The sequence below is a fragment of the Prionailurus bengalensis genome, chromosome B3 (assembly GCF_016509475.1).
Source record: "Prionailurus bengalensis isolate Pbe53 chromosome B3, Fcat_Pben_1.1_paternal_pri, whole genome shotgun sequence".
NCBI lineage: Eukaryota > Metazoa > Chordata > Mammalia > Carnivora > Felidae > Prionailurus > Prionailurus bengalensis.
Window position 1 is genome coordinate 148,354,606 of NC_057355.1, and position 110,805 is coordinate 148,465,410.

At 42.9% G+C, this 110,805-nt stretch overlaps 3 gene segments (V, D, J or C); all 3 read right to left on the bottom strand.

Annotated features, from left to right (window-relative positions):
* Positions 1 to 15,411: 15,411 nt before the first annotated feature.
* Positions 15,412 to 16,206, bottom strand: LOC122469635. The segment is given in 2 exon segments: positions 15,412 to 15,971; positions 16,071 to 16,206. Coding segments are annotated over 2 exon segments (591 nt in total).
* An 8,798-nt stretch (positions 16,207 to 25,004) lies between these two features.
* Positions 25,005 to 79,362, bottom strand: LOC122468141. The segment is given in 5 exon segments: positions 25,005 to 25,147; positions 25,832 to 25,834; positions 26,927 to 27,211; positions 61,580 to 61,694; positions 79,359 to 79,362. Coding segments are annotated over 4 exon segments (477 nt in total).
* A 2,698-nt stretch (positions 79,363 to 82,060) lies between these two features.
* Positions 82,061 to 92,212, bottom strand: LOC122468142. The segment is given in 3 exon segments: positions 82,061 to 82,225; positions 91,558 to 92,000; positions 92,100 to 92,212. Coding segments are annotated over 3 exon segments (654 nt in total).
* Positions 92,213 to 110,805: the final 18,593 nt, after the last annotated feature.

The following is a 110,805-nucleotide window of genomic DNA, read 5'->3' on the forward strand; positions in this document are numbered from 1 at the left end:
TGGCCAAGTCCTCCACCCTGGGTGCCATGATGTTAATTGTAGATTTGCCTCCATCACTAGCTAGGGCTGGCTAATCAAGCACAACACCACGGTGCTGGCTGCAACACAGTGGACCAAGCAGCTGGCATCTTCTTTGACACTAATCTAGGAACACTGTCCTTGGTGTCCACCTCCTTTCGAGGTGAATAGGAAATACACACCCCTGCACCCCCTGACTGGTGCCTGCTTGTTGGTCTCTGCAGGGAGTCTGACCTTTTATGGCACTGATAATTTAGGGTGAGCGTTTCTGGCAACACCTGGAATAAGCCCAAATCAAAGCTACAGACCACCAGCAAGCACCAGCTCCTTCCCACAGCAGCTGAGACGTGAGGATGAGGAATGAGTGAGCCATTCTGAGGTCTAAGGCATTGTAGGGGGGCATCAGCTAGGCTCCCATTCCCATCATTGGGGATAAATGTATTGTGCGACCTCAACTTCTGGACTGAATTAAGAACATGTAGACTGTGACCTGCTGAAGGAAGTGGCAACAGCAAGTCACAGTGGGTGACAGGCAGCTCCCTAGGCATCTGAGTTCTCGCTTGGGATACATGAGATGTGCGGGCCCCTTGTGACTCAAGGTGGGGTTTCAGTACACCCCCAACAAAGGAAATGGAAGCACAGGATTTAATACTTACAGAGCCCAGAACAAGAGGGCACAAGGACCCAGGGAAGGGCAGCCCTCCATCCCACATTCGCAATGATCAGGACATAGAAAACAGGGTAGCAAGTACAGGATTCCTTGGGAGTGGATGGGGCTGAATTCGCTAACTTTCACAGGCTCACCTCTGTGTTATTCTAGAAGGTGCTTGGAAAACAAAAGTGGGAACCCTAGGCAGATTCTTATCTAAGGTAAACACACTGAAAAGAAGGCAAGAGAAAGAGAGCAGGGATTCACATTTACTGGTCTCCCTCTGGATGCCAGAGTCATCCATAGGCACTTGTGTCTACCTTTCTGATTGATTTATGGGGTGCTCCTTTCAGCCTCATGGTCTCAGTCTCCCACATTTGGAAATTTGCTCTCCAGAGAGGCACGGCTTGCACTAGGTGGAACCTAATACCAGTCCCCTTCCCTCACAGCCTGCAGACACCCCCGTGTGGGACAGGCAGTATGGGTGGGTGGTAGCCCTTTATTATCCTGAACCCACGTTGGGACTGGGGGAAGACAGATTACCTGGAGAATGAGAAACTTTTCAGTCCACGACAACGTAGTTTTGGAGAAAACTCATGAAGTTGCCAATAAAGGAGCTTGTGTCAAGTTCTCTTAATTCTGGAACCAGACACTTCCGCTCAAGACACAGCTGTGACTCAGGTCCTCTTCCCAGAAACTAAGGCTCAGTTTGGGCTCTTACAGGCTTAAAAACTACATAAAGGCCACAAGAATTCAGTTTTCAAGTTTTATTTCAGAGTGCTGGTAGGTGACCATGAGAGACCTGGTGTCAGAGCCATGATGTGCCTAAGGACCCCTGTGTCTCCCACGGACCCTTGGAAACGTGCATGTCAGCTGTGCGGCCTCATTACTGTATTTTTACAGATGTACCAGGTGCATTGTCTATAGTTGTTCAGGGGTCTGGAGGGTGAATTATGGATTGTCTTCTCCAAAAATCCCTTCCTTAACTTTCTCTGTGTTTATAGTTCTGACATTTCTGTAAACAAGAAATAGGAATGCAGTTATTATGGCATAAATGCGACCAAAAACCACTCTGAGATATGCCATGCATTCATGACTTTGCCTGACTGACTGAATTATTCTTAGAGGGGCCCACTGTCTGTGCTCCCACCAGTGCCTTGTCCGTGCACCATGGAGGATCCCAGCTTATGTGGCAGTGACAGTTCCTGTTATGGTTGCACATCCCTCAGTGACTGCATTTCTCTGGGATACAGTCATAATTCAGCTGAGCCACACTGCCATTGGAGTAGGTATCCTGACAGAACTTTCCAGGAGCACAGGAAGTACCAGTTTTCAACCAATCTCGGTTGTTCCTGTGCTACGATGTGAATCCAGCCACAAACATCAGAACCCTGGATCTCAGACAGATGGAATCCAACATGCTCTTGCAGCTGAGGGAGATGTGTGACATTCCTACACTGCAGCCTTCCACACGGCACGTCTGTCTGGGAATGGGGTACAGCGTTAAATTCCCAAGGGTCTTCTGCAGTGTCTGTATTGGCTGCCTTTGTGATTTATGGTATAGCAGACATCTTCACCTTTCCCAGAAATTCTGCCAAAGCTTTCTTGGCAGTGAATAGTGCGGTCAGTGCAGTTTCCATGATAGCAGTAGCCCTCTTCAGTGCACGCGGTTCCATCTTGCATATGGAAGTCATCAGGGCATGACAAGGACACCCCACGGCAGGACTCTGGAAGATCACGTCTATTTTGGATTTGTCTGCAGGGTGTCCAAGCAGCGGAGTTGGCTGAGTCTGTATAGCATCTGCCTGTATTACATTTGCCCCCAGGGGTTCAGATACAATCACGCATACAGCCTAGATTGCTGTAGCACTGGTTGAATGAGCCGCAGTCACACTGCTTGCCTGGATCCACTATGTAGTTTCCATAATGATAGTGGGTCAGGCTTTTATTTACATGCACCATTTCAGTGTTGAACCTGAACTTGCCTGTTCCACAATTCATTATAATGAAGGAACAGTTCCTGAAAGCTTCCATTATACCAGTTAATTGGGTCCTATGGCAGCTGGACCGTTTTTGGCAAGCACATTCATCAGTGTCATTGCACAAGCCACAATTTCTTGCAATCTGATGTGTTGCTATGACAGACAAGAGTAAATAATGTAAGCGTAAATAACTCAGAATGATGGCATATAACCCATTGGTGGATGGCATATAGAATACACAACTGGAGTGCAATGAACCTCATGGGGCCCATCTCAAATCACAATTAAGGGTGAATGTGTTTTAAGAAATCGAAAATACTTTGACTCATACTATTGAAGAGAAAAAAGGACTCTGATGCAACACATAATTGCCCGTGTGAGCTTGATGTCTCTCACTATAAATGACCATGAACCCAATAACTTACATCAATACCATGAAATATTGACTCAATTAAGCTAACTAGCCTTATTAGGAATTGGGCACTTTTTTCCACGTGGTTAACACACTATACATTGTTTTGAAACTGAGAGCAAGTCCTTTGAAAATTCTGTGATGGGATGAACAGAACTTACTAGAGATCCTTGGGGTTGCACTGGCATTTCCTTGAGGAACAGGGGGTCCCCTGTCCTCCTTATATCCCAGGTTATAAGTAGGTCCCATTGCACAGATGTCTGCGACTCTCTGAGAAACAAAGTGTTCAAACCATTGGAAATCACCGAGGGGTCTCATTTGATAGGCAGGTTAATCCAACTTCATGATATCTTCAAGGCTGCCATAGCCTGTGTCAATTGTGACCATGGAAAAAGGAATCTCCTCCAGGTAGCCGAGGTAGTAACAGTCTGGAGGCATGAAGGGGTAGTCCATCTGCAAGGCTCCCTGAGCATCCTGAGTCAACATCAGCAGAGTCTGGTCCAAAAGAGTTTCTTGTGCCGCATGTGCGTAACATGTCTCTTGCCCCCAAAACGCAGGCTATAGGACAGACAGCCAGGCATCTGAATGCCCTTGCTGTGGTTCGGCTCCTTCTTGGGAATTACCACCTCAGAGGAGGTGTAGCACCATGAGGGATGCCCTTGAGAACCCTGCACAGGAGCCAGCACTGCCCAGAATGCAAACAGCAAGAGGGGTGCCCTCAGGGTGACCTGGCCCTCTGCCAGCCTCATGCCCCTGCTCAGGGACATCTGCCAGTGAGAATGGATAAATGGAGGATCCTCAGCAACACCAGGTCTAGACCATCAGACAGAGCAGAGAGCTGTGCCAGGAGGCCAGCACGCTGCACCTGGGGGCCAACTGTGGGGTTCGGCTACAGTCCCAGGGTGTGGCATTGGGTGACATGCACATCAGTTAAGCTGGGGTGGATGTGGGAGGGGCAGGTGGGCCATGGTCAGGAATGGTCACTTGGACATGGGTAGGGATTTGGACCCAGGCACCTGGCTCTAGTCAACACCTTCAGTCTTTCCTCCAGCTACTTGCATATGGGCTATGCAGTTATAACACCCTGAACTTCTCTACCAATTCCATGTCCTGTGGTACTGCTGGGTCACTTTCTTTGGATGACTACTTTTCCTCATTACAGACCACTGCTTTTGCTTCCTTGTGATGTGGAGGTAAACATTGTCAATTTTACCTTTATGGGTGATGCAGAAAATCACTTTGTAGTTATTATGTGTCTTATTCTCCTTGGCTATTAGTTTGCAAGCCATTTGATCCTTTTGGTTTTTGCTTTGAAGGTTCCTCTGAGTTCACTGAGGAAAACATTTCTCAGTATTCTGAGTGATGATTGGTGAACTACAAGGTTGTATTTTAGTATTTTCTTATATCAGCTGGGGAGAACAGAAAGTACTGGTGACCATGTGTGAGCCCCAGGGGTTTTCTCCTCTAATCCCTTATGGTGGTTCTTTCCTGGCCTCTGGCAGTCTCCTCCCATGTAGTTTCGTTCCCTCTTCAGCTGGATATGGAGGGGAGTAGAGGTTACTTTGGAAGCTTGTACCATGGAGTCTGCCCATGATCAAAAGATGGTATTGGCCATGGCACTCCCTTGCTTGATTAAGTACCCTCTACTGCTTTAAAACGCCCTGGGTCAGGGAGAAACCTCACAGTTGGCATTTGGACAAGAGATTGCCTTTTCCCCAGTGGCTGGCCTTCTGAATATAGCTCAAATTCCTTTCCCACCAAAACTAAAACTTTGAACATTGACCTTTCCAGCAACAGGCAGCTGAATTTGGGTTTTGATAACAATGAAATGGAGAGTGAAATGGCAGTTTACAGGGCCTGGCAGGGAGGGTCAATGAGGAGTATATCTCGAGGGCTATGATTTTTTGTTATGCAAGATGATTAAGTTCCAGAGGGGACTCCACATCATTACGCCTGTAGTTAATAATACTGTAAGGTATGGTTAAAATTTTGTGAAGAGTGTGGGCCTCATGTTCAGTGAGATCTTACCATGATATAAAAGTGGAAGACATGAGTTTTGCTTCTCACACAACACTGTGTTGAACTGCATGGACACACTCTCTACTGATAATTTGAAAACAATTTAAAAAAACATATGTTTTGAAAACTAACCCTGAGGATATGCCATTTACAGATATCTTCTTCCATTCCATAGGTTGCTTTTTTGTTTTGTTGATTGTTTCCTTCACTGTGCAGAAGCTTGCTATTTTGAGGTAGTCTCTCTCTATATATAATTTTCTTGTATTGTATTAATGTAAATTCAAGTCTGTTAACATACAGTGTAGTACTGCTTTTAGGGGTAGAATTTAGGGAACCATCGCATACATATAATACCCAGTTCTCATTTCAACCAGTGCCCTCCTTAATGGCCACATGCCATTTAGCCCACTTCCCCCACTTCCCCTCAGTTTGTTCTCTGTATTTAAGAGTTTCTTCTGGTTTCCTCCCTCTCTGTTTTGATTTATTTTTCCTTTCCGTATGTTGTGTTTCTTCTATTCCACTAATGTGTGAAATCATAGGATTTTGACTTTTTCTGACTGACTTGTTCCACTTAGCATAATACACTGTAGTTCCATCCATATTATTGTAATTGGCAAGATGTCATTCATTTTGATGGCTAAGTAATATTCCATTGTATATATTTACCACCTCTTCTTTATGCATTCATGTGTTGATGAATATTTGGGCTGTTCCACAATTTGTTTTTTGTTGATAAGGCTGCCATAAAGATTGGGATGCATGTGCCCCTTCGAATCAGCATTTTGGTATCCTTTGGATACCTTTGGTATCCTTAGATAAATGCAATTGCTTGATCACAGGATAGTTCCGTTTTTCATTTTCTGAGGAATCTCCACACTGTTTTCCAGAGTGGCTGCACCAGTTTGCATTACCATAAACAGTGTGAAAGGGTTTCGCTTTCTCCGCATTCTTGGTGACATTTCGTGTTTTCTGAATTGTTAATTTTCGTCATTGTGACAGGTGTGAGTTGGTATCTCATTGTGGTTTTGACTTATATTTCACTGATGAAGAGTGTTGTTGAGCATCTTCGTGTCTTTTTGCCATCTGGATGTCTTCTTTGGAAAAATATGTATTAATGTCTTCTGCCCATTTCTTCACTGGATTATTTGTTTTTTCTTGATGAGATCCCAATAGTTTATTTTTGCTATTGTTTCCCTTGCCTCTGGGGACACGTCTAGTAAGAACTTGTTCTGGCCAAGGTCAAAGAGGTTGGTGCCTGTGTTCTCCTCTAGGATTTTGATGGTTTCCTGTCTCACATTTAGGTCTTTCATTCATTTTGTATTTATTTTTGTGTGTACTGTAAGAAAGTGGTCCAGGTTCATTACAAGTTCATGATGCTGTCTAGTTTTCCCAACGCCAGTGGTTGAAGGGACTTTTTCCATTTGATAGTCTTTCCTGCTCTGTCAAAGATGAGTTTATCATATAGTGATGTGTCCATTTCAGGGTTTTCTAATATTTTCCATTAATCTATGTGTCTTTTTTGCCAGTATCATCCTGTCTTGACGACTACAGCCTTGTAATATAGCTTGATATCCATAATTGTGATGCCTCCAGGTTTTTTTTCTTTTTCAAGATCTTTGGTTATTTGGGGTCTTTGGTGGTTCCATGATAATTTTAGAGTTATTTGTTCTAGCTCTGTGAAAAAGGCTGGTAGTATTGACAGGAAATTGAATTATTTGCATTGAATGTCTAGATTGCTTTGGATAGTATTGTCATTTACCAATGATTTTTCTTTTATCCATGTGCATGGAATATTTTTCCATTTCTTTGTGTTTTCTTCAATTTCTTCCATAAATGTCCCAGACCTTTCAGAGTACAGATCTTTTACCTCTTTACTTAGGTTTATTTCTAGTATATTATGGTTTTGGTGTAATTTTAAATGGGATTGATTCCTTGATTTCTCTTTCTCCTGCTTCATTATTGGTGTATAGAAATGTAACAAATTTCTATATGTTCATTTTGTATGCTGCAAATTTACAGGTTAATTGTACCAGTTCTAGCGGGGTTTTTTTTTGGTGGAGTCTTTCAGGTTTTCTGTATATGGTATAAAATTCAACTCCAGAACTGAATAATCCTATTAAAAATGGCCAGGAGACATGAATAAGCATTTTTCCAAATGTGACCTACAGATTGTCAGTAAACACATGAAAAGATGGTCAACATCACTCCTCATCAAGGAAATATAAATCCAAACTACAATGAAATATCAACTCACACTGGTCAGAAAGGCTGAAGTCAACAGCACAAGAAACAACAGGTGTTGGTGAGGATGCAGAGAAAGAGGATCCTTTTCGAGGTGCTGGTGGGAATGCACACTGGCACAGCCACTATGGAAAACAACATGGAGGTTCCTTAGAAAGCTAAAAATATAACTACGTTACGATAGAACAAATGCACTACTAGGTATTCACCCAAAGGATACAAAAATACTAATTGAAGGGAATTTTACCTCTATGTTTCTAGCAGCTATGTCACAAACAGCCCAGGTATGGAAACAACCCAGCCCAAGTATGCATTGATTGATGAATGGGTGTAGAATACGTGGTATATCTACATAAACCCATATGGATGGAATAAACCCACACGGGAATATTTCTCAGCCACAAAAGAAATGACATTAGCCATTTGTAAGGACAGGGATGGGCCTAGAGAGTATTATATTTACTGAAATAAGTCAGAGAAAGACAAATATATGATTTCATCCATATGTAGAATTTAAGAAACAACAAATGGGCAAAGGGACAAATAAGAGAGAAGAGGCAAACCAAGAAATAGGCGATTTTTTCAATGTTCACTTATTTATTTAGAGAGAGAATGGGAGTGGGGCAGAGGCAGATGGGAAGAGAATCCCAAGGAAACGTCGTGCTGTCAGTGCAGAAACCAAAGTGGGGCTCGATCTCAGGAACGATGAGATCAAGACAAGAGCCCAGATCAAGAGTCATGGGCCTAACCCATGGAACCACGTAAGCACCACGAAACAGATACTTAACTATAGGGAAAAAACTGATGGTTACCGGGGGGGGGGGGAGGGTGGGTGGAGGGATGGGGAGGTAGTTGATGGAGATTAAGGGGAGTGCTCATAATGAACAGTGGGTGCTGGATTACAATGTTGAATCACTATATTTTACACCTGAAACTAGTATTACATTGCATGTTAACTGACTGGAATTTGAAGAAAAACTCAAATAATGTATTTATAGTGCCTGCAAATGGCCATGTTGGCATACAGCCCATGAAGAAGCTTTTATTGCAGAAAATATAATACCAGAAAAAATACCTAGAATATTTGAACTAAGGTATGTTCTTTTCCTTTTGCACCCCAGATCAGCAAGTAGAAACTCCAGTGCAAGTAACTGGGACTATAGGCATGTGCCACAGAGCCTGGCTGCAACCTCCCCTCCAGACTGTTGTAGCCAATACACAGGATTCCCGGTGACCAGCTCCTGTTCAGAGGAGTCTTTCCCAGAGGGACAGGATGTCAGTGACCCTAAGCTGTTTGCTGTTGAGGCCAAGCCCCAGCAGGTGCCACTGAGATGTGCGACTCACTCATTGTTGGCAGCCCCACTCCCTGGAAGGAAGCTCTGCCCTGGGCACAGTCCACTAGGGATGCTGGGAATCTGATCACCCCAGACCTGACTTGTATGGCAGGAGTCTCATGCCACCAGGACAAGCAAGCCACAAGGCAGTGAAGCTGCCAGCCACCCCTAAACAGAGCCCTCAGTTTCCAAATTGTTTGGAATCCTGTTTGTCCCCGACACCCCCTGCAGCTGCAGACCTTTGCCCAGAGTATTGCCCAGGGTAAGGGGGAGATGGAGCAATCCTCTAAATCAAGGAGCAAATCTGTTCCTATAGAACTGACTTCATTTCCAGCTAAGTGTGAGGAAGAAGGTCTGGGCCTCTTGTTGTGGGAGAGTCAGGTGCAGGAGACCAATAGTTTCAGTGGAGGATTCCTAACCTACTCCTGCTCACCTGCAGGAGTGAGCCAGAGCCAGGGACAGTGGAGGGAACAGCTCCTGTCAGAACACATATGAGATTATGGCCTCAACAACTCTCCATTCAGAGGAGTCCAAGGTTGTGGGGTTCAGTCTGTGGAGACTCCATACATCAGAGGGTGGTTGAACATAGGAGTGCTCTCAAATGAAGCAGAGTATCTCATCATGTGGTTTGGGAAAGAAAGAGATAAGGAATGCCCAACCAAACCACTGTCACCATGGTCTGGCTGTGTGAATGTCCTCTGTAATTTTGGGACTACCGCCCTTCCCTCCACGTCATGTCTTTGAGTTTCACCTGGTTTGAGGTGTGCATCAGTAGTGTCACATTTCTGTGGCAAAGCATCCCATTGATGGAAGTTTCGTAGTTGGTTTATTCCTTTATATTTAGAAAGACTTTTGCCTTATTCTGAGCTTCTAACACTAAGAAAGATGCTATAAATATTTACACACCATTTATTTTCTGAGCATGGGATTTCATTTTTTCAGGGGCAAATACTCAGGAGTGGTATTTCCAGGTTACTGTTTATGTCATCCATGTATAATTTCATAAGCAACAGCCAACGGTTTTCCAGAGCTGGTGTTTATTTGTCAATCCTTCCTGCATTGTTTGAGGCCCCACATATGCTGGATGCTCACCTGGATGTTGCTGTCAGTGTTGTTTTCATTCCTGAGCCATTGGGATGTGTGTACAGGGCATCTTTTGCGTTCTTGTTTTGAATTTCCCTGACAGTCGATGGTGTGAAGAGTCTTCTCCAGTCCGTACCTAATGTGTCTCTAACCTCAAGGATAGGATGTCTACTACACAAGGCTGTGCTTGTTTTATGGAGGTTTGTTTCCTTTCTTCCTTTTGACTGTTGAGGGCTCTTAGCATATTCAAGATGCAGGTCCCTTGGTGGTTATGCAATTTGTGAATATGTCTCTTACTCTGTAACTTCTCTTACTATGGGTATTCATGTGGGCAGATAAGCATATTTGATTTTCACAAAGTCTCTTTATACTATTTCTTTTTATGGGTGTTGTGTTCTTAGCTATAGTTTTCATTTTCTTGATGATTGATTGCTTGTGACTAATATTTTTTTAAGATGTTTATTCTTTTTTTAACGTTTATTTATTTTTGAGACAGAGACAGAGCATGAACGGGGGAGGGTCAGAGAGAGGGAGACACAGAATCTGAAACAGGCTCAAGGCTCTGAGCTGTCAGCACAGAGCTCGACGCGGGGCTTGAACTCACAGACCACGAGATCATGACCTGAGCCGAAGTTGGCTGCTTAACCGACTGAGCCACCCAGGCGCCCCTAAAATGTTTATTCTTGATAGTGAGAGAGAAACAGAACATGAGCAGGGAAAAGCAGAGAGAGAGGGAGACACAGAATCTGAAGCAGGCTCCAGGTTCTGAGCTGTCAGCATAGGGCCTTACAACGGGGCTCAAACCCTCAAATCGTGACATCGAGACTGAGCTGAAGTGAGACACTTAACCGACTGAACCACCCAGGCACCCCACTGATACCTTGACTTACAATGTAACTAAAAGTCTTGTTTTTTTCTGGTTTCTCTCAATGTTGACTTCTCTATTTGGTCTCTGGTGACTTAGAGTTTTGTCGTTTGTTTTTAAATTTATAGACTCTAGCAAATCATTTTCATGGCATGGTTTTTCATAATATATGGAAATTAGGCTCTCATGCTGAAATTGAAGTTCACATTTCACAAGAGTTGCCATTCTGTGTCTCTTTGGCCAGACTGCTCATCAGATTTGATAGATATGCTCCTGGGGTCAAAAACCACGTTTACCTTTTCAGGTGGTGGGCTTTCTATATGTCTCAGGAGCCGTTGAGCTCTGTGCACACAACCGAGTTCTTGACACAATTTTTCCTTCGCAATTCTATGTGAAACCCTCAAAATCCATTTTTTTGCATTGCCAAATTTAGACAGTTCATGAATAGAACACATTGAAGCTCTTGTATCATTTCCTAAAATTATTTTACTCTTGCGTGTTGGGACTGTGATTTTTCTTCTTCCTCCCAAGGGGAGCTCATATCTGCATTTGTGGAATTCTTCCAGGCTTCTCATCTCTTAATACTTTTCCAACGTGCTGTGCAGTTTTTTTTACCAAATGAATACTTAGGTTTATTTGTACTCTACCACATTGGGTGATAGGAGCCGTGAGACAGGCTGCATCATATGGGTTTGTTTTTTGTCCCCTTGTATGTTATCTGTCATATTGAATGTTTATAGAACATATAGCCCCTCACTTTCATGAACCACTAACAGGAAACATGGTTCTCTTCAAGACACAGGAAAGGAAGACAAGGAAGCTGAGACAGCAAGTCGGGGAAGGAAACCCAGAGCTTCTCAGGAAGCGTCAGCTGTTCACACTTTCCAGTTCTGCAGATGTGGGTCCCTGCTGAGGTCCAACCTGGGTTCTTGTGCAGGTGTCTGGACAAGCTGCCCATGATGTGTGGGCACAGTGGAGTTGGGAAGGGCAGCTGTGGTTTGAATTCCAGCCCACCTGGCACTGCTGTGAAAATTCATGAGTATGTTAATTTATGTCCACCATCAGTTAGGGATATAATGAGTAAATGCAAGACGTTAGACTCACTACCTTAGATTCCATGTTCATGACAATTTGTGACAATTCTCCCTTCCTTTTTTCCACTTTTAAACTTTTTAAGTTTGTGTTTAAATTTTTGTTAGTTAACATATTGTGTAGTACTAATTTCAGTAGTAGAATTTATTGATTCATCACTTACATTAACGCCCAGTACTCATTACAACACGTGGCCTCCTTAATCCCCAACACCCATTATCCCACCCCCCACACACCAGCCCTCCAGCAACCCTCAGTTTGGTCTCTAACCTTAGACTTTTTTTTATGATTTCTTGCTCTTTTACCCCTTCCCCTAGATCATCTGTTGCATTTCTTAAATTCCCCATATGAGGAAATCATATGGTGTTTGTTATCCTTGACTGACTTACTTTGCTTAGCATGATACCCTCTAGCTGCATCAACATCTTTGTGAATGGCAAGATTTCATTCTTTTTTATGACTGAGTAATATACCATTCTAGACATATAGCAGATTAATCACATGGTGGACTTTTGGTCTCTTTCCTCAGTTTGTCATGGTTAATGCTGCTGTAAACATTGGGGTACATGTACTTCCTCAAATCAGAAGTTCTGTATGCTTTGGATGAATTCCTAGTAGAGCAATTGCTGGTGTGTAAGGTTGTTTGATTTTTAGTTTTTAAACTGTTTTCTGGAATGGTCCGGGCCCTTTGCATTCCCACCAAGAGTATAAAAGGGTTCCCTTCTCTCCTCATCCTCATCAATATCTGTTGTTTCAACAAACAATGTTGTTAATTTTAGCCATTCTGACAGGTGTGTGGTCATCTCTCACTGTAGCTCTGATTTGTAATTCCCTGGTGATGAGTGATGTTGAGCATATGTTCGTGTGTCAGTTAGCCATCTGAATGCTTTGTTTGGAAAAGTATCTCCTCATGTCTTCTGCCCATTTCTTCACTGGATTCTTTGTATTTTGGGTGTTGAGTTTGAGAAGTTTTTGTAGATTTTGTATAGTAAGCCTTTATCAGATATGTGGTTTGCAAATACCTTTTTAATTTCTGTAGAATACCTTTTAGATTACTTGATTGTTTCTTTAGCTGTGCAGAAGGTTTTTATTTTGATGAGGTCCCAGTAGTTCAAGTTTGCTGTTGTTTCCCTTGCCTCTCAAGACACGTCTTGTAAGAAGTTGCTATGTCTGATGTCCAGGAGGTTGCTGCCTGTGTTCTCTTCTAGGATTTGATGGTCTCCTGTCTCACATTTAGGTCTTTCACCCATTTAGATTTATTTTTGTGTATGGAGTAAGAAAGTGGTTCAGTTTCATTCTGCTGCATGTTCTGGTCCAGTTTTCCCAACACCCTTTGTTGACAAGGCTGTCTTTTTTCCCATTACATAGTCTTTCCTACTTCATCCAAGATGAGGTGGCCATACATTTGTGAGTCCATATCTGGGTTTACTCTTCTGTTCTCTTGATCTATGTGTCTCTTTTGTGCTTGTAGCTTACTGTCTTGATAAGTACAGCTTTGTAATATAGCATGAAATCCATAATCATGAAGTCTCCCGTTCCTTTGTGTAGCATAGACATTTCAACACTCCTTGCTCCTTAAATCCATGAACATTGAAAGTGTTTCCATTTCTTTGTGTCATCCTCAGTTTCTTTCACCGTTTTTAGAGTCTTCGGAGTATAGATATTTTAACTCTTTAGGTATCCTATTATATTTGGTGGAATTGTAAATTCTGTTTGAGGCACATTAGTTTATGTGTTTTAATTACATCCCTCACAATGCCCTTTTATCATTTTTTCTTTTAGGATGAATTCCTCCATCATGTTGTTGTCTATGTCTCAGCTTTCTTAAGTGTTTTAGAAAATCCTGTTATCTTTTCTGCTTCTAGGGTAGTATCTTCATTGAGGAGTGTTCACATACTGTCCAGGGCCTGACACTTCATGAAACATTTGTTTTATGTTCCGTGGCACTGTGCTGTCGTGTTTTGGCTGCTCTGTCCCTCTGGACAGTCCTCTGCAGATTTTCTCCTTGCCTCCAGTGGGGAGTGTTGGACCTTGTGCCCAGTGTTGTGAGTTTTCACTAGGTGAGTTTGGTCTGCTTGTTAAAAGAGGCTAATTCCTATCTCCCCTAGAGTTGAGCATATGCCTCACTGTATGATCAGCTGACTTGGTGCGTGTGGGGGTTTACGATGGTCTTTGGACGAAGGGGTGCAGTGGTGGTCTGGTTGCCAGGCACTCTTCCCTAGTAAGCAAGCACTTGATGGGGGCTGGAGTAGGTGGAGCTTTGTGTTAGTGGTTCAGCTTCCACTGGGGATGCTGTGCTGCTGAGTGAAACCTGCCCACCCTGATTGGTGGGAGGAAATACTGGCATCAGCTCCCTCTCTAATCCCTGGAGTTGGATTTCCCAGCCTCCCCTGTTCAAGAAGCCCTCACACAGAGAGAACACTTGTGAGTCCCAGGCTTCTGTCAGAATTGCTTTCACCCTGTCTGCGTCTAAGCCATTGGCCCATCTGGTGGCACAGGGCTCTTATGTTTTATCTCAGGAGCTCTAGCTGGGTTTGAAAACTCCAAATTGTATGAACTCAATATACAGGGACCCCACTGATCCTCTGGGAGAGGGTCTTGATGTGCTGTGCCTGGAGCTGGTTTACCCCAGATGGGCAGTTGCATGAACACTAGGGGCTTGGAGTTCATGGTGAAGAAGAACCAGAAGGCAGCGTCCAGCTAGCTGCTCTCAGAAGAGGCTCCTGTGCTAATGATCAGGGAATTTTAATGGGGCCTGTCAGCTCTCCTGTCCTATGAGAGGCAATGCCCCGTCTCCCAAATGTACTCCACAAAGGGAATTGTCTCTCCTCATGTGACCCAGGGGATACTCAGACCACAGTTCCCCTTATGGTCCTCTGCCCTCCTCCACAGGAGCACTGCTGTGCCCACCAGACTCCACCCCAATGATGGGATCGACTTTTAAATCTTCAGTCTTTGAGCTCCACGTTTATAGGAGATTGACTTGTCATGATTAACTTCATGGGTTATCTTGACTGCATCCTGGGTGCCCAGATTCACCACGGTTTCTGTGGATGTCTGTGATGTGTTCCAGAAGAGATTGGCATTTCTATCCATGGTTTCTTTCTGCCTGGGCACCACCCATTCCATTAAGGTTGTGACTAGAATCTGATGCAGATGGGGGACGAATTCCCTCATTTTTACTTCCCATGTGCTTGTTTAAACTGGAATATTGGTCTCCTCTGGCCCTTTTTCTGAGAGTTACATCATCAGCTCTCCACGTTCTGAGACTAGACACTAGTTCAAAATCAGACAAGAATTACATCACTGGTTTTCCTGGGTCTTCAGCTTGTGACAGTATATCATGGACTTCTCAACATATTTAGTTATGGAAACCAATGACCTTTGGGTTGTGTTCCTCAGGGGAATCTTGACTAATACATGGAGATTGTTTGTCTCTCATTTAGAGTAATTGAATAAAGCTGTAGCTCATCTAAAGTCCTGAGTAGCAAAGGGCTATGAAGAAAGTGTCACATTGTTTGACTGGGACAAGGGCTGGGTTAGGATAAGGAAGAGCTGTGGGATCCTGTGGTCCTGGCTGCACAGGGAGCGCATCTGGGAATCCTGTAAAGGTGCAGCTGTTGTGCCTCAGGAAATCTGTAATTCACTCATGTTGAGGGACTGGAGTAAGCAAGTGCAAACAACTGTGTCTTTGTGCACATTAGTCTAGTTTCCCTATGACAACCCAGTTGCTAATCCAGAGAGTTAATAGGTAAACACAGAAGCATATAACCAGGGAGGCTCCCTGGGGAACCTAGTGTGTGGAGAGGAAGCCCCAGACCCTGACAGGAAACCTGCCTGTAACCTCCATCTGCACCTGCGCCTGCGAACACAAAGGAGAATTGTGCATGGTGTGCGCCCCCTGGTGGTGCTGATCCCCTCCTGCAGGGATGTTTGTGTCTGACTTCACAGTGAAGTCCCCTCACTGTGTCTCTCGCACAGTAATATGTGGCTGTGTCCTCAGTCTTCAGGTTGTTCATCTGCAGATACAGCGTGTTCTTGGCGTTGTCTCTGGAGATGGTGAATCGGCCCTTCACGGCGTCTGCATAGTTTGTGCCACTTCCAATAGTATAAATGTATGCGACCCACTGCAGCCCCTTCCCTGGAGCCTGGCGGACCCAGCTCATTGCATAGCTATCGACGTTGAATCCAGAGGCTACACAGGTGAGTCTCAGGGACCCCCCAGGCTTCACCAGGTCTCCCCCAGACTCCACCAGCTGCTCGTCACACTGGACACCTGCAGACACAAGACATCTTGGTCAGGAAACTGTCACGCATCCACTGTTTCACTCATATCCATTCACAGACTCAGTGTCCCTCGTTCACCATGAATTACCTTTTAAAAGAGCAACCAGGAAAACCCAGCCCAGCACAAACTCCATGGTGAGGTGTGTGTGTTCTGTGCTGATCACAGAATGGGAACACCTGGGACTTCTGGGGCTGGGGCTCGTCTCCCAGCTGCAGGGCCGGGGCTGGGCTGGTTTTATCAGCACAGAGAGGGCTTCATTTGCATGTCCTCTGACATATATATCAAGCTCCAGACTTAGATTTGGTTGTGTAAAAGTGAATGACAGGGTAGGGACGCACTTCAATATTAGTTTGTGTGGAATGGTGTGTGACAATATGAAGAATTCTTTGTTTTTAGTTTTGGATTTTTACCTTTATTAATGGAGGCTTCGGCATAATCTTTAAGAAATATTTACCTCAACAGCATGATCGCGCATTATTTTCTCTTACAATATTTTAATTTTTTAATTTTTAATTAGTATTTATTTTTAGTTTTAAAAATTAACATCCAAATTCGTTAGCATATAGTGCAACAATGATTTCAGGAGTAGATTCCTTAGTGCCCCTTACCAGTTTAGCCCATCCCCCCTCCCACAACCCCTCCAGTAGCCCTCTGTTTGTTCTCCATATTTATGAGTCTCTTATGCTCTGTCCACTCCATGTTTTCATATTATTTTTGTTTCCCTTCCCTTATGTTCATCTGTTTTGTCTCTTAAAGTCCTCATATGAGTGAACTCATATGATTTTTGTCTTTCTCTGACTGACTCATTTCACTTAGCATAATACCCTCCAGCTCCATCCACATAGTTGCAAATGGCAAGATTTCACTCTTTTTGATTGCCGAGTAATACTCCATTGTATATATTTACCACTTCTTCTTTATCCATTCATCCATCGATGGACATTTGGCTCTTTCCATACTTTGGCTATTGTTGATAGTGCTGCTATAAACATGGGGGTGCATGTGTCCCTTTGAAACAGAACACCTGTGTCCCGTGGATAAATGCCTAATAGTGCAATTGCTGGGTTGTAGGGGAGTTCTATGTTCAGTTTTTTGAGGAATCTCCATACAGTTTTCCAGAGTGGCTGCACCAGCTTGCATTGCCCCCCAAAATGCAAAAGAGATCCTCTCTCTGCATCCTCGCCAACATCTGTTGTTGCCTGAGTTGTTAATGTTAGCCATTCTGACAGGTGTCAGGTGGTATCTCATTAGGGTTTTGATTGGCATTTCCGTGATGATGAGTGATGTGGAGCATTTTTTCATGTGTCGGTTGGGCATCTGGATGTCTTCTTTGGAGAAGTGTCTATTCATGTCTTTTACCCATTTCATCAGTGGATTGGGTTTTGGGTGTTGAGTTCGATAAATTCTTTATAGATTTTGGATACTAACTCTTTATGTGAGATGTCATTTGCAAATATCTTCTCCCATTCTGTCAGTTGAATTTTAGCTTTGCTGATTGTTGCCTTCACTATGCAGAAGATTTTTATTTTGATGAGGACCCAGTTGTTCATTTTGCTTTTGTTTTCCTTGCCTCTGGGGACGTAGGAAGTTGAGTAGGAAGTTGGTGCGGCCAAGACCAAAGATGTTTTTGCCTGCTTTCTGCTCGAGGATTTTGATGGCTTCCTGACTTACATTGAGGTCTTTCATCCATTTTGAGTTTAGTTTTGTGTATGGTGTGAGAAAGTGGTCCTGGTTCATTCTTCTGCATGTCGCTGTCCAGTTTTCCCAGCACCACTTGCTGAAGACACTGTCTTTATTCCATTGGATAGTCTTTCCTGCTTTGTCAAAGATTAGTTGGCCATACATTTGTGGGTCCATTTCTGGATTTTGTATTCTGTTCCATTGATCTGAGTGTCTGTTCTTGTTTTTTTTAAATTTTTTTGGCATTTATTTATTACTTTTCAGAGACAGAGACAGAGCATGAGCGGGGGAGTGTCAGAGAGAGAGGAAGACACAGAGTTCCAAGCAGGCTTCAGGCTCTGAGCTGTCAGCACACAGCGTGATGTGGGACTCTAACTCACGAACTGCCAGATCGTGACCTGAGTCAAAGTCGGATGTTTAACAGACTGATCCACTCAGATGCCCGTGAGTGTCTGTTCTTGTGCCACTACCATAGTGTCTCGATGATTACCGCTTTGAAGTATAGCTTGAAGTCTGGGATTGTGATGCCTCCTGCATTGGTTTTCTTTTTCAAGATTTCTTTGGCTATTCGGCGGCTTTTCTGGTTCCATACAAATTTTAGGATTATTTTTTCTAGCTCTGTGAAGAATGCTGGTGTCACTTTGATCGGGATTGCATTGAATATGTAGATTGCTTTCGGTACTATCAGCATTTTAACAATATTTGTTCTTCCTATTCAGGAGCATGGAATGTTGTTCCATATTTTGTCTTCTTCAATTTCTTTCATAAGCTTTCTATAGTTTTCAGTGTAAAGATTTTTCACCTCTTTGGTTAGATTTATTCCTGGGTATTTAATGGTTTTTGGTGCTACTGTAAATGGGATAGATTCCTTGATTTCTCTTTCTGTTGCTTCATTGTTAGTGTATAGGAATGCAACCAATTTCTCTGCGTTGATTTCATATCCTGCCACTTGGCTGAATTCATGAATCAATTCTAGCAGTTTTTTGGTGGGGTCTTTTGGGTTTTCCATAGAGAGTATCATGTCATCTGTGAAGAGTGAAAGTTTGACTGCCTCCTGGCCGATTTGGATGCCTTTTATTTCTTTGTGTTGTCTGAGTGCAGAGGCTAAGACTTCCAATACTATTGTTGAATAAAAGTGGCGAGAGTGGACATCCCTGTCCTGTTCCTGACCTTAGGGAGAAAGCTCTAAGTTTTTCCCCATTGAGGATGATATTAGCATTGGGTCGTTCATAGATGGCTTTTATGATCTCGAGGTATGGTCCTTCTATCCCTACTTTCTTGAGGGTTTTTATCAAGAAAGGATGTTGTATTTTGTCAAATGCTTTCTCTGCATCTATGGAGAGGATCATATGGTTCCTGTCCTTTCTTTTATCGATGTGATGAATCACGTTAATTGTTTTACAGATATTGAGCCAGCCCTGCATCCCAGGTATAAATCCCACTTGGTCGTGGTGAAGAATTTTTTAATGTATTATTGTTTCTGGTTGGATAATATGTTGTTGAGGATTTTTGCATCCATGTTCATCAGGGAAATTCATGTATAGTTCTCTTTTTAAGTGTTGTCTGTGTCTGTTTTTGGAATCGAGGTAATGCTGGCTTCATAGAAAGGGTTTGGAAGTTTTCCTTCCATTTCTACTTTTTTGGAACAGTTTCAAGAGAATAGGTGTTAACCCTTCCTTAAATGTTTGGTAGAATTCCCCTGGAAAGCCATCTGGTCCTGGATTGTTGTCTTTTGGCAGATTTTTGATTACTAATTCAAAATTTCCTTACTGGATATGTGTCTGTTCAAATTTTCTATTTCTTCCTGTTTCAGTTTTGGTAGTGTATATGTTTCTAGGAATTTGTCCATTTCTTCCAGATTGCCCATTTTATTGGCATATAATTGCTCATAACATTCTCTTATTACTGTTTTTATTTCTGTTGTGTTGGTTGTGATCTCTCCTCTGTCATTCTTGATTTTATTTAGTTGGGTCCTTTCCTTTTTCTTTTTGATCAAACTGGATAGTGGTTTATCAATTTTGTTAATTCTTTCAAAGCATCAGCTTTTAGTTTCATTGACCTGACCTACTGTGTTTTGGTTTCGATAGCACAAATTTCTGCTCTAATCTTTAGTATTTCCTGCCTTCTGCTGTTTTTGGGTTTTATTTGCTGTTCCTTTTCCAGCTCTTTAGTCATAAGGTTAGGTTGTGTATCTGAGATCTTTCTTCCTTCTTTACGAAGGCCTGGATTGCTATATACTTTCCTCTTATGACCGCCTTTGCTGCATCCTAGAGGTTTGCGTTGTGGTGTTATCATTTTCATTGACTTCCATATACTTTTTAATTTCTTCTTTAACTGCTTGGTTAGCCTGATTCATTCTTTAGTAGGTTCTTCAGTCTCTAATTATTTGTTACCTTTCCAGATTTTTTCTTGTGGTTGATTTTGAGTTCATGGCATTGTGGTCTGAAAATATGCATGGTATGATCTCGATCTTTTTGTACTTACTTAGGGCTGATTTGTGTCCCATATATGGTCTATTCTGGAGAAAGTTCCATGCGCACTGGAAAAGAGTGCATATTCTGTTGCTTTAGGATGAAATGTTCTGAATATATTTGTTAAGTCCTTCTGGTCCAGTGTGTCATTCAAAGCCATTGTTTTCTTGTTGATTTTTTGATCACGTGATCTGTTCATTGTTGTGAATGGAATGTTGAAGTCTCCTACTATTATGGTATTCTTATCGATGAGTTTCTTTATGTTTGTGATTAATTGATTTCTATATTTGGGTGCTCTCACAATTGTCGCATAAATGTTTACAATCGTTAGGTCTTCTTGGTGGATAGACCCTTTGATTATGAAGGATATAATGTCATTCTGCATCTCTTGATGCAGTCTTTATTTTAAAGTCTAGATTGTCTGATATCAATATGGCTACTCCGGCTTTCTTTTGTTGAACATTAGCATGATAGATAGTTCTCCATCCCCTTATTTTCAATCTTAGGTGTCTTTAGGTCTAAAATGGGTCTCTTGTAAAAAGCATATAGATGGATCTTGTTTTCTTCTCCATTCTGTTACCCTATGTCTTTTGATTGGGGCATTGAGTCCATTGACGTTTAGAGTGAGTACTGAAAGATAGGAGTTTATTGCTATTATGATGCTTGTAGAGTTGGAGTTTATGGTGGTGTTCTTTGGTCTTTCTAATCTTTGTTGATTTTGGTATTTATTTATTTATTTATACAGATATATTTTCATCTTTTCTCCCCTCAGAGATTCCCGCTTAAAATTTCTTGCAGGGCTGGTTTAGTGGTCACAAACTCATTTAATTTTTGTTTGTATGGGAATCTTTTTATCTCGCCTTCTATTTTGAATGACATCCTTGCTGGATACAGAATTCTTGGATGCATATTTTTCTGATTTAGCACACTGAATACATCCCGCCACTCCTTTGTGGCCTGCCACCTTTCTGTGGATAGGTCTGCTAAACCTGATCTGTCTTCCCTTGTAAGTCATGGACTTTGTTTCCCTGTTGGTTTTATGATTCTCTCCTTGCCTGAGTACTTTGTCAATTTGACTATGATGTGCCTTGTTGATGGTGGGTTTTGGTGGAGTCTAATGGGAGTCCTCTGTGCTTCCTGGATTTTGATGTCTGTGTCTTTGGCCAGGTTAGGAAAGATTTCCGCTATGATTTGCTCACATAACCCTTCCACCCCTATTTCTCTCTTCCACATCTGGTTCCCCTATGATTCTCATGTTTTTCCTTTTTAATGAGTCACTGATTTCTGTAATTCTTAAATCTTGCTCTTTTGCCTTAATCTTCCTCTTTTTTTCTGCTTCATTATTCTCTATAAGGTTGTCCTCTATAACGCTGATTCTCTGTTCTGCCTCATCCATCCATGCCACCGCTGCATCCATCTGTGATTGCAGCTCAGTTATAGCATTTTAAATTTCATTCTGGAGATTTTTTACTTCTTTTATCTCTGCAGAAAGGGATTCTAATCTATTTTTGACTGCAGCTAGTATTCTTATTATTGTGATTCTAAATTCGGGTTCAGAAATCTTGCTTGTATCTGTGTTGGTTAAATCCCTGGCTGTCATTTCTTCGTGGTCTTTCTTTTGGGGTGAATTCCTTCATTTTATCATTTTGAAGGGAGAAAAGGAATTAATGAGGTCGCAAAATTGAAATGAAAAGATAAAATTACAGAAATATTAAAATTACAAATTAAACACACACAAATTGAATGGAATATGCTAGATCCTAGGTGTGTTTTGTTCTGGGTGTTGAAAGTGGTTTGACAGATTAGAGAAAAAAATGGGAGCGGGAGGAAAAAAAGGAAATAATTTGAGAATTTGAAAAAATGAATACACTGAAGTAGACTAAAATGAGATGATGGGAGTAAAATAGAGTTTGAAAAAATATACAGGAAAGTAAAGAATATAGTGGAAAAAATAAAGAAAAATATTTTTAATAGCAATTAAAAATAAATGTGATTTTTTTTCTTTTTCTGTATTCTAGAAAAAAGAGAGGAAACAAAAAAGAGAAAAAAGATACAAAAAGGAAAAAAAGGAAATCATTTGAAAATTCAAAAAGTGAATACACCGTAGTAGACTAAAATAAAATGATGGAAGTAAAATAGAATTTGAAAAAATTTACATAAAAGCAATCAATATAGTAAAAAAATTAAGGAAAAATATTTTTAATAGAAATTGAAAGTAAAATGAAGTTTTTCTCATTCTGCATTCCAGAAAAACTATAGAAACAAAGAAGGGAAAAACAGAAAAAGAAAGAAAAAGTAAAAAGGAAACTGGAAATTTGAAAACGGGAGTACACTGAGGTAGAGTAAAATAAAATGATGGAAGTAAAATAGAATTTGAAAAAAAAATTACAGAAATGTAAAAAATATAGTAATAAAAATTAAGAAAAATATTTTTAATAATAATTGATAATAAAAATAATTTTTTCTGCATTCAAGAAAAAGAAAAGAAGTGTAAAAGAGAAAAAGAAAAAAAAGAAAGAAAATTGACTAGATGAACTGGCTAACAGATTGAAATAGGACTGAAATTACTTCTTTATCCCCTAGATGTCAGTCTATGTAGCTCTTTATAGTCCATAAAGTAAGCGGCAGTGAGACTTGTGTTCCTGAAGAGCCCTGTTGACCCAGTTGGGAGGGGCTCAGTGTAATGGCTCTGCTGTCCACTAGATGGCGCTTTTAGGCTCCTGGGGTGGATTGTTGCCGTGCTTGCAGGTGCCAATGCAAATGCACGGGAGTGGTGAAAATGGCGCCACCCGGGTACCCAGTCTGTTCTCCTGGATCAGCAATTGCACACCCATCCTCTGTCTTCAGCCCTTGTCCACTCCCTGCTCCTTCACTCTCTGTGACCAGGCCCCAGGCCGCACCTCTCTCCCAAGTTTTGTCACAGACACGGCTGTTTTCCCTGGTCCCTTATGTCCAAAGGACTGCGGCTCTGACCTGTTCTGCCCCTCTTTGGGAGGGTGTCACCAAGCAATGTCCGAATGAGCAATGGCCGAATATTGGCTGCACCTAGGAACGCTTGCTGGACCCTGTTGTTGTTGGTGCCCCGAGACTATGGTCAGGTGCCAGCCCGCCCCAGAAAAAGTTCGTGAGAGAGTGTAGCAGCAGCGTTTCGTGGATTATGGAAAATCGCAACACACGGCTGGCACCAGGCTTCACCCTAAACGACCTTGTTGCAGCACCAGCGAATGTGGCCGTTTTCCGGGGTGTGCTGGGACCAGACGTCTTTGGCAGTCTCCTCCAAATGTCCTTCCAGCAGTGCAACTGCCTCTCCCCGTGTGGCCTGAGAACATCCCGGACGCCACTCTGTTCCTGGGATTCTCCCTTCCCACCAGAGCACCTCCAGGTATCGAGCTGTGGAGTTGCAGCCTTTGCTCTCCCCTTGTTTACAGTCTTAGTGGAATTTACCTACTCTCCTTTCTCCTTTCTCCCTTTTTAGTTTAGTCCCTGTGGCTGTTTCCAATTTTCCACGTTCTGTCCAGCTGCTTTTGGGGAGGGGTGCTTTTCCTGTTTTCTCCCCCACTCCCCAGTCTCCGTCCTCTCTCTGCCTGCAAAAGCACCTCCCTTCCTGCAGTTTCTTGCTCCCCAAGGCCCCCTCTCCTCGCCACATACTTGTTGAATTCTGTGGTTCAGGTTGTGCAGATTGTTGTGTTAATCCTCAATCAGTTTTCTAGGTGTGTAGGATGGTTTAGTGTTGGTCTGGCTGTATTTCATGGATGTGAGACACACAAAAATCTTCCACATTGTTCTGCCATCTTGTCTCCTCCCCCATTGACTGCCTGATTTTCATTTGAACATTTGAGGGTATTATGCCACTCCCTTCTTTCCTGCAGGTTTCTGTGGACACTTCTGCCATAATCTTTTTTTTTATCTTCCCGTATTCGTTAGCAAACTCTTCTGTCTTCATGCTTATTGGGTTTTTTAATGTGTGTATTTTGTGAATTTTACTATGTTATGTCTCAGAGTCGGCCTGCTGTTTTTTTTTTTTTTTTTTTTTAATGGGAGTTCTCTGTGACTCATAGATGTGGATGTCTGTGTCCTTCAGCATTTAGTGGAGATTTTCCACTCTAATGCACTCAGACAAAACTTTTTTCTCCCTCTCTTCTTCTTCTGGGACTCCTTTGAAAATAATTTTATTACACTTTATGAAGTTGCTGATTCCCTAAGTATACGTTTATGATGCAATATTTTAATTTTCCTCTTCTTTCCTGCTTCATTTCTCACAAAATTTTATCTCTCATGTCACTTACTCATTCATCTGCTTCTTTCTGCCTTGAGTTCATTATATCCAATCAGGTTCACATCTCGGTTACAGCATTTTAAAAGTTTCAGCCTGACCTGGTTTTAGGTCTTTTCCATCTGTAGTCAGGGTATCCTCATGCCTTCTAGACTTTCTCAAGCGCAACTAGTATTCTTATGATAGTTTTTAAAAGTTCTGTTTCTTTATGCTAGGTATTAAATTCTGTTTGAGGCTTATTATTTATATGTGTTTTAATTACATCCCTGGCAATGTCCTTTTATGGTTTTTTCTTTTGGAATGAATTCCTCCATCACTCTGTATGTCCATGTCTCCGCTTTCTTAAGTGTTTTAGGAAAATCCTGTTATGTTTTCTGCTTCTAGAGGAGTGTCTTTTTTGAGAAATGATTACATACTGTTGACAACCGGACATTCTGGAAGCATTTCTTGCATGTGCTGTGTGCACTGTGCTGTCATGTATTGGCTGCTCTGTCCCTCAGGTCAGTCGTCTGCAGAGTTCTCCTTGCCTCCAGGGGAGAGTTTTTCAACTTTGTCCATAGTGTTGTGAGTTTCAACTAGGTGAGTTTGGTCTCCTTATTAAAAGAGGCTAATTCCTATTTCCCTAGAGGTGAAGCTATGCCTCACTATATGGTCAGTAGACTTGGTGCCTGTGGGGGTATAAGGTGCTCTTTGGAAGGAAGGGTGCAATGGTGGTCTGGGTTCTAGACACTCGTTCCCTAGTAAGGAAGCACCTGAGGAAGGAAAGGTGGGTATGGCTTGGTGTCAGTGGCTCAGTATCTACTGGGGGGTGTTGTGCTGCTCACTGAATTCTGTCCATGATAATTGGTGGGAGGAATATTGGCAAAAGCTCCTTCTCTAGTCCCTGCAGTTGGAGTTTCCAGCCACCCCTGTTCAGGAAGCCCTCACAAAGAGAGAACAATCTGTACTCATGGGTCCCAGGCTTCCTTCAGAACCCAGCCTTCACCCTGCCTTTGTCCAATCCATTGGCACACCTGGAAGCTTAGGACTCTTATGTTTTATCTCAGCAGATCTAGCTGGGTTTGAATACACCTAATAGTTGAACTCAAAGTGACAGGGACCCCACTGATCCTCTGGGACAGTGTCTTGCTGTGATGTGGTTGGAGCTGGTTATCCCAGAAGGGCAGTTGCATGAACACTAGGAGCTTGGAGTTCATGGTGAGGAAGAACAAGAAGGGAGCGTTCAGTTAGCTGCTCTCAGCAGAGGCTCCTATGCTAATGACCAGGGCAGTGCAATGGTGCCTGTCAGCTCTCCTGCCCCATGAGAGGCAATGCCCTGTCTCCCAAATGCACTCCAAGAAGGTAACTGTCTCACCCGATATGACCCAGGGGATCCTGAAATCCCAGCAGTCCCTATGGGCCTCGGGGCTCCTTCTCCACAGGAGCACTGCTATGCCCACCAGGCTCCACCCCAGTGATGGCATGGACTTCTAAATCTTCAGGTTTTGAACTCGACAATTACAGCAGGTTGACTTGTCATGATTACCTTTATGTGTCATCGTGACTGCATCATGGGTGTCCAGATTCACAACTGTTTCCGTGTATGTCTGTGATGAGTTTCCAGAAGAGATTGGCATTTCCATCCATGGTTTCTTTCTGCCTGGGCATCACCCATTCCATCATAGTTCTGAGTAGAATCCGTTGCAGAGGGAGGAAGAATTCCCTCATTTTTACTTCCCATGTGCTTGTTTGAACTGGAACATTGGTCTCCTCCTGCCCTTGTTCTTAGAGTTACATCATCGGCTCTGCAGGTTCTGAGACTAGACACTATTTCAGAATCTGGTGAGAATTATACCACTGGTTTTCCTGGCTCCCCAACTTGTGACAGTAGATCATGGGACTTCTCAACATATTTTGTCATGGAAACCAATGTGCTTTGGGTTCTGTTGCTCGAGGGAATCCTGATTAATACATGGAGATGATTTATCTCTTGTTTAGAGGAATTGAATAAAGCTGTAGCTCATTTAAAGTCCTGAGTAGCAAAGTGCCATGACGGAAGTGTCACTTTGTTTGATTGGGACAAGGGGTGGGTGAAGATAATGGGGAGCTGTGGGAGCTTGTGGTCCTGGCTGCACAGGGAGTGCATCTGGGCCTCATGTAAATGCTCAGCTATTGTGCCTCAGGAAATCTGTAATTCACTCATGTTGAGGGACAGGAGAAAGCAATGCAAACAACTGTGTCATTGTGCATGGTAGGGTAGTTTTCCTATGAAAACAATGATCTAATTCACACAGGTAATAGGTAAACACAGAATCCTGTGTCCAGAGAGGCTCCCTGGAGAAACTGCTGTGTGGAGAGGAAGCCCCAGACCCTGAGAGGAAACCTGCCTGTAACCTCCATCTACACCTGCTCCTGGCAACACAAAGCAGAATTGTGCATAGTGTGTGCCCCCTGGTGGTGCTGATCCCCTCCTGCAGGGAGGTTTGCCAGTGAGCTCCCAGCGAGGTCCCCTCACCCTGTTTCATGCACAGTAATATGTGGCCGTTCCTCAGACTTCAGGTTGTTCATCTGCAGATACAGCGTGTTCTTGGCGTTGTCTCTGGAGATGGTGAATCGGCCCTTCACGGAGTCTGCGTAGCTTGTGCTACCTCCACTACTACTAATATACGTGACCCACTGCAGCCCCTTTCCTGGAGCCTGGCGGACCCAGTTCATGCTGGAACTACTGAAGGTGAATCCAGAGGCTACACCGGTGAGTCTCAGGGACCCCCCAGGCTTCACCAGTTTTCCTCCAGACTCCACCAGCTGCACGTCACACTGGACACCTGCAGACGCAAGACATCTTGGTCAGGAAACTGTCACACATCCACTGGTTCTCACTCATATCCACTCACATACTCAGTGTCTCTCGTTCATCATGAATTACCTTTTAAAAATGCAACAAGGTAAACCAAGCCAAGCACATACTCCATGGTGAGGTGTCTGTGTTCTGTCCTGATCACTGAATGGAAACACCTGGGACCCCTGGAGCTGGGGCTCCTCTCCCAGCTGCACGGTCGGGCTGGGCTGGTTTTGTCAGCACAGAGAGGGCCCTATTTGCATGTCCTCTTACATATATATCACACTGCAGACTTAGATTTGATTCTTTAAAAGTGAATGGCAGGTTTGGGATGCATTTCTCCATTAGTTTGTGTGGATGGTGCTGCGACAATATGAATAATTCTTATCAGTGAGCACAGGTATATTTGCGGAACTTGTGCATTTTTACATGTCTTTCATCAACAAAATTCATTTTCGCTCTACAATTATTTTACATACTTTATGAAGTTTAATCCCAAGTACTTTATTCTGTGCCATTTTCAGTTGTATAATTTTGTTATTTGTTTTGCATATATTTCCATGCTGGTGTGTAGAATCACAGGTGGTTTATTTTTATTTATTTCCTTTGTTCATTGTGCTCATTGTGCATCCTGCACTTTTCCTCATTTTCAAAAACTGGTTCTAATATTTTTTGTGGTATCTCTAGGGTTTTGTTATGTTTAAGATCATGTCATCTGCAAACAAGTAATTTTCCTTCCTCCTTACTGATTTAAATGTCTTTTATTTTCTTTTTATTGCCAAAGTTTGTGGGTACTTCTTCCAGTTGTAGGAGAAGAATGACTTTCCCTTGTTTTCTTCTGGGTTTTCACCCGGTGTAAGCATTCAGTTGACATAAGACTGATCTAAAGGGGAGAATAAATTTCCTTTTGCAAGTGCCTGGGCTTCCTAATAATATGACACCCAGAGAATGAACAAAGCAGGTGGCACTTGTGACTTTCAGACAACAAAACATTGGATTTGGCAAGAGTCAAGGCAAAGGTGTGGTTTTGGGGTATTTAATTAGTCAACAAATACCTAGGTTTGTTTTCACAACTTTCTTGTCCCTGAGTTCCTTATTCTGGTGCTAAGGATGGTTCTCCCCTCCTGGTACAGGGAAGGGGAGTTTCCCAAAGGTGATTTATATCCTGCTGTCAAGGGACACAGGAGGGTCTGAGTGTCCTTGGACTGGCTGTTTCTCCCGTGACTTTCATCCAAATAAGGACTGTGACACGATGATATGGTTTGAGGCAGCACAGTTATTCTTCACATTATCATGTGGAATACTTCTATTGGGATGACCATCATTGCCTGGCTCCTGATGTGGCAGGAATGGTTTTAGTATTTTATGTTCAATATGCTGTCAGGTGTGGGCTTTCATAGTGGCCATGATCATGTGGAGATAATTTCCTTCTCCTTTTTAATTGAGTTATTTTAAAGTGATGAAGATGTGTTTTTTTGTTCATGAAAAAACTGTGTCTAATGATTTTATGAATTAATTAAGGATGGCTTTGATTCAATCATTCCCTCTGTTAATGGAGGACATCAGATTTTTGCATTTGTGTATGTTGAAGGATACTTGCATTTCAGGGATGAATCACACTGGAGTATCATGTATGATCCTTTCAGTGTGCTGTTGAATTCAGTAGGCTCGGACTTAATCAAGGAATTTTGCATGTATGTGTATGTGAGACACTGGCCTGTAGTTTCCCTTCTTGTGGTGTGTTTCTCTGGCTTTGTTGTGAGAGTAAGGTGTCCTCATAAAGTGCATCTGGGAGTGGTCTTTTTCATCAGCAATTTATAATAGTTTCAGAAGTATTGGCATTAATTATTCTTTAAATATTGTAGAATTTTAATAAAGCCTTGGTTTTTTTTTTTTTTTTTGGAGGGTGAAGGTTTTACATTAAGGACATCTTCTTACTAATTTGTGTTTTGTTCCTCTTGTATTTTGCATGAAAGAGTATTGGTGGATTATATAATGCTAGAAAATGTGTAATTTGTTCTTGGTGATCTAATTGTTGACCTATAAATATCTAAGTTTTTCCTTTATGATCCTTTTCATGTGTTTAGTTCAGTTAGGTCTCCTTTTTCAGTTACGATCGCATTTGTTTGAATCTTACCTATTTCCCTAGGCTACCTAAGTTTTCTAAATTTCACTTATCTTTCCAAATTCAAATTTTAATGAAGTTGATTTGTTTTCTGTATTTGTGATAGTGTTTTTTCTCTGCTGTATCTTTTTATGTTAATTTTATATTTATCTTTTTATCTCAATGAAAATACCAATGCCTTTTTTAAAAGGAATCTGAAAAATATACTAATTCATATGTAACCACAAAACACATGGAAGTAAAAAACAAAATCATGAAGACGAGAGAACACAGAGAGGAGAACACTTCTTCCTTCTAAATATATTGCAGAGATACATTAACTCCAACAGTGTACTGCTGGCATGAAATGAGTCATATAGACCAGTGGAGCTCATTATGGAGCCAAATGTAGAATTGTGCAGATGCAGTCAGCAAATCCTCCATGAGATTTCCAACAATGCACAGTGGGGAAAGGATTGTGTCTCTTAAACATGGTGTTGACTAGGGGCGCCTGGGTGGCTTAGTCAGCTAAGCATCCAACTTCCAGTCATGTATTGTTGTCATGATTTGTGGGTTTGAGCCCCACATCAGGCTCTGTGCTGACAGCTCAGAGCCTGGATTCTGTGTCTGCCTCTATCCTTGGGCCTCCCCTGATCATGATCTGTCTTGCTCCCTCAAAAATAAAAGAAACATTACAAAATGGTGTTGATATACACATGCAAAATAATGACATTTGGCCGTAATCTTGCATCATACATATATGTCAACACAAACAAATCTCAAAATCGATTAAAGATTAAGCAGAACCCTGACCCAAAATGCCTTCGAAGAAAACACACAGGATAAACATCATGACATTCTCTTGACAATGATTTATTTGATCCAAAAGCAAAATCACAGAGAACCATGGCAGACAAGGGGGACTGCATCAAACTAGAGAGGGGGCAAATCAAACAGTAGCATGGTGAGAAGGCAGTCTATGAAATGGGAGACATTACATTAAAAATATTGAAAAGGAGTTAATATCCAAAATACAGGAGGGACTCCTTAACATCAATAGCAAAAATCACAATTATAATCATAACAGTAAGCACATCACCTGATTAAAATTTGGGTCAAGGATGTAAATATCCATTTTGTAATTAAGGTTGAAAAAATGTCCATCCAGCATATGAATGGTGTTCATCATCACTAATCATCAGAGAATTCCCCCCCCCCAGATCCACTGAGATATCACCTCACAACTGATAGCAAGGCTAGTATAAAATAAGGCAAACACAACGAGAACATCTCAAGTGTTGCTGAGGATGTGGAGAACAGGCAATCCTAGAATTCACTTGATGGGAGTGCAACATCGTGTAGCTACTATGGAAAACTGCGGTGAAATAACCCACTAAACTGAGTTCCTAATCTGCTCCCATACAGTTGACTTCATGTCCAGCTGAGTGTGAGGAAGGTCTGGGCCTCATGTTCTGTGGAGACAAGGTGCAGAGACAGGTGGATCCAGTGGATGATTCATTAACTCCTTCAGTAGGATGGACCCCTGGCTGACCGTTTTGTAAGACTTGACTCAGTGTGCCTCCCCACTGGTTGTCTCTGGCTTCCTGAACTGGATGGGGAACAAAAGGAGTGAAGGGTAGAAACTACCCTTTTCTCTCACAGGAACGTGTATATACTGAGAATCCTTGAGAGAAAGTCGCGGAGTTGATGAAGATGCTGTGGGGTTCGACAACCACAAGGGTCTTTCCTCATGGTCTCTCTTCATGGGCATCAAAGGAAAACCTTAAGGAAAGTAAAAGTAGAGAGGACCTGCTCAAATATATTAAATTTAGATCACTTGAATGAGTCAGTCTCCTCTGTTTGAAAATCACTTACATGTATCTTAAATGGTGGCCCGTGTACTAGTGAGGCACAGGTCTGTATATGAGTTGATTTATCCCCGAGCTTGGTCTCTGTCAAGGTCGGCACTATTATATGACTGTTCACTCTAAATGTTAGAAGACATCTGTGTTTGTAAATGGTTTAGGAAACAGTGTGTACTGTTTACTGGTCAGGATGAAGCTTGCAGGGCATGATGAGAATGATGCTTCACAGGAAACCTGACCCTGAAACACTGGTTCCAGATATGAATTCTGAGATCTTGGGTGCCCCCTGGAGACCTGTGAACCCCCAGGTTACCTACGTGGCTCCTGGTGTCCTGTGTGTTCCTGATGACCTGAGTGCCCCCAGGTGAACTGAGTGGCAACTAGTGACCTCAATGCCCCATGGAGACCTGAGCATCCCCCTGGAGGTCTGAGTGCTCCATGCAGAACTAAGCGACCCTGGTGTCCTCAGCTCCCCCTGGTAACCTGAGCACCCCAGGAGATCTCAGTTACCCGTGTTGTCCTCAATGCCCCCTCATGACTTTTAGGTAATCTAAGGGCAAATTGCAATTTTTGGGCCCATGCTCAGCTCTCAGAAGTCCTTTGTGGTGTTTGAGACAGCTCTGTGACTAGGCCTATCCTGTCCTGTTCACCCATAGAGGCGGTTCTGATTGTGTGGCTGTTAATCCTGGGGGAACCTCCAAGGGTGTGGCCAGCACCTGCTTTATCCCTCTTCCTCTTGCCTAACAAACTGCCTAACTGATGGACATGTGGCTCTTGTGGTCTGGACCCTAGTATGTGATATAGAATATATGATAGTATGTGAACCATCCACTGCATCCACTCTGCTGGGGTCGGTGGATCCAATTCCACCAGAAATTACTGGTTGGGATGGAGAACCCCAAGATGCTGCTAGTGAGGTGCAGAGTGTGCAAGGCATTCACCAGTTGGGCACAACCCCTGCAGCTGCACCTGGGACAGGACCCCTGGGGACAAGGAGACTCAGCCTGGGCCAGTCACCAGCAGTCACAACCATTCCCATCATCCCACATCTGACATCTGAAACCCTCACCTTTGGGACCTCTCACCAGGCACAAGGAAGGCCCTACAGTCTCTTCTGTTTCTTGAATACAGTTCTGCCTTCCTTAGGGACTTCAGCTCTCTCTGAGGAGAGAGCTGTGGGCTCCCACACCCTGAGATTGGAGTTATCTCTAGATCTTGAGAAGTTTGCCTGTGTGGGAGGGAGCATGTCCTTACAAGTGGACAAAAATTGAGTCAGGCTCCCCTTGTCCTTCCAGGTCCACCTGTGGGCATCTCTTTGTGGATCCACAGGCTTGTTGGTCCTCGGTCAAGGCAGCACTTGGTCTATGAATTGTGTTGGAGGCAGGTCAAGTGATGGCCTCACCTTTCTGATCAGATAGTGAACAAATGAGTGGATCACAATTCACTATACTCTATCTGTCCAAAAGATATTTGAAGGGATCCATATTTTCTCCATAAAACTTTCCAAATCAAGTCTTTAAATACATTCAATTTTAACAGTCATTCCTCACATAACTGCATAGGAAAAATCTATATTGATGTCCAGTCTGGTGTAAATATAACAAGCAAAGGACACTTGTTCCCAGGATCACATTTCTTTTCGTTTCCACACTGATGTATTAACCTCACCTGACAACTACCTGCAAAGCATGGGCACACCTGGAGACTTCTGATCTTGATGGTTCTCTGCTGATGGGGTTTGCTTCCTCAGTCACCTGCAAAGCTTGGAAGCAGTGCCGACATCTTTAAGTGCACAGACACCAAGACATGGACACCTTTCTGTCACCTGCAGATATGATTCCCATGCATGGCTGGTGTCTCCATCTCCTGAGAAATCCCCATCCAACACAAGAGGCTGTTAACTCAGGGAGGAGGCACAGATTTCACAGAAAAGTGGGGGACTGTTCACTGATATGGCACAGCTACCATCAGTATCTGAGGTGAGAAGTTAATGGCACTAAAACAACCACATTAATGAAAGTGGATTGGCTGACCTGGACAACATTGGAATCTAAACATTAGAGCCTAAAGAAATTGTAGAAAATGTGTTCATAGTCCTGAAGGCATGTGCCAAGAGGATGAATGCCGAGTTAGCTGAATAGACTTCAAATAGAGATCAGAATGCTAGATAGTAGATAGATGATAAGTGGATAGGTGATGGATGATGGAGGGTAGATAGATGATAGATAGATAATAGATACTTTTATGTTATATTAAAGTCATTATAGAGGAGTCACATCATTATGAATGTATTTGAATGAAATTACCCACTATTGGCAATATTTGTTAAAAGACCATAATTTCATACGGAAAAGAATATTTGACACCAACTTTAGATATACAAAAGAAATAATTATGACTTCAATATTTTCTGAATACAGCTTCCACATGGGGTAGCACATGCCTGCTTGTAGATTCCTCCTCCCTCTGGGGCTTTGGCTTCCATTCCCATTTGTTCCCAGGGTCTCCCTTCCCAGGATGTCCTGAGCTCTGGGATGTGCAGGGACAAGAGCTCTGTCCTGGATCTGGACCATAGTCCCTCTGGCCTAACATTTACAGCTCCTTCCAGGCCCTTGCTCAACCACCAGGCTTCTGCCCACCAGGCTCCATCCCTGCATCCACCACCTGCCAGTCTCCTTCTGGACTCTTCCATTCATTTCCTGTGGATTTAACAACAGTTTGTTAGGTTGGCAGGTCTCCTAATAATAATTCGCATTGAGGAAAGAACTGTACAGGTAAAACATGACAGACTCTCTCCACAATAGCCTTGAGTTCATTCCCATGATGTTATTATTTTGCACCCCATCTCAGCCCCTTGACCCCACAGTCTTGCATTAGAAACTGTCACTTTCATGAACTGAACTAAATCTGTCCCCCCTACAAAACTGGTCCATCCTATCTATCTACTCTATATGGTCATCAGACAACCACCAAGCTAAGAAGGAACACAATACAGAGTGTGAAGACATAAGTATTTATAGAAATAATTTTATAAAATTTTATCTAATCAAAGTAATGATATTTACAGAAGTAACTTAAATATGGTAAATGACCATGTTTATTATAAGATTCTATGAGTTTAGACGAACATAATCAAGTTACAGGACAACTGAGTAACCACAGGTCAAAGAAATGTATCATTCTCAGGTCTATCCAAACCCTTTCCTTTCCACACCAACCAGTTTCCTATCTCTCCCTTTCTTTCTGGGCCTCGCGTGTTCTCTGTCTCAAAAATAAATAAACATTACAAAAATAAAGATACGTACAGGTCAGTGAGATTTAATGGAGAACCCAGAAATAATCCCCTTTATCTTTGGTCAACTGAATTTTGACAAGAGCAGACAACATGACATTGGGGAACAAATGGTCTTTTTAATAAAGGGTGCTAGACAGCTGGCTATCCATGTGCAGAGGAATGAAATTGCATCCAGACCTCACACCATATACAAACATCAAATCAAAATGGATCAAGAGTTTAAATGTAAAATTATGACCTCTGGAAGCAATATATCGAGATAAATCTTCATGACCACTGGGTTTAGCAATGCTGTTAGAGATGACACCAAAGCACAAGCAAGGAAAGAAAAAGTAGATAAATTTAGTTTTCTCAACATTAGAAACCTTTGTACACCAGAATGCTATCCCCAAAGTGAAAAGACAAAGCCTAATGGAAGACAATATTTGCACAGTATTTGTCTGGTAAGAGCCTGTTATGCAGAATGTATAAAGAGTTTTTTACAACTCATCAACCAAAAGACAACCCAATTTTTAATATGGACAATGGATTTGGATATATCTTTCCCCAGTGCAATCATACAAATGTTGAATACCACTTGAAAAGATATTAAACATCAATAGTCCTTATGGAAATGAAGATTTAAACCACAGTGAGATACCCTTTTACACGCACTAAAAATGCTCTAATCAATACAACTACAAAATAACAAATGTTGGTAAAGATGTTGAGAAATTGGAACCCTTCAACCTTGCTTGTGGAAATGTAAAATGGTGGAGACTATGTGTAAAATAGTTTGGCAATTCCCCCCCCCCCAAAAAAAAGATAAAAACATAGAATTACCATTCGGCCCAACAATACTACTCCTAGATGTATATCTCGAAGAATTGAAAACAGTTGTTTAAACAAAGTGCATGTGCACATACATAGCAGCACTGTTCACAATAGCCAAATTGTAGAAACTATGCAAATGCCTATCGGTGTGTGAATGGATAAACAACCTGGGGCAGACCCTTAAACAGGAATATTATTCTGTCATACAAAGAAAGTAAAATGTTGTGGCTGTAGAGAATACTGGTTTCTCAGAAAGCTATCACAGAACTCCACATCTGCACTTACATCTGGAAATTTAAAGCAAAGCCTTGAGCAGGTATTCATGTTCCCGTATTCATAGCCGCTTCTTCACAATAGCCAAAAGATGGAAACACCACAAGTAACTATTCACAGATGAGTAAATAAACAAAATGTAGTATATACACAATGGAATATGATTCAGCCTTAAAAAGGAAGAGAGTTCTGACACACAGTAGCACACCGACTGAACTTGGCAGTCATTATGCTGAGTGAAATGAGCCAGTGACAGAAGGAAAATACACTATGGTTCCACTTAAGTGAGGTGTCCAGAAAAGTCATACTCAGAGACACCAAGTAGAATGTGGCTGTAGGGGCCGAGGGGAAAGGGGAATTGGGATTTAGGGTTTAATAGATACAGAGTTTCCCTCGGGGAACATGACAACGTTCTGGAGATGGATGTACAACAGTGTGAATGCAGTTAATGCCAGACAACTGTATGCTTAAAGTGACTTAAGTGGTAAATGTTATGTTACGTACATTTAATCAGAATTTAAAAATGAAGGACTGATACACGACACACATGGGTCAATGCAGAAAACATCCTCAGTGGCAGAAGCCATCCAGAAAAGGCCAATCAGGAACCATCTTGCTCTTTTTTTTTTTTTTTAACATTTATTATTTATTGTTGAAAAAGAGAGACAGAGACAGGTCCTGATAGCGGGAGGGGCAGAGTAAGAGGGAGACACACAATCTGAAGCAATCTGCAGGCTCTGAGCTGTTAGCACAGAGCACAAAGCAGGCGCTGGAACCCATCAATTGGAGATCATGACCTGAAGTGAACTAGGCCTTTAGCAGACTGAGACCCCAGGCGCCCCAGGAACCACCTTGCTCTTTAAATCCCCCAGGTTACACAGATAGGGGAACATCTCAGGAGCACTTCCCCAAAAGAAACCAGATCAGAATGGGAAAAGACATTTCACAGTGGGGCAGGTGGGGACACTTGAAGTGGGTCTGTGGTCTGGGTTCTAAGGTGGAAACGCAGGGATTTCCTCATTTGGGGTTCTGTGGTGGTTTCTCGGGAGGGCGTCCCCGTTTGGGTTAAAACGCACCAAAGTATCTCATGTGAAGTGGCAAACGCGGTAAAGAAACGAGCGTCCAGGTAAAGTGTATTTGCGCTGCCGTGACACGTTCACTGCACGTCTGAAATCACAGAGTAAGGTACTCCTCCAAACAACCTTGTCAACCCCGCATGACAGAAGCAAGAGAGGGGTCAAACGCTGTGACGTAGGCCCACGCCCAGACCCAGCTCACCCAGGCGGAGAGGCCACGGGCCCTGCAGGAGGCAGCACGTGAGCCAGAGGCACGTGGGAGGGTTCAATTGGTGGCCACGTGTCTTGGGTGCAGCGGAAGCAGTGGGATTTGGAATTCCGGTTGTCCACAAGACGCCACGAATAAGCTGTTAGAACTGCGAAAACCAATGAAGGGACATCTCACGAAGTGGACCCAGGAGGCGGGGAGGGGAGGCTGGAAGGCGGAGCCCAGCACCCAGGGTCAGGCCCCGGAACAACCCACCGCTACAGACCCAAGATTAGAACCCTCCGTGGAGAGAAGCCCCAGGCTCAGGCCCCGCCAGGGGGAGCTGTGCCCTGCGGCCCCTACAGGAAACCCACCGCGCCTGCAGCCGGGCCCGGGAGGCGCCTGCTCGCCCTGCAGCCCTGCTTTCCTCCTGCGGACCTCGCTTCAAAACCACCCTCCCAACTTCCTCTTCTCCGGAAACAGCGTTCCTCTCCGTGTGCTCCCCACCAGGCCGCGGTTCTGCCACAGCTTGCTGGGCCCGGATGGCAATTCTCCGCTACTCCTGAATAAACCCACTTTTGCTGGTAGCATAACTGGCGGCGTTGTTTCCAAGGGCAACGGAAGGATAAAAGAGGACACTGGCAGGATAGGAGATCAGCGCACACACACCACGTGCACGTCTGCATGCTCCTGACGACCCGTCGGAAAGAGAAAGGAGGAGACGGTGCCATTTATAACCGCCGCAGAAGGAACGACGTGCCACAGAGGAAATCTGAGCAAGGAGGTGGCAGGCCTGCTGTCCCAGGACAGGGCGCTGGGGACAGAAACGGAGGAAGACGCACGGGGGGCGGAGAGCGGCTCTGTGCTCCAGGCCGCGGAGGAACCGACCCCGTGAGCACGTCTGTCCTGCCCGGAGCGACCTGCAGCTCCGGGGTGTCGCACCGAACTCCCCACGGCGCCGTCGCAGACTCGGGAGGGACACCCCGCCCCGCGCGGAGGCTGAAGGGACCCGCGAGGCCAGAGCGGCGGGAGTGCAAGCTCCGCCAGGGGACCCCGCTCCTGGACCGCGAACCGCATGAGGAAGCGGCGGGAACCGAGTGGGCGCGGAGCAGGAACACGGCCGCGAGACCCGCCGCCAGGCGCCGGTGAGGTAAGCCCCGCGGGGGACACGGTGTCACCGCGCACGACGCCGCGCAGGGTCCTTTCCCCCCAGGGTCTGGGGAACACCGCCGCCCTCAGCCTCCAGGTTCCGGAAGCCCCTCCTCCTGGGGCCTGGCTTTCTCCTCACTTGCTCCTCCCTTGGCGGGACGTGAGGAGACCGGGTTCTTGTCCGTGTGGACGCGGGGCCACGTCCCCCTGAATCCTCCACAGCGGGTCCTGAGAGGACCGGGTTCTTGTCCGTGTGGACGCGGGGCCACGTCCCCCTGAATCCTCCACAGCGGGACCTGAGGAGACCGGGTTCTTGTCCGTGTGGACGCGGGGCCACGTGCCCCTGAATCCTCCACAGCGGGACCTGAGGAGACCGGGTTCTTGTCCGTGTGGACGCGGGGCCACGTGCCCCTGAATCCTCCACAGCGGGTCCTGAGGAGACCGGGTCTTGTCCGGGTGGACGCGGGGCCACGTGCCCCTGAATCCTCCACAGCGGGTCCTGAGGAGACCGGGTTCTTGTCCGTGTGGACGCGGGTCTATGTCCCCCTGAATTCTCTACAGTGGGTCCTGAGAGGACCGGGTTCTTGTCCGTGTGGACGCGGGGCCACGTCCCCCTGAATCCTCCACAGTGGGTCGTGAGGAGACCGGGTTTTTGTCCGTGTGGACGCGGGGCCACGTCCCACTGATTCCTCCACAGCGGGTCCTGAGAGGACCGGGTTCTTGTCCGTGTGGACGCGGGGCCACGTGCCCCTGAATCCTCCACAGCGGGTCCTGAGAGGACCGGGTTCTTGTCCGTGTGGACGCGGGGCCACGTGCCCCTGAATCCTCCACAGCGGGTCCTGAGAGGACCGGGTTCTTGTCCGTGTGGACGCGGGGCCACGTGCCCCTGAATCCTCCACAGTGGGTCCTGAGAGGACCGGGTTTTTGTTCGTGTGGACGCGGGGCCACGTGCCCCTGAATCCTCCACAGCGGGTCCTGAGAGGACCGGGTTTTTGTTCGTGTGGACGCGGGGCCACGTGCCCCTGAATCCTCCATAGCGGGTCCTGAGAGGACCGGGTTCTTGACCGTGTGGACGCGGGGCCACGTGCCCCTGAATCCTCCACAGCGGGTCCTGAGGAGACCGGGTTCTTGTCCATGTGTACACAGGCCTGGTCCTCCCGAATCCTCCTCAGCGGGTCCTGTGGAGACCGGGTTCTTGTTGGTGTGGACGCGGGCCCAGGTCCTCCCGAATCCTCCACAGCGGGTCCTGAGAGGACCGGGTTGTTGTCTGTGTGGACGCGGGGCCACGTCCCCCTGAATCCTCCACAGCGGGTCCTGAGAGGACCGGGTTTTTGTTCGTGTGGACGCGGGGCCACGTGCCCCTGAATCCTCCACAGCGGGTCCTGAGAGGACCGGGTTTTTGTTCGTGTGGACGCGGGGCCACGTGCCCCTGAATCCTCCACAGCGGGTCCTGAGAGGACCGGGTTGTTGTCTGTGTGGACGCGGGGCCAGGTCCCCCTGAATCCTCCACAGCGGGTCCTGAGAGGACCGGGTTCTTGACCGTGTGGACGCGGGGCCACGTCCCCCTGAATCCTCCACAGCGGGTCCTGAGGAGACCGGGTTCTTGTCGGTGTGGACGCAGGGCCACGTCCCCCTGAATCCTCCACAGCGGGTCCTGAGGAGACCGGGTTCTTGTCCGTGTGGACACAGGCCCAGGTCCTCCCGAATCCTCCACAGCGGGTCCTGACAAACCCGGGTTATTGTCAGTGTGGACGCGGGGCCACGTGCCTCTGAATCCTCCACAATGGGTCCTGAGGAGCCCGGGTTCTTGTCCGTGTGGACGTGGGCACTCGACCACCCGAAGTCTCCACAGCGGGTCCTGAGGACACCAGGTTCTTGTCGGTTTGGACGCGGGCCCTCATCTTCCAGAATCCTCCTCAGCGGGTCCTGTGGAGACCGCGTTCTTCTCGGTTTGGACGCGGGGACACGTCCCCCTGAATCCTCCACAGCAGGTCCTGAGGAGACTGGGTCCTTGTCTGTGTGGACGCGCGGCCATCTCCCCCTCAATACTGCACAGCGGGTCCTGTGGAGACCGGGTTCTTGTCAGTTTGGATGCCGGCCCTCCTCCTCTCGAATCCTCCACAGGGAGTCCTGATGAAACCGGTTCTTGTCAGCGTGGACATGGGCCCTCATCCACCCGAAGTCTCCACAGCGGGGCCTGAGGAGACCAGGTTATTGTCAGTTTTGACGAAGGGCCACATCCCTCTGAATCCTCTACAGTGGGTCCTGAGGAGACCGGGTCCTTGTCTGTGTGGATGCAGGCCCAGGTCCTCCAGAATCATCCACAACAGGTCCTGACGAAACCGGGTTCTTGTCGGTGTGGACATGGGCTCTCATACTCTTGAATCCTCCACAGGGTGTCCTGACGAAACTGGTTCTTGTCCGTGTGGACACGGGCCCTTGTCCACCCGAAGTCTCCACAGCAGGGCCTGAGGAGACCGGGTTCTTGTCAGTTTGGACGTGGCCCCTTGCCCTCCCAAATCCTCCACAGGGGGTCCTGATGAAACGGGTTCTTATCGCCATGGATGCATGCCCTCCTCCGCCCAAAGTCTCCACAGTGGGTCCTGAGGAGACCAGGTTCTTGCCACGTGGACAGGAACCCATGTCGTCCTGTTCCCCCACTGTGAATGTAATGGCACAGCCTTAAGATCAGAGTGGTCCTTCATGAAGAGCTCCTTAGATTGTGTTGTCAAGGGCCTGTCCTCCAGGTTGGAAATGGTCAAGGATCTTGGGCGCATGACACAAGGCAAAAACAAAAACCAAAAACCCCACACTCTTGGAATTGTCCCCATTCTTTCTTAGAGGTGGATTGGGTCTCTCCCAGTGGGCCTGTGCTGCCATGCCATAAAAATCCAAGTCCCAGGAATCAGAGCTTGTTTCTTCCTACCTCTGTGGGCTCTGGGGGCTTGGGGAGCGTCTTCCTCAGAGCCTTCCCCCCTTTTATTTTGTCTGTGTCTCCTGCCCTGTGCCTTGGCGTGCTTGTCATGGTCTTTTGATAGAGTGGAAAGTCTGGAGGCTCCTCTAGGGTGTCTCTGTAAACAGGCTGTGGTTACTTTGAGTTTTTCAGTGAATGATGACTTTGGCGGTCTTGGACCAATCCAGTCAGCTGCAGCATGTCAAGTGCTGTAAGCAACAGCTCGGAGCCAATGACGAAGACCACAAAAGCCAATCAATGTCCTTGTCTCCCTCCCTTTGGACAAATGATTCTAGGAAGCCTTGCATTTCCATGATGGTATAGTGCCTGTCACCATTTCTGTCTCTCACGCTGGTCCTTGGACATGTAGGTGTAGTGGATCGTGACAGGGAAAATCTGGGATAGAAGTTATTTCTTCCCAGAGTTGTGTTCTGTGGCCTCCCACACTGAGGTGTCTCACTCAACACCTGACAGGTGGGGAGCCATTGGCAGCAGCAGCAAGGATTGCAGCCACCAGGGGGAGCTTGCCTTGGCAGAGTCGTCCACCATGGGTGCCATGATGTTTCTTGTAGATTTGCCTCCATCACTAGCTAGGGCTGGCTAATCAAGCACAACACCATGGTGCTGGCCGCAACACAGTGGACCAAGCAGCTGACGTCTTCTTCGACACTAATCTAGGAACACTGTCCTCAGTGCCCACCTCCTTTGGAGGTAAATAGGAAATACACACCCCTGCACCCCCAGACTGGTGCCTGATTGTTGGTCTCTGCAGGGAGTCTGACCTTTTATGGCACTGATAATTTAGGGTGAGGGTTTCTGGCAACACCTGGCATAAGCCCAAATCAAAGCTACAGACCACCAGCAAGCACCAGCTCCTTCCCACAGCAGCTGAGACGTGAGGGTGAGGAATGAGTGAGCCATTCTTAGGTCTAAGGCATTGTAGGGGGGCATCAGCTAGGCTCCCATTCCCATCCTTGGGGATAAATGTATTGTGGGACCTCAGCTTCTGGACTGAATTAAGAACATGTAGACTGTGACCTGCTGAAGGAAGTGGCAACAGCAAGTCACAGTGGGTGACAGGCAGCTCTCTAGGCATCTGAGCTCTCGCTTGGGGTACATGAGATGTGCGGCCCCCTTGTGACTGCAGGTGGGGTTTCAGTACACCCCCAACAAAGGAAATGGAAGCACAGGATTTAATACTTACAGAGCCCAGAACAAGAGGGCACAAGGACCAGGGAAGGGCAGGCCTCCATCCCACATTCGGAATGATCAGGACATAGAAAACAGGGTAGCAAGTACAGGATTTCTTGGGAGCAGATGGGGCTGAATTCGCTAACTTTCACAGGTTCACCTCTGTGTTATTCTAGAAGGTGCTTGGAAAAGCAAAGTGGGAACCCTAGGCAGATTCTTATCTAAGGTAAACTCACTGAAAAGTAGGCAAGAGAAAGAGAGCAGGGGTTCACATTTACCGGTCTCCCTCTGGATGCCAGAGTCATCCATAGGCACTTGTGCCTACCTTTCTGATTGATTTATGGGGTGCTCCTTTCAGCCTCATGGTCTCAGTCTCCCACATTTGGAAATTTGCTCTCCAGAGAGGCACGGCTTGCACTAGGTGGAACCTAATACCAGTCCCCTTCCCTCACAGCCTGCAGACACCCCCGTGTGGGACAGGCAGTATGGGTGGTGGTAGCCCTCTATTATCCTGAACCCACGTTGGGACTGGGGGAAGACAGATTACCTGGAGAATGAGAAACTTTTCAGTCCACAACAGCGTAGTTTTGGAGAAAACTCATGAAGTTGCCAATAAAGGAGCTTGTGTCAACTTCTCTTAATTCTGGAACCAGACATTCCGCTCAAGACACAGCTGTGACTCAGGTCCTCTTCCCAGAAACTAAGGCTCAGTTTGGGCTCTTACAGGCTTAAAAACTACATAAAGGCCACAAGCATTCAGTTTTCAAGTTTTATTTCAGAGTGCTGTTCGGTGACCATGAGAGACCTGGTGTCAGAGCCATGATGTGCCTAAGGACCCCTGTGTCTCCCACGGACCCTTGGAAACGTGCATGTCAGCTGTGCCGCCTCATTACTGTATTTTTACAGATGCACCAGGTGCATTGTCTATAGTTGTTCAGGGGTCTGGAGGGTGAATTATGGATTGTCTTCTCCAAAAATCCCTTCTTTAACTTTCTCTGTGTTTATAGTTCTGACATGTCTGTAAACAAGAAAGAGGAATGCAGCTATTATGGCATAAATGTGACCAAAAACCACTCTGAGATATACCATGCATTCATCACTTTGCCTGACTGACTTAATTGTTCTTGGAGGGGTCCACCGTCTGTGCTCCCACCAGTGCCTTGTCTGTGCACCATGGAGGATCTCAGCTTATGTGGCAATGGCAGTTCCTGTTATGGTTGCACATCCCTCAGTGACTGCATTTCTCTGGGATACAGTCATAATTCAGCTGAGCCACACTGCCATTGGAGTAGGTATCCTGACAGAACTTTCCAGGAGCACAGGAAGTACCAGTTCTCAACCAATCTCGGTTGTTCCTGTGCTACGATGTGAATCCAGCCACAAACATCAGAACCCTGGGTCTCAGACAGATGGAATCCAACATGCTCTTGCAGCTGAGGGAGATGTGTGACATTCCTACACTGCAGCCTTCCACACGGCACGTCTGTCTGGGAACAGGGTTCAGCGTTGAATTCCCCGGGGTCTTCTGCAGTGTCTATATTGGCTGCCGTTTTGATTTATGGTATAGCAGACATCTTCATCTTTCCCATAATTTCTGCCAAAGCTTTCTTGGCAGTGAATAGTGTGGTCAGTGCAGTTTCCATGATAGCAGTAGCCCTCTTCAGTGCACGCGGTTCCATCTTGCATATGGAAGTCATCAGGGTACGCCAAGGTCACCCCATGGCAGGACTCTGGAAGATCACGTATATTTTGGATTTGTCTGCAGGGTGTCCAAGCAGCGGAGTTGGTGCAGTCTGTATAGCATCTGCCTGTATTACATTTGCCCCCAGGGGTTCAGATACAATCATGCATACAGCCTAGATTGCTGTAGCACTGGTTGAATGAGCCGCAGTCACACTGCTTGCCTGGATCCACTATGTAGTTTCCATAATGATAGTGGGTCAGGCTTTTATTTAAATGCACCATTTCAGTGTTGAACCTGAACTTGCCTGTTCCACAATTCATTATAATGAAGGAACAGTTACTGAAAGCTTCCGTTATACCAGTTAATTGGGTCCTATGGCAGCTGGACCGTTTTTGGCAAGCACATTCATCAGTGTCAATGCACAAGCCACAATTTCTTGCAATCTGATGTGTTGCTATGACAGACAAGAGTAAATAATGTCTGCGTAAATAACCCAGAATGATGGCATATAACCCATTGGTGGATGGCATATAGAATACACAACTGGAGTGCAATGAACCTCATGGGGCCCATCTCAAATCACAATTAAGGGTGAATGTGTTTTAAGAAATTGAATATACTTTGACTCATACTATTGAAGAGAAAAAAGGACTCTGATGCAACACATAATTGCCCGTGTGAGCTTGATGTCTCTCACTATAAATGACCATGAAACCAATAACTTACATCAATACCATGAAATATTGACTCAATTAAGCTAACTAGCCTTATTAGGAATTGGGCACTTTTTTCCACGTGGTTAACACACTATACATTGTTTTGAAACTGAGAGCAAGTCCTTTGAAAATTCTGTGATGGGATGAACAGAACTTACTAGAGATCCTTGGGGTTGCACTGGCATTTCCTTGAGGAACAGGGGGTCCCCTGTCCTCCTTATATCCCAGGTTATAAGTAGGTCCCATTGCACAGATGTCTGCGACTCTCTGAGAAACAAAGTGTTCAAACCATTGGAAATCACCGAGGGGTCTCATTTCATAGGCAAGTTAATCCAACTTCATGATATCTTCAAGGCTGCCATAGCCTGTGTCAATTGTGACCATGGAAAAAGGAATCTCCTCCAGGTAGCCGAGGTAGTAACAGTCTGGAGGCATGAAAGGGTAGTCCACCTGCAAGGCTCCCTGAGCATCCTGAGTCATCATCAGCAGAGTCTGGACCAAAAGAGTTTCTTGTGCCGCATGTGCATAACATGTCTCTTGCCCCCAAAATGCAGGCTATAGGACAGACAGCCAGGCATCTGAATTCCTTTGAGGTGGTTCGGCTCCTTCTTGGGAATTACCACCTGAGAGGAGATGTAGCGCCATGAGGGATGCCCTTGAGAACCCTGCACAGGAGCCAGCACTGCCCAGAGTGCAAACAGCAAGAGGGGCGCCCTCAGGGTGACCTGGCCCTCTGCCAGCCTCATGCCCCTGCTCAGGGACATCTGCCAGTGAGAATGGATAAATGGAGGATCCTGAGAAAAGCCAGATCTAGACCATCAGACAGAACAGAGGGCTGGACCGGGTGGCCAGCACCCTACACCTGGGGGCCAGCTGTGGGGTTCGGCAACAGTCCCAGGGTGTGGCATTGGGTGACCTGCACATGAGTTAAGCTGGGGTGGATGTGGGAGGGGCAGGTGGGCCATGGTCAAGAGTGGTCACTTGGACATGGGTAGGGATTTGGACCCAGGCACCTGGCTCTAGTCAACACCTTCAGTCTTTCCTCCAGCTACTTGCATATGGGCTATGCAGTTATAACACCCTGAACTTCTCTACCAATTCCATGTCCTGTGGTACTGCTGGGTCACTTTCTTTGGATGAATACTTTTCCTCATTACAGAGACCACTTCTTTTGCTTCCTTGTGATGTGGAGGTAAACATTGTCAATTTTACCTTTATGGGCAATGCAGAAAATTGCTTTGTAGTTTTATGTGTCTTATTCTCCTTGGCTATTAGTTTGCAAGCCATTTGATCCTTTTGGTTTTTGCTTTGAAGGTTCCTCTGAGTTCACTGAGGAAAACATTTCTCAGTATTCTGAGTGATGATTGGTGAACTACAAGGTTGTATTTTAGTATTTTCTTATGCCAGCTGGGGAGAACAGAAAGTACTGGTGACCATGTGTGAGCCCCAGGGGTTTTCTCCTCTAATCCCTTATGGTGGTTGTTTTTGGCCTCTGGCAGTCTCCTCCCATGTAGTTTGGTTCCCTCTTCAGCTGGAGATGGAGGGGAGTAGAGGTTACTTTGGCAGCTTGTACCATGGAGTCTGCCCATGATCAAAAGATGGTATTGACCGTGGCACTCCCTTGCTTGATTAAGTACCCTCTACTGCTTTAGAATGCCCTGGGCCAGGGATAAACCTCAGAGTTGGCATTTGGACAAGAGATTGCCTTTTCCCCAGTGGCTGGCCTTCTGAATATAGCTCAAATTCCTTTCCCACCAAAATTAACTTTGAACATTGACCTTTCCAGCAACAGGCAGCTGAATTTGGGTTTTGATAACAATGAAATGGAGAGTGAAATGGCAGTTTCCAGGGCCTGGCAGGGAGGGTCAATGAGGAGTATATCTCGAGGGCTATGATTTTTTGTTATGCAAGATGATTAAGTTCCAGAGGGGACTCCACATCATTACCCCTGTAGTTAACAATACTGTAAGGTATGGTTAAAATTTTGTGAAGAGTGTGGGCCTCATGTTCAGTGAGATCTTACCACGATATAAAAGTGGAAGACATGAGTTTTGCTTCTCACACAACAGTGTGTTGAACTGCATGGACACACTCTCTACTGATAATTTGAAAACAATTTAAAAAAACATATGTTTTGAAAACTAACCCTGAGGATATGTCATTTACAGATATCTTCTTCCATTCCATAGGTTGCTTTTTTGTTTTGTTGATTGTTTCCTTCACTGTGCAGAAGCTTGCTATTTTGAGGTAGTCTCTCTCTATATATAATTTTATTGTATTATATTAATGTAAAGTCAAGTCTGTTAACATACAGTGTAGTACTGCTTTTAGGGGTAGAATTTAGGGAACCATCGCATACATATAACACCCAGTTCTCATTTCAACCAGTGCCCTCCTTAATGGCCACATGCCATTTAGCCCACCTCCCCCACTTCCCCTCAGTTTGTTCTCTGTATTTAAGAGTGTCTTCTGGTTTCCTCCCTCTCTGTTTTGATTTATTTTAGTTTTCCTTTCCGTATGTTGTGTTTCTTCTATTCCACTAATGTGTGAAATCATAGGATTTTGACTTTTTCTGACTGACTTGTTCCACTTAGCATAATACACTGTAGTTCCATCCACATTATTGTAATTGGCAAGATGTCATTCTTTTTGATGGCTAAGTAATATTCCATTGTATATGTTTACCACCTCTTCTTTATGCATTCATGTGTTGATGAATATTTGGGCTGTTCCACAATTTGTTTTTTGTTGATAAGGCTGCCATAAAGATTGGGATGCATGTGCCCCTTCGAATCAGCATTTTGGTATCCTTTGGATACCTTTGGTATCCTTAGATAAATGCAATTGCTTGATCACTGGATAGTTCCGTTTTTCATTTTTTGAGGAATCTCCACACTGTTTTCCAGAGTGGCTGCACCAGTTTGCATTACCATCAACAGTGTGAAAGGGTTTCGCTTTCTCTGCATTCTTGGTGACATTTTTTGTTTTCTGAATTGTTAATTTTAGTCATTGTGACAGGTGTGAGTTGGTATCTCATTGTGGTTTTGATTTATATTTCACTGATGAAGAGTGTTGTTGAGCATCTTAATTCGTGTCTTTTTGCCATCTGGATGTCTTCTTTGGAAAAATATGTATTCATGTCTTCTGCCCATTTCTTCACTGGATTATTTGTTTTTTGAGTGTTGAGTTTGGTAAGTTCTTCATAGATTTTGGATACTAACCCTTTATCTGAGATGTCATTTGCAAATATCTCCCCCCATTTTGTCAGTTGCCTTTTAGTTTTGTTGATTTGTTCTTTGCTGTGCAGAAGCTTTTTATCTTGATGAGATCCCAATAGTTTATTTTTGCTATTGTTTCCCTTGCCTCTGGGGACACGGCTAGTAAGAACTTGTTCTGGCCAAGGTCAAAGAGGTTGGTGCCTGTGTTCTCCTCTAGGATTTTGATGGTTTCCTGTCTCACATTTAGGTCTTTCATTCATTTTGTATTCTTTTTTGTGTGTACTGTAAGAAAGTGGTCCAGGTTCATTACAAGTTCATGATGCTGTCCAGTTTTCCCAACACCAGTGGTTGAAGGGACTTTTTCCATTTGATAGTCTTTCCTGCTCTGTCAAAGATTAGTTGATCATATAGTTATGTGTCCATTTCAGGGTTTTCTAATCTTTTCCATTAATCTATGTGTCTTTTTTTGCCAGTATCATCCTGTCTTGACGACTACAGCATTGTAATATAGCTTGATATCCATAATTGTGATGCCTTCAGGTTTTTTTTCTTTTTCAAGATCTTTGGTTATTTGGGGTCTTTGGTGGTTCCATGATAATTTTAGAGTTATTTGTTCTAGCTCTGTGAAAAATGCTGGTATTATTTGACAGGAAATTGAATTATTTGCATTGAATGTCTAGATTGCTTTGGATAGTATTGTCATTTACCAATGATTTTTCTTTTATCCATGTGCATGGAATATTTTTCCATTTCTTTGTGTTTTCTTCAATTTCTTCCATAAATGTCCCAGACCTTTCAGAGTACAGGTCTTTTACCTCTTTACTTAGGTTTATTTCTAGTATATTATGGTTTTGGTGTAATTTTAAATGGGATTGATTCCTTGATTTCTCTTTCTCCTGCTTCATTATTGGTGTATAGAAATGTAACAAATTTCTATATGTTGATTTTGTATGCTGCAAATTTACAGATTTATTTTACCAGTCTAGCGGGGTTTTTTTTTTGGTGGAGTCTTTCAGGTTTTCTATATATGGTATAAAATTCAACTCCAGAAATGAATAATCCTATTAAAAAATGGCCAGGAGGGGCGCCTGGGTGGCGCAGTCGGTTAAGCGTCCGACTTCAGCCAGGTCATGATCTCGCGGCCCGTGAGTTCGAGCCCCGTGTCAGGCTCTGGGCTGATGGCTCAGAGCCTGGAGCCTGTTTTCCGATTCTGTGTCTCCCTCTCTTTCTGCCCCTCCCCCGTTCATGCTCTGTCTCTCTCTGTCCCAAAAATAAATAAATGTTGAAAAAAAAATTTTTTTAAAAATGGCCAGGAGACATGAATAAGCATTTTTCCAAATGCGACCTACAGGTTGTCAATAAACACATGAAAAGATGGTCAACATCACTCCTCATCAGGGAAATATAAATCCAAACTACAATGAAATATCAACTCACACTGGTCAGAAAGGCTGAACTCAACAGCACAAGAAACAACAGGTGTTGGTGAGGATGCAGAGAAAGAGGATCCTTTTCGAGGTGCTGGTGGGAATGCACACTGGCACAGCCAGTATGGAAAACAACATGGAGGTTCCTTAGAAAGCTAAAACTATAACTACGTTACGATAGAACAAATGCACTACTAGGTATTCACCCAAATGATACAAAAATACTAATTGAAGGGAATTGTACCTCTATGTTTGTAGCAGCTGTCACAAACAGCCCAGCTATGGAAACAACCCAGCCCAAGTATGCATTGATTGATGAATGGGTATAGAATACGTGGTATATCTACACAACCCCGTCCATGCACACTGGAATATTTCTCAGCCATAAAAGGAATGACATTAGCCATTTGTAAGGACATGGATGGGCCTAGAGAGTATTATATTTACTGAAATAAGTCAGAGAAAGACAAATATATGATTTCATCCATATGTAGAATTTAAGAAACAACAAATGGGCAAAGGGACAAATAAGAGAGAAGAGGCAAACCAAGAAATAGGCGATTTTTTCAATGTTCACTTATTTATTTAGAGAGAGAATGGGAGGTGGGGCAGAGGCAGATGGGAAGAGAATCCCAAGGAAACGTCATGCTGTCAGTGCAGAAACCAAAGTGGGGCTCGATCTCAGGAATGATGAGATCAAGACAAGAGCCCAGATCAAGAGTCATGGGCCTAACCCATGGAACCATGTAAGCACCACGAAACAGATACTTAACTATAGGGGAAAAACTGATGGTTACCCTGGGGAGGGTGGGTGGAGGGATGGGGAGGTAGTTGATGGGGATTAAGGGGAGCGCTCCTAACGAACACTGGGTGCTGTGTTGCAATGTTGAATCACTATATTTTACACCTGAAAGTAATATTACATTGCATGTTAACTAACTGGAATTTGAAGAAAAACTCAAATAATGTATTTATAGTGCCTGCAAATGGCCATGTTGGCATACAGCCCATGAAGAAGGATTTATTCCAGAAAATATACTACCAGAAAGAATACCTAGAATATTTGAACTAAGGTATGTTCTTTTCCTTTCCCACCCCAGATCAGCAAGTAGAAACTCCAGTGCAAGTAACTGGGACTATAGGCATGTGCCACTGAGCCTGGCTGCAACCTCCCCTCCAGACTGTTGTAGCCAATACACAGGGTTCCTGGTGACCAGCACCTGTTCAGAGGACTCTTTCCCAGAGGGACAGGATGTCAGTGACCCTAAGCTGTTTGCTGTTGAGGCCAAGCCCCAGCAGGTGCCACTGAGATGTGCGACTCACTCATTGTTGGCAGCCCCACTCCCAGGAAGGAAGCTCTGCCCTGGGCACAGTCCACTAGGGATGCTGGGAACCTGATCACCCCAGACCTGACTTGTATGGCAGGAGTCTCATGCCACCAGGACAAGCAAGCCACAAGGCAGTGAAGCTGCCAGCCACCCCTAAACAGAGCCCTCAGTTTCCAAACTGTTTGGAATCCTGTTTGTCCCCGACACCCCCTGCAGCTGCAGACCTTTGCCCAGAGTATTGCCCAGGGTAAGGGGGAGATGGAGCAATCCTCTAAATCAAGGAGCAAATCTGTTCCTATAGAACTGACTTCATTTCCAGCTGAGTGTGAGGAAGGTCTGGCCTCATGTTGTGGGAGAGTCAGGTGCAGGAGACCAATAGTTTCAGTGGAAGATTCCTAACCTACTCCCCCTCACCTGCAGGAGAGAGCCAGAGCCAGGGACAGTGGAGGGAACAGCTCCTGTCAGAACACATATCAGACTATAGTCTCAACAACTCTCCATTCAGAGGAGTCCGAGGTTGTAGGGTTCAGTCTGTGGAGACTCCATACATCAGAGGGTGGTTGAACATAGGAGTGCTCTCAAATGAAGCAGAGTATCTCATCATGTGGTTTGGGAAAGAAAGAGATAAGGAATGCCCAACCAAACCACTGTCACCATGGTCTGGCTGTGTGAATGTCCCAGGTCACACCACCTCTGTAATTATGGGACTACCGCCCTTCCCTCCACATCATGTCTTTGAGTTTCACCTGGTTTCAGGTGTACATCAGTAGTGTCACATTTCTGTGGCAAAGCATCCCATTGATGGAAGTTTCGTAGTTGGTTTATTCCTTTATATTTAGAAAGACTTTTGCCTTATTCTGAGCTTCTAACACTAAGAAAGATGCTATAAATATTTACACACCATTTATTTTCTGAGCATGGGATTTCATTTTTCAGGGACAAATACTCGGGAGTGGTATTTCCAGGTTCCTTTTTATGCCATCCATGTATAATTTCATAAGCAACAGCCAACGGTTTTCCAGAGCTGGTGTTTATTTGCCAATCCTTCCTGCATTGTTTGAGGCCCCACGTATGCTGGATGCTCACCTGGATGTTGTTGTCAGTGTTGTTTTCATTCCGGAGCCATTGGGATGTGTGTATAGGGCATTTGTTGCATTCTTGTTTTGAATTTCCCTGACAGTCGATGGTGTGAAGAGTCTTCTCCAGTCTGTACCTAATGTGTCTCTAACCTCAAGGATAGGATGTCTACTACACAAGGCTGTGCTTGTTTTATGGAGGTTTGTTTCCTTTCTTCCTATTGACTGTTGAGGGCTCTTAGCATATTCAAGATGCAGGTCCCTTGGTGGTTATGCAATTTGTGAATATGTCTCTTACTCTGTAACTTATCTTACTATTGGTATTCATGTGGGCAGATAAGCATATTTGATTTTCACAAGGTCTATTTATACTATTTCTTTTTATGGGTGTTGTGTTCTTAGCTGTAGTTTTCATTTTCTTGATGATTGATTGCTTGTGACTAATATTTTTTTAAGATGTTTATTCTTTTTTTAACTTTTATTTATTTTTGAGACAGAGAGAGACAGAGCATGAACGGGGGAGGGTCAGAGAGAGGGAGACACAGAATCTGAAACAGGCTCAAGGCTCTGAGCTGTCAGCACAGAGCCCGACATGGGGCTTGAACTCACAGACCACGAGATCATGACCTGAGCCAAAGTTGGCTGCTTAACCGACTGAGCCACCCAGGCACCCCTAAAATGTTTATTCTTGATAGGGAGAGAGAGACAGAACATGAGCGGGGAAAAGCAGAGAGAGGGAGACACAGAATCTGAAGCAGGCTCCAGGTTCTGAGCTGTCAGCATAGGGCCTGACAACGGGGCTCAAACCCTCAAATCGTGACATCGAGACCTGAGTTGAAGTGAGACACTTAACCGATTGAACCACCCAGGCACCCCACTGATATCTTGACTTACAATGTAACTAAAAGTCTTGTTTTTTTCTGGTTTCTCTCAGCGTTGACTTCTTCTCTATTTGGTCTCTGGTGACTTAGAGTTTTGTCGTTTGTTTTTAAATTTATAGACTCTAGCAAATCATTTTCATGGCATGGTTTTTCATAATATATGGAAATTAGGTTCTCATGCTGAAATTGAAGTTCAAATTTCACAAGAGTTGCCATTCTGTGTCTCTTTGGCCAGACTGCTCATCAGATTTGATAGATATGCTCCTGGGGTCAAAAAACACGTTTACCTTTTCAGGTGGTGGGCTTTCTATATGTCTCAGGAGCCGTTGAGCTCTGTGCACACAACCGAGTTCTTGACACAATTTTTCCTTCGCAATTCTATGTGAAACCCTCAAAATCCATTTTTTGCATTGCCAAATTTAGACAGTTCATGATAGAACACATTGAAGCTCTTGTATCATTTCCTAAAATTATTTTACTCTTGCGTGTTGGGACTGTAATTTTTCTTCTTCCTCCCAAGGGGAGCTCATATCTGCATTTGTGGAATTCTTCCAGGCTTCTCATCTCTTAATACTTTTCCAACGTGCTGTGCAGTTTTTTTTTACCAAATGAATACTTAGGTTTATTTGTACTCTACCACATTGGGTGATAGGAGCCGTGAGACAGGCTGCATCATATGGGCTTTTTTTTTGTCCCCTTGTATGTTATCTGTCATATTGAATGTTTATAGAACATCTAGCCCCTCACTTTCATGAACCACTAACAGGAAACATGGTTCTCTTCAAGACACAGGAAAGGAAGACAAGGAAGCTGAGACAGCAAGTCGGGGAAGGAAACCCAGAGCTTCTCAGGAAGCGTCAACTGTCCACACTTTCCAGTTCTGCAGATGTGGGTCCCTGCTGAGGTCCAACCTGGGTTCTTGTCAGGTGTCTGGACAAGCTGCCCATGATGTGTGGGCACAGTGGAGTTGGGAAGGGCAGCTGTGGTTTGAATTCCAGCCCACCTGGCACTGCTGTGAAAATTCATGAGTATGTTAATTTATGTCCACCATCAGTTAGGGATATAATGAGTAAATGCAAGACGTTAGACTCACTACCTTAGATTCCATGTTCATGACAATTTGTGACAACAATTCTCCCTTCCTATTTTCCACTTTTAAATTTTTTAAGTTTGTGTTTAAATTTTTGTTAGTTAACATATTGTGTAATATTAATTTCAGTAGTAGAATTTATTGGTTCATCACTTACGTTAACAACACCCAGTACTCATCACAACACGTGGTCTCCTTAATCCCCAACACCCATTATACCACCCCCCACACACCTGCCCTCCAGCAACCCTCAGTTTGGTCTCTAACCTTAGAGTTTTTTTATGATTTGTTGCTCTTTTACCCCTTCCCCTAGATCATCTGTTGTGTTTCTTAAACTCCCCATATGAGGAAATCATATGGTGTTTGTTATCTTTGACTGACTTACTTTGCTTAGCATGATACCCTCTAGCTGCATCAACATCTTTGTGAATGGCAAGATTTCATTCTTTTTTATGACTGAGTAATATACCATTCTAGACATATAGCAGATTAATCACATGGTGGACTTTTGGTCTCTTTCCTCAGTTTGTCTGTCTTAGTTAATGCTGCTGTAAACATTGGGGTGCATGTACTTCCTCAAATCAGAAGTTTTGTATGCTTTGGATGAATTCCTAGTAGAGCAATGCTGGAGTGTAAGGTTGTTTGATTTTTAGTTTTAAAATTGTTTTCTGGGGGCGCCTGGGTGGCGCAGTCGGTTAAGCGTCCGACATCAGCCAGGTCACGATCTCGCGGTCCGTGAGTTCGAGCCCCGCGTCGGGCTCTGGGCTGATAGCCCAGAGCCTGGAGCCTGTTTCCATTCTGTGTCTCCCTCTCTCTCTGGCCCTCGCCCGTTCATGCTCTGTCTCTCTCTGTCCCCAAAAATAAATAAACGTTGAAAAAAAAAAAAAAAAGGATAGAATGAAATTTAAAAAAAAAATAAAAATAAAAAAAAATAAAATTGTTTTCTGGAATGGTCCGGGCACTTGGCATTCCCACCAAGAGTATAAAAGGGTTCCCTTCTTTCCTCATCCTCATCAATATCTGTTGTTTCCTGAGTTGTTAATTGTAGCCATTCTGACAGGTGTGCGGGCATCTCTCATTGCAGTTCTGATTTGTAATTCCCTGATGATGAGTGATGTTGAGCATATGTTCGTGTGTCAGTTAGCCATCTGAATGCTTTGTTTGGAAAAGTATCTCCTCATGTCTTCTGACCATTTCTTCACTGGATTCTTTGTATTTTGGGTGTTGAGTTTGAGAAGTTCTTGTAGGTTTTGGATAGTAAGCCTTTATCAGATATGTGGTTTGCAAATACCTTTTTAATTTCTGTAGAATGCCTTTTAGATTCGTTGATTGTTTCTTTAGCTGTGCAGAAGGTTTTTATTTTGATGAGGTCCCAGTAGTTCAAGTTTGCTGTTGTTTCCCTTGCCTCTCGAGACACGTCTAGTAAGAAGTTGCTATGTCCGATGTCCAGGTGGTTGCTGCCTGTTCTCCTCTAGGATTTGATGGTCTCCTGTCTCACATTTAGGTCTTTCACCCATTTGGATTTATTTTTGTGTATGGAGTAAGAAAGTGGTTCAGTTTCATTCTTCTGCATGTTCTGGTCCAGTTTTCCCAACACCCTTTGTTGACAAGGCTGTCTTTTTTCCCATTACATAGTCTTTCCTACTTCATCCAAGATGAGGTGGCCATACATTTGTGAGTCCATATCTGGGTTTACTATTCTGTTCTTTTGATCTATGTGTCTCTTTTGTGCTTGTAGCTTACTGTCTTGATAAGTACAGCTTTGTAATATAGCATGAAATCCACAATCATGAAGTCTCCCGTTTCTTTGTGTAGCATAAACATTTCAACACTCCTTGCTCCTCAAATCCATGAACATTGAAGGTGTTTCCATGTCTTTGTGTCATCCTCAGTTTCTTTCACCATTTTTACAGTCTTCCAAATATAGATATTTTAACTCTTTAGGTATCTTATTATATTTGGTGCAATTGTAAACGGGATGGATAGTTTTTTTCTTTTTCTTTCTGTTTCTTCATTATTGCTGTGTAGAAATGCAGCAGATTTCAGTATGTTGATACTGTATCTTGTGACTTTGCTGAATTTGTGTATCAGTTCTTGAAATATTTTGGTGGAGTCTTGAGTTTTTTATATAGAGTGTCATGTCATCTGTGAAGAGGGAATGTTTGACTTCTTCTTTTACAACTTGAATGCCTTTATTTTTTTGTTGTTGTTGTCTCCTTTTCAGGATAAGACTTCCACTGCTGTCTTAAGTAGAATGATGGGAGTGGACATCCCTCTTGTGTTCCTGACAGTAGAGGAAAATGTTTTGTTTTCTCCGCTGAGGATATTAGCTGTGGGGTTTTCATGTACGGACTTTATGATGTTGAGGTGTGTTTCCTCTACCCCTTGTTGAGGGTTTTATCAAGAGAGGATGCTGTACTATGTCAATTTTTTTTTGCATCTATTGAGAGGGTCATATCATTCATATCCTTTCTCTGATTGATGGTATGTATTACATTGATTTATTTGTGACTATTGAACCACCCTTACAGCCAAGGAATAAATCCCACCTGGTCACGTTAAAGGATCCTTTTAATGTATTGGTGGATTCAATTTGCAAGTATTTTCTTTCTTTTTTTTAACGTTTATTTATTTTTGAGACAGAGAGAGACAGAGCATGAATGGGGGAGGGTGAAAGAGAGGGAGACACAGAATCTGAAACAGGCTCCAGGCTCTGAGCTGTCAGCACAGAGCCCGACATGGGGCTCGAACTCAGGGACCGCAAGATTATGACCTGAGTCAAAGTCGGACGCTTAACCGACTGAGCCACCCAGGCGCCCCTGCAAGTATTTTCTTGACAATTGTTGCATTCTTGCTCATTAGGGCTAGTGGCCTGTAAGTCTCATTTTTAGTGGGGTTTAATCTGGTTTGGAACCGTGATCATACTGATCTTATAGAATGAATTTGGAAGTTTTCTTTCCATTTCTATTATTTGGAACAGTTTGTGAAGACAGGAATATTCTATTCTACTTAAATCGAATATTTGACACTCTTCTTAAATATCTGGTAGAATTCACCTGTGAAGCTATCTGGCCCTGGATTTTTGTGTGTCAGTAGATTTTTGATTAATGATTCAATTTCTTTGCTCATTATCAGTCTGTTCCTGTTTTCTATTTCTTCCTTTTTCAGTTTAGGTAGTTTACATTATTCTGGGAATTTATCCATTTCTTCCAGATTGCCCAATTTGTTGGCATATAAATCTCCAAACTATTTCTCATAGTTGTATTTCTGTGGTGTCAGTCGCGATGTCTCCTCTCAAATTCTATTTACTTTCGTCCTTTCTCTTTTGTTTTTGCCAAGTCTGCCCATGGGTTTATCATTTTTATTTATTCTTACAAAAACCAACTTATAGTTTCATTCATCTGTTCTACTGTTTTTCTTTGTTTCTATATCATTTATTTCTGCTCTAATCTTTTTTGTTTACCTGTTCCTGCTGGCTTTAGGGTTCATTTGTTGTTCTTTTTCTAGCTCCTTTAGTTGTAAAGTGGTTGTGTGTTTGAGACCTTTCTTCTTTCTTGAGTTTGGCCTGTACTGCTATATATTTCACTCTTCCATCAACTTTGCTGCATCCAGATGGTTTGGAACTGGCATGTTTTCATTTTCATTTGCTTCCATGTATTTTTTATTGCTTCTGTAATTTCCTGAAAATCTCATTCCGCTTTTACTACAATGTTCTTTAACCTAATGTATTGGTGGTGTTGCCCAAAGTTTTCTTGGGGTCGACTTCAAGTTTCATAGTGTTGTGGTTTGAAAATACGCATGGAATGATCTCAGTGTTTTTGTACTTGTAGAGGGCTGATTTGTGACATAGTATGTGATCTGTTCTGGAGAATGTTCCATGCACACTCAAAAAGAATGTGTCTTCTGGTGCTTTAGGATGGAATGTTGTGAATATATCCGTTAAGTCCATTCAGTCCATGTGTCTTTCAAAGCCTTTGTTTCCTTATTGATTTTCAGCTTAGATTGTCTTTCCATTGTTGTAAGTGGAGTGTTAACGTTCTCTATTACTACTATTGTCTATTATCAATGAGTTTCTTTATCTTTCTTAGTAATTGAGTTATATATTTCAGTGCTTACATTTTTGGGGTATAAATATTTAAAGCTTCAGATCTTCTTGTTGGATAGACCCCTTTATGATGATATACTGCCTTCCTGATCTCTTGTAACAAACTTTGGTTTGAAAACTAGTTAGTGTGATATGAGTGTGGTACTACAACTTTCTTTTGACGTCCATTAGCATGATAAATTGTTCACCCTCCCCTCACTTTCAATCTACAGGTGTTTTAGGTTGAAAATGAGTCAATCGTGTGCAGTGTATAGAAGGATCTTGTATTTGTTTTTATCCATTCTGGTATCCTATGTCTTTTGATTGGAGCATTTTGTCCATTTACATTCACAGTAATTATTGATAGATATAAACTTAGTGCCATAGTATTACCTCCAAAGTCATTGTTTCTGGAGATTTTCTCTGTTTATTTCTAGTCTTTGTTACTTTTAGTCTTCCTTTCCCACTCAAAGGGTCCCCTTTACTTTCTCGCAGGGCTGATTTAGAGCCCTGAACTCCTTTGGTTTTATTTGTCTGGGAAATTCTATCACTCCTTGTATCTGAATGACTGCCTTACTGGAGAAAGTATTCTTAGCTGCATAATTTTCAAATGCGCATGTTGAGGATATGATGCCACTCCCTCCTTGCATGAAGGTTTCTGTAGAGACATCTGCCATAGTTTTTTTTTAATCTTCCCTTGTTAGTTAGCAACTTCTTTTGTGTTGATGCTTTTATGGTTTTTCTTTATCTGGATATTTTGCCATTTTCCTATGATATGTCTCAGTGTTGGCCTTTTTTTTTTATTTTAATGGGTGTTCTCTCTGCCTCCTAGATGTGGATGTCTATTTCCTTCCCCAGCTTGTGGAAATTTTCACTATAATTCACTCAGCTAAAATGTATCCCCCTTTTTCTCCCTCTTATTCTTTTGGGACTCCTTTGAAAAGAATGTTATTACAGTTTATGGAGTTGCTGATTTCCCTAAGTGTATGTTTGTGATGCAATATTTTAATTTTCCTCTTCTTTCCAGCTTCATTTCCCCCATAATTTTATCTTCTATGTCCCATCCTCATTCATCTGCTTCTTTCAGCCTTGAGGTCATTATATCCAATCAGTTTCACATCTCGGTTACAACATTTAAAATTTCATCCTGACTAGTTTTTAGGTCTTTTCTGTTTGCAATAAGGGTATCCCTCATGTCTCATATATTTTCCTCAAGCACAGATCGTATCCTTATGATACTTTTTGAAAATCCTGTTTCAATATGAGAGTTTTAGAAATTCTGTTTGAGGCACATTAGTTTATGTGTTTTAATTACATCCCTCACAATGACCTTTTATCATTTTTTCTTTTAGGATGAATTCCTCCATCATGTTGTTGTCTATGTCTCTGCCTTCTTAAATGTTTTAGAAAATCCTGTTATCTTTTCTGCTTCTAGAGTAGTATCTTTATTGATAAGTGTTCACATACTGTCCAGGGCCTGACACTTCATGAAACATTTGTTTTATGTTCCATGGCACTGTGCTCTCGGGTTTTGGCTGCTCTGTCCCTCAGGAGAGTCCTCTGCAGATTTTCTCCTTGCCTCCAGTGGGGTGTGTTGGACCTTGTCCCCAGTGTTGTGAGTTTTCACTAGGTGAGTTTGGTCTGCTTGTTAAAAGAGGCTAATTCCTATCTCCCCTAGAGTTGAGGATATGCCTCACTGTATGATCAGCTGACTTGGTTCGTGTGGGGGTTTACGGTGGTCTTTGGAGGAAGGGGTGCAGTGGTGGTCTGGTTGCCAGGCACTCTTTCCTAGTAAGCAAGCAGTTGATGGGGGCTGGAGTAGGTGGAGCTTGGTGTTAGTGGCTCAGCTTCCACTGGGGATGCTGTGCTGCTGAGTGAAACCTGTCCATCCTGATTGGTGGGAGGAAATACTGGCATCAGCTCCCTCTCTAATCCCTGGAGTTGGAGTTCCCAGCCTCCCCTGTTCAAGAAGCCCTCACACAGAGAGAACATTTGTGGGTCCCAGGCTTCTGTCAGAATTGCTTTCACCCTGTCTGCGTCTAAGCCATTGGCCCATCTGGTGGCACAGGGCTCTTATGTTTTATCTCAGGAGCTCTAGCTGGGTTTGAAAACTCCAAATTGTATGAACTCAATATACAGGGACCCCACTGATCCTCTGGGAGAGGGTCTTGATGTGCTGTGCCTGGAGCTGGTTTACCCAGGATGGGCAGTTGCATGAATACTAGGGGCTTGGAGTACATGGTGAAGAACAACCAGAAGGCAGTGTCCAGCTAGCTGCTCTCAGAAGAGGCTCCTGTGCTAATGATCAGGGAATTTTAATGGTGCCTGTCAGCTCTCCTGTCCTATGAGAGGCAATGCTCCGTCTCCCAAATGCACTCCACGAAGGGAATTGTCTCTCCCCATGCGACCCAGGGGATACTCAGACCACAGTTCCCCTTATGGGCCTCTGCCCTCCTCCACAGGAGCACTGCTATGCCCTCAGGCTCCACCCCAATGATGGGATCGACTTTTAAATCTTCAGTCTTTGAGCTCCACGTTTACAGGAGATTGACTTGTCATGATTAACTTCATGGGTTATCTTGACTGTATCCTGGGTGCCCAGATTCACCACGGTTTCTGTGGATGTCTGTGATGTGTTCCAGAAGAGATTGGCATTTCCATCCATGGTTTCTTTCTGCCTGGGCACCACCCATTCCATTAAGGTTTGTGAATAGAATCTGATGCAGATGGGGGACGAATTCCCTCATTTTTACTTCCCATGTGCTTGTTTAAACTGGAATATTGGTCTCCTCTGGCCCTTTTTCTGAGAGTTACATCATCAGCTCTCCACATTCTGAGACTAGACACTAGTTCAGAATCAGACAAGAATTACATCACTGGTTTTCCTGGGTCTTCAGCTTGTGACAGTAGATCATGGCACTTCTCAACATATTTAGTTATGGAAACCAATGACCTTTGGGTTCTGTTCCTCAGGGGAATCTTGACTAATACATGGAGATTGTTTGTCTCTCCTTTAGAGTAATTGAATAAAGCTGTAGCTCATTTAAAGTCCTGAGTAGCAAAGGGCTATGAAGAAAGGGTCACATTGTTTGACTGGGACAAGGGCTGGGTGAGGATAAGGAGGAGCTGTGGGATCCTGTGGTCCTGGCTGCACAGGGAACGCATCTGGGAATCCTGTAAAGGTGCAGCTGTTGTGCCTCAGGAAATCTGTAATTCACTCATGTTGAGGGACTGGAGTAAGCAAGTGCAAACAACTGTGTCTTTGTGCACATTAGTCTAGTTTCCCTATGACAACCCAGTTGCTAATCCAGAGAGTTAATAGGTAAACACAGAAGCATATAACCAGGGAGGCTCCCTGGGGAAACTGCTGTGTGGAGAGGAAGCCCCAGACCCTGACAGGAAACCTGCCTGTAACCTCCATCTGCACATGCACCTGGGAACAAAGCAAAATTGTGCATAGTGTGCGCCCCCTGGTGGTGCTGATCCCCTCCTGCAGGGAGGTTTGTGTGTGGGCTCCCAGTGAGGTCCCCTCACCGAGTCTCTTGCACAGTAATATGTGGCCGTGTCCTCGGTCTTGAGGCTGTTCATCTGCAGATACAGCGTGTTCTTGGCGTTGTCTCTGGAGATGGTGAATCGGCCCTTCACGGAGTCTGCGTAGCCTGTGCTACCTCCACTACCACTAATTGCTGCGACCCACTGCAGCCCCTTTCCTGGAGCCTGGCGGACCCAGCTCATTCCATATCTACTAAAGGTGAATCCAGAGGCCACACAGGTGAGTCTCAGGGACCCCCCAGGCTTCACCAGGTCTCCCCCAGACTCCACCAGCTGCTCGTCACACTGGACCCCTGCAGACACAAGACATGTTGGTCAGGAAACTGTCACACATCCACTGTTTCACTCATATCCATTCACAGACTCAGTGTCCCTCGTTCATCATGAATTACCTTTTAAAAGAGCAACCAGGAAAACCCAGCCCAGCACAAACTCCATGGTGAGTTGTGTGTGTTCTGTGCTGATCACAGAATGGGAACACCTGGGACTTCTGGGGCTGGGGCTCGTCTCCCAGCTGCAGGGCCGGGGCTGGGCTGGTTTTATCAGCACAGAGAGGGCTTCATTTGCATGTCCTCTGACATATATATCAAGCTCCAGACTTAGATTTGATTCTGTAAAAGTGAATGACAGGGTAGGGACGCACTTCAATATTAGTTTGTGTAGAATGGTGTGTGACAATATGAAGAATTCTTTTTTTTTTCAGTTTTGGATTTTTACCTTTATTAATGGAGGCTTCGGCATAATCTTTAAGAAATATTTACCTCAGCAGCATGATCGTGCATTATTTTCTCTTACAATATTTTAATTTTTTAATTTTTAAGTAGTATTTATTTTTAGTTTTAAAAATTAACATCCAAATTAGTTAGCATATAGTGCAACAATGATTTCAGGAGTAGATTCCTTAGTGCCCCTTACCAGTTTAGCCCATCCCCCCTCCCACAACTCCTCCAGTAGCCCTCTGTTTGTTCTCCATATTTATGAGTCTCTTATGCTCTGTCCCCTCCATGTTTTCATATTATTTTTGTTTCCCTTCCCTTACGTTCATCTGTTTTGTCTCTTAAGGTCCTCATATGAGTGAACTCATATGATTTTTGTCTTTCTCTGACTGACTCATTTCACTTAGCATAATACCCTCCAGCTCCATCCACATAGTTGCAAATGGCAAGATTTCACTCTTTTTGATTGCCGAGTAATACTCCATTGTATATATTTACCACTTCTTCTTTATCCATTCATCCATCGATGGACATTTGGCTCTTTCCATACTTTGGCTATTGTTGATAGTGCTGCTATAAACGTGGGGGTGCATGTGTCCCTTTGAAACAGAACACCTGTGTCCCGTGGATAAATGCCTAATAGTGCAATTGCTGGGTCGTAGGGGAATTCTATTTTCAGTTTTTGAGGAATCTCCATACAGTTTTCCAGAGTGGCTGCACCAGCTTGCATTGCCCCCCAAAATGCAAAAGAGATCCTCTCTCTGCATCCTCGCCAACATCTGTTGTTGCCTGAGTTGTTAATGTTAGCCATTCTGACAGGTGTCAGGTGGTATCTCATTAGGGTTTTGATTGCCATTTCCCTGATGATGAGTGATGTGGAGCATTTTTTCATGTGTCGATTGGCCATCTGGATGTCTTCTTTGGAGAAGTGTCTATTCATGTCTTTTGCCCATTTCATCACTGTATTGTGTCTTGGGTGTTGAGTTCGATAAATTCTTTATAGATTTTGGATACTAACTCTTTATGTGAGATGTCATTTGCAAATATCTTCTCCCATTCTGTCAGTTGAATTTTAGCTTTGCTGATTGTTGCCTTCACTATGCAGAAGATTTTTATTTTGATGAGGTCCCAGTAGTTCATTTTTGCTTTTGTTTTCCTTGCTCTGGGGACGTGTTGAGTAGGAAGTTGGTGCGGCCAAGACCAAAGATGTTTTTGCCTGCTTTCTCCTCGAGGATTTGGGTGGCTTCCTGACTTACATTGAGGTCTTTCATCCATTTTGAGTTTATTTTTGTGTATGGTGTAAGAAAGTGGTCCTGGTTCATTCTTCTGCATGTCGCTGTCCAGTTTTCCCAGCACCACTTGCTGAAGACACTGTCTTTATTCCATTGGATAGTCTTTCCTGCTTTGTCAAAGATTAGTTGGCCATACATTTGTGCGTCCATTTCTGGATTTTGTATTCTGTTCCATTGATCTGAGTGTCTGTTCTTTTTTTTTTTTAATATTTTTTGGCATTTATTTATTACTTTTCAGAGACAGAGACAGAGCATGAGCGGGGGAGTGTCAGAGAGAGAGGAAGACACAGAATTCCAAGCAGGCTTCAGGCTCTGAGCTGTCAGCACACAGCCTGATGTGGGACTCTCACTGTCCCACCCGTGATGTGGGACACGAACTGCCAGATCGTGACCTGAGTCAAAGTCGGATGCTTAACAGACTGATCCACTCAGATGCCCCTGAGTGTCTGTTCTTGTGCCAGTACCATACTGTCTTGATGATTACCGCTTTGAAGTATAGCTTGAAGTCTGGGATTGTCATGCCTCCTGCATTGGTTTTCTTTTTCAAGATTTCTTTGGCTATTCGGCGGCTTTTCTGGTTCCATACAAATTTTAGGATTATTTTTTCTAGCTCTGTGAAGAATGCTGGTGTCACTTTGATCGGGATTGCATTGAATATGTAGATTGCTTTCGGTACTATCAGCATTTTAACAATATTTGTTCTTCCTATTCAGGAGCATGGAATCTTTTTCCATATTTTGTCTTCTTCAGTTTCTTTCATAAGCTTTATCTAGTTTTCAGTGTAAAGATTTTTCACCTCTTTGGTTAGATTTATTCCTGGGTATTTAATGGTTTTTGGTGCTACTGTAAATGGGATAGATTCCTTGATTTCTCTTTCTGTTGCTTCATTGTTGGTGTATAGGAATGCAACCGATTTCTCTGCGTTGATTTTTATCCTGCCACTTGGCTGAATTCATGAATCAATTCTAGCAGTTTTTTGGTGGGGTCTTTTGGGTTTTCCATATAGAGTATCATGTCATCTGTGAAGAGTGAAAGTTTGACCATCTCCTGGCCAATTTGGATGCCTTTTATTTCTTTGTGTTGTCTGAGTGCAGAGGCTAAGACTTCCAATACTATGTTGAATAACAGTGGCGAGAGTGGACATCCCTGTCTTGTTCCTGACCTTAGGGAGAAAGCTCTCAGTTTTTCCCCATCGAGGATGATATTAGCATTGGGTCTTTCATATATGGCTTTTATGATCTCAACGTTTATTTATTTTTTTTTGGGACACACAGAGAGAGAGCATGAATGGGGGAGGGGCAGGGAGAGAGGGAGACACAGAATCGGAAACAGGCTCCAGGCTCTGAGCCATCAGCCCAGAGCCGGACGCAGGGCTTGAACTCACGGACCGCGAGATCGTGACCTGGCTGAAGTCGGACGCTTAACCGACTGCGCCACCCAGGCACCCCTGGCTTTTATGACCTCGAGGTCTGGTCCTTCTATCCCTACTTTCTTGAGGGTTTTTATCAAGAAAGGATGTTATATTTTGTCAAATGCTTTCTCTGCATCTATGGAGAGGATCATATGGTTCCTGTCCTTTCTTTTATCGATGTGATGAATCACGTTAATTGTTTTACAGATATTGAGCCAGCCCCGCATCCCAGGTATAAATCCCACTTGGTCGTGGTGAATAATTTTTTAATGTATTATTGTTTCTGGTTGGATAATATCTTGTTGAGGATTTTTGCATCCATGTTCATCAGGGAAATTGGTGTATAGTTCTCTTTTTAAGTGTTGTCTGTGTCTGTTTTTGGAATCGAGGTAATGCTGGCTTCATAGAAAGGGTTTGGAAGTTTTCCTTCCATTTCTATTTTTTTGGAACACCTTCAAGAGAATAGGTGTTAACTCTTCTTTAAATGTTTGGTAGAATTCCCCTGGAAAGCCATCTGGTCCTGGACTGTTGTCTTTTGGCAGATTTTTGATTACTAATTCTATTTCCTTACTGGTTATGGGTCTGTTCAAATTTTCTATTTCTTCCTGTTTCAGTTTTGGTAGTGTATATGTTTCTAGGAATTTGTCCATTTCTTCCAGATTGCCCATTTTATTGACATATAATTGCTCATAACATTCTCTTATTACTGTTTTTATTTCTGTTGTGTTGGTTGTGATCTCTCCTCTGTCATTCTTGATTTTATTTAGTTGGGTCCTTTCCTTTTTCTTTTTGATCAAACTGGATAGTGGTTTATCAATTTTGTTAATTCTTTCAAAGCACCAGCTTTTAGTTTCATTGATGTGTTCTGTTTTGGTTTCGATAGCACAAATTTCTGCTCTAATCTTTAGTATTTCCTGCCTTCTGCTGTTTTTGGGTTTTATTTGGTGTTCCTTTTTCAGCTCTTTAGTCATAAGGTTAGGTTGTGTATCTGAGATCTTTCTTCCTTCCTTAGGAAGGCCTGGATTGCTATATACTTTCCTCTTATGACCGCCTTTGCTGCATCCTAGAGGTTTGCGTTGTGGTGTTATCATTTTCATTGACTTCCATATACTTTTTAATTTCTTCTTTAACTGCTTGGTTAGCCCGATTCATTCTTTAGTAGGTTCTTCAGTCTCTAATTATTTGCTACCTTTCCAAATTTTTTCTTGTGGTTGATTTTGAGTTCATGGCATTGTGGTCTGAAAATATGCATGGTATGATCTCGATCTTTTTGTACTTACTTAGGGCTGATTTGTGTCCCATATGTGGTCTATTCTGGAGAAAGTTCCATGCGCACTGGAGAAGAGTGCATATTCTGTAGCTTTAGGATGAAATGTTGTGAATATATTTGTTAAGTCCTTCTGGTCCAGTGTGTCATTGAAAGCCATTGTTTTCCTGTTGATTTTTTGGGCAGGTGATCTGTTCATTGTTGTGAATGGAATGTTGAAGTCTCCTACTATTATGGTATTCTTATCGATGAGTTTCTTTATGTTTGTGATTAATTGATTTCTATATTTGGGTGCTCTCACAATTGTCGCATAAATGTTTACAATCGTTAGGTCTTCTTGGTGGATAGACCCTTTGATTATGAAGGATATAATGCCATTCTGCATCTCCTGATGCAGTCTTTATTTTAAAGTCTAGATTGTCTGATATCAATATGGCTACTCCGGCTTTCTTTTGTTGAACATTAGCATGATAGATGGTTCTCCATCCCCTTATTTTCAATCTTAGGTGTCTTTAGGTCTAAAGTGGGTCCCTTGTAAAAAGCATATAGATGGATCTTGTTTTCTTCTCCATTCTGTTACCCTATGTCTTTTGATTGGGGCATTGAGTCCATTGACGTTTAGAGTGAGTACTGAAAGATAGGAGTTTATTGCTATTATGATGCTTGTAGAATTGGAGTTTATGGTGGTGTTCTTTGGTCTTTCTAATCTTTGTTGATTTTGGTATTTATGTATTTATTTATACAGATATATTTTCATCTTTTCTCCCCTAAGAGATTCCCCCTTAAAATTTCTTGCAGGGCTGGTTTAGTGGTCACAAACTCATTTAATTTTTGTTTGTATGGGAATCTTTTTATCTCGCCTTCTATTTTGAATGACAGCCTTGCTGGATACAGAATTCTTGGATGCAGTTTGTCGTGTTAATCCTCAATCAGTTTTCTAGGTGTGTAGGATGGTTTAGTGTTGGTCTGGCTGTATTTCATGGATGCGAGACACACAAAAATCTTCCACGTTGTTCTGCCATCTTGTCTCCTCCCCCATTGACTGCCTAATTTTCAATTGAACATTTGAGGATATCATGCCACTCCCTTCTTTCCTGCAGGTTTCTGTGGACACTTCTGCCATAATCTTTTTTTATCTTCCCGTATTCGTTAGCAAACTCTTCTGTCTTCATGCTTATAGGGTTTTTTAATCTGTGTATTTTGTGAATTTTACTATGTTATGTCTCAGAGTCGGCCTGCTGTGTTTTTTTTTTTTTTAATTTTAGTGGGAGTTCTCTGTGACTCAGAGATGTAGACGTCTGTTTCCTTCACCATTTAGTGGAAATTTTCCACTCTAATGCATTCAGACAAAACTTCTCCGCCTTTTTCTCCCTCTCTTCTTCTTCTGGTACTCCTTTGAAAAGAATTTTATTACACTTTATGGAGTTGCTGATTCCCTAAGTATATGTTTGTGATGCAATATTTTAATTTTCCTCTTCTCTCCTGCTTCATTTTTCACAAAATTGTATCTTCCATGTCACTTACTCATTCATCTGCTTATTTCTGCCTTGAGTTCATTATATCCAATCAGGTTCACATCTCGGTTACAGCATTTTTTTTAAATTTTTTTTTCAATGTTTTTATTTATTTTTGGGACAGAGAGAGACAGAGCATGAATGGGGGAGGGGCAGAGAGAGAGGGAGACACAGAATCGGAAACAGGCTCCAGGCTCCAAGCCATCTGCCCAGAGCCTGACGCGGGGCTCGAACTCACGGACCGCGAGATCGTGACCTGGCTGAAGTTGGACGCTTAACTGACTGCTCCACCCAGGCACCCCTTGGTTACAGCATTTTAAAAATTTCAGTCTGACTGGGTTTTAGGTCTTTTCCATCTGTAGTCAGGGTATCCTCATGTCTTCTAGACTTTCTCAAGTACACCTAGTATTCTTATGATAGTTTTTAAAAGTTCTGTTTCCTTATGATATGTATTAAATTCTGTTTGAGGCTTATTATTTGTGTTTTAATAATATCCTTGGCAATGTCCTTTTATGGTTTTTTCTTTTGGAATGAATTCCTCCATCTCTCTGTATGGCCATGTCTCCGCTTTCTTAAGTGTTTTAGGAAAATCCTGTTATGTTTTCTGCTTCTAGATATACACATAATTGGGATTCCAGAGGAGGAAGAGAAAGGGAAAGGTGCTGAAGGTGTACTTGAAGGAATCATAGCTGAGAACTTCTCTGATCTGGGGAAGGAAAAAGGCATTGAAATCCAAGAGGCACAGAGAACTCCCTTCAGACATAACTTGAATCGATCTTCTGCATGACATATCGTAGTGAAACTGGCAAAATACAAGGATAAGGAGAGAATTCTGAAAGCAGCTAGGGATAAACATGCTCTAACATATAAAGGGAGACTGATAAGGCTCATGACGGATCTGTCTACTGAAATTTGGCAGGCCAGAGGGAATGGCAGGAAATCTTCAATGTGGAGAACAAAAAAAAAAAATGCAGCCAAGAATCTTTCTCCAGCAAGTCAGTCATTTAGAATAGAGGGAGAGAAAAAGGTATTCCCAAACAAACAAAAACTGAAGGAATTCATCACCACTAAACCAGCCCTACAAGAGATCCTAGGGGGGAGGGATTCTGTGAGACAAAGTACCAGAGACATCACTACAAGCATGAAACCTACAGATATCACAATGACTCTAAACCCATATCTTTCTATAATAACACTGAATGTAAATGGAAAAAATGCTCCAACCACAAGACATAGGGTATCAGAATGGATAAAAAAAATACCCCTCTATTTGCTGTCTACGAAAGACTCATTTTATATCTGAGGATACCTTCAGATTGAAAGTGAAGGGATGGAGAACTATCGATCATGCCACTGGAAGTCAAAAGAGCTGGAGTAGCCATACTTATATCAGACAAACTAGACTTTAAATTAAAGGCTCTAACAAGATATGAAGAAGGGCATTATATAATAATCACAGAGTCTATCATCAGGAAGAGCTAACAATTATAAATGTGTATGTGCTGAATAAGGGAGCCCCCAAATATATAAGAATCACAAACATAAGCAACCTTCTTGATAAGAATGTGGTAATTGCAGGGGACTTTAATACTCCACTTACAACAGTGGATAGATCATCTAGACACAGGGTAAATAAAGAAACAAGGGCCCTGAATGATACAATGGATCAGATGGACTTGACAGATATATTCAGAACTCTGCATCCCAAAGCAACAGGATATACTTTCTTCTCGAGTGCACATGGGACATTCTCCAAGATAGATCACATCCTGGGTCCACAAAACAGCCTTTCATAAGTATACAAGAATTGAAATCATACCATGCATACTTTCAGACCACAATGCTATGAAGCTTGAAATCAACCACAGGAAAAAGTCTGGAAACCCTCCTAAAGGATGGCGGTTAAAGAACACCCTACTAAAGGATGAATGGGTCAACCTTAGAGAAGAAATTAAAAAGTACATGGCAACAAATGAAAATGAAAATACAACAATCTAAACGCTTTGGAATGCAGCAAAGGCAGTCCTGAGAGGAAAAGACATTGCAAACCAGGCCTATCTCCAGAAACAAGAAAAATCCCAAATACAAAATATAACAGCACATCTAAAGTAAATAGAAGAAGAACAGCCAAGACACCGTAAACCCAGCAGAAGCAGAGAAAGAATAAAGATCAGAGAATAAATAAACAATATAGAATCTAAAAAGCTGTAGAACAGATCAATGACACCAACAGTTGGTTTTTTGAAAAAATAAAGAAAATTGATAAACTTCTAGCCAGCCTTCTCAAAAAAAAGGGAGATGATGCAAATAGATAAAATCATGAATGAAAATGGAATTATTATAACCAATCCCTCAGAAACACAAGCAATTATCAGGGAATACTATGAAAAATTATATGCCAACAAATTGGACAACCTGGAAGAAATGGACAAATTCCTAAACACCCACACACTTCCAAAACTCAAACAGAAAGAAATAGAAAGCTTGAACAGACCCATAACCAGTGAAGAAACTGAATCAGTTATAAAAAAATCTCCCAACTAACAAGAGTCCAGGACCAGATGGCTTCCCTGGGAAATTCTACCAGACATTTAAAGCGGAGATAATACCTATCCTTCTCAAGCTATACCAAAAAATAGAAAGGGAAGTAAAACTTCCAGACTCATTCGATGAAGCCAGCATTACTTCGATTCCTAACCCAGACAGAGACCCAGTAAAAAAAGAGAACTACAGACCAATATAACTGATGAATATGGATGCAAATATTCTCAATAAGATACTAGCAAATCGAATTCAACAGCATATAAACAGAATTATTCACCATGATCAAGTGGGATTCATTCCTGGGCTGCAGGGCTGGTTCAACATTCGCAAATCAATCAATGTGATACATCACATTAATAAAAGAAAAGATAAGAACCATATGATCCTGTCAATCGATGCAGAAAAGGCATTTGACAAAATTCAACATCCTTTCTTAATAAAAACCCTAGAGAAAGTATGGCTAAGAGGAACATACTTAAACATCATAAAAGCTATTTATGAAAAGCCCACAGCTGATATCATCCTCAATGGGGAAAAACAGAGCTTTCTCCCTGAGATCAGGAACACGACAGGGATTTCCACTCTCACTGCTGTTGTTTAACATAGTGTTGGAAATTCTAGCATCAGCAATCAGACAACAAAAGGCAATCAAAGGCATCAAAATTGGCAAAGATGAATTTAAGCTTTCACTTTTTGCAGATGACATACATGGAAAACCCGATGGACTCCACCAAAAGTCTGTTAGAACTGATACATGAATTCAGTGAAGTTGCAGGATACAAATTCAATGTACAGAAATCAGTTGCATTCTTATACACTAATAATGAAGCAACAGAAAGACAAATAAAGAAACTTATCCCATTCACAATTGCAGCAAGAAGCATAAAATACCTTGGAATAAATCTAACCAAAGATGTACAAGATCTGTATGCTGAAAACTATTGAAAGATTATGAAGGAAATTGAAGAAGATATCATTCAATACACTCCCAATCAAAATTGCACCAGCATTCTTCTTGAAGCTAGAACAAGCAATCCTAAAATTTTTATGGGACCACAAAAGGCCCCAAATAGCCAAAGTAATTTTGAAGAAGAAGACCAAAGCAGGAGGCATCACAATCCCAGACTTTAGCCTCTACTACAAAGCTGTAATCATCATGGTGCATGGTATTGGCACAAAAACAGACACATAGACCAAGGTAATATAATAGAAACCCTAGAACTAGACCCACAAAAGTATGACCAACTAATCTTTGATGAAGCAGGAAAGAATATCCAATGGAAAAAACACAGTCTCTTTAACAAATGGTGCTGGGAGAACGGGACGGCAACATGCAGAAGGATTAAATTAGACCACTTTCTTACATCATTCACAAAAGCAAACTCAAAATGGATAAAGGACCTGAATGTGAGATAGAAAACCATCAAAACCCTAGAGGAGAAGGCAGGAAAAAACCTCTCTGTCCTCAGCTGCAGCAATTTCTTGACACATCCCCAAAGGCAAGGGATTTAAAGGCAAAAATGAACTATTGAGATCTCATGAAGATAAAACGCATCTGCACAGCAAAGGAAACAATCAACAAAACTAAAAGGCAACCAATGGAATGGGAAAAGATATTTGCAAGAGACATATCAGACAAAGGGCTAGTATCCAAAGTCTATAAAGAGTTCACCAAACTCCATACCTGAAAAACAAACAATTGAGTGATGAAATGGGCAGAAAAAAATGAATAGACATTTCTCTAAAGACATCCAGATGGCCATCAGGCACATGAAAAGATGGTCAACATTGCTCCTCTTCAGGGAAATACGAATCAAATCCACACTCAGATATCACCTCACCTCAGTCAAAGTGGCTAAAATGAACAAAACAGGAGACTATAGATGCTGGCAAGGATGTGGAGAAATGGGAACCCTCTTTCACTGTTGGTGGGAATGCAAACTGGTGCAGCCACTCTGGAAAACAGTGCGGAGGTTCCTCAAAAAAGTAAAAATAGACCTACCCTATGCCCCAGCAGTAGCACTGCTAGGAATTTACCCAAGGGATACAGGAGTACTGATGCATAGGGGCACTTGTACCCCAATGTTCATAGCAGCACTGTCAACAATAGCTAAATTATGGAAAGAGCCTAAATGTCCATCAACTGACAAATGGATAAAGAAATTGTGGTTTATATACACAATGGAATACTATATGGCAACGAGAACGAATGAAATATGGCCTTTTGTAGCAACGTGGATGGAACTGGAGAGTGTTATGCTAAGTGAAATAAGTCATACAGAGAAGGACAGATTCCATATGTTTTCACTCCTATGTGGATCCTGAGAAAATTAACAAAATATCATGGGAGAGGGGAAGGAAAAAATGGTTAGAGAGGGAGGGAACCAAAACATAAGAGACTCCTAAAAACTGAGAACAAACTGAGGGTTTATGGGCGGGGGAGGGAGGGTTGGGTGGGTGATGGGTATTGAGGAGGGCACCTGTTGGGATGAGCACTGGGTGTTGTATGGAAACCAATTTGACAATAGATTTCATATTAAAACACATTTAGTTAATCCTTTCCCTTTTGTTTTTGCTAAGTATGGCCTCAGTTTATCATTTTTAGTTATGCTTCCAAAAACCAGCTTATAGTTTCATTCATCTGTTCTACTGTTTTTGTTTGTTTCTTTGTCATTTATTTCTGCTCTAGTCTTCTTTATTTACCTTCTCCTGCTGGCTTCAGGGTTCATTTTCTGTTCATTTCCTAGCTCGTTTAGGTGTAACATGGTTGTGTGTTTGAGATTTTTCTTCTTTCTTGAGTTTGGCCTGTATTGCTATATATTTCCCTCTTCCAACCACTTTTGCTGCATCCAGATGGTTTGGCACTGGCATATTTCCGTTTTCATTTGCTTCCATGTATTTTTTACTGTTTCCTTAATTTCCTGAAAATCTCATACATTCTTTACTACAATGTCTTTAACTTCATGTATTAGTGGTGTTGCTGAAGGTTTTCTTGTGGTTGACTTCAAGTTTCATAGTGTCCTGGTATGAAAATATCCTTGGTATTATGTCAATATTTTTGTACTTGTGCAGGGCTGATTTGTTACCTAGTATGTGATCTGTTCTGGGGAATGTTCTATGTGCACTCAAAAGGAACGTGTATTCTTCTGTTTAGAATGGAATATTCTGAATATATCTTTTCAGTCCATTTGGTCCAGTGTGTCTTTCTAAGACATCGTTTCCTTATTGATTTTCAGCTTAGAAGATGTGTCCATTGTTGTAAGTGGAGCGTTAAAGTTCTCTATTATTATTATTGTACTATTATCAATTAGTTTCTTTGTTTCTTATTAACTGATTTATATATATCAGTGGTTACAATTTTAGCATATAAATATTTAAAGCTTTATATCTTCTCATTGGATAGACCAGTTTATGATGATATACTGCCTTCCTCATCTCTTGTAACAGATTTTGGTTAAAATCTAGTTAATGTCATAAGTGTATGGTACTACAAACTTTCTTTTGACGCCCATTAACATGATAAATTGATGTCTCTCCCCTCACTTTCAATCTACAGGTGTTTGGGTTGAAAATGAGTCTATTGTATGGAGTGTATAGAAGGTCTTGTATTTTTTTTTTTATCCATTCTGTTTTCCTATGTCTTTTGCTTGGAGCATGTTGCCCTTTTACATTCACAGTGATTATTGATAGACATAAACTTAGTGCCATTGTGTTAGCTCTAAAGTCACTGTTTCTGGAGATTTTCTCTGCTTATTTCTAGTCTTTGTTTCTTTTAGTCTTCCTGTCCCACTTATAGAGTCCTAAAAAATATTTCTCAAAGGGCTGGTTTAGAGGCCATGAACTCCTTTGGTTTTTGTTTGGGAAATTCTATCTCTCCTTGTATCTGAATGACAGCCTTGATGGGTAAGTATTCTTGGCTGCATATTTTTGAATTGGGCATGTTGAGGATATCATGCCACTCCTTTTTTGTCTGTGGGTTTCTGTGGAGACATCTGCCATAATCTTTTATGTCTTCCCTTTTAGTTAGAGACTTCTTTTGACTTGCTGCTTTTAGTATTTTTCTTTATATGTATATTTTGCTAATTTTACTGTGATATGTCTCCGTGTTGGCTGCTTTTTTAATTTTATTTTAATGGGAGTTCTCTGTGACTCATATGTGGACGACTGTTTCCTTCCCCAGTTTGTGGACATTTTCCACTATAATGTACTCAGATAAAACTTCTCCCTTTTTTTTCTCCCTCTCGTCTTCTCTGGGACTCCTTTGAAAATAATTCTATTACACCTTATGGAGTTGCTGAGTTCCCTAAGTATACGTTTGTGATGCAATATTTAATTTTCCTCTTCTTTCCTGCTTCATTTTCCCCCATAATTTTATCTTCTATGTCACTTACTCATTCGTCTACTTCTTTCCACCTGAGATCATTATATACAATCAATTTCACATCTCGGTTATAGCATTTGTAAAGTTTCAGCCTAACAAGTTTTTAGGTCTTTTCTATATGCAGACAGAGTACACTCGTGTCTTGTATGCTTTCTTCAAGCGCAGATAGTATCCTTATGATGATTTTTAAAAAATTCTGTTTACTTATGATAGTTTTTAAAAATTCTGTTTACTTATGATAGTTATAAAAAATTATGTTTGAGGCATATTGGGAATATCTCTTTTAATTCTATCCCTGACAATGAACTTTACCTTTTTTTCTTTTGGAATGAATTCCTCCATCACTCTGTATGTCTATGTCTTTGCTTTCTTAAGTTTTTTGGAAAATCCTGTTATATTTTCTGCTTCTAGATTAGTGTCTTTATTGAGAAATGTTTACATACTGTTGAGGACCTGATATTATGGCAGCATTTCTTGCATGTGCCATGGGCACTGTGCTGTCATGTATTGGCTGCTCTGTCCCTCAGGTCAGACCTCTTCAGAGTTTCTCCTTGCCTCCAGTGGGGAGTTTTTCAACTTTGTCCATAGTGTTGTGAGTTTTAACTAGGTGAGTTTGTTCTGCCTGTTAAAAGAGGCTAATTCCTATCTCCCCTACAGGTGAAGCTTTGCCTCACTATATGGTCAGTAGACTTGGTGCCTGTGGGGTTATATGGTGGTCTTTGGAGGGAGGGGCGTGGTGCTGGTCTGGGTTCCGGGCACTCTTTTCCTAGTAAGGAAGCATGTGAGAAGGCAAGGGGGGTGGATCTTGGTGTCAGTGGCTCAGCTTCTACTTGGGGGTGCTGTGCTGCTCACTGAACTCTGTCCATGCTGATTGGTTGGAGGAATTATTGGCCTCAGCTCCCCCTCTAGTCCCTGCGTTGGAGTTCCCAGCCGCCCCTGTTCAGGAAGCCCTCAGACAGAGAGAACAATCTGTACTCGTGGGTCCCAGGCTTCCGTCAGAACCCTGCCTACACCCTGTCCATTTCCAAGCTCTTGGCCCACCTGGTGGCACAGAGATATTATGTTTTATCTCAGGAGCTCTAGCTGGGTTTGAAAACTCCAAATTGTATGAACTGAATATGACAGGGACCCCACTGATCTTCTGTGAGAGGGTTTCGCTGTCCTGTGGCTGGAGCTGGTTATCCCACAAGGGCAGTTGCATGAACACTAGGGGCTTGGAGTTCATGGTGGGGAACAACAAGAAGGCAGCATCCAGTTAGCTGCTCTCAGCAGAGGCTCCAATGCTAATGACCAGGGCAGTGCAATGGTGCCTGTCAGCTCTCATGTCCCATGAAAGGCAATGCCCTCTCTCCCAATGCACTCACAGAAGGGGACTGTCTATCCCTTTGCGAGCCAGGGGGTCCTCTGACCACAGTGCCTCCATGGGCCTCTGTTCTCCTTCTTCACAGGAGCGCTGCCATGCTCACCAGGCTCCATCATAGTGATGGCATGGACTTCTAAATCTTCAGTCTTTGAACTCGACATTTACAGCAGGTTGACTTGTCATGAGTAGCTGTATGTGTCATCTTGACTGCATCATGTGTGCCCAGATACACAACTGTTTCTGTGTATGTCTGTGATGAGTTTCCAGAAGAGATTGGCATTTCCATCCATGGTTTCTTTCTGCCTGGGCATCACCATTCCATTATAGTTCTGAGTAGAATCCGATGCAGAGGGAGGAAGAATTCCCTCATTTTTACTTCCCATGTGCTTGTTGAACTGGAACATTGGTCTCCTCCTGCCCTTGTTCTTACAGTTACATCATCAGCTCTGCATTTTCTGAGACTAGACACTAGTTCAGAATCAGATGAGAGTTACAACACAGGTCTTACTGGTTCCCCAACTTTTGACAGTAGATCATGGGACTTCTCAACATATTTTGTCATGGAAACCAATGTGCTTTGGGTTCTGTTGCTCAAGGGAATCCTGACTAATACACGGAGATGATATATCTCTTGTTTAGAGGAATTGAATAAAGCTGTAGCTCATTTAAAGTCCTGAGTAGCAAAGTGCCATGAAGAAGTGTCACGTTGTTTGATTGGAACAAGAGCTGAGTGAAGATAATGGGGAGCTGTGGTATCCTGTGGTTCTGGCTGCACAGGGAGTGCATCTGGGACTCCTGTAAAGGTTCAGCTGTTGTGCCTCAGGAAATCTGCAATTCACTCATATTGAGGGACAGGAGTAAGCAATGCAAACAACCGTGTCTTTGTGCATGTTAGGGTAGTTTTCCTATTACAGCAAAGTTTCTAAGTCAAGGAATGAATAGGAAAGCACAGAATACTGTGTCCAGGGAGGCTACCTGGAGAAACTGCTGTGTGGAGAGGAAGCCCCAGACCCTGACAGGAAACCTGCCTGTAACCTTATCTGCACCTGTGCCTGGGAACACAAAGCAAAATTGTGCATAGTGTGCCTCCCTTGGTGGTGCTGATCCCCCCTGCAGGGAGGTTTGTGTCTGTGCTCCCAGTGGGGTCCCCTCACTGTGTCTCTTGAACAATAATTTGTGGCCGTGTCTTTGGCCCTCAGGATGTTCAATCTCCAGATAGAGCGTGTTTTTGGCGTTGTCTCTGGAGATGGTGAATCAGCCCTTCACGGAGTCTGTGTAGCTTGTGCTACTTCCATCATATCTAATATATCCGACCCACTGCAGCCCCTTCCCTGGAGCCTGGCGGACCCAGTTCATGCTATAGCTACTGAAGGTGAATCCAGAGGCAACACAGGTGAGTCTCAGGGACCCCCCAGGCTTCACCAGGTCTCCCCCAGACTCCACCAGCTACACGTCACACTGGACACCTGCAGACACAAGACATCTTGGTCAGGAAACTGTCACACATCCACTGTTTCTCCCTCATATCCACTCACATACTCAGTGTCTCTCGTTAACCATGAATTACCTTTTAAAAAAGCATCAAGGAAAACCCAGCCAAGCACAAACTCCATGGTGAGGTGTCTGCGGTCTGTCCTGATCACAGAATGGGAACACCTGGGACTCCTGGGGCTGGGGCTACTCTCCCTGCTGCAGGGTTGGAGCTGGACTGGTTTAATCAGCACAGGGCGGGCCCTATTTGCATATCCTCTGACTATATATCAAGCTCCAGACATATTTGTTTCAAATTTAAAACCAGTGTTTGAGAGACACTTCTAGATTACTTCTTGCAGAAGGGGCTGTGACAATGTAAATAATTCTAATCTGTGAACACAGTTATGTTTTCATCTGTGTTTGCCATTTTACATGTCTTTTCCCAGCACGTCATGTTTGGTATGCTATTTTACTTTTTAGTGAAATTTAATCGTAAATACTTTATTTTGTGCCACATAATTTTAATGTGTGTTTATTTTTGTGTGACAGATAGAGAGAAGGAGAGAGAGATCAGAGAGAGAGAAGGGGACAGAGAATCCCAAGCAGGCTCTGCACAATCATTGCAGACCCTGCCTCAGAATTAAACTCAGGAACCATGAGATCATGACCTGAGCCAAAATCAACAGTAGGCACTTAACGGACTGAGCCACAAAGATGCTCTATTTTGTGCCATTTTCAATTGTGTGATTTTGTTATTTTTTTCATACACTATGTTTTTGGTGTATAGAAATACAACATATTTTTGTACGTTGATATGTATCCTGAACTTTTCCTGAGTTTATTAGTTCTAATACTTTTTTTTTGTGGAGTTTCTAAGGTTTCACTATATGTAAGTTCATGTGATTCTCAAACAATTTTCTTCTTACTGATTTACATGTCTTTATTTCATTTTCTTACCTAATTTTAGGGTACATATTCAACTTGAAGGAGCATAAAGCTTTTCCCTTCTTTGTTTCTGTGTTCTTTGTCTGGTCTAAGGATTCAGTTGACATAAGACAGATCTACAGAAGAGAATAAATTTCATTTTTCATGTGCACAAGCTTCCTAATAACATGAAATGCAGAGAATGATGAAAATAGGTGGCACTTGTGCCTTTTAGAATACAAAACAATGGATTTGCTAAGAGTTAACAAGACAGAGATTTGGGTTTGGGCAAGTCAATTAGTGAGGAAATAACAAGGCTTGTTTGCACAGCCTTCTTGGTGCTAAGTTCCCATTTCTGGTGCCAAGGATGGTTCTCCCATTCTGGTAGAGGGGAAGAAGTTTCCCAGGAGAGATTTATTTCCTGCTCTCAGGGGACAAAGGAGGGTCACAGTTTCCTTAGACTAGCTGTTACTCAAGTGACTTTCCTCCAAATAAGCAATGTGACAAGATGACATACATTGGGTGCCATATTTTACTGGTCTTCATGTTACCATATGGAATACCTATGTTGGGAATGAGCATCCTTGCCCAGCTCCTAATATGACAGGAAAAGCTTCAGTTTTTCACTGTTAAATATGCTGTCAGGTGTGGGCTTTTCATCTATGGCTACGATTTTATGGAGGTAATTTCTTTTTTTCCCTCAGTTGCTGAGAGTTTTTAATAATGACAATTTGTTGAATTTTGTCTAGTTTTATATGTATCAATATATGATGATATAGATGATCAATATTGTGACTGCATTGTCACATATGACCCATTAAATGTGCTGTTGCATTCACTCTGCTAGGATTTTTGCATGTATGTCCATCTGAGATATTGGCCTTTAGTTTCTCTTCTTGTGTTGTCTTTCAATTTTGCAGCATAGTAATGTTGGTCTTGTAGATGAATTGGGGCATATTCCCTTTTTTTTAATTTTTTGGTAAGAGTCTGAGAGGTATTGTCATTAAATCTCTTTTATATTTTGATACAATTCATAGATAAAGCCCTCTGTTACTAAGCTGAATTTTTTCTTTTGGGGCGGGGTATGATTAGATTATAGATTCAATCTTACTTGTGTTCATTCTGTTAATTTTCTAATATTTCATGTAGAGTCTTGTGGATTGTATGACTCTAGAAATTGCCTAGTTGCCCAGATGTGTGTGCCATTCTGAATGAAGGTGGGATTTCAGTACATTCCCAGCAAAGGAAATGGAAGCACAGGATTTATGACTTACAGAGCCCAGAACAAGAGGACACAAGGACCCAGGGAAGGGGAGGCCTCCATCCCAAATTCCCAATGACCAGGACATAGAAAACAGGGTAGCAAGTACAGGATTTCTTGGGAGCGGATGTGGCTGAATTTGCTAACTTTCACAGGCTCATCTGTGTGTTTTTCTAGAAGGTGCTTAGAAAACCAAAGTGGGAATCCTAGGCAGATTCTTATCTAAGGTAAACTCACTGAAAAGTAGGCAAGTGAAAGAGAGCAGGGATTCACATTCACCAAGGTCCCTCTGGATGCCAGAGTCATCCACAGGCACTTGTGCCTACCTTTCTAATTGATTTCATGGGGTGCTCCTTTCAGCCTCGTGGTCTCAGTCTCCCACATTTGGAAATTTGCTCGCCAGGGAGGCACAGCTTGTGCTTGGTGGAACATAATGCCAGTCCCTTTCCCTCATAGCCCACAGACACCCCAGTGGGGGACAGGTAGTGTGGGGGGTGGTAGCCCTCCATTATCCTGAACACACGTTGGGACTGGGGGAAAACAGATTACCTGGAGAATGAGAAATATTCAGTGTGCAAGAACACAGTTTTGGAGAAAACTCATGAATTTGCCCATAAAAGACCTTGTGTCAACTTCTCTTATTTCTGGACCAGACACTTCCACTCAAGACACAGCTGCTGACTCATGTCCTCTTCCCAGAAACTAAGGCTCAGTTTGGGCTCTTACAGGCTTAAAAACTACATAAAGGCCACAAGCATGCAGTTTTCAAGTTTTATTTCAGAGTGCTGGTCAGTGACCCATGAGAGACCTGGTGTCAGAGCCATGATGGGCCTGAGGACCCCTGTGTCTCCACAGACCCTTGGAAACGTGGATGTCAGCTGTGGGCCTCATTACTGTATTTTTACAGATGCACCAGGTGCATTGTCTACAGTTCTTCAGGGGTCTGGAGGATAAATTCTGGATTGTCTTCTCCTAAAATCTCTTCCTTAACTTTCTTTGTGTTTACAGTTCTGACATTTCTGGCAACACCAAAGAGGAATGCAGCTATTATGGAATAAATCAGACCAAAAACCACTCTGAGATATACCATGGATTCATGACTTTGCCTGACTGACTAAATTCTTCTTGGAGGGGTCCACTGTCTGTGCTCCCACCAGGGCCTCGTCCAGTGCACTATGGAGGATCCTAGCCTATGTGCTATGGCAGCTCTTGTTATGGTTGCACATCCCTCTGTGACTGCATTTCTCTGGGATACAGTCATAATTCAGCTGAGCCCCACTACCATTGCAGTAGGTATCCTAACAACTTTTCAGGATCACAGGAAGTACCAGTACTCATATGACCAATCTCAGTTGTTCCTGTGCTACAATGTGAATCCAGCCCCAAACACCAGAACCCTGGATCTCAGACAGTTGGAATCCAACATGCTCTTGCAGCTGAGGGAGATGTGTGACATTCCTACACTGCAGCCTTCCACAAAGCACGTCTGTGTGGTAACAGGGTTCAGCGTTGAATTCCCCGGGGTCTTCTGCGGTGTCCATGTCGGCTGCCTTTGTGATTTATGGTATAGCAGACATCTTCACCTTTCCCAGAAATTCTTGGCAGTGCATAGTGCGGTCAGTGCAGTTTCCATGATAGCAGCAGCCCTCTTCAGTGCACGCGGTTCCATCTTGCATATGGAAGTCATCAGGGTACGCCAAGGACACCCCACAGCAGGACTCTGGAAGATCACGTATATTTTGGATTGGCCTGCAGAGTGTCCAAGCAGCGGAGTTGGTGCAGTCTGTATAGCATCTGCCTGTATTACATTTGCCCCCAGGGGTTCAGATACAATCACACCTACAGCAGAGATTGCTGTAGCACTGCTTGAATGAGCCGCAGTCACACTGCTTGCCTGGATCCACTATGTAGTTTCCATAATGATAGTGGGTCAGGCTTTTATTTAAATGCACCATTTCAGTGTTGAACCTGAACTTGCCTGTTCCACAATTCATTATGTGCTGCATATGAATGAAGGATCAGTTACTAAAAGCTTCCATTATACCAGTTAATTGGGTCCTAAGGCAGCTGGACCTTTTTTGGCAAGCACATTCATCAGTGTCAAAGCACAAGCCACAATTTCTTGCAATCTGATGTGTTGCTATGACAGACAAGAGTAAACAATGTCTGCCTAAATAACCCAGAATGATGGCATATAACCCATTGTTGGATGGCATATAGAATTTACAACTGGAGTGCAATGAACCTCATGGGGCCCATCTCAAATCACAATTATGGGTGAATATGGTTTAAGAATTTGAAAATATTTTGACTCCTATTATTGAAGAAAAAAAAACTCTGATGCAACACATAATTGCCTGTGTGAGCTTGATGTCTCTCACTATAAATGATCATGAAACCAATAACTTACATCAATACCATGAAATATTGACTCAATTAAGCTAACTAGCCTTATTAGGAATTGGGCACTTTTTTCCACGTGGTTAACACACTATACATTGTTTTGAAACTGAGAGCAAGTCCTTTGAAAATTCTGTGATGGGATGAACAGAACTTACTAGAGATCCTTCGTGCTGCACTGGCATTTCCTTGAAGAACAGGGGGTCCCTTATCCTCCTTATATCCCAGGTTATAAGTAGGTCCCGTTGCATTGGTGTCTGCTGCTATCTGAGAAACAATGAGTTCAAACCATTGGAAAACACTGAGGGGTCTGATTTCATAGGCAAGTTAATCCAACTTCATCATATCTTCAAGGCTGCCATAGCATGTGTCAATTGTGACCATGGAAAGAGGAATCTCCTCCAGGTAGCCGAGGTAGTAACAGTCTGGAGGCCTGAAGGGGTAGTCCATCTGCAAGGCTCCCTGAGCATCCTGAGTCATCATCAGCAGAGTCTGGACCAAAAGAGTTTCTTGTGCCTCATGTGGATAACATGGCTCTTGCCCCCAAAATGCAGGCTATAGGACAGACAGCCAGGCATCTGATCGCCCTTGCCGTGGTGCAACTCCTTCTTGGGAATTACCACCTCAGAAGAGATGTAGCACCATGAGGGATGCCCTTGAGAACCTTGGACAGGAGCCAGCACTGCCCACAGTGCAAACAGCAAGAGGGTGCCCTCAGGGTGACCTGGCCTCTGCCAGCCTCATGCCCCTGCTCAGGGACATCTGCCAGTGAGAATGGATAAATGGAGGATCCTCAGCAAAGCCAGGTCTAGACCATCAGACAGAACAGAGGGCTGTGCCAGGTGGCCAGCACCCTGCACCTGGGGGCCGCCTGTGAGGTTAGGCAACAGTCCCAGGGTGTGGCATTGGGTGACCCTGCACATTAGTTCAGCTGGAGTGGATGTGGGACAGGCAGGTGGGCCATGGTCAAGAGTGGTCACATGGACATGGGTAGGGATTTGGATCCAGATGCATGGCTCTAGTCAACACCTTCAACCTTTCCTCCAGCTACTTGCATATGGGCTATGCAGTTATATCACCCTGAACTTCTCTACCAATTCCATGTCCTGTGGTACGGTTGGGTCACTTTCTTTGGATGACTATTTTCCTCATTACAGAGACCACTGCTTTTGCTTCCTTGTGATGTGGAGGTAAACATTGTCAATTTTACCTTTATGGGTGATGCAAAAAATCTCTTTGTAGTTTGATGTGTCTTATTCTCCTTGGCTATTAGTTTGCAAGCCATTTGATCCTTTTGGTTTTTGCTTTGAAGCTACCTCTGAGTTTACTGAAGAAAACATTTCTCAGTATTCTGAGTGATGATTGGTGAACTACAAGGTTGTATTTTAGTATTTTCTTATGCCAGCTGGGGAGAACAGAAAGTACTGCTGACCATGTGTGAGCCCCAGGGGTTTTCTCCTCTAATCCCTTATGGTGGTTCTTTCCTGGCCTCTGGCAGTCTCCTCCCATGTAGTTTGGTTCCCTCTTCAGCTGGAGATGCAGGGAAGTTGAGGTTACTTTGGCAGCTTGCACCATGGAGTCTGCCCATGATCAAAAGATGGTATTGACCATGGCACTGCCTCGTTTAAGTACCCTCTACTGCTTTAAAACGCCCTGGGTCAGGGAGAAACCTCAGAGTTGGCATTTGGACAAGAGTTTGCCTTCTCCCCAGTGGCTGGCCTTCTGAATATAGCTCAAATTCCTTTCCCACCAAAACTAAAACTTTGAACATTGACCTTTCCAGCAACAGGCAGCTGAATTTGGGTTTTGATAACAATGAAATGGAGAGTGAAATGGCAGTTTCCAGGGCCTGGCAGGGAGGGTCAATGTGGACTAGATCTCAACGGCTATGATTTTGTGTTATGCAAGATGATTAAGTTCTAAAGGGGTCTCCATATCATTACTCCTGTAATTAACAATACTGTAATGTATGGTTAAAATTTTGTGAAGAGTGTGGGTCTCATGTTCAGTGAGATCTTACCACAATAAAAGTGGAAGACATGAGTTTTGCTTCTCACACAACAGTGTGCTGAACTGCATGGACACACTCTCTACTGATAATGTGAAAATAATTTTAAAAAACTTACATGTTTTGAAAACTAACCCCGTGGATATGTCATTTACAGATATCTTCTTCCATTCCATAGGTTGCCTTTTTGTTTTGTTGATTGTTTCCTTCACTGTGCAGAAGCTTGCTATTTTGAGGTAGTCTCTCTCTATATATAATTTTCTTGTATTATATTAATGTAAACTCAAGTCTGTTAACATACAGTGTAGTACTGCTTTTAGGGGTAGAATTTAGGGAACCATCGCATACATATAATACCCAGTTCTCATTTCAACCAGTGCCCTCCTTAATGGCCACATGCCATTTAGCCCACCTCCCCCACTTCCCCTCAGTTTGTTCTCTGTATTTAAGAGTGTCTTCTGGTTTCCTCCCTCTCTGTTTTGATTTATTTTATTTTTCCTTTCTGTATGTTGTGTTTCTTATATTCCACTAATGTGTGAAATCATAGGATATTTGACTTTTTCTGACTGACTTGTTCCACTTAGCATAATACACTGTAGTTCCATCCACATTATTGTAATTGCCAAGATTTCATTTTTTGATGGCTGAGTAATATTCCATTGTATATATTTACCACCTCTTCTTTATGCATTTATCTGTTGATGAATATTTGGGCTGTTCCACAATTTGTTTTTTGTTGATAGGGCTGCCATAAAGATTGGGATGCATGTGCCCCTTCGAATCAGCATTTTGGTATCCTTTGGATACCTTTGGTATCCTTGGATAAATGCAATTGCTTGAGAAGAGGATAGTTCCGTTTTTAATTTTTTGAGGAATCTCCACACTGTTCTCCATACTGGCTTCCCCAGTTTGATTAACCATTAACAATGTGAAGGGTTTCACTTTCTCTTCACCTTGCTGACATTTTTTGTTTTCTGAATTGTTAATTTTAGTCATTGTGACAGGTGTGAGTTGGTATCTCATTGTGGTTTTCATTTATATTTTACTGATGAGGGTGTTGTCGAGCAACTTTATAAGTGTCTTTTTGCCATCTGGATGTCTTCTTTGAAAAATATGTATTCATGTCTTCTGCCCATTTCTTCACTGGATTATTTGGTTTTTGAGTGTTGTGTTTGATAAGTTCTTTATAGATTTTGGATAGTAACCCTTTATCTGATATGTCATTTGCAAATATCTCCCCCCATTTTGTCAGTGGCCTTTTAATTTTGTTGATTTGTTCTTTGCTGTGCAGAAGCTTTTTTTTTTAATTTTTTTCAACGTTATTTATTTTTGGGACAGAGAGAGACAGAGCATGAACGGGGGAGGGGCAGAGAGAGAGGGAGACACAGAATCAGAAACAGGCTCCAGGCTCTAAGCCATCAGCCCAGAGCCCAACGCGGGGCTCGAACTTACGGACCACGAGATCGTGACCTGGCTGAAGTCGGACGCTTAACCGACTGCGCCACCCAGGCGCCCCTGTGCAGAAGCTTTTTATCTTGATGAGATCCCAGTAGTTTAGTTTTGCTATTGTTTCCCTTGCCTCTTGGGACATGTCTAGTAATAAGTTGTTCTGGCCAAGGTCAAAGAGGTTGGTGCCTGTGTTCTCCTCTAGTTTTTGATGGTTTCCGGTGTCACATTTAAGTATTTCTTTCATTTTGAATTTATTTTTATGTAAACTGTAAGAAAGTGGTACAGTTTCACTACAAGTTCACGTTGCTGTCCAGTTTTCCCAACACTAGTTGTTGAAGGGACTTTTTTCCATCTGAGATCCTTTCCTGTCTTGTCGAAGATTAGTTGATCATATAGTTATGTGCCATTTCTGGGTTTCCTAATCTGTTCCATTAATCTATGTATCTATTTTTTGCCAGTATCATATTGTCTTGATGACTACAGCATTGTAATATAGCTTGATATCCAGAATTGTGATGCCTCCAGGTTTTTTCTTTTTCAAGATTTCTTTGGTTATTTGGGGTCTTATGTGTTTCCATGATACTTTTAGAGTTGTTTGTTCTAGCTCTGTGAAAAATGCTGGTATTATTTGACAGGAAATTGAATTATTTGCAATGAATGTCTAGATTGCTTTGGGTAGTATCGTCATTTTAACAATGATTTTTCTTTTAATCTATGTACATGAAATATTTTTCCATTTCTTTGTGTCTTCTTCAATTTCTTCCATAAATGTCCCAGATTTTTCAGAGTACAGATATTTTACCTCTTTAGTTAGGTTTATTTCTAGTATATTATGGTTTTGGTGTAACTATAAATGGGATTGATTCCTTGATTTCCCTTTCTCCTGCTTCATTACTGGTGTATACAAATGTAACAAATTTCTATATGTTGATTTTGTATGCTGCAAATTTACCGGTTTATTGTACCAGTTCTAGCGGGGTTTTTTTTTTTTGGTGGAGTCTTTAAGGTTTTGTATATACAGTATAAAATTCAACTCCAGAACTGAATAATCCTATTAAAAATGGCCAGAAGACATGAATAAGCATTTTTCCAAATGTGACATACAGATGGTATGGTCAACATCACTCCTCATCAGGGAAACATAAATCCAAAGTACAATGAAATATCAACTCACACTGGTCAGAAAGGCTAAACTCAACAGCACAAGAAACAACAGGTGTTGGTGAGGATGCAGAGAAAGAGTATCCTTTTTGCAGTGCTGGTGGGAATGCACACTGGCACAGCCACTATGGAAAACAGCATGGAGGTTCCTTAGAAAGCTAAAAATATAACTACGTTATGATCGAGCAAATGCACTACTAGGTATTTACCCAGATGATACAAAAATACTAAGTTAAGGGTTTTTTTACCTTTATGTTTATAGCAGCTATATCACAAAAGCCCAGCTATGGAAACAGCCCAGCCCAAGTATGCATTGATTGATGAATGGGTATAGAATATGTGGTATATCTATACACACACACACACACACACACACACACACACACACACTGGAATATTTCTCATCCCCAAAAGGAATGCATTTGCCATTTGTAAGCACATGTATTGGGTTAGAGAGTATTATGTTTACTGAAATAAGTCAGAGAAAGGCAAATACATGATTTCATCCATATGTAGAATTTAAGAAGCAACAAATGGGCAAAGGGACAAATAAGAGAGAAGAGGTAATCCAAGAAATAGGCGATTTTTTCAATGTTGATATATTTATTTTGAGAGAGAATGGGAGGTAGGGCTGAATCAGATGGAAAGAGAATCCCAAGGAAACTCTGTGCTGCCAGTGCAGAAACGAAAGTGGGGCTCGATCTCAGGAACCATGAGATCAAGACAAGAGCCCAGATCAAGAGTCGTGGGCCTAACCCATGGAACCATGTAAGCACCACGAAACAGATACTTAACTATAGGGAAAAAACTGATGGTTATCAGGGGGACGGTGAGTGGAGGAATGCGGAAGTAGTTGATGGGAATTAAGGGGGGCACTCATAATGAGCACTGGGTGCTGTATTGCAATGTTAAATCACTATATTTTACCCCTGAAAGTAATATTACATTGCATGTTAACTAACTGGAATTTGAATAAAAACTCAAATAATGTATTTATAGTGCCTGCAAATGGCCATGTTGGCATACAGCCCATGAAGAAGCATTTATTCCAGAAAATATACTAACAGAAAGAACACCTAGAATATTTGAACTAAGGTATATTATTTTCCTTTCCCACCCCAGATCAGCAAGTAGAAACTCCAGTGCAAGTAGCTGGGACTATAGGCATGTGCCACTGAGCCTGGCTGCAACCTCCCCTCAAGACTGTTGTAACCAATACACAGGTTTCCCGGTGACCAGCTCCTGTTCAGAGGACTCTTTCCCAGAGGGACAGGATGTCAGTGACCCTAAGCTGTTTGCTGTTGAGGCCAAGCCCCAGCAGGTGCCACTGAGATGTGCGACTCACTCATTGTGTGCAGCCCAACTCCTAGGATGGAAGTCTGCCCTGGGCACAGTCCACTAGGGATGCTGGGAACCTGATCACCCCAGACCTGACTTGTATGGCAGGGGTCTCATGCCACCAGGACAAGCAAGCCACAAGGCAGTGAAGCTGCCAGCCACCCCTAAACAGAGCCCTCAGTTTCCAAACTGAGGAAGGAGGGAATCCTTCTCAGGATTTGTCCCCACCTGAAGCTGTACACCTTTGCCAAGTTTTGCCCAGGGAAAGGGGGAGATGGAGCAATCCTCTAAATCTAGGAGCAAATCTGTTCCGATAGAACTGACTTCATTTCCAGCTGAGTGTGAGGAAGGTCTGTGCCTCATGTTGTGGGAGAGGCAGGTGCAGGAGACAGATGGTTCAGTGGAGGATTCCTAACCTACTCCTGCTCACCTGCAGTAGAGAGCCAGAGACAGGGTCAGTGGAGGGAACAGCTCCTGTCAGAACACATATCAGACTATGGCCTCAACAACTCTCCATTCAGAGGAGTCCGAGGTTGTAGGGTTCAGTCTGTGGAGACTCCATACATCAGAGGGTGGTTGAACATAGGAGTGCTCTCAAATGAAGCAGAGTATCTCATCATGTGGTTTGGGAAAGAAAGAGATAAGGAATGCCCAACCAAACCACTGTCACCATGGTCTGGCTGTGTGAATGTCCCAGGTCACACCACCTCTGTAATTATGGGACTACCGCCCTTCCCTCCACATCATGTCTCTGAGGTTCACCTGGTTTCAGGTGTGCATCAGTAGTGTCACATTTCTGTGGCAAAGCATCCCATTGATGGAAGTTTCGTAGTTGGTTTATTCCTTTATATTTAGAAAGACTTTTGCCTTATTCTGAGCTTCTAACACTAAGAAAGATGCTATAAATATTTACACACCATTTATTTTCTGAGCATGGGATTTCATTTTTCGGGGGCAAACACTCAGGAGTGGTATTTCCAGGTTACATGTTAAGTCATCCATGTATAATGTCATAAGCAACAGCCAATGATTTTCCAGAGCTGGTGTTTATTTTTCATTCCTCCCTGCAGTGTTTGAGGCCCCACGTGTGCTGGATGCTCACCTGGATGTTGTTGCCAGTGTTCCCTTCATACCTGAGCCATTGGGATGTGTGTATAGGGCATCTATTGCGTTCTTGATTTGAATTTCCCTGACAGTCGATGGTGTGAAGAGTCTTCTCCAGTCCGTACCTAACGTGTCTATAACCTCAAGGATAGGATGTCTACTACACAAGGCTGTGCTTGTTTTATGGAGGTTTGTTTCCTTTCTTCCTATTGACTGTTGAGGGTTCTTAGCATATTCAAGATGCAGGTCCCTTGGTGGTTATGCAATTTGTGAATATTGTCTCTTACTCTGTAACTTATCTCACTATTGATTTTCACGTGGGCAGATAAACGTATTTGATTTTTACAAAGTCTATTTATACCATTTCTTTTTATGGGTGTTCTTTCTTAGCTATAATTTTGGTTTTCTTAATGATTGATTGCTTGTGACTAATATTTTTTTAGAATGTTTATTCTTGATAGAGAGAGAGAGAGACAGAACGTGAGCGGGGAAAAGCAGAGAGAGCAAGACAGAATCCCAAGCAGGCTCCAGGTTCTGAGCTGTCAGCATAGAGCCTGACACTGGGGCTCAATCCCACAAACTGTGACATCAAGACCTGAGCTGAAGTCAGAGACTTAACCGACTGAACCACCCAGGCACCCCACTGATTTCTTGATTGCAATGTAACTAAAATTCTATTTTTTTCTGGTTTCTCTCAATGTTGACTTCTTCCCTAATTTGGTCTCTGGTGACTTAGTGTTTTTGTTTGTTTTTAAATTTATAGACTCTAGCAACTCATTTTCCTGGCATGGTTTTTTTCATAATATATGGAAATTCTGTTCTCATGCTGAAATTGAAGTTCAAATTTCACAAGAGTTGCTATGCTGTGTCTCTTTGGCCAGACTGCTCATCATATTTTCTAGATGTGCTCCTGGGGTCAAAAAAGACGTTTACCTTTCCAGGTGGTGGGTTTTCTCTATGTCTCAGGAGCCGTTGAGCTCTGTGCACACAACCGAGTTCTTGACACAAGATTTTTCCTTTGCAATTCTATGTGAAACCCTGAAAATCCATTTTTTGCATTGTCACTTTCAGACCCTTCATGAATAGAACACATTGAAACTCTTGTATCATTTCCTAAAATTATTTTACTCTTGCATGTTTGGGAGTATAATTTTTCTTCTTCCTTCCAAGGGGAGCTCATATCTGCATTTGTGGAATTCTTCCAGGCTTCTCATCTGTTTAATGCTTTTTCAACGTGCTGTGCAGTTTTTACCAAATGCATATTTAGGTTTATTTGTACTCTGCCACATTGGGTGATAGAAGCTGCGAGACAGGCTGCACCATATAGGCTTTTTTTTTTTGTTTTTTTGTATGTGATCTGTCATATTGAATATTTATAGAACATATAGCCCCTCACTTTCATGCACCACTAACAGGGGACATGGTCCTTTTCAAAAGAGACAGGAAAGGAAGACAAGGGAGCTGAAAAAGCAAGTCAGGGGAGGAAACCCAGAGCTTCTCAGGAAGTATCAAGTCTCCACACTTTCCAGTTCTGTAGATGTGGGTCCCTGCTGAGGCCCAACCTGGGTTCTTGTGCAGGTGTCTGGACAAGCCGCCCATAACATGTGGGCACAGTGGAGTTGGGAAGGGCAGCTGTGGTTTGAATTCCAGCCCACGTGGCACTGCTGTGAGAATTCATGAGTATGTTAATTAATGTCCATTAGCAGGGATAAAATGAGTAAATGCAAGATGTCAGACTCACTACCTTAGATTCCATGTTTATTACACTTTGTGACAATGTTTCTCCCTTTTTCCACTTTTTAAATTTTTTAAGTTTGTGTTTAAATTTTTGTTAGTTAACATATTGTGTAATATTAATTTCAATAGTAGAATATTGGTTCATCACTTACATTAACACCCAGTACTCATCACAACATGTGGCCTACTTAATCCCCATCACCCATTATCCCATCCCCCACAACCTTCCCTCCAGAAACCCTCAGTTTGTTCTCTAACCTTAGAGTTTTTTTTATGATTTCTTGCTCTTTTTCCCCTTCCCCTATGATCATCTGTTGTGTTTTTTAAATTCCCCATATGAGGAAATCATATGGTGTTTGTCTTTCTTTGACTGACTTACTTTGCTTAGCATGATACCCTCTAACTGCATCAACTGGAACATTGGTCCCCACGGCCCTTTTTGTGAGAGTTACATCATCAGCTCTCCACATTCTGAGACTAGACACTAGTCAGAATCAGACAAGAATTACATCACTGGTTTTCCTGTATCTTCAGCTTGTGACACTAGATCATGGGACTTCTCAACCTATTTAGTCATGGAAATCAATGTGCTTTGGTTCTGTTCCTCAGGAGAATTTTGACTAGTACACGGAAATGGTTTGTCTCATTTAGAGGAATTGAATAAAGCTGTAGCTCATTTAAAGTCCTGAGTAGAAAAGTGCTATGAAGATGTGTCACGTTGTTTGACTGGGACAAGGGATGGGTGAGGATAATGAGGAGCTGTGGGATCCTGTGGTCCTAGAGTGCATCTGGGACTCCTGTAAAGGTTCAGCTTTTGTGCCTCAGGAATTCTGTAATTCACTCATGTTGAGGGACAGGAGTAAGCAAGTGCAAACTACTGTGTCTTTGTGCATGTTAGTCTAGTTTCCCTATGACAACCCAGTTGCTAATTCAGAGAGTTAATAGGTAAACACAGAATCATATATCCAGGGAGGCTCCTGGGGGAAACTGCTGTGTGGAGAGGAAGCCCCAGACCCTGACAGGAAACCTGCCTGTAACCTCCATCTGCACCTGCTCCTGGGAACATAAAGCAGATTTGTTCATAGTGTACACCCCCTGGTGGTGCTGATCCCCTCCTGCAGGGAGGTTTGTGTGTGGGCTCCCAGTGAGGTCCCCTCACCGTGTCTCTTGTACAGTAATATGTGGCCGTGTCCTCGGTCTTGAGGTTGTTTATCTGCAGATACAGCGTGTTCTTGGCGTTGTCTCTGGAGATGGTGAATCGGCCCTTCACGGAGTCTGCGTAGCTTGTGCTACTTCCATCAGTATTAATATATGCGACCCACTGCAGCCCCTTCCCTGGAGCCTGGCGAACCCAGTGCATGTAGTAGCTACTGAAGGTGAATCCAGAGGCTACACAGGTGAGTCTCAGGGACCCCCCAGGCTTCACCAGGTCTCCTCCAGACTCCACCAGCTGCACGTCACACTGGACACCTGCAGACACAAGACATCTTGGTCAGGAAACTGTCACACATCCACTGTTTCACTCATATCCATTCACAGACTCAGTGTCCCTCGTTCACCATGAATTACCTTTTAAAAGAGCAACCAGGAAAACCCAGCCCAGCACAAACTCCATGGTGAGGTGTGTGTGTTCTGTGCTGATCACAGAATGGGAACACCTGGGACTCCTGGGGCTGGGCTTCTCTCCCAGCTGCAGGGTCGGGGCTGGGCTGGTTTTATCAGCACAGAGAGGGCCTCATTTGCATGTCCTCTGACATATATATCAAGCTCCAGACTTAGATTTGATTCTTTAAAAGTGAACGACAGTGTTAGGACGCACTTCTACATTAGAGTGTGTGGATGGCGGTGTGACAATATGAAGAATTTTTTTTTCAGTTTTGGATTTTTACCTTTATTAACGGAGCTTTAGGAATGATCTTTAAGAAATTTTTACCTCAACATCATGATCACCGATTATTTTCTTTAAAAAATATTTTAATTTTTTAATTATTTATTTAGTATGTATTTTTAGTTTTTAAAATTTACATCCAAATTAGTTAGCATATAGTACAATAATGATTTCAGGAGTAGATTCCTTAGTGCCCCTTACCAGTTTAGCCCATCCCTTCCCACAACCCCTCCAGTAGCCCTCTGTTTGTTCTCCATATTTATGAGTCTCTTATGCTCTGTCCCCTCCATGTTTTCATATTATTTTTGTTTCCCTTCCCTTATGTTCATCTGTTTTGTCTCTTAAAGTCCTCATATGAGTGAAGTCATATGAGTTTGTCTTTCTCTGACTGACTCATTTCACTTAGCATCATACCCTCCAGTTCCATCCACGTAGTTGCAAATGGCAAGATTTCACTCTTTTTGATTGCCAACTAATACTCCATTGTGTGTGTGTGTGTGTGTGTATATATATATATATATATATATATATATATATGTATATATATATATATATATATATATATATATATATATACCGTGTCTTATTTATCCATTCATCCATCGATGGACATTTGGCTCTTTCCATACTTTGGCTATTGTTGATAGTGCTGCTATAAACATGGGGGTGCATGTGTCCCTTTGAAACAAAACACCTGTGTCCCGTGGATAAATGCCTAGTAGTGCAATTGCTGGGTCATAGGGGAGTTCTATTTTTTGTTTTTTGAGGAATCTCCATACAGTTTTCCAGAGTGGCTGCACCAGCTTGCATTGCCCCCCAAAATGCAAAAGAGATCCTCTCTCTGCATCCTCGCCAACATCTGTTGTTGCCTGAGTTGTTAATGTTAGCCATTCTGACAGGTGTCAGGTGACATCTCATTAGGGTTTTGATTGGCATTTCCGTGATGATGAGTGATGTGGAGCATTTTTTCATGTGTCGGTTGGCCATCTGGATGTCTTCTTTGGAGAAGTGTCTATTCATGTTTTTTGCCCATTTCTTCACTGGATTATTTGTGTTTTGGGTGTTGAGTTCGATAAATTCTTTATAGATTTTGGATACTAACTCTTTATCTGAGATGTCATTTGCAAATATCTTCTCCCATTCTGTCAGTTGAATTTTAGTTTTGCTCATTGTTGCCTTCACTATGCAGAAGTGATGAGGTCCCAGTAGTTCATTTTTGCTTTTGTTTCCCTTGCCTCCAGGGATGTGTTGAGTAGGAAGTTGCTGCAGCCAAGACCTAAATGTTTTTGCCTGCTTTCTCCTTGAGGATTTTGATGGCTTCCTGACTTAATTGGGGTCTTTCATCCATTTTGAGTTTATTTTTGTGAATGGTGTAAGAAAGTGACCCAGGTTCATTCTTCTGCATGTCGCTGTCCAGTTTTCCCAGCACCACTTGCTGAAGACACTGTCTTTATTCCATTGGATAGTCTTTCCTGTTTTGTCAATGTTTAGTTGGCCATACATTTGTGGTTCCATTTCTGGATTTTGTATTCTGTTCCATTGATCTGAGTGTCTGTTCTTTTTTTTTTTTAATATTTGGCATTTATTTATTACTTTTCAGAGACAGAGACAGAGCATGAGTGAGAGAGGGTCAGAGAGAGAGGAAGACACAGAATTCCAAGCAGTCTCCAGGCTCTGAGCAGTCAGCACAAAGTCTGATGTGGGACTCTAACCCAAGATTGGCCAGATCGTGACCTGAGTCAAAGTCGGACGCATAAACGACGGATCCACTCACATGCCCTGAGTAACTGTTTGTGCCGGTACCATACTGTCTTGATGATTACAAATTTGTAGTGTAGCTTGAAGTCTGGGATTGTGATGCCTCCTGCTTTGGTTTCGTTTTTCAAGATCACCTTAGCTATTCTGGTTCTTTTCTGTTCCATACAAATTTTAGGATTATTTGTCTAGCTCTGTGAAGAATGCTGGTGTCACTTTGATCGGGATTGCATTGAATATGTAGATTGCTTTGGGTACTATCGGCATTTTAACAATATTTGTTCTTCCTATTCAGGAGCATGGAATCTTTTTCCATATTTTGTCTTCTTCAATTTCTTTCATAAGCTTTCTATAGTTTTCAGTGCATAGAGTTTTTGTCTCTTTGGTTAGATTTATTCCTGGGTATTTAATGGTTTTTGGTGCTACTGTAAATGGGATAGATTCCTTGATTTCTCTTTCTGTTGCTTCATTGTTGGTGTATAGGAATGCAACGGATTTCTCTGCGTTGATTTTATATCCTGCCAATTTGCTGAATTCATGAATCAATTAAAGCAGTTTTTTGGCGGAGTCTTTTGGGTTTTCCATAGAGTATCATGTCATCTGTGAAGAGTGAAAGTTTGACCGCCTCCTGGCCGATTTGGATGCCTTTTATTTCTTTGTGTTGTCTGATTGCAGAGGCTAAGACTTCCAATACTATGTTGAATAACAGTGGCGAGAGTGGACATTCCTGTCTTGTTCCTGACCTTAGGGAGAAAGCTCTCAGTTTTTCCCCATTGAGGATGATATTAGCATTGGGTTGTTCATAGATGGCTTTTATGATCTCGAGGTATGGTCCTTCTATCCCTACTTTCTTGAGGGTTTTTATCAAGAAAGAATGTTGTATTTTGTCAAGTGGTTTCTCTGCATCTATGGACAGGATCATATGGTTCCTGTCCTTTCTTTTATTGACGTGATGAATCACGTTAATTGTTTTGCAGATATTGAGCCAGCCCTGCATCCCAGGTATAAATCCCACTTGGTCGTGGTAAATAATTTTTTTAATGTATTACTGTTTCTGGTTGGATAATATCTTGCTGAGGACTTTTGTATCCATGTTCATCAGGGAAATTGTTCTATATTTCTCCTTTTAAGTGTGGTCTCTGTATGCTTTTGGAATCAAGGTAACGCTGGCTTCATAGAAAGAGTCTGGAAGTTTTCCTTCCATTTCTATTTTTTGGAACAGTTTCAAGAGAATATGTGTTAACTCTTCCTTAAATGTTTGGTAGAATTCCCTCGGAAAGCCATCTGGACCTAGACTGTTGTCTTTTGGCAGATTTTTGATTACTAATTCTATTTCCTTACTGGTTATGGGTCGGTTCAAATTTTCTATTTCTCCCTGTTTCAGTTTTGGTAGTGTATATGTTTCTAGGAATTTGTCCATTTCTTCCAGATTGCCCATTTTATTGGCTTATAATTGCTCATAATATTCTCATTACTGTTTTATTTCTGTTGTGTTTGTTGTGAACTCTTCTCTGTCATGCTTGATTTTATTTGTTTGGAACAGATGTGGAACATGAAAAACTAGACACAAAAGTACTTCAGGAATAATCCGCCTGGAAACTGGCCTGGAACATCCAGAATCATTGTCCTTGGCCCTTAATGAGATTCACAATGCTTCAAATAGCAGGCAGGGACTGACCCCCTTTGCAATAGTATTTTAGAAAGGAATGCTTAACCCTTTCATTACTGATTGAGTGAACTTTATGACAACTTATATGACCAAGTTGATGCCATGCATAGCCATGTCCAAGAACTAACTGGTACACTTGGGTCATATCATCCACAGACAATAAGAACATGGCCTCTGCCACTGACAAGCCTTGCCACCCATTCTACAGAATACCGGAAGCTCATCAGGTCTTCAGAGAGCACCCAATGCTGCCTCGCTGGGAAGGACCTTATGACGAACTGCTAACCAACTACACTGCCATCAGAATTAGGGAAAGATGCCTTGGATTCAAGCAAGCTGCACAAAATAGTTCTACAAAATGCCATCGTCAAGACCCTGGATGGCCATCCCCATGACGACCATAGGTAAGGATTCCCAGAGCCAATTCCCAGGCTCCAGAAGCACATGGCATCACATAGTAGGTCATGGATCAAGAAACTGCATTTCCACCTAGTTTCATTTTCTGGCTCTCTCTTGTCAGGAAAACAAACTTTTAAAAATGGAACCCACTCTTTCCCCCAATATTAAAAGACTGACTACATTTCCTGCTCTCCCTCTGAACCTCTACAACTGTCTGTCTTCAGACTGCATCTGCCCCATTCACCTGTGTAGTTATCTCAGCAGGTCAGACACAGACCCTTACACCAGTTTTCCAAGTCCCGTCTACAGTAAATAATCAGTGTGATTGTCAATTGTTTTGACATCAGGATAGCAAGTAAGCCCCCAAAGTAGTGTTATTTCCTGCCAATGCAAGCAGGTGAATGCACCATGTGGATGGACAAATGGAAGGGTGTGGTATCCACAACCAGCACGACAATGTCACTCTGCCTTTCCTTCCACTGCATTGATTGGGACCACAACTTTGATGGAAGCTTCAGGATGGTCCTTTGCTCAGGTGAAGTATTGGGAGAGAATATTTCCCTTTGTATGAAGACAGTCATGGTGCTGGGTTCTCTCTCTCGGTGACATAGCAAGGCAATCTGGTGCCAGATGGTCACTAGGTGCTCCAGCATAACCCCCATGGCACAAACACTTTCCAGATCCCAAAATATTTCATTGGCACTCAGACTACCTGTGCATGAAGTGGCATAGCTCAGCCACTTCCAGGTAAGGCTGCCTAACAGCACAAGTCATATGAAAGTAGGCCGAAAATCTGGAGTAGCTCAGTCAGGTGACAAAACCCACCTTATAGCTGCTGAAGAACTGCAGTTCCTCCCAAACTTTCAGCAATGCATGATAATTGACCAGTGAGAGTAGATGTCAATTGCCCAGCCAGGGGGAACTCATGACAGGCTCTACATGAGCTGGTTAGACTAACATTTTGGCACTTTTTGGGCTGTTAGGAAGTCTCAAGGCAGCAAGGTAGAGATGTACAGGTTGAGAGCAGACTGTGGCTGGGACTCCTTGGTCATTGGTGCTGAATGGGACATACTGGCTAGCTCATTCATGACAGAGTCCCCTCTGTGGCCCTTTAGATACCCTCAACTGCCTAGAAGGTCTTGGGAATGTGAGCCATCTTATGGACAGCTGGGAATTTACATTTCAGTAGTCAACTGTAAAGCGCCACCTGTTAGGAGGGGGCTTTAATGCCCATCAAGTGGGTGGACTGAAAGGAGAAATGGTGTGTTTAATGTCCCCCCTTCTTCAGTAAATCTTGAATTACGGGCTGCAATTACTCAGTCCTCTATTGCACACAATATTGGTGTATATATACTGTCTTAATTGGGTGTGGTGGGGTGCAATTTGCAGTCCTACAGACTCCTGATATGTAGCTCCCCTCAGGAAAGCCAGGGACTGTGTTTGTTCCCACTGGCCTTGATGGCATGTGAGGGCATCCACACCATTAGGAAGACAATGCAGGGTCAAAGGGGCCACCGTTGCTAAAAGAGATTCAGTAAAGATTCTTCCAATAGTGACATCAAAGGGATATTGAGACTCTTCTACTATCCCTCCCTTTATACCTCATAAGCTAAAGGGCACAACACTTATATTTGGATGGGTTCCTGGGAAGCACTGTACCTTGGCTTCAGGGTCAATGAGAGAAATAAAGTGTTGTCTGTGTCTGTGTCCTACACGGTAATTACAGAAGTGCACAGGCAGTTGTCCCAGGAGAAGGACATACTCCACAAACCTCCTGGTCCCTAGTTAGGGACCTTGGCATCTCCCCACCCACTGGGATCCCAGCTCCCCCCTACCAGGGCTGTCATGTCCAGAGAAGTGATGTCACCTACCCAAAGGGTAGGAATAGCATTCTCTCAAAGATACCAAAGAGTCTGATCAAAGTTTCTGACTTGTGTTTGGTCTGTCCTGAGATTAAGTCACTAGGGACCCTCTCCTCAGAGCTGTGCATAAAGAGAAGTGTGGGCGTCATCTCTAGAGCAAGAGATCTGGGTTGAAGTGCCACCCCTTGATCGGGGCTGATAAGAGGCCCCCAAGCTCCATATGCTGCTGGTACACTCCTGTGGGCTCCTATCTATGGAGCTGGTGATCCCATCAGCATTTGCAGCAAAGAAGTCTTGGGCTTCTTGAAAATTCTCCTTTTCACATTTGACTATGGCATGCATGCTAATGCCTGCTACCCTAAAGCTGGTATTTCCATGAATTTTGTTGGCACAAGGCTTAAAATCAGAGTGGTCCTTCAAGAAGAACTCCTTAGATTCTGTTGTCAAGTGCCTCTCCTCCAGGTTGGAAATGGACAAGGGCTCATGGGCGCATGACATAAGGCAAACAAAACAAAACAAAACAAAACAAAACAAAACAAAACACCAAAACCCACACCCATTGAATTGTCCCTATTCTATCTTAGAGTTGGATTGCATCACCTGGGCTTGACCTCTCCTAGTGGGCCTATGCTGTCATGCCATAAAAATCCATGTCCGGAGAATCAGAGCTTCTTTCTTCCCACCTCTGTGGGCTCTGGGGCCCTGGGGAACATCTTCCTCAGAGCCTTCCCCTTTTTATTTGCTGTGTGTCTCCTGATCTGTGCCTTGGTGTGATTGTCATAGCCTTTTGATACAGTGAAAAGACTGGAGGCTCCGTAGGTTGTCTCTAAGTAAACAGTCTGTTGATACCTTGAGCTTTTCAGTGATTTATGCATCTGGGGGACTTGGACAAATCCAGCCAGCTGTAGTATGTCAAGTGCTTAAAGCAACAGTTTGGAGCCAATTATGAAGACCCACTGGAGTCAATCAATGTCCTTGTCTCCCTCCCTTTGGATAAATTATTCCGGGAAATCTTGCATTTCCGTGATAGTGTAATGCCTGCCACCATTTCTCTCTTTCACACTGGTCCGTGGTTATGTTGGTGTAGTGGTCTTGACAGGGAGGACCTGGGATAGAAGTTAGCTCTTCCCAGACACATGTTATTAAGCCTCCAACGCTGCAGTGTCTGCCTCAACACCTGTTAAATAGGGAGTCATTGTCAACAGTGAGGAATACATCCAGTAGGGGGAGGTTGCCTTGGCCATGTCCTCCACCCAGGGAGACATGATGCTCCTGGTCGAGTTGCCTCTGTCACTAGGTAGGCATGGCTAAGCAAGCACAACACCAGGGTACTTGTTGCAACACAGTGGACGCCGCAGCTGGTGTCTTCTTCGACACTAATCTAGGGATATGGTCTCTGGTGTCCAGCAATATATCACTTGGAGATGAGTAGGAAATACACACCTCTGGAACCCCAGGGTGGTGCGTGATTGTTGGTCTCTGCAGGGACTCTGACCTTTTATGGCACTGATAATTTAGGGTGGGGGGTTCTGGCAACACCTGGTGTCAGCCCAAGGAAAGCTACAGACCACCAGCAAGCTCCAGCTCCTTCCTAGAGCAGCTGAGATGTGGGGGTGAGTAATGAGTGAGCCATTCTCAGTGCTAACACATTGTTGGAGGGCACCATGTAGGCCCCCAATCCCATCCTTGGGAAAATATGTGTTGGGGACGCCAGCTGTTGTACAGAATTAAGAACATGTGGACTGTGTCCTGATGAAGAAACAGGTAAGATGCACTTTCTCAGGGGGTGGACAGGCGGCTCCCTAGGCATCTGAGCTCTCGCTTTGGGTACATGAGATGCATGGGGCCCTCCTGACTCAAGGTGGGGTTTCAGTGCACCCCCAGCAAAGGAAATGGAGGCACAGGATTTATGACTTACAGGGCCCAGAAGCAAGGGGACAAAGGACCCAGGAAGGGCAGGTCTCCTTCCCACATTCCCAGTGATCAGGACATAGAAAACAGGGTAGTGAGTACCTGATTACTTGAGAGTGGGTGGGGCTGAAGTTCCTAACTTTTCACAGGCTCACCTCTGTGTGGTTATTTGAGAAGGCTCTCAGAAAACCAAAGTTGGAAGCCCAGGAAGATCCTTATCTAAGGTTAAACTCACTGCAAAGTAGGCAAGAGAAAGAGAGCAGGGATTCACATTCACCAGGCTCCCTCTGGATGCCAGAGTCATCCATAGGCACTTGTGCCTACCTTTCTGATTGATTTCATTGGGTGCTCCATTCAGCCTCATGGTCTCAGTCTCCCACATTTGGAAATTTGCTCCCCAGGGAGGTACAGCTTGTGCTAGGTGGAACCTAATGCCAGTCCCCTTCCCTCACAGCCCACAGACACCCCAGTGTGGGGCAGGCAGTGTGGGTGGGTGGTAGCCCTCCATTATCCTGAACCCATGTTGGGACTGAAGGAAGACCGATTACCTGGAGAATGAGAAAATGTTCAGTTTGCAAGAGCACAATTTTGGAGAAAACTCATGAGTTTGTCCCTATACGAGCTTGTGTCAACTTCTCTTAATTCTGGAAACATATACCTCAGTTCAAGACCCAGATGCTGACTCAGGTCCTCTGCACATAATCTCGGGCTCAGTTTGGGCTCTTGGAACCTTAGATATGTACGTAGAGGCCACAAGCATGCAGTTTTTAAGTTTCATTTCAGTGTTCTGGTCAGTGAGCCATGAGAGACCTATGTCAGAGCCATGATGTTCCTGTGGACCCCTGTGTCTCCTGAAGACCCCCGGAAACGTGGATGTCAGCTCTGCAGTCTCATTAATGCATTTTCACACATGTGCCAGTTGGATTGTCTATAGTTGTTCAGCAGTCAGGAGGCTAATTATGGATTGTCTTCAGCAACAATCACTTCGTTAACTTTCTCGGTGTTGATAATTTGACATTTGTGGTGAACCACAAGGAATGCAGCTATTATGGCATAAATGGGACCAAAAACCACTCTGAGATATACCAGGGATCCCTGACTTTGCTGACTCTGAGATATACCAGGCATCCCTGACTTTGCTGACTGACTGAGCTCTTCTTGGAGGGGTCCATTGCTTGTGTTCCCACCAGTGCCTCGTCCAGTGCATCGTGGAGGATCCCAGCCTATGTGGCAATGGCAGTTCCTCGTATTGTTGCAAATCACTCTCAGACTGCATTTCTCTGGGATACAGCCATAATTCAGCTGAGCCACACTGACAGTGCAGTAGGTGTTCTGACAGAACTTTCCAGGAGCACATGACATACCAGTTCTCACATGACCAATCTCGGTTTTTCCTGTGCTGCGATGCAAATCCAACTCCAACATCAGCACCCTGATCTCAGACAGATGGAATCCAACATGCTCTGGCAGTCTCCTCCCATGCATGTGTTGTTCCCTCCTCAGCTGGAGATGCAGAGGAGTTGAGGTAACTTTGGCAGCTAGCACCATGGAATCTGCACATGATCAAAAGACATTATCAACCATGGCACTCCCTTGTTTGATTAAGTACCCTCTACTACTTTAAAAACCCCTGTGTCAGGCAGAAACACTCAGAGGTGGCTTTTGGACAAGAGTCTTCATTCTCCCCAGTGGCTGGCCTTCTGAATAAAGCTCAAGTTCCTTTCCCACTAAAACTAAAACTTTGAACGTTGAACTTTCCACCAACAGGCAGCTGAATTTGGGTTTTGATAACAATAAAACAGAGTGGAGTAGCAGTTGCCAGGGGCTGGCAGCGAGGTGCAATGAGGGTTAGATATCAAGGGGTGTGATTTTCTGGTATGCAAGACGACTAAGTCTAGAGGTCTTCTCCACAACATTATACGTGTAGTTAACAATACTGTATTGTACGGTTAAATTTAGTGAAGAGGGCGGATCTCAGTTTCAGTGAGATCTTACCACAATACACGAGTTTTGCTTCTCACACAAAGTATGCATGGACAAACACTCTGTACTGATAAGTGAAAAAAAAAATTTAAAAATGTACATACTTTGGATCCTAACCCTGGGGATATGCCATTTATAAATGTCTTCTTCCATTCCGTAGGTTGCCTTTTAGTTTTGGTTATTGTTTCCTTCACTGTGCAGAAGCTTGCTGTTTTGAGGTACTCCCAAGAGTTCATATATGTATGTATTTAATTTTCTTGTAATATTTTTAATTTAAATTTAAGTGTGTTAACCTACAGTGTAGTATTGATTTCAGGTGTAGAATTTAGTGATTCATCACGTACATATTAACACCCCGTTCTCATCTAAACAAGTGCCCTCCTTAATGCCTATCTCCCTTTTAGCCCAACTTCCCCACTTCCCCTCAGTTTGTTCTCTGTATTTAAGAGTCTCTTCCTGTTTCTTCTCTCTCTGTTTTTCTCTTATTTTATTTTTCCTTCCCCTATGTTGTGTTTCTTATATTCCACGTATGAATGAAATCATATGATATTTGACTTTTTCTTACTGACTTATTTCACTTAGGTTAATATGTTGTTGTTCCACCCACATTGTTGTAAATGACAAGATTTTACTCTTTTTTTTTCAACATTTATTTATTTTTTGGGACAGAGAAAGACAGAGCATGAACGGGGGAGGGGCAGAGAGAGAGGGAGACACAGAATCGGAAACAGGCTCCAGGCTCTGAGCCATCAGCCCAGAGCCCGACGTGGGCTCGAACTCACGGACCACGAGATCGTGACCTGGCTGAATTCGGACGCTTAACCGACTGCCCCACCCGGGCGCCCCGAGATTTTATTCTTTTTGATGGCTGAGTAATATTCCATTATATATATTTACCACCTCTTCTTCATGCGTTCATCTCCTGATGCATATTTGGGCTCTCCCACAATTTGCTTATTGTTGATAGGGCTGCTATAAACATTGGGGTCCATGTGCCCCATCGAATCAGCATTTTGGTATCCTTTGGATAAATACCTAGTAAAACAATTGCTTGATCACAGGATAGTTCCATTTTTAATTTTTTTTGAGGAATCTCCACACTATTTTCCAGAATGGCTGCACCAGTTTGCATTCCGACCATGTTAATTTTAGCCATCCTGACAGGTGTGCAGTGTTATCTCATTGTGGTTTTGATTTATGTTCCCTGACAAGGAGTGACAATGAGCCTCATTACACGTTTCTTTTCGCCATCTGGAAGTCTTCTTTGAAAAATGTCTATTCATGTCTTCCGATCATTTCTTCACCAGATTATTTGTTTTTCTCAGTGTCGAGTTTGATAAGTTCTTTATAGATTTTGGATACTAAGCCTTTATCTGATATGCCATTTGCAAATATGTTCTCCTATTTTGTCAGTTGCCTTTTAGTTTTGTTGATTGTGTCTTTGCTGTACAGAAGCTTTTTATCTTGAGGTCCCAATAGTTCATTTTTGCTTTTGTTTCCCTTGCATCTGGGACATGTCCAGGAAGAAGTTGTTCTGACCGTGCTCAAAGAGTTTGGTGCCTGTGTTTTCCTCTAGGATTTTGATGGTATCCTGCTCACATTTAGGTCTTTAATCCATTTTGAATTTGTTTTTGTGTATATTGTAAGAAAGTGGTCAAGTTACATTAGAGTTTCCTGTTGCTGTCCAGTTTTCCCAACACCATTTGTTGAAGGGACTGTCATTTTTCCATTTGATACTGTTTCCTGTTTTGTCAAAGATTAGTTGACCATATTGTTATGTGTCCATTTATGGGTTTTCTACTCTGTCCCATTAATCTATGTGTCTCTTTTTCTGCCAGGACCGTACTGACTTGATGACTACAGCATTGTAATATAGCTTGAAATCCAGAATTGTGATGCCTCCATTTTTTTTCTTTTTTCAGTATCGCTTTGGGTGTTCAAGGTCTTTTGTGGTTCCATGATAATTTTAGAATTATTTGTTTTAGCTCTGTAAGGAATGCTTGTATTATTTGACAGGGATATTTGCATTGAATTATTTGCATTGAATGTCTAGATTGCTTTGGGTAGTATCAACATTTTAACAATGTTTTTTGTTGTAATCCATGTGCATGGAATATTGTTCCATTTCTTTGTGTCTTTTTCAATTTGTACCATAAATGTCCCAGGTTTTTCAGAGTAAAGCTCTTGTAACTCTTTAGTGAGGGTTATTTCTAGGTATCTTATGGTTTTTTGGTGTAATTGTAAATGGGATAAATTCCTTGACTTCTCTTTCTCCTGCTTCATTATTGTTGTATCGAAATGCACAAATTTCTGTATGTTGATTTTGTATGCTGCAGCTTTACTGGTTTATTGTATCAGTTCTAGTGGGCTTTTTTTTTGCGGAGTTTTTCAGTTTTTCTGTATATAGTATGAAATTCAACTCCAAAACTGAAAGATCCTATTAAAAAAATGAGCAGAAGGCATGAGTAGACTTCCCAAAATGCAACATACAGATGACCAATAAACACATGAAAAGATGCTCAACATCACTCATCATCAGGGAAATATAAATCAAAACTACAACGAAATATCAACTCACTCCTGTCAGAATGACTAAACTCAACTACGCAAGGAACAACAGGTGTTTGTGAGGATACAGAGAAAGAGGAACACTTTTGCACTGCTTGTGGGAATGGAAACTGGTGCAGCTTGTCTGAAAAACAGCATGGGCATTCCTCAAAATGCTAAAAATATAACTACCTTATGATTGATCAATTGAACTACTAGGTATTTACCCAAAGGATACAAAAATACTAATTTAAAGGGGATTGCAACTGTATGTTTATAGAAGCCCTATCAAAAACAGCCCAGCTATGGAAACAGTCCAAGTAAACATTGACTCATAAATGGATAAAGTATATGTGGTATATCTTCACACACACACACACACACACACACACACACACACACACACTCATACTCATACACTGTAATGTTTCTCAGCCCTGAATGACATTTGCTATTTGTAATGATATGGATGGAGCTAGAGAGTATTATGCTAACTGAAACAAGTGAGAGAAAGACAAATATATGATTTCATTCATGTGTAGAATTTAAGAAACTTCAAAAGGGAAACGGGACAAATAAGAGAGAAGAGCTCCACCAAGAAATAAACTTTTTTCAATTTTTTAAAATTTATGTTGAGATAGAATGGGGGGAGGAGCAGAGGAAGCGGGAAGGAGAATCTCAAGCAGTCTCATTGCTGTCAGTGCAGAAACCAAAATGGGGCTTGATCTCAGGATCCATGAAATCAAGACATGAACCCAAATCAAGAGTCTTAGGCTTAACCCATGGAACATATAAACCCAACAAAACAGATTCTTACCTATACAAAACAAACTTATGGTTACCAGAGGGAAGGTGGGAGGAGGTTTGGGGAAGTAGGTGATGGGGTTGCAGGGCCGCAGTCATAATGAGCACTGGGTGTTGTATGGAAATGTTGAATCACTATATTTTACACCTGAAAGTAATACTACATTGAATGTTTACTATGTGGAATATGAATAAAATCTCAAATGATGTATTTTCAGTGTCTGCAAATGGCCTTGTTGGCATACAGCCCATGAAGAAACATTTATTCCAGAAAATATACTGACAGACGGAAAAGCTAGAATTTGAGGTAAGGCATGCGCCTTTCCTTCCCCACCCCAGCTCAGCAAATGCAAACTCCAGTGCAAGTAGCTGGGACTATAGGCATGTGCCACTGAGCCTGGCTGCAACCTTCCCTCCAGACTGTTGCAACCAGTACCAGGGTTCCTGGTGACCAGCTCCTGTTCAGAGGACTCTTTCCCAGAGGGACAGGATGTCAGTGACCCTAAGCTCTTTGCTGTTGAGGCCAAGCATCAGCAGGTGCCACTGAGATGTGGGACTCACTCATTGTTTGCAGCCCCACTCCCAGGATGGAAACTCTGCCCTGGGCACAGTCCACTAGGGATGCTGGGAGCCTGGTCGCCCCAGACCTGACTTATATGGCAGGGGTCTCATGCCACGAGGACAAGCAAGCCTCAAAGAAGTGCAGCTGCCACGCACCCCTAAACTGGGCCCTTATTTTGTCCCCACCTGCAGCTGCCGAGTTATGCCCAGGACAGGGGGCAGCTGGAGCAATCCACTAAACCAAGGTGCAGATCTGTTCCGGTACAGCTGACTTCATTTACAGATGAGGGTGAGGAAGTTTTGGGCCTCATGTTTTGGGAGAGTCAGGTGCAGGAGACAGATGGTTTCAGTGGAGTGTTCCTAACCTACTCCTCCTCACCTGCAGGAGAGAGCCAGAGCCAGGGACAGTGAAGGGAACAGCTGCTGTCAGAACACATGTCAGATTATGGCCTCAACAACTCTCCATTCAGAGGAGTCCGATATTGTAGGTTTTAGTCTGTGGAGAGTTGAAACATGAGAGCATTGTTGAGCACAGGACAGCATTCAACATGAGGCAGAGGAACTTATCATGTGAGTGTTGGGCAGAAAGAGATAAAGAAACCCAGCCAAACACTGTCACTCTGGGCTGGCTGTGTTAATGTCCCGGGCCATACCACCTCTGTAGTCTTTGAGACGACTTCCCTTCCCTCATAGTATGTCTTTGAGGTTCTCCTAGTTTCAATTCTGCATCAATAGCATCACATTTCTGTGGCAAAGCATCCCATTGATGGAAGTTTCATACGTGGTTTATTACTTTTTATTTAGAAATACTTTTGCCTTATTCTTACCTTCTAACACTAAGATGCTATAAATATTTACACACCATTTATTTTGTGAGCATGGGATTTCACTCTGGAGCAGACACACGTGAGTGGTATTTCCAGGTTACATGTTAAGTCAGCCATGTATAATTTCATAAGCAACAGCCAATGGTTTTCCAGAGCTGGTGTTCGTTTTTCATTCCTACCTGCAGTGTTTGAGGCCGCACGTGTGCTGGATGCTCACCTGGATGGTGTTGCCAGTGTTCCCTTCATACCTGAGCCCTCAGGATGAGTGCATAGGGCATCTATTGCATTCTTGATTTGAATTTCCTTGACAGTCGATGGTGTGAAGAGTCTTTTCCTGTCCTTACCTAATGTATCTACAACCTCTAAGATGGGATGTTTACTACGCAAGGCTGTGCTTGTTTTATAGAGGGTTGTTTCCTTTCTTCCTATTGACTGTTGGGGGTTCTTAGCATATTCAGGATGCAGGTCCTTGGTGGTTATGCAAGTTGTGAATATTTTCTCTTCCTCTGTAACTTGTCTTACTGCTATTGATTGTCACGTGTTCAGAAAAAATTATTTGATTTTCACAAAGCCCATTTATACTATTTCTTTTTATGGGCCTTTGGTTCTTAGGTATAATTTTGGTTTTCATAATGATTGATTGCTTGTGACTGATAATTTTTTTTAATTTTTATTCTTGAGACAGAGAGAGAGAGAGAGAGAGAGAGAGAGAGAGCGCAAGTGGGCGAGAGGCAGAGAGAGGGAGACACAATCTGAAGCAGGCTCTAGGCTCCAAGCTGTAAGCATAGAAACTGACACAGGGCTCAAACCCATGAACCGTGAGATTGTGAACTGAGGTTAAGTCAGATGCTTAACTGACTGAGCCACGCAGGCACCTGACTAATTTTTTGATTTACAATATAACTAAAATCTTTTTTTTTTCTGGTTTCTCTCAATGCTGATTTGTTCCCTAACTGGTCTCTGGTCTCTGTTGTTTGTTTTTAAGTCTGTAGAGTGTAGTAACTCATTTTCATGGCATGTTTTTTTCATAATATATGGAAATTCTGGTCTCATGCTGAAATTTAACTCAAGTTTCACAAGAGATGCTGTGTGTGTCTTTTTGGCCAGATTGTTCATCAGATTTGATTGATGTGCTCTGGGGCCAAATAACACGTTAACCTTTCCAAGTTTTGGGGTTTCTTTATGTGTCAGGAGCCATTGAGCTCTGTGCCCACAAGCAAGTTCGTGACTCAAGATGTTTCCTTCACAATTCTATGTGAAACACTGACAATTCATTCTGTGCATTGTCACTGTCAGACACTTCATGAATAGAACACACTGAAACCGTTTTATCATTTCCTGAAATTGTGTTTTGTTTTGCATGTTTGGGACTATAAGATTTCTTCTTCCTTCCAAGGGGAGCTCATACAGCATTTTTGGAATTATTCCAGGCTTCTCATCTCCTAATGCTTTTGCAACGTGCTGTATAGTGTTTTACTAAATGCATATTTAGGTTTATTTGTACTCTGCCAGTTTGGGTGATAGGAGCCCATGAGACAGGCTGCACCATATGGTTTTTATTTGTCCCCATGTAAGTGATCTGTCATATTGAACATTTATAGAACACATAGCCCCTCACTTTGATGCACCAGAAAGAGGGGACATGCTTCTTTTCTTTTCTTTTAATTTTTTTTAACGTTTATATTTATTTTTGGGGGGACAGAGACCGAGCATGAACGGGGGAGGGGCAGAGAGAGAGAGGGAGACACAGAATCGGAAACAGACTCCAGGCTCTGAGCCATCCGCCCAGAGCCTGACGCGGGGCTCGAACTCACGGACCGCGAGATCGTGACCTGGCTGAAGTCAGCCGCTTAACCGACTGCGCCACCCAGGCGCCCCGACATGCTTCTTTTCAAAGAGAAGGGAAAGGAATATAAGGGAGCGGAGCCAGCAAAGTCGCAGGAGGAAACCTGTAGCCTGGCAGGAATGGTCATCTCTCCACACTTTCCAGTTCTGCATATGAGGGTCACTGCTGTGGTCCAACCTGGGTTCTTGTGCAGGTGTCTGGACAAGCTGCCCATGGGGTGTCGGCACAGTGGAGTTGGGAAGGGCAGCTGTGGTTTGAATTCCAGCCCACCTGGAACCACTGTAAAAGTCATGAGTATGTTAATTAATATCCACTAGCAGTTAGGGATAAAATGAGTAAATGAAAGAAGTTAGACTCACTACCTTAGATTCCGTGTTCATGACAATTTGTGACAATGTTTCTCCCTTCCTTTTTTTCCACTTTTCTAACTTTTTAAGTTTGTGTTTAAATTTCTATTAGATTACATACTGTGTGATATTAATTTCAGTAGTAGAATTCACTGATTCATCACCTACATTCACATCCAGTACGCATCAGAACACGTGGCCTACTTAATCCCCATCATCCATTAACGCATCCCTTACACCCCTGTCCTCCAGCAACCCTCAGTTTGTTCTCTAACCTTAGAGTCTTTTATATTTTTTCTTGCTCTTTTTTCCCTTTCCCCTATGTTCATCTGCTGTGTTTCTTAAATTCCCCATATAAGGAAATAATATCATGCTTGTCTTTCTTTGACTGCCTTATGTCACTGAGCATGATATCCTCTAACTGCATCAACATCTTTGCAGATGGCAAGATTTCATTCTTTTTTATGACTGAATAATATTCTAATCTATACATATAGCACATTCATCACTCAGTGGACTTTTGGTCTCTCTCCTCACTTTGGCTGTCATTGTTAATGCTGCTATAAACATTGGGGTGCATGGACCTCCTCAAGTCAGAATTTTTGTATCCTTTGGGTGAATACCTAGTAGAGCAATTACTGGAGTACAAGGTAGTTTCAGTTTTAAGTATTTAAACTGTTTTCTGGAATGGCCACACCTCTTTGCATTCCCAACAAGAGTATAAAAGGGTTCCCTTTTCTCCTCATCCTCACCAATATCTGTTGTTTCCTGAGTTGTTAATTTTAGCCATTCTGAGAGTTGTGAGGTCCTATCTCATAGTTTTGATTTGTGTTTCCCTGACGTTGAGTGATGATGAGTATTTTTCATTAGCCATCAGGGTGCTTTGTTTGGAAAAATGTCTAGTCATGTCTTCTGCCCATTTCTTCACTGGATTGTTTGTATTTTGGGTGCTGAGTTTGATATGTTCTCTATAGATTTTAGATAGTAAGGCTTTATGAGATATATCATTTGCAAATACCTTTTTCAATTCTGTAGGTTGCCTTTTAGTGTAGTTGATTGTTTCTTTAGTTGTGCAGAAGCTTTTTATTTTGATGTGCCCCAGTTGTTAATGTTTGCTATTGTTTCTTTTGCCTTCTGAGACACGTCTAATAAGAAGTTGCAATGTCCGATATCAAAGAAGTTGCTGCCTGAGTTCTCCTCTAGGATTTTGATGGTCTCCTGTCTCACATTTAGGTATTTCACCCATTTTGAATTTATTTTTGTGTATGGTATAAGAAAGTGGCTCGGTTTCATTCTTCTGCATGTTCTGGTCCAGTTTTCCCAACACCCTTCATTGAGAAGACTGTCATTTTTTTTCCCATTACATAGTCTTTCCTACTTTATTCAAGATGAGGTGACCATACATGTGTGAGTCCATATCTGGGCTTACTAGTCTGTTCTGTTGATCTGTGTGTCTCTTTTGTGCTTGTAGCGTACTGTCTTGATGACTACTGCTTTGTAATATAGCATGAAGCCTGCAATCATAAAGTCTCCTGTATCTTTGTGTAGCATAGACATGTCAACAATACTTGCTCCTTCAATCCTGAACATTGACTGTGTTTTCATTTCTTTGTGTCATCCTCAGTTCTTTCATCGTGTTTGTTTTTTTCAGAGTATAGATCTTTTAACCCTTTAGTTATCGTATTATTTTTGGTACAATTGTAAAGGGATGGAATTTTTTTGGATTTGTCTTTCTGTTTCTACATTATTACTATATACAAATGCAATAGATTTTTGCGTGTTGATTTTGTTTCTTGTTACTTTGCTGAATTTGTGTATCAGTGCTTGCAATATTTTGGTGGATTCTTGGGTTTTCTATATAGAGTGTCATGTCATT